General features: G+C 51.8%; 5 protein-coding genes and 1 long non-coding RNA gene across 8 annotated transcripts; 3 read left to right on the forward strand and 3 right to left on the reverse strand.

The window, feature by feature from the left end:
- The first annotated feature begins 1,297 nt into the window (after window positions 1-1,297).
- Window positions 1,298-56,735, forward strand: OBSCN (obscurin, cytoskeletal calmodulin and titin-interacting RhoGEF). The gene is made up of 60 exons (XM_036032801.1): window positions 1,298-1,541; window positions 1,719-1,985; window positions 2,128-2,397; window positions 3,281-3,547; window positions 3,900-4,166; window positions 4,384-4,496; window positions 4,609-4,762; window positions 4,940-5,101; window positions 5,186-5,290; window positions 5,841-6,107; window positions 6,342-6,611; window positions 6,754-7,020; window positions 7,108-7,374; window positions 7,472-7,738; window positions 8,607-8,879; window positions 9,482-9,748; window positions 9,990-10,256; window positions 10,900-11,172; window positions 11,542-11,808; window positions 12,747-13,013; window positions 13,111-13,374; window positions 14,042-14,305; window positions 14,487-14,753; window positions 14,858-15,130; window positions 16,158-16,354; window positions 16,512-16,587; window positions 18,928-19,200; window positions 20,190-20,456; window positions 22,608-22,880; window positions 23,366-23,641; window positions 23,949-24,236; window positions 24,360-24,632; window positions 25,172-25,545; window positions 26,230-27,100; window positions 27,809-28,087; window positions 34,257-34,335; window positions 34,563-34,687; window positions 34,853-35,050; window positions 35,316-35,348; window positions 35,566-35,664; window positions 35,855-36,070; window positions 36,436-36,508; window positions 36,806-36,870; window positions 37,814-37,933; window positions 38,082-38,221; window positions 38,586-38,786; window positions 38,914-38,996; window positions 39,171-39,344; window positions 40,067-40,223; window positions 40,523-40,639; window positions 40,712-40,876; window positions 40,963-41,121; window positions 41,244-41,421; window positions 41,925-42,038; window positions 46,769-46,936; window positions 47,279-47,381; window positions 47,703-47,832; window positions 48,617-48,731; window positions 51,710-51,752; window positions 54,984-56,735. The coding sequence occupies exons 1-60, from the start codon at window positions 1,424-1,426 to the stop codon at window positions 56,089-56,091; spliced, it is 13,353 nt and encodes a 4,450-aa protein (XP_035888694.1). The 5' UTR covers window positions 1,298-1,423; the 3' UTR covers window positions 56,092-56,735.
- Window positions 56,736-61,799: 5,064 nt separating this feature from the next.
- LOC118502053 (obscurin-like) lies at window positions 61,800-70,905 on the forward strand. Its single transcript, XM_036032802.1, has 18 exons — window positions 61,800-62,353; window positions 62,714-62,886; window positions 63,038-63,064; window positions 63,631-63,783; window positions 63,876-63,921; window positions 64,050-64,127; window positions 64,460-66,467; window positions 67,100-67,180; window positions 67,484-67,594; window positions 67,757-67,924; window positions 68,419-68,541; window positions 68,766-68,936; window positions 69,201-69,285; window positions 69,467-69,706; window positions 69,857-70,080; window positions 70,191-70,266; window positions 70,362-70,511; window positions 70,625-70,905. Exons 1-18 carry the CDS (start codon window positions 62,195-62,197, stop codon window positions 70,800-70,802), a joined length of 4,251 nt encoding a protein of 1,416 aa, XP_035888695.1. The 5' UTR covers window positions 61,800-62,194; the 3' UTR covers window positions 70,803-70,905.
- Window positions 70,906-86,824: 15,919 nt separating this feature from the next.
- On the reverse strand, window positions 86,825-95,936 carry TRIM11 (tripartite motif containing 11). 2 transcript variants are annotated; one of them, XM_028534579.2, is made up of 6 exons: window positions 95,376-95,934; window positions 93,219-93,314; window positions 92,786-93,016; window positions 90,672-90,694; window positions 90,487-90,587; window positions 86,825-90,055 (listed from the first exon to the last, which is right to left on the reverse strand). In XM_028534579.2, the coding sequence occupies exons 1-6, from the start codon at window positions 95,781-95,783 to the stop codon at window positions 89,508-89,510; spliced, it is 1,407 nt and encodes a 468-aa protein (XP_028390380.1). In that variant the 5' UTR covers window positions 95,784-95,934; the 3' UTR covers window positions 86,825-89,507. The 2 variants fall into 2 exon arrangements, with proteins under 2 accessions (XP_028390380.1, XP_035888696.1); XM_036032803.1 differs by lacking the exon at window positions 93,219-93,314 and having other exon boundaries at window positions 95,376-95,936.
- Window positions 95,937-95,959: 23 nt separating this feature from the next.
- Window positions 95,960-101,177, forward strand: LOC118502054. 2 transcript variants are annotated; one of them, XR_004904729.1, is made up of 3 exons: window positions 95,960-96,171; window positions 98,932-99,487; window positions 99,959-101,177. It is a non-coding gene; the product is annotated as an uncharacterized LOC118502054 (long non-coding RNA). The 2 variants fall into 2 exon arrangements; XR_004904728.1 differs by lacking the exon at window positions 95,960-96,171 and having other exon boundaries at window positions 97,877-99,217; window positions 99,375-99,487.
- TRIM17 (tripartite motif containing 17) lies at window positions 96,798-102,581 on the reverse strand. The gene is made up of 6 exons (XM_036032804.1): window positions 101,177-102,581; window positions 99,890-99,985; window positions 99,237-99,467; window positions 97,963-97,985; window positions 97,784-97,881; window positions 96,798-97,512 (listed from the first exon to the last, which is right to left on the reverse strand). The coding sequence occupies exons 1-6, from the start codon at window positions 101,603-101,605 to the stop codon at window positions 96,965-96,967; spliced, it is 1,425 nt and encodes a 474-aa protein (XP_035888697.1). The 5' UTR covers window positions 101,606-102,581; the 3' UTR covers window positions 96,798-96,964.
- Window positions 102,582-126,193: 23,612 nt separating this feature from the next.
- Window positions 126,194-127,363, reverse strand: LOC114515302 (histone H2A type 3). Its single transcript, XM_036032805.1, has one exon. The coding sequence runs from the start codon at window positions 127,254-127,256 to the stop codon at window positions 126,864-126,866; it is 393 nt and encodes a 130-aa protein (XP_035888698.1). The 5' UTR covers window positions 127,257-127,363; the 3' UTR covers window positions 126,194-126,863.
- Between the last annotated feature and the right edge of the window lie 11,615 nt (window positions 127,364-138,978).

Below are 138,978 nucleotides of genomic sequence, written 5' to 3' on the forward strand. Positions count from 1 at the left end.
CAGTCATGGTTGCCCCTCACTGAGTCCATTGACATAGCCCATCCCAGGTCTCTACTGTGTACTGAGCTCTTGGGTCTTACAGTGGTGGCTATAGACCCTAGTCTAGCATTTTTTGGGCATCTTTTCCCCACATTTCTGCTCTGTTTGCTGTATTCCTACCTTTACCAGCATAGAACCTTTCCCGGAGGCTTCTGTGGGCTGCTTAAGGGCTGAGGTCTATGGAAATGCCCATTCTCTGTCTATTGCCTGGAGCAGGCAGTATTCCTGGTTTATGTGCACCTGAGCAGTTGTGGAACCCAGCCTTGCCTTGGGAAACCTCACTAGAGGGGCCTATGGCTTTGGATGGCTTTGTCCCCAATAGAGCTCAGGTATTTGTCTCTGGTCTTTGGGTTCTCACTTTCCAGCTGTTTCTAAAGCCACCCAGCTAGTGCTCAGACGCATGACCCTGGCCTGGTCCTAGTCCTGTTGGTGCACCGCCTGTTCCTTACACCTCCCCAGCTGATGATAGCACCTTTCAGTCTTGCTTCAGGCATCTGTCCTGAGCTGGCCAACACTGTACCATCTCCAGCTGTGTCCTTTGCCCACCTGTTCCCCACTGCACAGGCAGCATGGTTTTTAGTTGCTCACCAAGATAATCTTTTACAGGGATCCACCCTCTTGGGCCCCATGCTGATGCTTTCACCCTCTCCCTTTTTTTCTGCTTTGTACCTCCTTCCCCCACTGTGCTTAGCTGCCTGAAGCACTCAGTCTGTTTCACACCTCTCAGCCTTTGTCCCCAGGGTTCTGAACCCAATCTGCCCTCTCCAGCTCCTTTCCTTGCTCTGCTCCCTGCTGTCCTTCTGAAATGTCAGTTCAGTCACCAGGCTGACCCTACTGTCCCTGCAGTATCTGCTGATGGGCCCATGGAGCCCTGAAGGGCAGGCATCTGGCCTCTAGATTCTTGGTTGGACAGAGCTTGTGGGCCCCAGGCCTGTGGTTGCCTGCAGCTCGCTCTTCCTGGCCACTCCTCATGGCTCCTGGGAACCTGATGGTGGCCACCAGGTGGTGTGGGGCCCTGCTGCGTTCATGTTTGGGCCTGTTCAGTGGAAGCAGCAGCCAAGGGTTGGACAAACAGAACATTGAAGAGCAGTTGGAACTTGGGACAGCTCCATTTTAGGCCTTCACTTTATGGCCTGAGAGCAGCAGGGCCCAGGTCAGGGATGCAGGGTCCCCGCTTGAGCTGACTGATCCTCCTTTCCTTGCCTCCTGTGCCCCAGAGCCAGAGCCTGAGCCCCCTGCCCTGGAGAGACCAGGCTGCAGGGAGCCTCTGGTGGTCAGGGAACACGAGGATATTATCCTGACTGCCAAGCTGGCCACACCCTCTGTGGCTGTGGTGACTTGGCTCAAGGACGGTGTGGAGATTCGACGCAGCAAGCGGCATGAGATGGCCAGCCTGGGGGACACGCACACCCTGACTGTGCGCAGCGCACAGACTCTGGACAGCGCGATCTACAGCTGCCGCGTGGGAGCTGAGGGGCAGGACTTCCCAGTGCAGGTGGAAGGTCAGCCATCCGCACGCGCAGTCCTCTGAAAACCTGTGTCTGCTGGGGTCTTGTGGGAGGGCGTGCAGGCAGTGTCCAGTGTGGATCCAGGTGGGGCTCAGGGAGCATGACCCCAAGGCGCAGAGATGGTCCCCAGTGCCCATGCCCCTCCCAGCTGATGTCTTTCGCCTTCCACAGAGGTGGCCGCCAAGTTCTGCCGGCCCCTGGAGCCTGTGTGTGGCGAACTGGGTGGCACAGTGACACTGACCTGTGAGCTGAGACCGGAGCAGGCCGAGGTGCTATGGCGCTGTGGAAGCGTGCAGCTCCGGGCAGGCAAGCACTTCCAGATGGCAGCTGTGGGGCCCCTGCGCTCGCTCACTGTGTCAGCCCTCAGGGTGGAGGATGCGGGCGAATATGTGTGCGAGAGCCGTGACGACCGGACCAGCGCCCAGCTCACAGTCTGTGGTACGCAGCCGCAGTGGGTGCAGACTGGGGCGGGTAGCTCAGCTTCCCCGGGTGGCTTCATGGAGGAGGTGCCCTTCCACGGTGTCTTCTGGTGGGGCTTTGCCCTTCCTGCCAGCCTCTCAAATGGAGCTCCTGCCCATAGTCCCCCGTGAGGTCAAGTTCACATCCGGGCTCAGCGCTGTGGTCGCAGAGGAGGGCCGAGAGGCCACCTTCCAGTGTGTGGTGACCCCCAGTGACGCAGCCGTCATGTGGTTCCGGGATGACACCCAGCTGCAGCCCAGCGAGAAGTTTCTCATATCGCAGAGTGGCGCCAGCCACAGCTTGACCATCTCTGGTCTGGCCCTGGAGGACGCAGGTGAAATCACCGCAGAGGCTGAGGGTGTTAGATCCTCAGCTGTCCTGCGGGTCCGAGGTGAGTGTGTGTGTTGGTGGTGGGGGTGGGGGTGACAGGGAGTTGGGCACCTCCTGGGTGAGCTGATTCCTGGCTGGCACCTTGAGGCTCGCTGGCACCCAGGTCCTCTGGCTGATCTCAGGGGACATGGAGTTTCCTGGCTGCAAAGAGAAGACTGGAGTGGAGTGGACACCTCCTCTGAAGGGTAGAAAGTAAATTGTTGCAAAGTGACCTGGTCTGAGAGTGGGGTCCCACACTGAGCCCCATAAGTGTTGAGGTAGGGGGGAGTGTAATTGGCAGCCAGTGCAAGCAGAGACAGGAGATGAGGATATACTTTGCTCGCTGAAGCCAGATTGTGCTGGCATGAGCCAGGTGTCACCTGAAGGTATGCCATTGCAGGTTTTCGAGTAAGAGTAGTGTAGGCAGATACACTCTCTGGGGAGGTCGTGGCACAGCCTGGGACTGGGAGGTGCAATCCAGCATGTTTCTCTTCCTTCCCGTATGTACTCCCAGGGTCTTAGTGGAGCAGAGGTGCTGACACTGAGGGCCTGGGGGCTCAGAGTCCACCTGTTTCACCAGCTCCCTGTGTCCCAAGGCTGCTGGCCACTGGCCACATTTAGGAGCTCCAGACAGTGGGTCATGGCAGGGTTTTCAGAGCAGGAGGGCAAAAGGTGTGAGTGGGTTGGGGAAGGAGAAGCCTCCTTAGTCTCCATGCCCTCCCATAAAAGCATACCTGTGCAAATGTGCAGCTGGGCCCTGAGTATGACTAAGGCCTCGTCTGGCCTCAAGTCCGAGTGTGGCAGGGCCCCTTTCTGCCTGCTGGGGGTTGGGGTGAACAGGAACCCTCTGTGCCTGGCCTCCCTGAGTGGCAGTCGCTGTGTGACTGCCCTTTTCCTGGCCACAGAGGCTCCTGTGCTGTTCAAGAAGAAGCTGGAGCCACAGACAGTGGAGGAGTGGGGTTCCGTGACCATGGTGGTGGAGCTGACCAGGCCTTGGCCAGAGGTCAAGTGGACACGCAATGCCATGGTCCTAGCCCCAGGCAAGAAGGTGGAGATTCACACAGAGGGCACGAGTCACTCCCTGGTCCTCCACAGCGTGGATTTTGCTGACCGGGGCTTCTATGGCTGTGAGACACCAGATGACAAGACGCAGGCTAAACTCACAGTGGAAAGTGAGCTGCAGGGCAGCTGTGCCTGGGGGCCAGCACCCAGGATGGAGGAGGGAGGGGAGGGGGGCATGAGAGGAGCAGAGTTTCCCACTGGAGACATTCCCTGGGAAGGGGATGGAAAGGGAGGGTGGGGGTGGACTACCAACTTGGAGAGGCATGCTAGGAGAGGGGTTGCAGGGATGGTGGCAAGGTGGACCTTCCATGGAAAGCAGTTATCCTCCTGTGGTGGGTGGAAGTGGGCCTTCCCTTCTAGGGCACAACATGCTGAGTTGAGGCCCCTGGGGAGGTCAGGAGGGCTGGCCTGAGGGTCAGGGTCCTGGTGCAGCAGCACACCTGTGCCGTGTTTGTCCTCCAGTGCGCCAGGTCCGGCTCCTGCGGGGCCTGCAAGCAGTGGAGGTACAGGAGCAGGGCTCGGCTATCATGGAGGTGGAGCTGTCACATGCCAAAGTGGAGGGCAGCTGGATGCGTGATGGTCTTCGGCTACAGCCAGGGCCCTTGTGCCACCTGGCAGTGCAAGGCCCTATCCATACACTCACACTGTCTGAGCTGCGGCCACAGGATGGTGGTCTCATCGCCTTCAAAGCTGAGGGAGTGCACACATCTGCTCAGCTTGTGGTAACTGGTGCGTGGGGAACAGGGAGGCACCTGCTCGAGAGCATGTTCATCCCTGTCCCCAAGGTGGCCCAGGAGATAGGCAGGGACAGGGAGGTGGAATCCTGGGGGTGAGAGGGACATTCATTCCTAGAACCAGCTGAGTGATTTGGTCCAGCTCAGCCCCCTCACCCCTACCCAGGGCTCCTCCAGGACCTGCCTCTCATCTCCTTCTCCTGCTTCCCCAGAGCTGCCTGTGAGGTTCAGCCGCCCACTGAAAGATGTGGTGGCCACAGAAAAGGACAAAGTGACCCTGGAGTGTGAGCTGTCCCGTTCCAATGTGGATGTGCGCTGGCTGAAGGTACCTTTGTCCGTGGACCCTTCTGCTCCATCCCACTCCTCCCCATGGGTGGGCAGGAGTAGGACTGTTGGGTAGGCATCCCCAGTGCCTGACCTGGCCTTGTACCCTACAGGATGGTGTGGAGCTGCAGGCTGGCAAGACAGTGGGCATGGCAGCCCAGGGCACCTGCCGGACACTCATCATTTACCAGTGTGCCTTTGGGGACCAGGGCGTGTATGTGTGTGATGCCCACGAGGCTCAGACCTTGGCCTCTCTGAAGGTGCAAGGTGAGGGCTGGGCAGAGTGGGAGAACAGGGATAGGTGCAAAGACCTCCTGGTCCTCAGTGTCCCCCATCAGGGTACTTGCCCTCTGGTCTTGACCCCCTCCTATACTCAGCAAACTAGGGGTGGGGGTGGGCAGCTCTGTGTCTCAGAGTGTGGCACGGTCTCCCTCCATGCCTCAGGCCGCAATGTCCAGATCCTGAGGCCCTTGGAGGATGTGGAGGTGACAGAGAAGGAGAGTGCCACCTTTTCTTGCGAGGTCTCCCATGATGAGGTGCTAACCCAGTGGTTCCGGAAGGGCAGTAAGCTTCGGCCCAGTGACAACGTGCGCATCCGCCAGGAAGGTGTGAGGGCAGCGAGTGGCTGTGGGAGGGCCTCTCCCTATCCCCCAGGCACCTCCCCGGGTGCTGAGTGGTCTGTGTCCCCAGGGAGGATATACACACTCATCTACCGGAGGGTTCTGGTGGAAGATGCAGGAGAAATCCGATTTGTGGCCGAAAATGCAGAATCTCGAGCCCAGCTCCGAGTAAGAGGTGAGGGGCCTCAGGGGAGGGCATAGACTGGACACCAAATGAGAACACGCATGTGCTGAGCCAGCTGTTCCAATGTTTGCCTGGCAGGATGGGTGACCCAGGAAGAGCGAAAGAGGGTGTTGCCTCCACTGCAGGGAGACAGGGCTCTGGGGAGGCAGCCCACCTTTGTTTAAAGTGAGGGTACCGGGAAATTCTTCCTCCTGGGACTTTGGCAGGTGCTGAAAAGCAAGGTGCCAGGCTGATGGCCTTGATGACAAGAGGGAGTGGAGACCAGGCACAAGGGAGGAGGGGGCCTGAGGACAGGCAAGGCGACCACCTGGGATGCAGTGATGTGCAGGCCAGGGTGGGGCAGATGTGGGGGCAGCAAGGGGGTACAACAAGGGGCACAAGGGGTGAAGGTGCTTTGTGGTCAATTGTACAGAGGATCTCAGCCCTGAGCATGACACTTGGCTTAACCTGGCTGGATGGGAGCTGCATAGACAGAGCACCTAGTCCCAGGGGGCTGAGGTGGCTGAATGCCCACCCTGACCCCTCTTGGCCTCACCCACAGAGCTGCCAGTGTCCATCCTGCGCCCACTTCGGGACAAGATTGCCATGGAGAAGCACCGAGGCATACTTGAGTGCCAGATGTCACGGGCCAGCGCCCAAGTGCGGTGGTTCAAGGGTGGCATGGAACTGTGGCCTGGACCCAAGTATGAGATGGTCAGTGATGGCCTCTACCGCAAGCTAGTCATCAATGATGTGCAGCCCGAGGATGAGGACACTTATACATGCGATGCTGGCGATGTGAAGACCAGCGCCCAGTTCTTTGTGGAAGGTGAGGCAGGGCCCAGGGGTGAGGCAACAGCTATCTCCTGTGCCTGGGGATGGGCTAGGGCCTTGTCATTGACCCTGATACTTGGAGGCAGGCAGGCCAACTGGGGAGCGTTGGGGCAGGAGGTGGGGGAGGGTGAGAGCACAGAGTATAGGGGATAGTGTATCCCCAGGAAGGAACAGCATGGGGGTGCAGCAGTCCTGCAGAACTGTGCGGTGACCCTTCCCTCGCCCACAGAGCAATCCATCACCATCCTGCGGGGCCTGCAGGACGTGATGGTGATGGAGCCCGCCCCTGCCTGGTTTGAGTGCGAGACCTCTATACCATCTGTTCGGTCGCCTAAGTGGCTGCTGGGGAAGACGGTGCTGCAGGCTGGGGCGGACGTGAGCATGGAGCAGGAAGGCACAGTGCACCGGCTGACGCTGCGGCGCACCTGCTCTACCATGACTGGGCCAGTGCACTTCACCATCGGCAAGTCTCGCTCCACTGCCCACCTGGTTGTCTCAGGTGAGCTGTGCAGCCTGTGAGCAGAAGGAGGGACTCCTGCAGATGAGGTGCTGGACCAGGGCAGCCGATCATGGTTTCTGGGGCTTCCTCCCCTCCTCGGCCCAGCCCTCCCCGCAGTGCTATACTCTCTCCTCCTGCTCAGACATCCCTGTGGTGCTTACACGGCCGCTGGAGCCTAAGACTGGACATGAGCTGCAGTCGGTGGTCCTGTCCTGCGACTTCAAGCCGCCGCCCAAGGCTGTGCAGTGGTACAAGGAGGACACACCCCTGGCACCGTCTGATAAGTTCAAAATGAGTCTGGAGGGTCACATGGCGGAGCTGCGTGTCCTGCGGCTCACGCCCGCCGATGCTGGCATCTACCGGTGCCAGGCTGGCAATGCCCAGAGCAGCGCCCAAGTCACCGTGGAAGGTGCGTGGCAGGGGTACAGGGCCACCTTGAGAGCCCTGGGGCAGGTGGTGGTGGCATAAGCTGAGCCTTCCCGTATGCTCTTGGCAGCTCGGGAGGTGATAGTGACGCAGCCACTGGAGGACACAGAGGCCACAGAGGAGGGTCGCGCCTGTTTCTCGTTGGAGCTTTCCCATGAGGATGAAGAGGTGGAGTGGTCGCTCAATGGGATGCCCCTCTACAATGACAGCTTCCATGAAATCACCCACAAGGGCCACCGCCACACGCTGGTACTGAAACGGGTCAGACAGTCGGATGCGGGAATGGTGTGCGCCTCTTCCCCCAAGGTGACGGCCTCTGCTCACCTGGAGGTCAGAGGTGAGGGTCCCTGCGGGATCTGTGGGGGTTCCCCTAGGGGTCCCCAGTGGCAAAGGTGGCAGCTCCTTTGCTCACCTGATCACACCCTGTCCTGCAGTGAAGCCAGTGGTGTTCCTGAAGGCACTGGATGATGTGTTTGCGGAGGAGCGGGGCTCTCTGGCCCTACAGTGTGAGGTCTCTGACCCCCACGCCTGCGTGGTGTGGCGCAAGGATGGCGTAGAGCTGGGTCCCAGCGACAAGTATGACTTTCTGCAAACAGCGGGCACACGTGGTCTAGTGGTGCACGACCTGAGTAAGGACGACGCAGGCCTGTACACCTGTCACCTAGGCACTGAGGAGACCCGGGCGCAGGTCAACGTGCAGGGTGCGTGGGGGCGTGGCTGGGTTCTGGCTCAGGGTACCACCTCCTGAGGCCCCACCCACTCCTAAACCAAGGCTGCTGGGCTGCTCTGGTGAGCCAGGAGAGGTCAGGCAGGCTCTGGGAAGAGTGGGCTTGTCTTGGTCTTTAGGAGGTCCAGGTGCAGCAGGCAGGTTAGTGGGAGGACCTTAGTGGAGTGAAGCATGGGAGACTGGGCAGGCTCTGCCTGATGGAGTCACACAGTACTCAGGTTCCAACAGGGCCTGGAGACATCCACTGTGTACCAGGGGATATGTGTGCGTGAGGCCCATCAAGGGAGCCTCTTGGAGGTGGGGAGGGAGAGAGACCACAGTGTCAGGAGGAAGATGCCTGGGAAGGACTTCCAGTCCACAGCCACAGCCACAGCCTGGGTCTTGTTCCCCAACCAGGTGGTTGCTATCTTACCATGCTATCTATGCATGATAGGACTGTTCTCTATGAACTCATCGTGGGTCCCTGATGTCTGGTGGGTTTGAGATGAGACAGGAAAGGTGAGGGGTGCAGTGAGTTTATACCAGAGCTAGGTGGCCCCTTCACTTGAGATGGCTGCCCTTTCTCTTCCAGAGCATGTGAGCTAGTGAAAACCCCTGATGCTTTTTTCTCTGCCCCTTGTTCTGTAGCAGAGAGGAAGGTGGCCACTCTGGTTGGTACTCACAGCTCTTGGTCATCCAAACACCAGGGTGTGGCCAGCTGGAGGCCCAGGGGGCATTTGCTGGGGGGCTGTGGAGGGCAAGTATTTGAGCCTCTGGAACACTTTGGGGCTCGATGGTGTTGGTCTTGAGAGGCAGGCATCCAGGGCCCAGCCAGTGTGACAGCTGCCTTCCATGGTTCACAGACCTGCACGTGGGTATCACCAAGAGGCTGAAGACGGTGGAGGTGCTAGAAGGTGAGCGCTGCAGCTTTGAGTGCATCCTGTCCCATGAAGATACAGGTGACACTGCCGTGTGGACAGTCGGCGGAAAGACAGTGGGTGGCTCTGGCCGCTTCCAGGCTACGCGCCAGGGCCGAAAGTTCACCCTGACTGTGCAAGAAGTGGTGCTGGGTGACGCCGGGGAGGTGGTCTTCTCCATGCGGGGCCTCACCTCCAGGGCCTCACTCATCGTCAGAGGTGAGCACATGCATCCAGGGCAGACAGGGCGTCTCTGTGTACTGAACTTGGGCTCTCCCCAAGCAGCCTGCAGCAGGGTCTCGGGCTGGGTAGCCTGCCAGGGTGTGTCTCTGGGGACTGTCTCCCTCAGCCACTGGTGGGGACCCAGAGGCTCCTGTTGGAATGCTTGCTATTTCCAATTGTCGAGGGACTCAGGGTTTTTTGTCTCCCACCTGTGGTCCGACTACTGTGGTAGCTCCAGGGCACATGGTCACCAAGCCAGTGAAATCACTGAGCTCATGCTCCCAGCATAAACACTGGTGTAGATCAATGAAGCTTGGTTCACAGCTGGCACCAGCCACTGCCACACTCTAAGTCTTGGGCTCTAAACGATGCTGAAAGCATCTGTGCTCTCACATCTCCCACTCAAAGCCTCCTCGCTTGTGACAGTGGGGGTCCTGGCATTCCAAGGCTCTGTGGCTCCTGGGTCTGAGGTCCTAGAGTTTCAGGCTGTATGTCTGTGGTCTCGGCCCCCAGAGCCTGAAGGTTTCCAAGGGCCAGCTCTGCCATTGCCTCTGGCATGGCCGTGGCTGTGCTTCACAGGCTGCCTCTGCCCCCTTCAGAAAAACCAGCAGACATAACAAAACCTCTGGAGGATCAGCGGGCCGTGCCAGGGGAGGATGCAATACTGAGTTGTGAGCTGTCACGGGCGGGAGCCCCGGTGCGCTGGCTGAAGGAAGGGAAACCCATTCGCAAGAGTCAGAAGTATGACCTGCTCAGCGAGGGTACTCGGGCTGTGCTGGTGGTTCGCACAGCCTCGATCAAGGATTCTGGAGAGTACACGTGTGAGACAGAGGTTTCTAAGAGCACGGCTAGCCTCCGCGTGGAAGGTAATCCCACGAGAGACTCTGAAGCAGCCCCCATGGCCTCTCTTCCCCAGCATGGCATGGGCCCACTTCCTCAGGGCCTCCGCCATGCTGTCCCAGGTGGAAAGGGAGGTGGTCCAGAGGGAAGGGGCTCCACTCAGTCCCTGAGGTTGCGTGGGCAGGCTGGGGGGTGAATTGCTCATGTCCCAAGGGGCACAGTGGGGTTTCAGGCTTTACCCTCACCCCTTCTTATCTCTTCCACCAGAAATGGCAAACTGGTTCACGGAGGAGCTGGTGGATCTGCGGGTGGAGGAAAAAGGCATGGCTGTGTTCACCTGCAAGACAGAGCGCCCTGCAGCCACAGTGACCTGGCGCAAGGGTCTCTCTGAGCTGCATGCCTCAGAGAAGCATGCACCCAGCCAGGAGGGTGTAACTTTGAGACTCACCATCAGTGCCCTGGAGGAGGCAGACAACGACACCTACACTTGTGACATTGGCCAGGCAAAGTCCCAGGCACGGCTCCTGGTGCAAGGTGAGGGTGGCCCGTTGCACAGATTTCATGGCCTGTGATGTGACCTGTGTAAGCCTTGTTTAAAGCAGACTCAGGGGCCCTGGATAAGCCCAGCTTTGGTTTCCCCATCTCTTAGAGAGGTTGCCTTGGGTGGTCTTGTCTCTGTGGTCCTCCCACTTGGACCTTGTTTGAATGAATCAGCAGCCTCCATTTATTACTGCATGTGTGTTTCTGGAGCCCTTCCTATGTGCTAGTATGTGCCTGAGCCCCTTTGCATGTGCTCTGTGTATATTTGCATGCAGATGTACCACCTCTGCACATGAAGGTACCCAGGTTTGAAGAACAGTTTGTGTCTGGCAGGCAGGGTGAGGCTCATCATTGTCTTCTGGGGATGGGGGCACTGGCATGGACAAGCTGGAAGCACAACTTGTGGAGGGGCCATTGTGGGTCACTCTTTATGCTCTGTAGAAGGACTGAGAGGGCTGGGGCTCCTCCATGGACTTAAAACAAATACTTTGTCAGTTCAGCTCTGACTCTTACTGTTTCCTTAGTTTTGTGATCCTGAAATAGTCACCAGCTCACTGTGACCCTGAGCCCACACAAGGTCTAGGGGAACATCCCATTTCTCTCAATGTGGTCCTGATGTACCCACCCTGCCCACCAGGTCAGAGAGTGCTCATCGTGGAGGAGCTTGTGGATGCTGAAGTACAGGAGGGCTCCTCAGCCACTTTCAACTGCCGCATCTCCCCTGCTGACTACGGGCCTGTCCACTGGTTCCTGGACAAGACACCCCTACATGCCAATGAGCTCAATGAGATTGAGGTCCAGTCAGGTGGCTGCCATGTGCTCACCCTGCGGCAGCTTGCGCTCAAGGACTCGGGCACTGTCCACTTTGAAGCAGGCGACCAGCGGTCCTCAGCCACACTGCGAGTCACAGGTGGGCTGTGTGACTAGTACTCTGGTAGGGACCAGTTCATGTGGCTCTGGACACAGTGTGATCCTGGGGCTCACAGAGAAGGTGCTGCGGGCTGGGCCTTGGATCCCAGGGTGGACTTGGGTGGCTGGGTGTGGTGGTTTAAGGATGACTTATTGTGCAGGGTATGCAGATGTGATTCCATGGTCAGCATGGCATAGGCCTGGCTATGCCCCCGTGATGTGGAAAACCACTCAGAGCCTTCCTTGTCTGTGTCCCCACCCTGAGGTGGACAGATGGGCACTGACCTGGGGTGTCACCTGGTCTGCAGTGACATCTGGAGCTTCTTCTGCAGAGCCTACAAGTGCCCTGTCCTCCCTTCTTTATCCCCAGAGAAGCCAAGTGTCTTCTCCCAGGAGCTCAAGGATGCCACAGTCATGGAGGGGGAGGATCTGACCCTGGTCTGTGAGACCACTGTCCCAGACAACCCTGTGCACTGGACCAAGGATGGGAAAGCCCTGCGGGCATCAGCTCGGTGCCAGCTGAGCCGTGAGGGCCACCATGCCCAGCTGGTCATCACTGACATCACCCTGCAGGACAGTGGGCGCTACAAGTGTGAAGCTGGGGGTGTCTGGAGCAGCTCCATTGTCAGGGTCCACGGTGAGCCCCCAGCAGCACTGGGTGCCCATGGTTTTCATCTTGCTCAGGGGTGGGGAGGCTCCGGACCCTATCCAACTCCCTCTCTCTTGGCCTTTGCCCTCTCAGTGTCTGTGTGTGTGTGTGTGTGGATGGGGGTGGGGTGGTGTGCAGGGGATTCACCCGGCTCTGTCCATCTGGTCTCTCTGCAGTTCATCCCCGTCACTGCTGCTTCCTGTCTCTGTGTCTCTGCTGCTGAGAGAGCCCCCCTTGCTTTCTGTTGGTCTCCTGACTGGCATTCTCCTTTGTACTTGATTCCTGACTTTGTCTTGTGTTCTGACATCTCTGTGTCTCCCTCCTGCTGGCTTGGCCCATCTCCATCAGCCTCTGTCAGCCTGGGCTGAGTAACAAATACCACAGACAAGGCAGTTCAAACACCAGACATTTATTTCTTCCCCACCCCCAGGATGGAAGTCTGGGTTCCAGGTGGGAGCAGTGCTGGTTCTCCTGTAACCTCTCTCCTTGGTGTCTGGATGACTGTCTCCTCCCTGTGTTCTCGCATGGTTGCCCCTCTGTGTGCATCCGTGTCCTGGTCTCCTATTCTTATAAAGATACCAGTCATTTGATCTTGGCTCACTCTAGTGGCCTCATTTCACATTTCTCACATCTTTAAAGGCCCCATTTCCCAATATAGCCCCATCTGAGGTTCTTGGTTTGGGGCTCCAATATGTGAAGGGAATCACATTACAGCTCACGACACTCTACCCTTCTTTGTTCATATGTTTGGCTCCCCCTTCTGGAGGGGCAGAGCTCTCAGGTCACTGATGGCTGTCACCAGCCCCTGATGTAGAAGGGATGAGGCCAGCCTGCAGAGTGTACTGGTACCTCCAGCCCACTTCAGCGATAGGAGAGCCCCAGGGGAATGTAAGGGTGAGAACAAGCTGAACTTGTGCCTTCTGCAGCACGGCCAGTGCGGTTCCAGGAGGGGCTGAAGGACATGGAAGTGCTGGAGGGGGGGGCAGCCACACTGTGCTGTAAGCTGTCGTCTGTGGCTGTGCCCGTGGAGTGGCACCGAGAGGATGAGGTTCTGCGGCCAGGAGGCAAATACAGCATGCGGCAGAGGGGCTCCACACTGGAGCTGGTGGTCCAGGACCTGCAGCCCCACGACAGCGGGCGGTACTCCTGCCACTTTGGGGACCAGGCAACCTCAGCCACGCTTACTGTGAAGGGTAAGATGGCCCTGCCCTGCCCAAGCATCCCTGTGGAGCCCCTTTTATCCCCTGTAGGAGGGTGAGGATGATGTGCCCTGTTTCTGACCTTCCACAGCCTCTCCTGCTGAGTTCATAGGAAGAATGAGAAGCAAGGAGGCCACAGAAGGGGCCACAGCCATGCTGCACTGCGAGCTGAGCAAGGCAGCCCCCGTGGAGTGGAGGAAGGGGCCCGAGACCCTCAGAGCTGGGGACAGAGTCAGCTTGAGGCAGGACGGGGCCGTGTGTGAGCTGGAGATCCGGGACCTGGCTCTGACTGATACTGGGGAGTACTCGTGCGTGTGCGGGCAGGAGAGGACGTCAGCCACGCTCACCGTCAGGGGTAAAGAACTGCATGAGGCTTCATGGGGACTCTTTGGGCACTGTTCTTCCTTCTCTGTCTCTTGCACACATACTGTGTGTTCAATGGCATTCAGATCCTCCCTGCCCTTGTTTGTTTCCCTCTGCTCCTGTCTGCTTTCTGTTACTGCATAGTCCAAGACCTGGCATCTAGGTACTGATCTTTATCTAAATCATCTCCTTTGACCAGTCTCGTATACAGCTGGAATGCCAGTGTGTCCCCCTGTCTCTCTTAATATATTTATATTTTCCCCTTTCTCCCTAACCTCTAGTCAGGATGTGAGGGCTCGCCCTGCCTTAGGGGTCTGAGGGGATCCCTGGCCCTGATGACCTGGTTGGACCTAGCTCTGCCCATGGACGTTTGGGTGGCAGCTTCACAATATTCACATGGTTACGTCCGGAACTCCTCTTAAAGCTCCCACCATAGACCCTCTTTCCCCTTGAGGGAGACCCAGGCCCACCATGCCCAAACCTTCCCCAGTCTCCTGGAACCTGTGGCAATGGGTCCTTTGGGTGGCTAGGCAGCTGGGATGAAGCTGAGGGCCAGGCCTGCCCTAGGTTCTCAGTGGAGCTGACTGGGTGTGGGAGCCCTGTCTCCTGGCTGGGTCTCTGGGCTTACTTTGTGTCCTTTCTGCCCACCCAACCTGCAGCCCCACAGCTGGTATTCAGAGAGCCCTTGAGGAGCCTGCAGGCCGAAGAAGGTGCATGGGCCAGCCTGCGGTGTCAGCTGTGGGAGCCCAGTGCTGTGGTCTGGAGCAAGGGTGGCTTGGAGCTGCAGGCCAACGAGCGCCTGGAGCCACGGCAACAGGGTTGCTTGGTGGAGCTGGTGCTTCGAGACCTGTGCCGGGAGGATGCGGGCGAGTACACCTGCACCTGTGGCTCCCAGGCCACCAGCGCTACCCTCACTGTCACAGGTGAGACCCAAGATGGGTTCTGCCCTCAGCACAGACCCCACCTACTTTGGGGGTTTCCTCTGGGCTAGAGTCCCACCTGGGGAGTTCCATCTGGGGGGACCCTAGCCCAGAGGAAACCCATCAGGGCTGGTGGGCAGACCTGACCTGAGGTTCTGTTGACCTTATGTCCCCCTCCCCACAGCTGCACCGGTGCGGTTCCTCCAGGAGCTGCAGGCCCAGGAGGTGGATGAGGGTGCACTGGCACGCCTGCACTGTGAGCTGAGCCGGGCAGGCGCCAGTGTGGAGTGGCGCAAGGGCATGCTACAACTCTTCCCTTGCACCAAGTATCAGATGGTGCAGGAGGGTGTGACTGTGGAGCTGCTGGTGCATGGTGTGGAGCAGGAGGACAGTGGCTACTATACCTGTGACATAGGCCACACTCAGAGCACTGCCAGACTCTTAGTCCGAGGTGAGCTGTCTCTGGTCTCTGCCTCCCCCAGGCTCCTCAGGCCCTGTGGAGCAGAGTGGGGGTGCCTTGCTCAGCCCCTCTAAGTGCCCCTTCTGGCCCCTCAGCCCCTAGGCCCGTGTTCCAGACTGAGCTGCAGGACACAGAGCAGGAGGTGGGCAGCCTGGCCCAGCTGTGCTGCCAGCTGAGCCAGGTGGAGCCTGGGGCCCCCGTGCAGTGGCTCAAGGAGGGTGTGGAGCTGCACGCAGGCCCCAAGTATGAGATGCATCACCAGGGGGTCATGTGTGAGCTGCTGATCCACGGGCTTGAGGCCAAGGACTCTGGCGAGTATGCCTGTGTGGTGGGTGGCCAGAAAACCATGGCCTCTGTCAAGGTCAGAGGTGAGCCCTCCTCTAAAAGCTATCTTTTGACCCCCTCTCACCAAGTGCTGTTCTGGGGTGACTCTTAGGCCCCTAGGGTTACACGCTCTCTTCATTTCTGGACCACTACCCTGTTGACAGTGGGAAAACTGAGGCTGTGGCCCCTAGATGTTGCACTGCCTCCTGCCCCCAGCCAGCAGGTGGGGCAGCTTGACCTGAGCTACCCCTTCTGGGGCCCTGCCTGTCTGTCTGAAAGTCTTGCCTCCCCAATGTCTCAGCCAAAACAGGGCTGGCTATGGGGTGGGGTGGACAGAGGCAGCTCACCACCCTGCAACCTCTTGCCTACTTTCTCCTAAGAGAAGCGCCCTCAGCCCATCTTTGACCCCAGGGGTCCATGTTTTATAGCAAATAGGCTGACAAATATCATGTGAGGCAGTAGAGGCCATGGCAGGAAGAGTATGAGAATATCCAAGAAGGCTTTCTGGAGGAGGGGGAGTGGGAGGTTGGCTGGGGTGCTCAGACCTGGCTGGTAAAAGGCCCCCTTTAGCTACACCCCAGAGTCTGAGAAAACCATCCTGTGGGGCCTGGTTGCCACTGAGGTACAGGCCATAATGGATGTGGGGTTCAGCTGCAATGTGTTGAGGGTGGAGGCCACAGGTGTCCAGTAGCATCTCCAGAACTTGCCGCTGCAGAGCAACAAGGTGACAGGGGTGGCCATGCAGGGCAATCACACCCACACACTGAGGCTGAAGGGCATGACACCTGAAGATGCAGGCAGTCTCCTTTCATGTGGGCGTCCACAGGTCCTGAGCCCAGCTCACTGTCTGAGGTGGTGGGTGAGGGTGGCTGCCCCTCTCACCACACTTGGAGCCAGAACATCCAGGCCCTGTTCATGGACAGAAGCAGACTATAAGCATCTCTGTTTTGGGGTTGGAAACTAGCCCTACAGATGGGTGGGGTCCTGGGAGAAGACTTCAGGACTGGGAGGTGCTCCTGATGATGGGGCATTCCCAGTGCTGAGAATGATGCCACACTTCCCCTGGTGCAGCACCCAAGGTGACCATTCTGGAGCCCCTGCAAGATGTGCAGCTCAGTGAGGGCCAGGACGCCCACTTCCAATGCCACCTATCCAGGGCCTCTAGCCAGGAGGCCTGCTGGGCCCTGGAAGGAGTGCCCCTGCAGGCCAACGAAATGAATGACATTACAGTGGAGCAAGGCACATTGCACTCGCTCACTCTTCACAAGGTGGGACCCTGGGACCTGTCTCCATCCATATGCTTCCAGGAGCTCGTGGCGGGTGGGGGGCGGACAGTTCTAACTCTAGCTGGATTGCCCCAGGGACTTGCCAGAAAAAATAGTCCAAATGGGTTGTCAGGCTGAGACCCCATCTCTCTTCCCACAGGTGACCCTGGAGGATGCTGGAACCATCAGTTTCCGAGTGGGCTCATGTAGCTCAGAGGCCCAGCTGAAGGTCACAGGTGGGCAGTCCCATTCCCATGCCTGGCAAGGTGGTGTCTCCATATTCTTCCCTACTTAAAGAGCTGTTGGGGGTGGTGAGGTCAGAAACCTGTCTTCCAGCAGTGATTTTGCCTTGCGGTGCAATTTTCCAACCCCTGACTGCTAAAGCCATGAACCAGATTGAGCACTGAGGTGGGCTGGAGGAGATCAGCTCAAGAGATTCTGGTGTGCATGTGGGGTCCCTGTATGGGGTTAGTGCTGTCTGTAGGGGGCAGATGGGAATCTGGGCCATGGTGGGGAGGAGACTGCATCCTGAGGAGGAAGCCTTCTGTATGGCTACCCTCTGTGTGGCTAGTCCTATGACATATATCATCTTAACACATATGTGCACACTGAACAGGCTCCCATGTGATGGTATAATAGTATAGTGTACTTGGCCTCAGGCATGCAACAGGATTTCAAGGACCTTCAACTTGGGTTATACCTTGTCTGCAGAGCTGGTCATTCCCAAGCATCTCTCCCTTAGTGTCCTACTCCTGATTCTCACACTGATCTCACCTGTCTAACTGTTTACTATCCATCCACCATCCATCCATCATCAACCCATTTACCATCCATCTATTCATCTACCATCCATCATCCACTAATCCAATATGTAACACCCATTCACCATCCACCCACCCACCATCAATCCATTTTTCATCTATCCACTAACCATCACACTTCATTATTGATCCATTAATCTATCTACCATCAATTCATCCATCCATCTATCATCTATTCATTGAATATCTACCATCCATTCACCATCCACCCATCCATCCATCATTAGTCATCTATCTATCCATCTATCCACCATCCATTTGTTCATCAATCCAACTACCCATTCACTTATCCATCATATATTTAACAAGCCATCCACTTGTTCATCTATCCATCCATCTACCATCCATCCACCCACCCATCCACCATTCACCATCCACCATTATTCATCTATCCATTCATCCATCCATCCACCAATATCCATCTACCTACCATCCTTCATCATTCATCTACCTATCCATCCCTCCACCATCCATTCATTCATCAATCAATCCATCCATTCAGCCATTTATCCATCCATTTGTCGCCCATTTACTCAGCCATTAATCTGTTTACCTATACATTCATCCATCTACCCATCCACTCACCACCTACCATCCATTCAACAAATCCCTTAAGACTCTACTTTTGTCTAAGTCTCAGACCTGGAGAGGAGCCAGGTACATCTCTGACATCAGGGAGTCCCCAGTCCACAGGGATAATTGGAAATTGGAGACAAAACACATCCTGGGTCTTCAGTGGTGGACAGACACAGCCAGCTCTGTGGCCTCTGGGTCTGGGAAAAGCCTCAAGTTGAGTGGTGGGAGAGGGACAGTGTCCTAGGTGTCCTGATCAGGCTGGACTAGGAAAGGTTTTGTGTGTTCATTACGGTAAGTATCTCTGAGGGGCACATGGAGCTGGGTTGGCCCTTATGGGCCTTGCTTAGGGCTGTGCCTTGGTCCCTGTCAGATATCCTGTGCCAGCTGGCCTGCACACAGACACCCTGCCATGCCCTTGGGGGAGGACTATGGACATGGGTTTGTGCTAATGGGTGTCCTTGTAGGTGGCAAATGAGCCATCTTGGGAACTGGAGAAGCAGGCAGAGACTGTCAGATGTGCACTCTTGGGAGAGGGTTGGGGCAGGTGGAGGGCTGGTGCTGGGGTTTTGGTGGTGCATGCTCAAGAAGGGCTTGGGGGGCATCTGAGGAGGGCCTGGCTGCGGCAGGCATGGGAGCACAGCAGCTGCATCTGGGAAGCCCCTGGTTCAGGCCTGCTATGTGACGGGGTAGGAAGCAGTTGCCACAGGCATTAGGGCACTGGAATCTTAGGACCAGAGGCACCAAAGGAGACATCGGGATAAATGGTCTTCTGGGAATAGGAGGAACATCTGCTTCCACACCTTCAGGGAGGGAGGGCTTACTCCCTGAGGCAGACCCCACCTGCTCAGAGTGGTGGCCCATAGACTCGCCTCCCACCCCACAAAGATCGAAGCCACGGGGCTTGGGGCTGGTTCATTCTACCTGTTAAAGAGACCATGGATACATGTCTTCTGTATACTTTTGTGAAACTGGGTATATTCCAGAGAGGGGCATGGTTGCAGGGGATACTGAGCCTGATTTCTGTGGGTGGTCTGAGTGTATTATTTTGTGAGCAGGGTGGGATAGCTGGCCAGGTGGATCTCTAGACCTAGCCCCAGAGATACCCCAAATGGTGGACCCCCACATGACCCTGTGGGCCCAGGGCACCCCAGCCTGCCCTCCTGTTGCCCTCTTGTGCAGAGGCAGCACCATACCTGGTACGTGGCTTGCAGAACGTGGACGTGTTTGCGGGGGAGGTGGCCACATTCTCCTGCGAGGTGTCCCGTGCAGGTGGGCCTAAGGCCCACTGGTGGCTGGATGGGACCCTACTGCAGGACGGCCCCCAGAGCACCATCTGCGAGCGTGATGGGACCTTCCATTCCCTCATGCTGTCAGGCCTGGGGGTTGCTGACTCAGGCACCATCACCTACCACGCAGGGTCCCTGGTCTCTACGGCCAAGTTATTGGTCAAAGGTACCAGCCGATGGAACCCTGCCTGCACTGATGCTTCTGCCCCTGCTGTCCCCGCATGCTTCCTGCAGGTTCCTGGGGCAGGGGGTTGGGGACTGGCATTGCCCACACGTGCCATGTGTGGGTGTTCAGGCAGGTTGCCATCTTGCTTTCTGGGTGAGAAAGAAGGCCTGGCTCAGAGCATGAAGCTAGAGGCCAAATTCATGACCACCTATTCGGGGGCCTCTGAGTGTTCCTGCTGCCTGGCTGCCACTCTGTGGCTGCATGTAAGTCAGGTACACACCCAGAGGGCAGCCTAGAGGTAAGGGCAGCCTTCCTGCCCGGACCGCCTGCCCTGTCCCTGCTTGTGGCTGCTGCCACTGCTGTGGTTTGGGTTGGGGTCTTGTGCTCCTTTGGGAAAGAGTGAGTCATTGGGGAGGGCAGTAGGTCGCCAGGGTCTCCTCAGAGCACTCCAAGTGGGTATGTCATGTGCTCCTGGGAGGGTCACTTGGTATGGCTCTGCCTGGCGTTCTTCCTGACAGGCCCTCTGCACTATTGTAGAATAAATGGACATGCCCTCCAGGTTCAAAGGGCAGGCTATTTGTTGAGCATGACTTTGCCAGGTGGAGATTGGATGGAGCCCTCTGGAGAGATTCTTGGAAAGGGACAAGCTGGGCTGGGGCTGCTATGTGCCCAGCGGAGGGTGTGGACACTGAGGGAGCCCCTGGGCTTTTGGGAGGGAGTGTTGTGTCCCTGCTGGGGTAGCATGCTCCCCAGGACTTGGGGTTAGAGAGTCCAGGAGAGGCCCAGTGGACAGAGGCCATCTGCCACAATTGGGGTGTGTGGGGGCAAGACTTGCCCTGTGTGAAGGGTCCTGGGCTGCCATGGCCAATTCTTTTCCTGCCGGAGGCCCTCGCTTGCTTGCCAGTGAACCGCTGCCACTGACTGCATAGGATGGGTGGGCTCTGGCCACACTGCTTAGGCTGACACGTGCCCGGCGTGTCGGCCGACAGATCCCACGGTGGAGGTGGTCAGTGCCATGCAGGACCTGGCGGTGGAGGAGGGCGGCGCGGCCGAGCTCCTTTGCCAGTACTCACGGCCGGTGCTGGCCACATGGAAGAAGGACGAGCAGGAGGTATGCGCCGACGGGCGCCGTGTCGTCCTAGAGCAGGACTGGACCGTGGCCAGGCTGTCCTTCAGGCCGGCCTTGCCCTGCGACAGTGGCATCTATTCTTGTGAGGCTGCAGGCACCCGTGTGGTGGCCCTGCTGCAAGTGCAAGGTGAGGCCCCTCAGCAGGCAGCCCCAGGCATGGTTTGAGCCAAGATGCAATGGAGTAAACATCAGGCAATGACAGCTAGCACTGCATGACCGTGACAGTACTAGAAAGAGAGGATCCAAGCAGGTGGATCCTGTTGGAGCTGGCTGGGCCCCGAGCCCACCCACCCAAACCTGCACCCCTCCCCAAGTAGCCTGATAAGACAGGGTGACTGGACAGATCCTGGGCAGAGGCTGAACCTAAAGAACCTGCATCCAGAACACTGGGGAGGTAGAGGTGGGCAGGGAAACAGCGTCTGGGCAGGTGAGTGAGCAGGCTTGAGCCACAGGGCCCTCAGCAGGACTCTAAGTGGGCTGTGTCCCCAAACACTGTTCAGATCCCAGCTCTGCCCCTTCTGAGGCTGGTCACTCAGAGGGTATACCAAGCCCCATGTCCCTGAGAGGATACACAGTTGGGGGATCAGGAGGTGGTGGGCTGCCCACTCTACGGAAGGCTGGGGCCACCTTCTTGTTCAGAAAACCTGAACCAGTCCTGGTGGTGAGTGAGCTGGAGGGTGGAGAGAACTATCAGGGGGCCATTTGTGGTAGAAAGCAGGTGTGAGCAGGTGAGACCAGCATCCATAACTGGTCACCTGAGGTAACCTCCCACCCCATTCACTCACTAGTTCAACAACTGAGTTTGTTTTGTAAACCTCTTTTTGGTACTTGTGAGCACATCAGGGAATGAGCAGAAACCTCTCTCTGCATGGTGGCCCCCTGACATCCCTGCTGAAAAGTGTGACAGGAGCTCTGGGGAGGGGCTGCAGCGTGTCCCAGGACTAGAGCAGGTGGCAGTTGCAGGAAGGCTGGGTCTCATGGACATCTGGGCAGAGCCTTCAGCCACAGGCAGGACCCAGTGGAAAAGGGGGCACTAGAAGGAAATGGGGCCAGCAGGCGCTCAGGGCTTACTGCTGCTTTAAAATCCTGGATTTTATCCAAAAAAGCTGCAGTGGCACACTCAGGAGATAAGGTGAGCTCCTGTAGCAGAGCATCCCCCGCTCCCTGCCCCTGCAGGGGTCAGCTGGAGCCTGGCCATGCATCAGACAGACTGCAGCCAGACTCTGGTGTCCCCATCAGTTCTGTTGTATGGAAGGAAGGGGCTGGGCCACAGTGAGTCTGGTCTGTGGTGTGAGCAGCTCAGGGCAGGAGGGCAGTCTGGTAGAGGGATGCAGATGGTCCACATGTCCTCTGCTCTGAGACAGTCTCCCCTTCACCCACTGGGCTGCTGTTCACAGCAGGCACCTTGCCTGCAGGTGTGGGCCTGGGCTGCAAACAAGCTGGCAGGAGTACCAGGGCAGCATGTGGCTTCCATCCAGGCCATGTACCCAGGCAGTATTGGGGTTGTGGGCCCGGGCCTCTGGCTCAGTGACTATATAGGTTCCTTGCTGTTGTGTGGGTCTAGACCAGACACTCCCTAGCACCCAGGTCTGTCCTGTGTCACCTGATGTTCCTTTCCTGCCTGACCTCCCCACCTGGCCCCTTGCATCCTTTACTCCACCAGCCTGACTCCCTGCTGTCTGCCATGCATCCATCCTTCCTTCCCATTATAGTGTCCCTTTATGTCACTCTCCTTGGCTTGACACCTGTCCTGGGAATGGCACTAGGAGGTGGCAAGCCAGCACAGCCAAGCACTGAAGTCCTGGCTCCCATGAAAAACATGTAGCCATTTATTACAGACTCACAGACTTTGTAGGAGAGAACCAGAGAGGGTTGGGAAATGTGGGCAGAAGTGTCTCTGGTTCCAGGAAGTGAGGGAGCAACCCAGAAGGTCTGATAGAGTTGGCTGGGAGACAGAGGGCCTGATCCAGAGCCCCACCTGCAGCCAGGGCAAGGGGTGGAAGCCTTAGGCTAGTGATGAGCCCTGCTGTGGCTCTGGTGAGTTTTAGGAACACCTGTGAGACTTCTCACCTGTGAGGTAGGGAGGACCCCTTTCTGACCACAAGCTTGGTGATCAGGACCTTTAGAGGATATACATGGTGGCTCAGTGTACATACCACTGTCCCCCTCCTGGTGGCCCACTGCTTGAACCTATGTCTTGGGGGGGTCCCCCCTTGGCCGTGGGGGAACCTGAGTGGTAGAGGCTCCCAGGCCCTAAGCCACCCCTTCTGTCCCCCAGCCAAGAACACAGTGGTGCGAGGCCTGGAGAATGTTGAGGCACTTGAGGGAGGTGAAGCCCTGTTCGAGTGCCAGCTTTCCCGACCAGAGGTGGCCACCCACTCCTGGCTGCTGGACGATGAGCCAGTGCACAGCTCTGAGAATGCCGAGGTGGTCTACTTCGAGAACGGCTTGCGGCACCTGCTCCTGCTGAAAAACCTGCGGCCTCAGGATAGCTGCCGGGTGACCTTCCTGGCAGGAGACGTGGTGACCTCCGCATTCCTCACTGTCAGAGGTGAGGGTATGGGCAGGGGGGTCTCTGAGACCCCTCCCACTAGATATCCATTTTGAGGTACAGGAGTTGAGCTAGGCTTGCAGGCAGGTGGAGTGTAAGTCTCTCAGACCCTTTCCACCAAACATTGTTGCAAGACTCTGGGGATCAGGTTGGGACCAAAGGGATAGGGGTGTGGCTGTGGGTCTCTTGTCAGCCCTGCTGCTGGAGGTTGGGTGGGTCTGCAAGGAGAGTCTGGGCTGTAGGGTGAGGGTGGGGCAGGGTCTCTCAGACCCCTTCCCCCTGATATTGCACTGTGTTGGGGAGGGAGTGGGCAGAACAGGAAGGGCTGTGATATTGATTCTGAGCCTCCATTCAAGGGTCAGAATTACAGCCCTTGCTAAGAGGTAGAGGAAGGATGGGGGTGGTGAGAAGGGTGGCTTGGGGGTCTCTGAACCTCTGGACATGGTTCCTGGATCCAAGCTCATGTGCTGGCCCTTGCCCCACAGGCTGGCGCTTGGAGGTCCTGGAGCCCCCTAGGGACATGACTGTGCAGGCGGGAAGCCAGGCCCACTTTAGCTGCACACTCAGCGAGGTGGTGCTGGTGGGCGAGGCAACCTGGTACATCAACGGGGTGGCGGTGCAACTTGATGATGCCGACTGGACAGTTACTGCAGATGGGAGCCACCACACACTACTGCTGCACCACGCCCAGCTGCACCACGCTGGCGAGGTCACCTTCGCTGCCCGAGACGCTGTGGTCTCTGCGCGGCTTACCGTGCTGGGTGGGTAGTTCGCCTGCCTTGGGTGCTGGACGTGCTGGTGGGTGGGTAGGGTGGGTAGTTTCCAGTCCCAGAAGCTGCTGGGGGCTATCTGTGTCCCACCACCCAAGGTGGGCTGCATACACAGTCTTTTTGTGACTGAAACACACTCCCTGAGGCAGGTGCCTGACACTGCTGCTCATAGGCCTGGGGGTGATCTGCCCACAACCTCACTTCGCCCCAGGATTAGACACCAGGGCACGAGCACCAGTGCCCCAGGTAGGCAGATGCAGGGTGCCACATTGACTGCCCCCTTCACCCCACCATGCAGGCCTTCCTGATCCCCCAGAGGATGCTGAGGTGGTGGGGCGCAGTGACCACTCCGTGACACTGTCCTGGGCAGCACCCGCCAGCGATGGCGGTGGAGGCCTCTGCGGTTACCGGGTAGAGATGAAGGCATCTGCCACAGGCGAGTGGCGGCTGTGCCACAAGCTGGTGCCTGGGCCAGAGTGCATTGTGGATGGCCTGGCCCCTGGGGAGACCTATCGCTTCCGTGTGGCAGCAGTGGGCCCAGCCGGAGCCGGAGAGCCCGTGCACCTGCCCCAGATGGTGAGGCTAGGTGAGCTGCTAACTTGGTCCCAGCTGGTGAAGATAGGGGTCCAGCCTGAAGCTCTCAGGCCTTCCCATGCGGGAGGTGGGGTGGGGCAGGGCAAGTCCTTGCTGACATGCTCATCTGCTGCAGAGGCCCTGGAACCTGCACCTGCGCCTCCTGCTCCCAAGAGCCAGCAGGTGGTAGCGGGCGAGGACTTGCGCCTGGAGTGCGAGGTGGCAGAGGCCGGTGAGGTTGTCTGGCTGAAGGAGATGGAGCACATTCAGCTTGGTGGGCGCTTCCAGGCCGTCTCCCACGGTCGGCGGCAGACACTGGTGGTTCACGGCTTCTCAGCGGAGGACCAGGGAGAGTACTGCTGCTGCCTGGCCAGAGACCCGATCTCTGCCACTGCCATCACCTTTCAGGGTGTGTCTTCAGGGCCCAGAGTTGGGGGGTGGGAGAGCGGGGGGACCCTGGAGTGTGGGGATAGGGGTGACTTTCACAGTAGGGGGTCTACTTGGGACGCCCACCTCACACCAAAGTAGACTGAAGCTTGCTGGGGAGAGGCCCAGACCCTGCATGGCTCAGCCTCACGTCAGAACCTGTATCTCTGACATTTTAGGCTGAACCCCTTCCCTGACCCAGGTCCTGGGCACATAGCCCTTGGTGCCCACTGCTGGTCCCTTCAGTCCTCAGGCTCCTGTCCTCTGAGTCCCTCTGCCCTCCAAACCTTCCCATGGCCTCCAAGTTCTCCCCACCCCTGCCGCTGCCAGGCCTGACCAGGGGAAACTGAGGCTCAGAGACAGCAATTTGGAGCTTCTGAAATTTTGGGAAACTGTGCCCTCAGAGCTCTCTGGGGCCAGGCAGGTAGCAGGTGCCTCCAGAGGGGACACCGTTGGCAGCCCAGGAGGGCTGGGGCCATGGCTGTGTTCCCACCTGGCTGACCAGTCCCCTGCTGCCCACAGTGGTGCTGACCCCAGGATCTGGGGATGAGGCCCCTGCACAGCCCAGCCTGCCCCCTGAGGCAGCCCAGGAGGGTGACCTGCACCTGTTGTGGGAGGCCCTGGCCCGGAAGCGCCGCATGAGCCGAGAGCCCACACTGGACTCCATCAGCGAGCTGCCAGAGGAAGATGGGCGCCTGCTGTGCCAGCAGCAGGAGGCAGAGGATGCGGCCCCTGACCTCTCGGAGGATTACTCCACAGCTGACGAGCTGGCACGCACAGGCGAGGCTGACCTGTCACATACCAGCTCTGACGATGAGTCCCGGGCGGGCACTCCTTCCCTGGTCACCTATCTCAAGAAGGCTGGGAAGCCTGGTGCCTCTCCCCTGGCCAGCAAGGTGAGCCTCCAGCCTGGTCTGCAAGGGAGGCCTGGGTGTCTCAGATCTTAGCCACCAGGTCACTGTCCACCATCCATCCACTGGTCCACCACCCACCAACACATCCATCCATGTTCATTTTCATCTGTTTCACACATTCAACCATCTACCCACCCATCTACCATCCACCATCCACCCACTCCCTCTCATTCCTTAGTCTATCACCACTCATTTATCCATCCACCATCTATCACCATCTATTTATCCATCCACCTGCCATCCACTTAACCATTTATCCATCCATCCTACCATCAAGCATCTATCCACACATCTATTATCTACCCATTCGCTGATCTGCCCATCTACCCATTCATCCATTCACCATCTGTCCATCCACCTATCCAATTCATCCAGCTGTTAAAACTTTTTCTTGAGGAGCTGGAGCTGGCCTCTCTGTAGTGTTTCTCGCAACCCTGTGAGTCTGTCTGGTGATTGTGTGAAGTGATGTCAGTGAGGGTGTGCTTGATCCATGTGACAATAGGTGCCCTCAGGTATCTGGCCTCTGAAGGTCGCGTAGTGGCCAGTAGGCAGAGGCAGAGTGGCCTGCTGGAGCCAGGGTGCAGATCAGGTTCTGCCTCCAGCCTGCCCCTGCCCATCCTTGCCCTGACCCAGGCCTCGATTTCCTAACCTGACTTATACACACAGGTCAGGGCCCCAGCAGCCCCCTCTGGAAAGCTGCAGAAGCAGCCAAAGCAGCCAGCCACAGTGTGCCTGCCACCAGGAGAGTGGAGTGGTGAGGACCTTGGCGACCCATCCCTGGACAAGGCAGCCGTGAAGATCCAGGCTGCCTTCAAGGGCTACAGGGTGCGGAAGGAGATGAGGCAACAGGAGGGGCCTATATTCTGTAGCACTTTTGGGGACACTGAAGTTCAGGTGGGGGATGTCTTGCATCTGGAGTGTGTAGTGTCCAGCAAGGCAGATGTGCAGGCTCACTGGCTGAAGGATGGCGTGGAGCTGACTGATGGCCGACACCACCACATTGACCAGCTAGGGGATGGCACCTGCTCTCTGCTGGTCACTGGTGTGGGCCAAGCCGATGCTGGCTGCTATACCTGCCAGGTGAGCAGCAAGTTTGGCTGTGCAGTCCACAGCGCCCGTGTGGTCATCAGCAGGATGGAGAGTGAGACTGAGAGCTCCTCTGGCAGTGAGCTGGATGATGCCTTCCGCCGGGCAGCCCGGCGTCTGCACCACCTCTTCTGCACCAAAGGCCCGGCGGAGGTTTCAGACGAGGAGATCTTCTTGAGTGCAGATGAGGGCTCAGCAGAGCCCGAGCAACCTGGGGACTGGCAGACATACCGTGAAGATGAACACTCAGTCTGCATCCGCTTTGAGACATTGGCTGAGGCCCGCCGGGCGGCTACCCACTTCCAGGAGATGTTCCGAATGTTGGGCATTGGGGTGGACATCAGCCTGTCAGAGAAGGGGCACCAGGGAGTGGAAATACGCATTGCCAAGGTGTCCCTCGTCCCCATGGCGCCTTTGGAGCCAGTGCCCAGCTTGTGCACCACAGAGTCTGGTGAGTCTGTAAGCTGCCTGGGGTAGGGCAGGAGAGGTGGGGCAAGGCTGGTGGGTGATCAGGGTCAGCTGAGAGGTCAAGGTTCTGGCCCCTGGCAGACGCCACCCACTGAGCTTAGAAGAACCCTGGATCTGAGGTGGTTAAAGCTCCATCTGCACCACAGCTCTGCCTGCTACTAGCTAGCCTCTCAGAGCTTCAGTGTTCTCATCTGTGAACTGGCTGAAGGAATGCCTACTTCTGTTTTCTTTCTCCACGAGGGTTTGAGATACAATCTATATAAAAGGTGGGCTTCCATGTGGTCTGGCCCACACCCCATTCCCACTCCAGCAAATAAAATTAATTAAAAAGACACTCCACTATTTACTCATATGTCCCTAGAAATGATAGAAGAGGTGCTGTTAATCTACAGTGTTGTGTCTTGAAATTTTCTTCCTCCAGTTCTGAGCATGAGGCCTCAAACCCTGGACTCCCAGCTGCACTGCCATGGTCCTCCCTCCATGTCGCCTCCTCCCCCATCCCTGTGCTGTCCCTCTGGCCACAGTGTGGCTTAGGAGAATGGGGAGGAGGGAAGAACTGTTTGGCCATCTGGTCTCTGAGTGCTCTCAGTAGAGTGGGGGCTGTTGCGTCACATGTGTGGATGTGCCACAGCTGAGGTGATCAGGGGGCCAGGTCTGGTGCTAATGTGCATGCCCCACCCATCCCTCCCAGCCCCAGTGTTCCTGACTGAGCTGCAGAACCAGGAGGTGCTGGACGGGTACCCTGTGAGCTTCGACTGTGTGGTGACAGGCCAACCGGTACCCAGTGTGCGCTGGTTCAAGGATGGGAGGGTGCTGGAGGAAGATGACCACTACATGATCAGTGACGACCAGCAGGGTGGCCACCAGCTCATCATTACAGCTGTGGTGCCTGCAGACATGGGTGTCTACCGCTGCCTGGCCGAGAACAGCGTGGGTGTGTCCTCCACCAAGGCTGAGCTCCGAGTGGACTGTGAGTGTGGTCGTTGGTTTGCTGACCCAGGGTGGGTGGATTGGGGGCTCCTGTCTGGGAGGGGCAGTGTGGGATTGGATGATGGTCCAGATTTGGGGCTTCAGGGTCTTGCGGCTGATGGAGAGCTCTCTGGGAGCCCCCTGGGGTGGGGTTGGGGACCTTAACTTCTTGAGAAGTGTCAGGGCTGAGGAGGGACCCAGGAAATTTTGGAGGTGTCCAGGGGTGCGGTGGGTGATCAATGGCACTGTGCTCAATAGGAATACATATCAGGTCCCATCTCTGGTTCCTGGCTCATAGCTCCTAAGTCTCTTGAAATTCTTAGCTGATAAATCACTAAAATGGTGGCTCCTGGCAGGCCCCTAGACAGCTTCAGGATGGAGGATGGTCACAGAAAAGACCATGTGATAATCCATACAAATGTGTCTGACTGATTTTTGACAAAAGTGCAAAGCAATTAAGTGGAGGAAGGATAGAATTTCCACAGATGATGCTGGAGTAATTTGGACATTTATAAGGAAAAAAAAAAAAGAACCTAGACTTTATATGAAAGTTAACTCAAATGGATTTTGTACCTAAATGTAAAATATAAAATTTCAGAAAAACAATAGAAGAAAACCTTCAATACCTAGGACTAGGAAAAGCCATTGTATACTTGACCTGTAAAAGAAAAAAATTATAAAATGGATGTCATCAGAGTTAAAAAAACTTCTGCTCTGAGGAAGACTGGTGTGCAGAATGAAATGCTGCAGGCTGGGAGAGAATGTCTGCAAACCATACATCTTATAAAGGACTTTATCTAAACCATATAAAGAATGCTCAATATTAAAGAGTAAAAAATGTATAAAAATCCAATTAGGACAGGAGTGTGTGCAGACATTTCATGGGAAAGGACATGGAGATGGCAAATAAGTGTGTGGAAGGTATCTGACAGGAAAATGTAAATCAGGGCCCAGCAGGGTGCCTCTGCACAGTCCTGGGTTGCTAACATAAAAATGGTGCTGCCAGCCCTGCATTGGAGGGGTGGAGTCAGGGGACGCCCCCATGGACTGCTGGTGGGAGGGAAAACCAGTGCAACTACTCCAGAACTCAGTGTGTCTGTTTTTACAAAACTAATCATGTACTTACTATGTGGCCCAACAATCATTTTATTGGGCGTTTATTCAAGAAATGAAAACTCAAATTCATAATGCAACCTTTACCCAAATGCTCATAGTAGCTTACTCCTAATAGCCAAAAACTAGTAATGATGCACATGTCCTTCATGGTTAACTGTGTCCTATGGAGTGCTACTCAGCAAGGTAAAGGAACATGTTATTGACACATGCAACAGGTGTCATAAAACTGCATGTTATTGCATGAATACATGCACACTCGATGGAGTTCATGTGAACCTTATAAAATCTGAACCAGGTTGGCAGGTGGATCAATGTCACCATTTATATAGTTCAGAGAAAAGTTAACCTTGCCAGAAACTGGGTGAAGGGTATATGGGGTATATAACAAGTCCACTATCTTAAATGAAATGGGAGTACACACAGGTGTCATGCACGACACTTCTGTTCCTGAGCTCTTTCCACCCAGTGCCCCTTTCTTCCTGCCCGAAGGGCATCTTCTAACATTTTTTGTAGACTGTGTATGCTGGAAGTCTCTCGGCTTTTGTATGTCTGAAAAAAATGTTCTTACTTTTATTTTGTTTTGAAAGATATTTTTGCTAGGACAGCTTTTTCTTTCCATACTTTAAAGATGTAGCTCCATTGCCTGCTAACTTGCATTGCTTCCAGTGAGAAATATGGCATTATTTGTTGTTTCTCTGTATAGCTTGTCTTTTCTATTGGGATTTGAACTATATTTGTTTCTCTATATAACTTGTCTTTTCTATTGGGATTTGAACTCCTTTAGATGGTTGCACACCATAAAATTCAACATTTAAAAATATATAAAGAATTCCCAGACAGCAGGCAGATGCAGAGTGCTTTCCCACCTTATTGAAGGCTCCCCGCTGGGTGTGGGGCCCCATGGGGATGCGCTTATCTGACACCCAGGAAGCTGGTTCTGGCTCAGAATCCTCGGGCACCCAAAATTCACCCCAGGTGAGAGAGAAAGTCTAAACAGTGCAGTTACCACAGAAATGTCAAGGAGTTCCTGCCTGCCCCAAAAGCACCAGGCTCATGTGGTTTCCACAGGATTCTCCCCCACCCCAAAATAAAGTGCAATTGCTATAGAAAAATGTATAACACATTGGTTTTTAGTATATTCATGAGGTTGTGCAACCATCACTGACAACTAGTTCCAGAGCATTTTCATCATCCCCAGTGAAACCACGCATCCATCGGCCATCACACTCGACCCCCCGGCCACTGGAAACCACTAATGCACTTCTGTCTCTGTGGATTTGCTTATTCTGGACATTTTACGTAGTAGAATCATACAACATATGGCCTTTTGAGCCTGGCTTCTTTCACTGAGCATGTTTCTAAATCTATCCATATGGTAACATATATCAGTACTTCATTCCCTTTTATATAAAGCTGAAAAATATTCCACTGCACATGAACTTCTTATCCAATCGTTGCATGACATTATCCCTCAGTGCTTTTTGGCTGTTATGAATAATGCTTCTATGAACAGTCATGTTCAAGTTTTTGTGTGCACATGGGTTTCAGTTCTCTTGGGTTTGTAGCTAGGAGTGGAATTCCTGGGTAACATGGTGACAGTATCATTGACCTTTAGAGGAACCTTCAAACTGGTTTTCCACAGCAGCTGCACCATTTCACACTCCGAGCAGCAGCGATGTTGGGGGCTCCCAGTTTCCCCACATCCTGGCCAACACTTGTTATGTTGATTTTCTAAGTAACAGCCACCCTAAGGGGTGTGAGGTGGTGTCTCACTGTGATTTTTATTGCATTTTCTAGTGATAATGACTTTAGGTGTTGTTTCATGTGCTTATTGGCCATTGGTATGTTTTCTTTGGGTAAGTTTCTATTAAAATCTTTTGCCATTTTTAAATTGGGATATTTGTTCCTTTTAATTTTGACTTGTAAGAGTTCTTTTTATATTCTGGGTACTAAACTTTGATCAGATGTATGATTTTTTAATAATTTCTCCCATTATGTGGGTTGCCTCTCCACTTTCTTAATGGTGTCCTTTGATGCATGACTTTTTAATTTTGATAAAGTCTAGTTTATCTACTTTTTCTTTGGTTGCTTGCACTTTGGTTGTCATATCTAAGAATCCATTGCCTAATCCAAGGTCATGAAGATTTACACCTATGCTTTCTTCTAAGAGTTTTATACTTTCAGTTCTTACAGTTAGGCCTGTGGTCTGTTTTGAGTTTATTTTGTATATGGTGTGAGGTAAGGGCCCAACTTCGGGTTTTTGTTTTTTTTTTCATGTGGAAATCCAGTTGTCCCAGCAGCATGTTGAAAAGACTATTTTTTGCCATAAAATTATCTCAGAACTCTTGTTACTCTTGTTTCAAATTAATTCCCACAGAATGTGTGGGTTTCTGATTCTCAGTTCCATCCCACTGGTGTGAACGTCTGTTGTTATGGCATTGCCACACTGTAGCTATGCAGTAAGTTTTGAAATACAGAAATGTTAGTCTTCCAAGTTTATTCTTTTTCAAGATTGTTTTGAACAACCTGGATCTCTTGCATTTTTCTTTATGAATTTTAGGATCAATTTGTCAATTTCTGCAAAAATGGTCCCTGGACACTTTCAAAGATTTTCTTTGTATCCTTGGATTTGAGTAACTTGATTATGATATACTTTGGTGTACTTTGGTGTTCTTTATGTTCATTAAGCTTCTTGGAATTTAGGGTTTATAGTTTTCAGTAAGTTTGGGGTGTTTTTGCCATTATTTCTTCAAATGTTTTTCCTTTTCCTTTTGTTTGGTGACTTCAGTTATACATATATCAAGCCACGTGAAGCTATAGTACAAGCTCACTGATACTTTTAATTTTAAAACTGTTTTTTTTCTGTGCATTTCATTTGGCTTTTTCTATTGCATTGTTCTTTTCTTCTTAGTATCTAACCTGCTATTAGTCTCATCTACTGTATTTTTTATCTCCAGAACTTCTACTTGAGTCTTCTCTCCATGTTCTATGTCTCTACTTAATTTTTTGAGCACACAGAATACCGTGTGATGCCCACATTAATGTCCTTCTCTGCCAGTTGCAACATCACATCAGTTCTGATTGATTATTCTCCACGTGGTAGGTCTTGTTTTCCTACCTTCTTGTGTGTCTGGTGGCTTGTGACGGGGTGCCTGACACCGTGAGTCTCACTCTGCTGGGAGCCGATGCGGTGTATTCCTGCAGGTCTCCTTGAGCTGGGCTCTGGAAACAGGGACTTCCTTAGAAGAAGTTGTTCCTGTCCTGGGGAGAGAGTAGTCAGGAGCTCCTTCCAGTCTTTCTGTGGCCCTGTGCCCCTCCTGCACTGACCCTCAGCCTCTCAGAGGGCTTTTCCCTCCCAAGGGTGCGTGCTGATGACCTCTCGAGGGAGGGGCTCTGTGCCGCTTCCTCGGCTCTGGTTTTCTGTACTGTGGACTCCAACTACCTTCTGTCCCCTCAACCTGGCTATCCCTCAGTTTCCTCTCTGAGGCCTGGAAACTGGAGGCAGGAAGCTGGGGCAATCACAGGGCTCACCTTTGTTTGCTCTCTGTAAGGGATCAATGTCCTTACTTGCTTAATGTTGAGTGACTTGAAAACCATTCTGATGGTTCTGTGCCCAGTTCTGGTTTTCCCCATGACAAGTAATTCTCTAACACCAGCTGGCTGACCTACAATTTAACCCTGTTCTGACATTACCTACCCGGAGAGGGCATCAGGCCCCACAGGTGAAGGCTCAGTCCCACAAGAGCACCCTGCTTTCAGATACCAATGGTAAGCCCAGGTTGCCCCCTGTGCTTGTGACTGATCAGCCACCTCCTCAGGTTTCAGTAATTTGCTAGAGTGGCTCACAGAACTCAAACATTTACTCACTAGGTTGCTGGCTTATTCTAAAGGATACAGCTCAGGAATAGTCAGATGGAAGAGGTGTGTAGGGCCAAGCCTGGAGAAGGGACCAGGGACTTCTTTGCTCTCTGAACCTTCCACTCTCCCTTTATCTCCTTGTATACACTGACCCGGAAGCTCTCCAAACTGCAGCCCTTCAGGTTTTCACAGAGTCTTCATTACACAGGCATGACTGAGTCAACCTCCAGCCCCTCTACCCTCCCTCCAGAGACTGAAGCTTCTGACCCCCTGATCACAGGGCTGGTTCCCCTGGCAACCAGTTCCCATCCTTAGTGGCCGTAACAAAATCTCCTCATTCACATAAACTCAGGTGTGGTTGACAGGGGCTTGTTATGAATGTGAAGGAAACTCCAAGAGTTTTAGGAGCTCTGTGCCAGGAACGGTACAACACCAAATAGATATTATTTACAATGAATCATAACATCATTGCCATTGTTTCATGTACTTTGTTTATTTGTTTGGATTCTTTCAGCTGCTGGGAGGGTGTCTTAATTCATGCTGTTCTAATTTAGTGCTGCAGACTGGGTGGCTTCTGAACAATAGGAGTACATGAGTGTCTCTCAGTGTTAGAGGCTGGAAGTCCAAGATCAGAGTGCCAGCTGAGTTCTGAGTGGCGGGTGGCCCCTCCTCGCTGTGTCCTCACATGGTGTGAGGAGAGCTGTGGGATCTCTTTCATAGGGCACTGACCCCATTTCTAATGGCCCCACCCTCATGACCTAGTCACCTCCCAAAGACCCCACCTCCCAGTGAATTGGTGGCGGGGGTGGGGCACACAAACATCCAGTCCCTGAGGCACCATTGTGGCTATGAGTGGAAGCCCCAGCTGAGGCCCAGATACAGCAGACTCTGTCCTCTAGTGCAACAGAATGGGAAGAGGCAGCCACTATCCCTGCCTGCCATTTATGAAGCCCAGAGTCACCCCATGTTTGCAGTTTGTTGGGTCATGTACTTAGTTATAGGCCTGGAACTTGGGCTGGTAACAGCCAGGGGGCAGGGAGGGGCCACAGGGTAGCTGTGTCCCCATAACTTCTGACTCAGGAGGATAAGTGGTTCTCAGAGACAGCCATGCAGTGAGAACCACGTGGCCCCTGGGGTGGGGCTGTGCCTGGGCAGAGGAGGCACAGCCCGGCTCTAGCTTCACACTTCATCCCTAGTGACCAGCACTGACTACGACACTGCTGCAGATGCCACAGAGACTTCGTCCTACTTCAGCGCCCAAGGCTACCTGTCCAGGTGGGAGCCATTCAGGGATGGGCAGTGCCCAGCAGTCTGGCAGCCCTAGCCCTGGAGTGTGGGTGGCTGCGCTGGCTTATAGTGACAGAATCCCAGACCTGGGGGCTTCACCTGGCCATGTGGCCTCTGTCCAGCATGTTAATGGGGGGCCTGGGAAGCCATCTAGGCCTGATCCCACCAGGGCCCCTCACCTGTCCACATCACACTGCCTCTGTGTTCTCTGCCAGCCATGAGCAGGAGGGTGCAGAGTCTATGTCAGAGGAGGGACAACTGCCCCAGATAGTGGAGGAGCTGAAAGACCTCCAGGTGGCTCCTGGCACACGTCTGGCCAAGTTCCAGCTCAAGGTGAAAGGTGAGGGGAATAAGTCTGGAGGGCCAGGTGTTGCCTCCCCCCCGCAGAGGTCAGACCGTGACCATGGCCCAAGGGGTCTCCAGGTATCCTCTTCCCAGGCCAGGGGGAGGGCACAGTGCCCGCTGGCAGGGGACCTGTGCTGACCACTCCCCCTGTGGTACCAAGGCTACCCAGTGCCCCGCCTGTACTGGTTCAAAGACGGGCAGCCCCTGGCTGCTTCCACACACATTCGCATGGTGGACAAGAAGACACTGCATGCCCTGGAGATCCTCTCAGTCACTGGAGAGGATGCTGGCCAGTACTCGGTCTATGTCAGCAACACCGTGGGCGCTGCTTACTCATCTGCTCGGCTACTGGTCCGAGGTGGGTGCTTGCTGGGACTGATGTCTGCCTACACCTCTCCCTACTGCACCCCCCCCCCCCACAATGGCAAGCATGGGATTAGGCCCACGGTCATTACCCTGTGTGCAGAAGTGCAGTGGGGGAGCAGATAGCTCCCTGCCTGGTTTCAAGAAGGTGCTGGGTACGGGAACGGGAGGGTATCCTTGGGACCCCACCCTTTGAGCAGGCCCTGGCCCAGGTAGGAGGCACCATCACACCTCAGGTCTGACTTTCCTGCCTCTTTCAGGCCCCAGTGATGCAGAAGAGAAGCTGGCAGCAGGTGAGCTGAGTCCTGACCTGCAGAGGGGCACTGGAGGTTCAGCAGGATGGTGTGGGGATACCTATCAGGTGGAGGGAGAGAAGCACACTGGGAACAGGCTGCAGGGACAGCCACCCGGGCTGGTGGGGGTCTGGGCCTGAAGGGAGCGGCAGAGCCCAGGCACCACATAGGGCTGTGGCTCTGTACTGGTTACCAGCAGCCGTCTGTGTCTCCCCAGTTGTGCAGCAACAGCTGGTACCGCCCCGATTCCTGGAGAAGTTCACCTCCAAGAAGGTGAAGAAGGGCTCCAGCATCACTTTCTCCGTGAAGGTTGAAGGTAGGGCACCCTGCCCTCCCCACCCAGGATCCCCAGGGAGGCTCAGAGCAGCCTCTTCCCCACTCAGAACCTCCAGAGGACTCAGAGCAGCCCCTGCCCATCTCAGGGCCCCCCAGAAAGGGTGGGAGGCACCCCTCTAGAGCCCCCTTCTCAGTGGGGGCTGACTGTCCATCATCCACTCCTGCCCCAGGTCTGCCGGCCCCAGCTGTGCATTGGCTGCGGGAGGAGGCAGAGCGGGTGCTGTGGATTGGCCCAGACACACCAGGCTACACAGTGGCCAGCTCAGCCCAGCAGCACAGCCTGGTCCTCCTGGATGTGGGCCGACAGCACCAGGGCATCTACAACTGCATCGCGTCCAATGCTGCTGGCCAGGCCCTCTGCTCTGCCAGCCTACATGTCTCTGGCCGTGAGTGGGCATGGGTGGCCTGGTGGGTGTGGGAGGGAGCTGCCTCCACTGGGAATTTGCACCCCCTCGCTGAGACCCCACCGAGACCCCTCCCCAAGCACAGGCCCCGAGCAGTCTCTTCCTGGCCCTGTTCAGCCCCTCTGTGGGGTGGAGCATCAAGTGTGGACTCATTCCTGCCCCTAACACTGGGGATGGGGTGGGTGTAGGTCCAGTCGGGATGCCAGGAACTGCCTTTCTTGGAGGCTCTGAACAGATGGGCTGAGGCCCCCAGGTGGGGGTGGCCCAGACATCCCAGGCAGAGGTCCCCACCAAAATCATCTCAGCGGGCTGGGCATCATCCTGGCAGTCACCTGTCCTTCTGACAGTGCCCAAGGAGGCAGAGGAAGTGGGGGAGACAGCTGGGGTGAAGGAGGCCCTCATCTCTACCTTTCTTCAAGGGTGAGTGAGGGGCTGTACCAGAGCTAATAGGGGTGGCTTGGGGGCCCTGGCCCTGGGGTGGGGGATAGCACACTGTTGGAAAGGGAGCCCCACCCTGGGCCACAGCCTGGCTCTGTCCCTTGTAAGCTGTGTGGCTTGGGCCAGCCCCCAATCTCTCTGTGCCTTAGTTTCCCCATTATAAAATCAGTGCTCCCCAGGGCCTAACCGTGGCACCTGGCCCACTGCACTCAGACTCCCTCCCAAGGGTATGGGTGGTGGGCCTACTCCAGGCCCTCAGGACACCTCCACCCTCTCTAGGACCCAAGCTATCTCTGAACAGATGCTGGAACCTGCAGGTTTCACTGATCTTGCTGGGCAAAAAGGTATGGGGGCACTCAGGCGGCCTATTCCTAATTTGGGGTGGAGGGTGGAGGACGCTGCCTGACCCCATGTGGCCTACAATACCCGCTCTCCCAGCTTTGGGCTGGGGCTCCTCAGATGCCCCTCTGGGCCCCGTTCTGAGCTCTGGTTGCCTTTGTACCTGGCCAGTCCTTGGCTCAGCTCTCACGTTCAGCCATCCAGCTGGCTGTGTGGTGCCCAGGTGAGGGGTAGCTGGTTGCCCAGTCAGAGCTGGACTAAGTGTCCAGCCCCTTCCCGGGCACCTGCACAGTATATTCTGGAGCCTTGGTATATTTTTCACTTTTCTATGACAAGTATTGATCTGCACAGAAAAAGAGAGGACAGAGCTGTGTGCCCATCACCTACCTTTGGGTCACTTCTCAGGTGACCTGCACCTATCCCCTCACGGCCCTCATTCACCCCTGACCCCAGTCACGGAGGCTTGTACCCCCTCAATCTCCACACCCTAGCGCTAGATATCTAGGTTCTGCCCCTACCCTTCCCAAACCACCCAAACCCCTTCCCAGACAAACTTCCAAGTTGATGCACCCAAGAGAAGAGGCACAAACCCCACTGGGGGCTTCAACATCTTCATGCGCTTCCCCCATCCTAGCCTGTACCTGGCTTGGCCCTGAGCTGCCCTGGCCTAGTGCCCTGCAGCCGTGCTAGCCACCCTCATTCCTAACCACCCAATGCCCCTCTCCTGGGCCCTGCATCCCTGCATTTGTAGCCCCTCAGTCACACCTTGGCTCAGACACCTCTGAGCCATTAAAGCCCCTTATTCTGGTTGGCCTATCTGCTTCTGGCAGCATAACCCCAAGCCTGTGTGATCCCATCTTCCCTGAACCCTGAGCTCAGGGCAGGCCTTCAGGGAGTGTTCAAGCTTGTCTGCAGTGCATGCTGGCTGAGCTAGGGTCTGACCACCAGGAGAGCCCCTGGCACCCAAGGCCCGTGGCCACTTGTCCCTGGCCGAGGTGGGCACGGAGGAGTTCCTGCAGAAGCTGACCTCACAAATCACAGAGATGGTGTCGGCCAAGATCACTCAGGGTGAGGGATCTTCGTGGAGCCAGATCTTGGGTGGAGGATGGTGGTGGCGGTGATCCAGGGTCAGGGCCCCCCATACCCACACCATGGAGACCCATGGGGAGGGACGCAGGGGCTGTCCTTCCCAGTATGACATGCCCTGCGCCCCTAGCCAAGCTGCAGGTGCCTGGAGGTGACAGTGACGAGGAGTCCAAGACACCATCCGCATCCCCCCGGCATGGCCGCTCCCGCCCCTCCTCTATTGTCCAGGAGTCATCCTCAGAGTCGGAAGATGGAGACTCCCGGGGAGAGGTGCAGCAGGGGCAGTGGGCTGGGGGGCATGAGGCTGGCGAGGGAAAGCAAGGGTGGGGAGGGAACTGGGCCCTCAGGGGGCCAGGAGGAAGAGGCTGGAAGTGCACATCTGAACAGCTGACATACTACTACGCCCAGGACACCCCCACATCCCCAAGGCTCGCCCCTTGTCACCCTGGAGTGGCTTTAACTAGCACCCCTTTTGTGTTTCCATCACAAAAATCAGTTGGGCCTGTTGTGTAATTTCACAGAATCTCAGGATGACTCCTTCCTCCCCATTCACTACCAGGGGCCCTGTGGCTTGGGGCCATGAGAGGCCCTGCTGGCTCCTTTCTGGGTCTGATCTCAGCACCCCTTCCTCCAGATCTTTGATATCTATGTGGTCACAGCTGACTACCTGCCTCTGGGGGGTGAGCAGGACACCATCTCGCTGCGAGAGGGTCAGTACGTGGAGGTGCTGGACTCAGCCCACCCTCTACGCTGGCTTGTGCGCACCAAGCCCACCAAGTCCAGCCCCTCACGACAGGGCTGGGTGTCCCCTGCCTACCTGGACAAGCGGCTCAAGGTACCTAGACTGCCGGGGGGGGGAGGGTGGTTGTCCTGGGATTGTCCCCTGATGAGTATGGGAACCTGACCCCCACAGGGCCAGGCCAGCACCAAGACCACCTACGACCCTCTCTGTTCCTCACCAGCTATCGCCTGAGTGGGGGCCTGCTGAGGTCCCTGAGTTCCCTAGGGAGGCTGTGTCTGAGGATGAGTACAAGAGGCGGCTGAGGTGAGGAGCCATGGTGTGTGTGTGGGGGCACTGAGCAGTCTTTGCCTGGTGACTTCATGTGGTGGGGCAACCCTATGGGGGTGGCTCCTCCACTGTGTCTGGCCCTTGGCTGCATGTGAGGGGAGGTGCCTGTTTAGCCCCTGAATTCCTGGTCCCCTCACACTCTGCCTCCAGCTCCGTCATCCAGGAACTGCTGAGCTCCGAGCAGGCCTTTCTGGGCAAGCTGCAATTCCTGAAGAGCCACCACATGGAGTACCTGGACCACTGCCCCCATGTACCTGCCGCTGTGGCTAGCCAGAAGGCTGTCATTTTCCGGAACATTCAGGAACTCAGCCACTTCCACAGCAGGTGGGCAGGCCTGTGTGCATGCATACACATTTACACACATGTGGACACATGCCACATGCGGCACACACGCATGCACGATACAGGCACTCACACTCTCATACACATGCACACGTACCCACAGAGCTGGGCCTTGGAGTGGGCAAGAGCCAAGAAGAGAAAGAACTGCGGTGACCTGATTTACTTGTGGGCATACCACATCTCTGTACGAGGATGCATGCCACCCCCGGGAACGCAGGTGTGTGCACCTGGCTTACCCATGGAGTGCCTGCAGCAGTCCCACCTACTGCAACCTCTGTACATAGGCACACACATGTGTGTGTGCTCATGTGCCCTAACACACACATGCACGGGTTACACGGGCATACATGCACATACACATGCATGGCTTTAAATGCCTGGGAACGTGTTACATGTGCACAACACATGGTGCATATCCACATATGTATACCTGTACACTTGTGCTCATGCACCTACACACATATGCCCAAATGTATAGTGTGTTCCCTTGCATGTCTGCACACATGTACATGCATGGCTGCATACATGTACACACCCTCAAACACCACACACATATGTTCCCTGTTCCCATAGCCCTTGTTCACTTCAATCCCAGGAGCCAGTGGGACTAGGCCCTGGCAGGAACCTGTTTCCTCCCAAACCTGAGGGCTGGAGCTGGGTCATGGGTTGTGGGCAGGGTCCTGACACTGTCCCTTCCATGGCAGCTTCCTGCAGGAGCTGCAGAGCTGTGACACGGATGATGATGTGGCCATGTGCTTCATTAAGAACCAGGTGGCCTTTGAGAAGTACCTGGAGTTCCTGGTGGGCCGAGTGCAGGCCGAGTCGGTGGTGGTCAGCACAGCTGTGCAGGAATTCTACAAGGTGCCCCTTCCCCCGATGCTGCTGGGCCCATCTCCAAGATCATTTTCCCTGACAGTGCCCTGCCTCTCTCCCCACCTGCCAGGGACCCCCCACCAGCTTGTACAGGTCCCTGGGCCCTGGCTTAGTGAGTAAAGCAGCTAGAGCCCCCTGAAGTTTTTCCCACCTGTCAGTGAGCAGCCATTGAGGGGAGGGCCCACCTGGGAAGGAGGGAATATGTGCTTGCTCTTGGGACCTGGGTGACATGAACTACCCCTGGGCCTCACCCTGATGACCTGAAGCCCACTCTGTGGTTCCCACAGAAATACTCAGAGGAGGTGCTGTCGGCTGCTGACCCCTCACAGCCACCCCCACCCCCACTACAGCACTTCCTGGAGCAGCCAGTCCAGCGGGTCCAGCAGTACCAGGCCCTGCTCAAGGTAAGTGAGCTGTCCCTTGCCCTCACTACCTTGTCCTGCCCTGTGGTACACCCTGACCTGATGTCTTTCCAGGAGCTGATCCGCAACAAGGCTCGGAACCGGCAGAACTGCACGCTGCTGGAGCAGGCCTACGCAGCAGTGTCTGCCCTGCCTCAGCGTGCTGAGAACCAGCTGCACGTGTCGCTCATAGAAAACTACCCAGGCACCCTGGAAGCCCTGGGCGAGCCCATCCGCCAGGTCCGGGGTGGGCGCCATGTGGGGTGGGTTGTAGGGCAGGGTGGCGGCTGTGCCCCAGGTTGACCAAGGGCTGACCACTCTCCCAGGGCCACTTCATCGTGTGGGAGGGGGCACCAGGTGCAAGGATGCCCTGGAAGGGCCACCACCGCCACGTCTTCCTGTTCCCCCACCACCTGGTAGTCTGCAAGCCCAGGAGGGACTCACACACTGACACCTTCAGCTATGTGTTCCGGAACATGATGAAGGTCTGTGGGCATTGGACAGCCTGGTGGGGTGGGTGTGGGGACAGCTGATGGGTGTGTGAGGGAGGCCTAGGCTGGTCTTCTGGCCACATCCATGGCAGTGAGCCTGCCTCCTCCCCCCACAGCTGAGCAACATCGACCTGAACGAGCAGGTGGAGGGGGATGACCGCGCCTTCGAGGTGTGGCATGAGCGGGAGGACTCGGTGCGCAAGTTCCTCCTGCAGGCACGGACTGTCATCACCAAGAATGCCTGGGTGAAGGAGATCAGCGGCATCCAGCAGCATCTGGCCCTGCCTGTCTGGCGTGAGTGCCAGTCCTGGTGTGGAGGCCAGATGCAGGCTCAAACCTTTCAGCCAGGACATCTGGCTCAGGGACACCCAGGCCCCAGCCCCTTCCCTGGTGGCTGCCTTCTAGGACAGATGGCTAGCTCTCCCCTCCATCAGCTCAGCCTCCCTATGTGCTAAACTGGGGTGCTGGACTGGCTCTGACCCAGGTGGGGACATTGGGTCTTATTCAGGGGCCCCCAGCACACAGTAGATGCCCAGGGGTTTAGAGGTGTGAAGGTCTGACCCCTGGGTCTCCTTTCTCACCTGGAATGGGAGAGGCTCCTTTTCAACACATTAACCTCTCCATACTCCCCACCACTCCCCAAGAACACCCAGCCTGCCTATGATTCAGAGCCCGTTCGGGCCCACTGTGGAATCACAAGGACTGGTGTTTGTAGCAGCCACACCCTTTGGCCTTGGGACTTCTAGCCCTGCTGGGGGTGAACTGAGGGCCCAGGTATATGGTATGTGTGTCCCCAGGGCCCCCAGATTTTGAGGAGGAGCTGGCCGACTGCACAGCTGAGCTGGGTGAAACAGTCAAGCTGGCCTGCCGTGTAATTGGCACACCCAAGCCCGTCATCAGCTGGTACAAAGGTAGGTCCCCATGGCCTACAGGTGCTGGCCCTGCCACATGGAAGAGCAGCCCAGAAGGAACTGAGTTGACCCGAGACCTAGGGTGCCGCCTGGTCAGGGGTTGGGTGTGAGGGACAGGCCTCCTGCCCCAGTTGCCTGCTCCCAAATCAAGGAGAGCCAGGCCAGGGCAGAGGAGGTAGGACAGAGGGCAGTTCAACTGTCAGAGGGAGCTGCCTTCTTGGGGCGGAGACGGGCAATAGCGGAGAGACAGATGTGTGATGTGCCAACCGAAGAACTAAGACAGAGCCAGGCACACATGTGTGAAGGTTCCAAAGGGCAGTGAGGGGGCCAGGAGGCCAGGAGGAGGGGGTGCAGAGGCAAAACATTTGGGAAGGAGGGCTGCTGTGAGGGCTTAGGCTTGATCCGAGTATAATGGGAGCTGCAGAGAGTCCAGGAACACTGAGGTTGGGGTCCCACAACCACCTTCCGGGTCAGTGATTCACCAAAAGGACTCACAAAACTCAGCAGAGCCTTTCCACTTAGGATTCCAGTGTATCGCTATGGAAAGCGGCAGAGTGCAGGCGGGCTGTGTGGACAGCTCTTTCAGCTTTGGGTCTGCTGTCTCTGAATCCCTAGTTCGGGGTGAATGTCCAAGTCCAGTCCTGGTTTTGGAGGCATCATCGCAGGGCCATGGATCCTTCTTGTCCTACTTGTCCACAACTAGCCCGGGTGCTTGTTCACCCACGAAGGGCTGAGGATGGGGTTGAAGAGGACACCGGGGCATTGTGCAGGGACATGCAGGAGGGGCCATCGCTGTGCCTATAGTCAGAGCTGCACGGCTGAACTGGTGGGTACAGCAGGTAGTTGCCAGCGGTGGCTTCAGAGAACTGCCTGGGGCCTCCCTTCTGGAGGGAGACCTGCTGGCCCATGTCCTGGGGCCTGTGGAAGTCTCCTCCCAGACACCTCACACTACACAGAATGTCTGCAGCTCAGCTGCCCTTCCTACCATCCCTCCTCACTCAGAACTTTTACCTGGGTGAGGTGTCTGGGAGGGTGGGCTAATAGGGACAAGGCCATTCATAAAGTCACCCAGAAGTGACTCTGAACCCCTTTGGACTGGGCTGCTCCCAGGAGTATGTGCAGGCTGGCCACTTGTGAGAAGAAAGGAGGATGCACCTCAACCCAGGCAGTCAGGGTGGGATCCTGGGCTCTGATTGCGGTGGGCGGTCCTCGGTCTCTTTCATCCTGGCTGTCACCCACTGAGACCCCAGAGGGGTACCCTTCTGAGGACAGCTGTGTCCAGTGAGTGAAAGGGGCAGTTGGACAGTTGGTTTGTGCTGACACATTGGTCAAATGGCAGGTGGTCCAGGTGGCCCACAGCCATTGGATCAGAGCTGGCTGTCGGCTGACCCAAAGCAGCATCAAGGTGGGAAATACCACAGTAGCCTCGGGAGGCACTGATCTGCCAGGACAGAGGTCCTCTTCATGCGATGTGCCCCCTATCTGGACGAGAGTATTTCTCGGTAGTCCTCTGTGTGGCCTGAAGTGGGGTCAGTGCCATGCACCCTGTGGCAGCTCTATGTGGAACCTTGGTGACTTGAGTGGGAGCCCCCTCAGTGATCTCTTTGCCTCCATGGCTCATGGCCTCAAGGGAGGGAGTATCTTTTACCAGGCCATCTATAGTTTGTTAAATGGCAACACAAACAACCAGGCCATTCTCAAAAGTTCTAGGACAGGAAGAACAGCATTGGGCAAAAGATTTTCTAGCAGACAAAATGTCCTCATACAGTAGGAGCTGAGTGTTGAGGGCAGAGGGCCAAGCTCTGATCCAGCCCCAGGTAGCTGCCAGGGAGCCAAGAGCACTGGAGACATGTGTTAGAAGCCTTGCCGCATGGATGCACCTCAGATCTGTGATAGCCACGTTATCTGGAGCCACAGAGCAGGGACTACATTGGGCTGGTGACAACCTACTCCTCCTGGCTATGGCCTGACCCTTTACCCCAGCTACCTCATGTCACATGGGAGGCCTAGAACCTCCTTTCTCTCCAACCTGGAAACAGACTGTGGGGCTGGGCAGTTACATGCTCCCTGCATGGGCATCCCCCCAGGAGTGTCTGCTCCCCATGTTTGGAGCAGGGAATTCCACAGCACACATCAGGGTCTAGTGGCAGGAGCCACAGCTACAGTCCCCTGACTTGGCCTCAAGGCGACACTATCTTCCTGGAGAACCAGCAGCCTTGAGAAGATTCCATCGTTGGAATCCAGGCACCTGTGTCTCGTAGATCTGTGACGGTCCGACTTCTCCCCCTGCTCAAGGTCCTAGCCGTATAGGATGGGCACAAAAGACCTTTAGTCCCTCTCGCCCAGTGAGACTAACACCACTCCTGATCACTTTTCTCTTAAAGCTGTGGAGGTTGGGTGGAGGAGGAAGAAGGGGCCAAGCATCAGGGATGGAACCGTCCCAGACACACTTCCGCAGTTTAGTGACCTGCAGTGCTTTGGGCTTGCCCAAACCCTAACCCTAACCCTTTGATGAGCGTGTCCACTTAGCAAGACATCTCAGACCTCTCTCCTTGAGGGCTGAACAATATGTCTGAGGAGGCAGGGACACCTGTCAGAACACACACCCCTGTAGGCCACCCCCTCCCACTGTCACCAGTGTTCTACAGTAGATGCCACCCAGGCTCCACAAGTGTGTGCCAGCCATTGATGTCTCCCATAGTACTTTGTGCAGAGAGGTGTCTCATGCCAGGACCTGCTGCCCATACCTGGTTCTTCACTGGCACCTCAGAAAGAACCCTCCACGCATGCATGCCTGGTGCCTATCCTCGTGCCCAGAGTTCTCACTCACTCCTGCCCTCTGCCCACTGGGGTTGATGATGGCCCAACACAGGTTGTAGTGTCTGTTGATGTTTTGGAAGAGGACTGTATATGCAAACCCTCCCTGAATGCTGAAGGAGCCAAGAGACCAGTGAACAAGGCAGACCAGTCTAGCTTGTCAGTTAAAGAGTTTAACAGCAGACTTACATACAGAAATGCAAGATGGTCAGGTGTCCATCCTTCACCTTCCTGACTCTTTTATAGCCAGTGGATAGATGGTTGGGTAAGAAGTGTTTAATCTAAGGGGAGGGAGACTGCCAGGTGCTAAGAGGGTCTGACATAGGAGCTGGTTAAGAGACAGACAAGTCAAGGGAAAATTACTCCAGAAGCAGAGCATGGAGCTCCCAGGGGTGGGGGCCAGGAGTCAAGGTGGCCCATTAGCTTTAGTAAGATCAAGCTCTGTCCACATTGTTGGGAGGTGGGGCGACCTGCAACTGAACCAACAGCACCAAGGAGAGAGCGTGTCAACCAAGGCACCCAACCAGGAGGAGACTGCCTCTGAACCCACTTCTGGGTGTGCAAGCTGAGGCCACCCACCCAGTGCCTCTCCATTCACAGGAAGTAAGCAGGGTGGGTTTCCTGCCCAGCTGACCACACAGTTGGGTTGACATGTTCACCACCAAGTCCCGTGGACCTCCCTCAGGTCCTATTAACTGGCCACCTTCTTTCTCTTCTGGAATGATGTCTCTGACAGCATCCCTTTCTGGTCACCAAACTGAGTATCGAGCTGCAAAGTGTCTGCCAACCAGACACAGATACAAGCTGCAGGTCAGGGACAGAAACTGCTGGTCACAGAAAAGTACAGTGTTTTTGGTCAGTTGCCCTGATCTCCACGACCAGGGCCAAATATTAGCTGCACACAGTGGACTGCACTGCAGGAGAGACCCTGAGTTTGAGGAGGGGCTGAGCTTTTATGGAGCTGCTGACACACCTGCCCATTTGTTCTCCAGAGAGAGAAATACTTTGCAGGCTGTAAGGAAGGAGAGGGCTCTGTCCCTGCTGCCCTGGATGCTGCAGGGGTCTCACACAAGCCCTTGGGAGCAGGGTGGGCAGCATGGGAATGCAGGAGAGGCATGGAGAGCTGTTTTCTGACAATAGGATGAGGACTGAGAATGGACTCTTAACCAAGAGGTGTTCTGTGGGGGATGGAAGCTGAGGGGAGGGGTTTTGGGAGGCAATGAGAAGGCAGCTCTGGAAGCAGGGAGAGAGTGAGAACAACTCTCCTGGAACACAGTACAGCGCATTGGAGAAGTAGGGTGTGGCTGGAGCCTTTTTTTTTGTATATGTTAAAGTAATTTTTTAAGATTCCCTATGAATTAAAGGCCAAGATGCTGGTTATGAACTATTGTAATTTAAACCACAAATGCAGAGCTATTATGAAGTGTTTGTTTATGGAATTATATGTATTTATGGCGGAAAGAGTTCCTCTGAGTGAAAAGTACATATCTCTCCCAGGAAAGAAACACATTATAGGCACAAATGTTAGGTTGGGTGGGTGTTTGGACAAGGGTGATTAAAGAGATGGGGTGTGTCCGAGTGTGTCTGCTGTGAGGAGCCATCAGTGCCTAGGAGTTGTCTGGAAGTCACACTTCATTGGCAAGGTGGTTCAGGGTCTGCTTATTGGAATAAGACATCTGTTGCCTTCAGGTAAGAGCTTGCCCTCCAGAGGCTGCACTGTGCACACAGAGGTCTGGGGAAGTGTTCGGGGCTCCTCAGCTTGGCCAGTGGGACCCTCAGCAGGAAGCCTCGTCTGGCCCTTGTGCTTTAGGGCTGCTCTCTACTCCCCATCACCACCTGTGACTTTGACCCCCAGCAAGCCCAGACAATCATCCCCATGAGGCCCCTCTGTGACAGCCCTCCCTCCTTTCCAGATGGGAAGCCAGTGGAGGTGGACCCTCACCACATTCTCATTGAAGACCCGGATGGCTCATGCACCCTCATCCTGGACAACCTGACTGGCGCTGACTCTGGCCAGTACATGTGCTTTGCAGCTAGCACCGCTGGCACAGCCAGCACCCTGGGCAAGATCCTGGTGCAGGGTAAGCCTGAGAGGGAGGCTGGGTGTAGGGCACCTGGGCGACATCCACTGCAGCAGCCCAAGGGGTGCAGACATTCGGAAGGAGCTGGTGGGTGCTGTGGCTCTCTGACCCAGGTCTGGGGGCTCACTGTCAGGTGGGGTCCTGCACCTTATGCTATCTCTCATTTCTCTCTCTGTGTACCTGTCTCTCCATCTTTGTCTGTCTCTGTATCTCTTCCTCCCTCCGTCCTTCTGTGTCTCTCACTCTCTCTGTGTATGTCTCCCTCTGTTCCTATCTCTGTCGCTGTGTCTTTCTCCATCTCTCTCTGTCTCCCTTTGTGCCCCATTCCCTGCGGGCCTTCAGTTCCTCCACGGTTTGTGAACAAGGTCCGGGCAGTACCTTTTGTGGAGGGAGAGGACGCCCAGGTCACCTGCACCATCGAAAGTGTCCCACACCCTCAGATCAGGTGGGCTGGGGTGATGAGGGGGTGGGCCTGCCTGGGGCAGCCACTTCTGTCTGAAAATCAAGGGTGGGCAGCATGTGCACAAGGTCTGGATGGGTAAGACAGAAGCTCGGCCTTTTGGATAACAAGTGGGGGCCTTGGGACCAGTATATTCTGACATAGCCCTAGCAGCAGCAAGGAAGACCCTGCCAGCTGGATATGGGCAGGCGGTGTTCAAGGGGGTGGGCACTATAAGGGCACCCTGACCAGAGGGATGGGTGAGGGAGGGTCATGAACACAGGGGACTCGGGAGAGGTCCCAACTGACCACCAGGGCTGGCTTCAGGTGGTACAAGGATGGGGCCCTGCTGTCCCCTGGTGGCAAGTACCGGACTCTAAGTGAGCCACGCAGTGGCCTGCTCAAGCTGGAGATCCGGGAGGCCAGCAAGGAAGACGTGGGCTACTACGAGTGCGAGGTGAGGAGGAGTGCAGGAACATGGCTGGGGGCTTGTCATCATCAGCCAGGACACATGATGAGAGAGGGGACACCAGACTCACTGTCACCCACCATCTATGATAACAAAGGGAACACCAAGGCTCACTGACACCCATCATCCATGATGACACAGAGAACCCCAGGTTCACTGTCACCCACCATACGATGATACAGGGAACCCCAGACCTGCTGTCACCGACCAATCGTAAGGTGCAAGCAGGGCTCCATAAGGGGCCTGGGTAGGGTGTGTCCTCAGTAGTGTGGGACAGTGTGCAGGCCTGGCTCCGCCCTGGCTCCATCCTCCTCTGAGATGGTGCTGCTGGTAGCCTGGGGCAGACCGGGGTGGGTCTGGCTTTCATGTCATGTCCTGAGGACACAAATCGTCTTGTCAGCTTGGGCCCTGTCCAATTTGGTTACTCTTGGCCACTCATGATGACTTAAATTTAAATCTGTTAAAGCTAACTCTAAGTAAAGATTCAGTCCATTTCCTGTGTTCAGGGCCCACAAAGCTGCCATTTGGAACAGTGGGGACAGAGAGTGCCCTCCACCATCATGGGATCCTGGGCAGTACTGGGTCCCTTTGGGGACATGGTAGCTACTGTAGGACTCTGTGGCCAGGCTTTAGGATGTGGCCAGGCTTTAGGACTCTGACACACAGGAGCGGGTGCCCCCATGCTCTAGCCAGTCCTTACATCCCCAAAGAGGTGCACATGGCTCCTTGGGAAGCTGTGGGCCCTCAGTGGCTCCTACTGTCCGTCCCACAGCTGGTGAACCGGCTGGGCTCGACACGGGGTGGCATGGAGCTGGGTCTGCAGAGCTCCACACTACAGGCCGGGGAACAGCGCCACCACCGGGAGCACACCACTGCCATGGTGGAAGGTAGGTGCAGCCACTGAGGGTCTCAGCCTCAGCCTCAGCCTGGCTGGATTCTCTGTACACCTGGGCTGGGTGGGGTGAGACCATAAGTCCTTCCAATGAGGGCATGTTCCCTGGAGAAGAAGTATCAGGGCTATGGAGGAGCTGCAAGGCCCCAGACTGGAATAGCAGGTGTGGGGAACAGTTGGTGGTGGTCCATAAACCCAGAACCCAGGCAAGGCTGGAGGGGCAGCCCGGGGGTTGGAGACTCAGGACCTGCTTACCATCCCCAAGGCCAGACCTGAGCCTGAGCAGTCCGCTAGGCAGAGGCCAGTGAGTCCTTGTGGGAAGGGCATGAGGGGCAGTAGATGGGACAGCTCCACCTAAGAGGGGTCTCTGCCAAGTGCAGAGTATAGGCTGCTGGATTCCAGCTTGGCTCCTGGGAGAGGCAGCAGGTGTCAGAGCCTGGTCCCTCCACACCAGATTGGCTGTCCATGTTGAGCACAGCCCCTGGCTGCCTCTGGGGTCCTGGTGCTGCCCCTGGGGTCCTTGGAGAGCGAGGGGTGGGCCAGACTGCAGGATAGGCCTCTTCTGGGAAAGGTGTGGTGCTGGGCAGGAGGGGAAGGGCAGGGAGATGTTTCCATTCACATGCACGGTGGCTCCAAGGTCCCGGCTGGGTGTGGCAGGGGATGGCCAGGATGGAGACGAGGGCAGCTGGCACCTGTCCTGGGCCTGCTCAGACTGAGAGAGCAGCTTTATGGGGCTTACGGAGCAGGCTACCACCCCAGGGAGAAATTCTTCCAGTCTGAGCTGTGCCACCTGGAGGGGCTGTCTGGTAAGGTGGTGAGCCTCCCATCCCTGGAGACATGCAACACAGGCTGGGCCAACAGCTGGTGCAGCTGTAGCTTTCATAGCAGGACGAGTTGAAATAAGTGTCCTTCCAAGTTCTGAAAGTTGGCTTCAATGATCTTTGGGCCACTGGATCCAGTACTTCCCAGGGCCCAATGTCTGGGGGCCACTGTCTATCTCGATCCTCACAGATTCAGGCCACCTAGTGCTCAGAGATTGGCCTTGGGGCCTTGGAGGTCCTCCAGGGCCTTTCGGGGACCCTGCCCTCTCTGTTCCTCATCCCCTAGAGGGCAGCCTGCACCGGCTCAGCCAGGTCCTGCCGGGAGCCCCCGGGGTGTCTATGGCACTTCTGCGTCCTGCTGGGTGGTATCTCATGGGGATGTGCCAAGCAGGGGCCATGGCCATGGCACACCCTGTTGGTGGGTGATAAGTGCGTCTGACAGAGTCATTCACTTTGCTGTCACCATGGATCTTTTTCTGTCAACATTCCACAACTGTGTGCAGGAACCGGGGCTATGCCTCACTCAGGGAGATGGCCGTACTCGTGAACCCTGGTGTTGGAGCCTCCCACCTCCTGCTTCCTAACCCTGTCCTGCTGCTTCATTGTTAACCTGGTGGCCCCGCAGCCAACTGGCCCTGTGGGGTGGGCACTGCCCCCTCGCTTGTGAAACTGCGCTGGGCTGGAAGCCCTGCTTTGCAAGGCTGCACCCTCCCTGTGGTCGCCAGCACTCAAGGGGCCCAGGGCCTGTCAGGTGGCAGTCAGGTCAGGGACAAAGTGCAGGGTGCCAGGCCACCACTCCCGAGAGCAGCAGGACAGGCCCCGGCCAGGAAGGGTGATAGACAGGGCGCTGTGTCTCTGTTGCTCTGTGCACAGGGTCTGGCTCTCTCTGGGTCCCACTTAGACCACACACATGGCATTTTGGCTGATCCTACTCTCCTCCAGTGGGTTGCACTCCCTCCAGGAAGCAGCTTACACACACAGACACACACATCAGTGTGCATACACATGCAGGCAGACATATATTCGTGCACACATGCAGTAAGTGTGGTTCCCAAATGTGTGTCCCAGTGTGGCACACACTGACACAAGTAGCATATCCAATTCACACACACCTAACCAGAGACAAGCTCACATGCTCTCGGTCGCCTAAGGTGCACCTTACTCCACGTGGCATGGCAGCACAGCAGAAAACCTGCAGACCAGGGGCAGAGGCCCTGTGCCTTGGGCCCTGCTGCCGGAACTTTGAGCCTTCCCTTCAGTCTCCCTGCAGGACGGTGACAAGGGATGTTGAGATGTGAGGGTGCTGGTAGCTGTGGAATGCTTGCTGTCCATGTGGGCAAGACCGGGTAGGACATCTGTGTGCCAGACCCAACCCTGCACAGAAGCGACAGGGAAAGAGGACTTAGATGGTTGGGCACCCTGCTGCCTGGTCCTGTCTCCCTCGCAGGACGGGGACCGTAGGCCCTCTCCCGCTGACTCCAGAGAGGAGGAGAGCCTGGTGCTCCTATTGGGAGATTTAGGTCTCCCAGCTCCCTTGGAGTTCAGGACCCTGACAGGAACCTGCAGGCTGCTCCCAAGGGACTCCGTGGTCTCCTGCCATACAGCTCAGATGTGCTTCCACCAGGACTCCAGTCATTCTCTCCTAGAGACACCTTGATCTCTAGGATGTTTTTTGTTTCTTTGCATCAGCCATCCTGGTGCTAGTTTGGCTGCTTGCTCACTCTGCAGCTGCAGGCTATTTCTTCTCCTTCCCTAGCTCTCAGTTCCTATGTCTGAAAAGTCAGACTTTGGGCCTGACAAATTCCCAGTGCTTCCTAGGCACATGGCTGAAGGAGAAGCTGGGATTTTTCTGTGTGGGCAGCTTAGGCTGTCCCTGAAGCCCCTGCAATACCCTTAAGAGGGACAGGGGTGCTGCCCTCCTGTGGCACACATTGTTGCCATGTTCCTCAAGGCACACATGGTCACCATTTCAGAGGCAAGGGAGCTGGGGCTCTAAGCAGAGGCAGCCATTCCTGCCACACACTGCCAGGCAGGGCTGGGAGCCAGGGCTCCAAAGCTGAGAGGCTTACCACGCTGCCACACCACTCAGAGAGCTCAGCCCAAAGCGCTGGCTGATCTGTAACCCTCGCTATTCCGACTGTTTTCTTTGTAGTCACTGAGCAGGAGACTAAAGTCCCCAAGAAAACCGTCATCATGTAAGTGCAGGCGTGTTGCTAACCTTCCCTCTGACTGCAGTGCCCCCTGCATGCCCACTAACCCACCTGGACCTTGCCTGTGTGGTCTGGCTGCCTGCTCGCCTGACTGTCGCCCTTATAGCCTTTGCTTGCCACACAGAGGGGAGCACCTTGCAGAGTCCCAGGCAGCTGCCCTTCCCCTGGGATCATGGCCACCTTCATGCTGCTGACCTCTCTCTTCCAGGGCCTCAGAGCCCTCACCATGGCTGCCCTGCCTCTGAGGGCAGACTACCCCCACATACTTCACAGTGTCTCACCCAGGGCTTGGACCCAGAGTCTCACCAGTTGGGGTGGACTTGGGACCGACAGCTGTGTCTCAGGGTGCTAGTGGTAGGTTTCTGCCCTTCAGCACCCTGGGACCTAGGGCATCACTGTTCAACAGAACTTCCTGTGACAATGGAAACAGTGCATATTTACATAGCCTCCCACAGCAGCCACTAGCTGCATGCAACTATTGAGCATTTAATAGTGTCTAGTGCAACTGAAGAACTGAATTTTATCTAATTTTCACTAGTTTGATTTTAATTAAAATAGTATAATCATAGTAGACAACACAGCTCTAGGGATCTTAGAAGTCTCCAGGTCCAACCCTCACATTGGGAAGATGATGAAACTGAGGTTCAGAGAAGAGAGGAGTGTTGGTTAAGGTGACTTATGATTAAAAGCTAGCTGAGAACCCATTTCCCTGGTGCCACACCCACTGTCCTTCCTCATCCTTCAGTGCCTTCAAGGCTGAGGGAAAAGCCACATGGCTATTCATAAATGGATAGCACAAGAGGTCCAGAGCTAGCTGAACCCACAGAAACAGGGTTAGTTTTGGCCTGGACACCCTGAGAGGATTTCCAGGAGGAGATGTGTACAGGTGGAGGTGGTGGAAAAGCTTGCCAAAGCTGGGAGGTGAGAATGACTGTTGTTTCCAAAGGCCAGGTGATGAGAACTCTGGGGTGGGTAACCTCCTAGCCCTCTTAAGGGACCAACCGTTGGTCACATCTCTGGAGAATCCCATGTTCAGATGTTTGATGAGATCCTGGGTTGATCTTTCCTTGACCTGCTTCCTCTTCCCACAAAGCAGGCCACCCCCCCCCCCCGCCCCATCCCCAGCAGAAGGGGCTGCCTGGGGCAGCAATGAAAGGCCCACGGCTGGCACTCCACAGCCTGACCCAGATCAACTCCACATCTCATCCTGGAGGGGATTGTTGTTCTTGTTTACATTCAATGTAGACAAATGGATCAGCACAGATGGGGCCAGACGGCCCTGGGGGAGGCATCAGAGATGACCAGTGCCAGTGGGAGGCTGGATGAGGCAGCTCCTGGCCCCCAAGTTCATTGTGTTCCAGGCTGCTGGAAGTTGCCACCCATGCCTTGCAGGAAGTGTGGCCCTTCAGCTTGAGGAGAGGAGAGGGGCAACTGCCTGGCCTTGCATGCCCCCACCAGGGGCATACTGTACCAGGAGGGACAATGGGGGGCCAAGCGGGCCAGAAGGAAACTGGCTCGGAGAGACAGAATGCCACTGCTGCTGGGTACCCCCATGCTGTGCCAGTGGCCTCAGAGCAGGAGGCCCACGTGCCTTCATGGGGGCAGCAGTGAGCCCAGTAGAAGGGGGTGGCTTCTAAAAAAATCTTTACTGGAGAATTTTAGAGAGAGGAAGGGCAAGAGAGAGACAGGCAGAAGACAGACGTTGATATGGGAGAGAAATATCCATCAGTTGCCTTCTGTATGTTCCCTGACCAGGGACTGATCCTGCAAACTTAGGGTGTGTGGGATGACATTCCAGTAAACTGAGCCACTGGCCAGGGCTGCACCAGGAGAGGGTAGCATTCGGAGGAGTGAGCCAGCATTCTAGTTGCACCTGGCTCCCTGTCCTATCTCAGCCTGAGGCCTGAAGATGGGGCCCAGCCCAGGTCCTCCCAACATTCGTACCTCTGGGCCTGAGTGTGAGGCTGGAAGGCAGGCCGCAGCCACACACCCCAGTTTCCCATCAGTTAAGTGGGAATAGTATTTCCCCTTTGCCAGGTGAGGGCTGGAGGGGCAGGACTTGTAACTGCTACACACCCTGAGTTGTGGCCACACATCTCAGGCCCTGCCTAGATGTCACTGCTCCTGGGTGCAGCTCCGAGCCAGACAAAAGTAAAGCTGGAGAGAGAGACAGCACCTTAGTCATGGCAGGCAGCTGGCGACAGCACTGAGTTGTCAACCATTCTCATGTCAAGTCTTCCTGCCTGGGCCTGAGAGGAAAGACAGGGCCCAGGAAGGCTTTCTGTCACTCAGCCCATCTCTGCTTCCTGCCTGTCACTCACTGCATCCTTAGCGCCCAGTTCAGTGGTACTGGATGGCAGGGGAAGACCTGGCTGGCTGGTGGGCGGGCTTCTGACTGTTGGTCTGGGGCAAGTTTTGAGCATTTTTTAGCCTTGTAGAATTAGGTCAGACCTGTGCCCCCACTGCTGCTGCAGAGTCCCCAGTCAGCACCCCATGTACACTCACATGCAACTGGCCTTCAGCTCTGCCTCCTTTCCTCTGCTATCCCCTATTTTGGGAGACAAAGCCCAAGAAGGGGAAAAGCTAGTCCGAGGTCACAAAGCCTATGACAGCAGAATCACATTCCAAGCCAGGTATCCTTGACTAGCATCATAACCCAGATCGAGGCCAGGAACACAGGCTGCATGCCAGGGCTCTGACAATCCTCACCTGGACCAGCACCTGTGGCATCAACTGCCCAGTCTGTCCCTGCCCTCTGAGAGCTTACTGGGGAACACCCCATCCCATGATGCAAAGCACAAAACACTGGTGGAACTGACAGGGAGGGCTGTGGGGCAGTACCTGTCCATCAGCTCTTCGAGGAGGACTGGCATCTCCCAAATGGGGTTACCATGAAAGGGAGGGAACACTGGCCCAGAGGAACACTGCAGATTGGACTTGGTCTGGGGTTTGGGGGCACCGGTGTGATGTAGCGATGTCTTAGCCCCTGTCCAGAGCCTCTGGTTGAGCAGATGAGACTTTGTTTGTTTCTTTGGTTCTCTGGCTGGAAGTTCTAGAGACTGAGCTCAAATGCACATGTAGGAGCTTGTGCAGTGTCACCATTTGCTTGCTGACACACTAACCTGAGCTCTCGTGCTGGCCTTGCATGTGCAGTGGCATGGGTGGCAAGCTGGGCTACGGTCTCTGTGCCATTCCCTCTCGGCCCTCTCCCTGCAGAGAGGAAACCATCACCACCGTGGTGAAGAGCCCCCATGGCCGTCTCCAGTCCCCCAGCAAGTCTCCCTCACTCTCGCCTTCCCGCCGCCCTGCCAGTCCCTCCAGGCCAGGCCTGTCAGCCCCTGAGCTGCTGCACTCACCAGGGGTCGGCCAGCTCTGCAGGCCAGGGGTGGAGCCAGGCTGGAGGCCCACTGTACCCATGCTGTACGTGACAGAGCCTGGAGCCCACACGCCGGCCCTGCCCAAGGGCACTGGGCCCCTTTCCAAGTGGGTGGAGGTCGAGGAGACCATTGAAGTCCGGGTGAAGAAAACAGGCCCGAGAGGTGCATCTCCAGCCAGAGAGGTGCCCAGCAGTTCGGCGGGGTTTCTCTTCACGCTGCCTGGTGGGACCCCAGGAGGAGACCCCAACACAAACAACTCCAACAACAAGCTGCTGGCCCAGGGGTCCCTGCCCCAGGGCAGAGTCGTCTGTGTGAGCGCTGGACTGGAGAGCCCTGAGCTGTCCCCTCCCGGGGCTGCTGAAGAGGAAGCCCCTCTGGAGGTGCAGGATGGGGCAGGTGTCTGCCTGACAGAGGAGCCCCTAAGAGCCCATGACCTTCGGGGTTACGACCCCAAGATTCTCACACACGATGGCTGTGTGCTGACGCTGGCTGACCTGGAGGATTATGTGCCCCGAGAAGGGGAAACCTTTGGCCGCAGCAGCCCCATGACCGGTGCTTCTGATGATCCACCCTGCGAAGTTTCAGTGCTCCAGAGAGAGATCCGTGAGCCCGTTGTGGGGCAGCCCATCCTGCTCAATGTGGGGCGCCCACCAGGCCCCCAAGGGCCCCTTGGCTTCTTCAGCCACCTCTCCCAGGAGGGGGCTCCATTAGGGCCTCAGGTCTGCGGCCGTCCTGGCACCTCCTGTGTGCGGGAGACCTGGGCTGAGGGTCCCATACCCTGGATGCCGTCCTTCCGCACCCAGGTCCATCGCTCTGCAGACAGTGGCCAGAGTAGCTTCAAAACGGAGGTTTCCACCAAGAGGGCCAGCTTAGGGACAGTGGGCGAGACAGTCACCCTGCACCTTCGTCGGGACGGGGATGAGGGCCCCAGCCCCTCCCAGGGATAAGGCTGTGGTTGTGGTCGAGGGCACAGGCAGCTGGGGGGTCAAGACAGGGACTCTCTTGGAGCCAGGAAACTGCTGATAGGGCTGTCGGCTGCTGTGGCCGCGCAGGGGGAGCAGAAGGAGAGGCCTGGCTTTGAGGCCTAGGGCCCGGCCTGGCATCTGCACCCACATGCTTCACAGCTGTCCTGTATTTGGGGCTCAGGAGAGAGGCCTGAAGCCAGCACCTCGGGACATGTGCTCTGACCCTGCCCTTGTTCTCCAGCAATTCAGGACTTGAGCTGCCCATCCTCCCACCAGGTGCTTCCTACCTCATAGGGGGTCTCCAGCTGAGAACACTGTATGCACAGCTGTAACCCACATTATCGCAGTTCTGTGGGAGCAACAGGGAGACCAGCTCTGGCCTGTGTCCCACTTTGCTTGCTGCGGCACAGTCCTGCCCCATGCGAAGGTGCTCAGTGGGGCTTCCCTGAGGGCACATCTTCCCTGTGGACACTTTTCTCAGCCTCCAGGAAGGCCGGCTGAGGCCCACTGGGGCCCATGCTACAGACCTCTCGGGCCTCCCCTGCAGAGTGGGCTGGAGTCTGTAGGTGGGAAGCAGCCCCTGTTAGTTAACTCCATGATGATAATAAACTGGCTCCTGCACCCCATATTCTGCGCCTTCTTTCTTCTTCCAGTGGCTCTGGCAACTTGGCCAAGAGGGGTCCTCTAGGCTGGGCCCTCTGTTGGCAGCTATGGGTGGGTCCTGGCCACCCTTGGGTCTGCGGGTGGGGGCAGGACAGCTTGTCGTTCCAGCCTGCTAGCACTTGGGCTGAAAGGCTGGTTGCCAGTGCACACAATATGCCTGCCCATGGTGGTGGCTCTCAGCCTGCTGTGGGTGAGCAGGCCTTCCTGGCCCTTGTGCAGCTGGGCTGCTGTCAGGACATACAGCGGGGGTATGATGTGTGTGGGGTCCTCCTTGGGATGGGAAATGACAAGGTGGGTGTCCTGATGTGGGAGAGGGTCTTGGGGCAGGGGAGGGCTCTAAGCCAGGGACCTGGTGGGAATGGAGCAGTGGGCATGACTTGGGTACACTTGTCAGGCCTCAGTGATGCTACCCAGGGCTGGCAGCCAGGCGCAGGAAAGGACTGCACCTGGGGCTGAGGGCAGGGAGGGTCCAGCGGTTCCTTTGGGAAGGGATGCCAGGGCAGGAGCCAGATGAGTGTGTAGTGACCTGGGTCCAGTCAGGCTGCACTTGGAGGGAAGGGTGGATAGGCCTTCAGGTGGAATCCCCTCCACGGCTGAGGACGGGGCTACCGTGGAAGGGTAGCAAGGGAGCACATCCCTGTGGACCCCCAGGCCCCTGACTTGGTGTCAGGCTGCAGGCTTCCCATATCCTGGTGTCCAGAGTGAGCCAAGGGGGAGGCCAGTGTGCAATGAAGGGACGCGGAGAGCAAAGACTGAGGGACAAAGGGGGCACAAGGCGGGTGTCCAGGCCCAGCTGCCCTGGGAGGTGACCTTCTCCATGGCTCTGCATTCACTCCCCTAAGCACCCTCTCCATCCACTCCCAGGCCCCTTTCTCTGTCAAGGCCCCACCACCTGCGCCTCCTGGGAGAGTAGTGGTGGGTAGGTAGAGCAGGCGGTGGGAAGGGCAGCCTGGTCAGCTCCCCTGAACATATTTGAGGATCAAGATGGGCTTCCTGGAGCCCCTCCCTAGGCCCAGGCCATGCCTCACCCTTACATGCTGACCTGCTTTTCCCACAGGTGCTGCTGTCCCATCCCCAGCTTCCCTGGAGCAAGAGGACCAGGACAGTAGGTCTCTCCAGAGGATGCTGACGGGCCCTGAGGCTCCAGGAACCTCTGCAGCAGACCACACCAGCCTAATCCCCAGGGGGCCACTTGCTCTCCAGGAAGCCAGCCCCCAGCTCCTGTGCACAAAGGCTGCACATGAACCCAGTGAGGAGCAGCAGTGGGCTGACTGCAAAGTACCCCCTGCTGTCAGGGGTATCTGTCACCCCTCCTCTGTGCTAACCCCAACCTTAGTCCTCATGGGTGCCCATCCCATTGGAAGGAACTGGAAGAACCCTGGGGGCTCAGGCATCTCTGGAGGTCCTGAGCAAGGCCCACCCCTCACTCAGGCTATCTATGAAACTAGGCAGGGGGTGGTTCGGGGAGGTTCTGCCCACCCTGAACACATCTGTCCTGCGTGTGAGAGGCCTGCCAGTTCAGACCCCTGGCAGACAGCCTGGGCACCCTAGGCTTCAGGGCAGGCCAGGAGGAAGGGGAAATTGGAGGAGGAAGTGAAGGAGGGGACACCTTTCACCTGACAGATGTGGTTGCAGGGAGGCTGCCAAGGCTGCTGCATCCCTTCTCAGGGTGGGGTCAGGGTTAGGGGCCAGCCAGTTCAGGGCTGGTGGCCCAGACTACCAGCTGGGACAGGAGGGTGCCCTGGAGTAAGTGTGCATGTGTGGCAGGAGCCCAGGTTTGGGGATGCAGACCCTGCACTCTGCTCAGCCTGTGCTCCCGCCCTCTGGGCCCTGGAGGGTGGTGCAGGGGCACGTGGTGGTGACAGCCCCAGGCCCACCCCAGCCTCTGTCTCACTTGGCCCTTGGCCTCTCCCAGCAGAGCCCAGGAAGGTGCTGCAGTCCCTTCACCCTACAAGCCAGGGTCAGGGCTTGGAGGCCCTTTCCGCGGCACTCGAACAAACTGTTCCCATGAGGTAATGTCCCTGGAATGCTAGGAGGGACATTCCATGAGGGACATCTGGGGGTGGGGCTGGAGGCTCACAGCACCCCAGGACATTCCTTGTCAGCCCCACTCTTGGGTGAGAGGTGTTGAGGGCCCTGGCTCTACATTCCTTCCCAAATCATCTGCTGCAGCCCTAGGTGAGGGTGCGGCAGGGACCCAACTTAGCTCAAGGGTCAGTGCTCACCCCCAGCAGTGGGTTGGCAGGCAGACAACTCAACTCACTGCCTGGCTCCAGGGTGGAGACCACAGCCTGGCCAGAGACAGGCGCCACGGAGCTCTGGGATGTCTGCAGCCACGTGTTCACAGAGACCACGCACCGGACATACGTGTACCAGGCCGGCGACTCGGGGGCCACAAGTAGGCTGCGTATGTGATCCTGTGCCCTCTCCTGGGTGACACTTGCGCAGGGGGGCCATCTGATGTGTGCCAACCCTGCTGTGGCCACCCCTGCTGCCCTCAGTCCCTGAACCCCCTCAGAGGGCTTCACTGGGAAGGGAGGCAGGCAGCAGTGAATTGGACAGCCTTTCTGCGGCCTGTGTTAGGATGCTCTGCATGCCCTGGCCCCAGAGAGCCGGGGTTCAAGCAGGAGAGGCGGTACTCTGATGGAAGCAAGTACTTCCTAACTGTCAGGAGCCTGGGTGGAGTCAGGAGGGGGTCACCTTCACTTGGGAGACAGGTGGACTCTGTCACCCTGGGGGTATCTGAGGGCCTTGCTATTCACCTGGGACACCAGGATGTACCCAGAGTCCCTGCCAGCTCACCGAGGCCTGGTGACATAGGCCCCAGCTCACAGACTCAGTACAGTGTGGGCTGCAGTGGATGGCCAGTCTGTGCAGCCTGGACTCCTTCCCACGAGTTCCCCCCCACCCCCAGAGCCCCCATCCATGCAGGTCACCATCGAGGATGTGCAGGCATGGAAGGGCAGCACAGCGACATTCCAGGCTGTCATCGAGGGTAACCCACAGCCCACAGTGACCTGGTATAAGGTAGGGACATGTGGGGGGTGGGGACCTTATGCCTGGAGGAGGAGTATATGAAATCCCCACTGGACACTCTGTGTCACTCACTGAAGGCGGGGTGGACCCCAGTGCCGAATCCCAAGGCTGGGCTCATGGTCACCCCACCGCCTCTGCCTCCAGGACAGCATCCAGCTGGTGGACAGCACATGGCTCAGCCAGCAGCAGGAAGGGACAACCTACTCCCTGGTACTTAGGAATGTGGCCCAGCATGATGCCGGTGTCTATACCTGCCTGGCCCAAAATGCTGGTGGCCAGGTGCTGTGCAAGGCAGAGCTACTGGTACATGGGGGTGAGTTGGGGAACCTCTCCCAGGCCCGATCCTGGCTCCATGCGGGTGTGGGGTTCTGTGGGCTCCTATAGGCCCAGGCACAGGGAACTGTCCCCTCAGACACTATGGAGTTGGGGAACAGCAGGAGGGGTGGAGATCTTTGTCCACACTGATGGCTCACTGCTCCCTGGCTACAGGTGACAGCAACCTGGACCTAGAGAAGCAAAGCTATCGGAGAAAACTGCACTCTTTCTACGAGGTCAAAGAGGAGATTGGGAGGTACCCTGCCAGCCTGCCCCAGGAACCTCGCCCCCTTGCCTGCCTACTCCTGAACCCTGGCTTCCCAGGGTTCCCAACCCACATACCCCCAGCCCCCCAGGGGATCCTGCACTCTGGAGTCCCCACCACCCAGATACCCCTGCTTCCTGGGAACCCCACTTCTCCAAGGCCACCCCTGAGTACTCTCTGCCTACTCCCCTCTTCACCCCCAGAACTTCACTGCCGCCCAGCCCCGGTTCTCTCAGAACCCTTGCTTCTCAGGAATCCCACCAGCTCAGCAACTCCATTCCTAGGGAGCTTGAGTCCTGGAAGGCCCCACCGACATCCCATGCCCCAGAGTACCCTCCCATCTCCAAGAGGTTCCACCTGGGAGCCCCACCTCTAGGAAGCCCTTGCCTCCCCACAGCCGCTGCCCATCTGGAAACCCCGCCTGCCAGGAACGTTGCTCCCCATCTCCCTCTGGGCATGATCTTAGGAGTCTAGCATGGGGTCCCCTCTTCCCAGGGGTGTGTTCGGCTTCGTGAAGAGAGTGCAGCACAAGGGCAACCAGATGTCCTGTGCTGCCAAGTTCATCCCATTACGGAGCAGGACACGTACCCAGGCTTACCGGGAGAGAGACATGCTTGCGGAGCTGAGCCACCCTCTGGTCACTGCGCTGCTGGACCAGTTTGAGACTCGCAAAACTCTCATCCTTGTAATGGAGCTGTATCCAGCCCTCAGCCCCAGGGGATGAGGAGGCTGGGATCCCCATGAGGGCAGGGGACCACAGAGTGGTGTAGGGCCTGTGGCTGTACTGTCTTCTGCCCTGTACTCCTCCCGAGGCAGCCAGCTGGGCCTCCCATGTCCCTGTTAGGATGCTGTAGGACTAACCAGCCCAGACATGGCACTGTCCTCATAGCTCGCTGCCCCTTGAGCCAGGAATTTGGTCAGGCCCCTCCCATGCTCCATGTGGCCTCTGTCCAGCAGGAGGTCATACTGTTTAAATGGCAGTCCCAGACCCCAAGCATTGGGGCTCTTACATTGCCCACCCAGGCTTCAGGAAGGGGCATACCCCTTCCCTGTCCCCTCTGGGTCTCATCTTACCACTTGCTGCCAGGCTGAGAGTCTCTGGGTGTCACAGTGCTTGCCACACCCCACCTCGTGCAGAGGGGAGAGGACACCTCCATTCCAACTCTGTGGCTGGCCACTGGCCTCAGGTCCTCTCCTGAGGGTCCGTGTCCCACACATCCTCCTCAACCTGGAAGACCCACCACCCCAGCATGGACTGCACTGTCCCCCAAGATAGCACTTGCCATGGGGTATGGAGTGGGTGGGTTCCTGACCCCCAAGCTTTCCTTGACCCAAGCCCCAGGTGCTCCTCAGAGGAACTGTTGGACCGCCTGTTTAAGAAGAGCGTGGTGACGGAAGCGGAGGTGGCTCTGTAGCCTGAGCTGTCTGCAATCAATAGACTTGCATGCGTGCCCCTGCCAGGGCTTGTATTCCCCCACCCCAACTGCCTGCCCTAGCAGACCCAGCTCAGTGAACTTTTGGAGGTCACAAGGGCCTTACGAGGTGTCACTGCTCTTCAGTCAACTCTCAGAGCCCTGCCAGCCAGGATCACAACTTACCTTTCCCACCCTGCACCCGGCCAGTGGGCCAACCCTCACCTGCTCTTGAGAAATCAAGCTTCCTGCTTTGCTCAGGCCGCTTCACATACCCAAACCCTCCCCACCATCTGGGCCCAGGGGAATCCCCATGCCCAGGCATGTGGGGCTGGGGAGGCCCTGACTATACTGCCTGTGAGTCGGTCCCAGGTCTGCAGGGAGTGAGGGGTAAATGGGAGCAGAGCAGGGAGGAAGGTGGTGGGGCAGGCAGAGACGGGCTCTCTCACTTGAGCAGTGGCCTTTGCTACTGCAGGTCAAAGTCTACATCCAGCAGCTGGTGGAAGGGCTGCACTACCTGCACAGCCATGGAGTCCTCCACCTGGACATAAAGGTACTTGCCCCACCCACCTTGTGCCCCCAGAGCCCAGGAGGGGCCAGTGGAAGCTTGCAGGCTGGAAAGGCACAGGCCTACCACTTCCAGCTTTAGAACTTGCTCATTTTGTGGGGGGAGCTCACTACTTTACCAGCAGCCCCTTCAGGTGGAATGTGTCTGTGACAGAGCAGAGGCTGTCCCCAAATGGTACCGAAACCACCTGATCCCAGGGCAGGCCCCTGTCCTTCCTCACTGGCTTCTCCATCTCCATGAGACAGCCCCTTACAGACACCCTAGCGTCACCCCCCAGACCTGGTAGCCCTGGGAGATACCTCCTCACATTGAAGCCTCACCCACTTCCTGACTGCCCCCCAACAGCCCCCCAACATCCTGATGGTGCATCCTGCTCGGGAAGACATTAAAATCTGCGACTTTGGCTTTGCCCAAAAGATCACCCAGACAGAGCCAAAGTACAGCAAGTATGGGTCCCCTGAGTTTGTGTCCCCTGAGATCATCGAGCAGAACCCTGTCAGTGAGGCTTCTGATATCTGGTGAGTGGCTGGGCCCCCAAGGACAAAGCTGCTATGCCATTGCCTCCTCCCACTCTCTGCCTCCCCTCCTCTCTTGGCTCCCACCCACCTGGTGTCCATCGCCTGTGGGCCAGGCCTGGGATGACTCACAATTGTGGTTTTGTTCCCACAGGGCTATGGGGGTCATCTCCTACCTCAGGTGAGCAGACCCCGGCACCTGCCAGCTGCCTCCTTGGAAGCCAATCCCAGACCCTCCCAGCAGGCGCACAGGAGGTCACAGGCACTGTTGGCCCTCCCCAAAGACCCAAGGCCCAAGGGGCAGCTATTTTGGGAACAAGCAGTGGGCCAACCCTGATAAGAGGTTTTTGCCCAGCAATTTTCACGCACACCCTGTCCCAGAGCAGCCCTTCTGGTTGTGAGTCACAGCCAGTGCTGAGTTGTTTCTCCAGATGGTTGGGCTGGATTGCCCAGAGACCTCTCAGAGCAGCTTCTGCTGCCCTAAGAGTGCTGCTGGTGGAGACTGAGGCCGCATCTCATCTCCAGGTGGGGCCCTGCTCCCACCTCAGGCTTAGACCTGGTGCCCACTCCAGGCTCGTGCTCAATCCCCACCCCAGACCAAGCCTAGATCTCTGGGCAAGTGTGAGACACTTGCTGGGATTCTGAGGTTGCTGAGAGGCCATCCCAGCCAGAGCTCTGCCCAGCAACTCCATGGGACCCAGAAATCCGGGACCACATCTGAGTGCCGAACACTCCCTGTACTTTCAGCCTGACCTGCTCGTCCCCATTTGCCGGCGAGAGTGACCGAGCAACCCTCCTGAATGTGCTGGAGGGGCGGGTGTCCTGGGGTAGCCCAGTGGCTGCACACCTCAGCCAGGATGCTCAGGACTTCATTAGGGCTGCCCTACAGAGAGCCCCGGAGTGAGTGTGCCTGCCCTCCCCACCCCCCACCCCCCATCCACTCAGGGGGCCAGGTGACCCCTGGCCTCACCCCCAGCTTGGTATCCCCACAGAGCCCGGCCCAGTGCAGCCCAGTGTCTTGCTCACCCCTGGTTCTTGGTGAGTAGGCTGAATCCAGCAGGCCTGGTGAACAGGGAGGGGAACTGAGGCTAAGAGGGGTGGGTCTTACCTAGCCCTCGGGTGTACCAGGCTCTCACCTGATGTGGCTTTCTCACCTGGGCCCCCAGAAGTCCCTGCCTGCAGAGGAGGCGCACTTCATCAACACCAAGCAGCTCAAGTTTCTCCTGGCCCGCAGCCGCTGGCAGGTGAGCCCAGTTGCAGAGAGGGGCAGGACACCAGAGGCATATGCACAAGGGGCCTGGGGGCAGGCGAGGGAAGCTAGGCTCAGAGAGCTGGTGATGGCCCCCCCAGGCCTGGGAGGGTAGGGAAGCGGGGGCTGAGCACCCTTCTTTCAGGGTCTGTGCCCTCTGAGCTGCCAGGATGGGGCAAGGCTGCATATGCTTCCAGCCTATGTGAGGACACACCATAGCCCTGGGGTGCCAGGGATGAGGAGGCCCCCATCTTCTGGGCTCCCCTTGGGGGCACACCAGGAGCTAAAGGGCAGCATGCGGCTGACGCCCCACCCCTGCGCCCCCAGCGCTCCCTGATGAGCTACAAGTCCATTCTGGTGATGCGCTCCATCCCGGAGCTGCTCCAGGGCCCGCCAGAAAGCCCGTCTCTTGGAGTGGCCCGGCACCTGCGAGGTGATGCCAGCACCTCTTCCAGCAGCACCTCGTCCTCCGACAACGAGCTGGCACCCTTCGCCCGGGCCAAGTCGCTGCCGCCCTCTCCTGTGACTCACTCCCCCCTTATGCACCCACGGGGTTTCCTGCGTCCATCTGCCAGTCTGCCAGAAGAGGCTGAGGCCTGTCTTCCCATGGAGGCAACACCTCTGCCTGCAGTGCCTGGGGGCTCAGAGTCCCCAGCTGCCCCAGGCTGTGTGCCCCGGCAGAGCATTATCCACAGCCTGTTCTACCAGCAGGCTGGCGAGAGCCCCGAGCTCCGGGGCCTGGCCATGGGCAGCAGACGGGTCCCTGTGCGGCAGAGGCACCTCCTCAAGGGTGGTTACTTTGCGGGCCCCCTGCCTGGCCTGCGAGAGCCGCTGCTGGAGCACCAGGCACTGGAGGAGGAGGCCACTCAGGAGGAACAAGCTGCCCTGACGGCCAAGGCACCCTCCTCTGAGACTTTCCTGAGGCTGCCTGGTGCCAGCCCCCCTGGGGCCCCCCGCCACAGCCACTCCCTGGACGTCGACTGTGCAAGTTCTGCCAATCCCTCTGCAGAGGCCTGCCATGAGGGGCAGTGTTTCACCCCTGCCCTCGGGGGCCACCAAGTGGCCCTGGGAGAAGAGAATGTGCCCAGAGAGGTCAAAGATGCCATGGAGAGGGGGTCTCCAAAAGGACGGGGACTATGTGCATCCACTGGTGGGGATCCTGGCTTTGCTGAGCAAGAGGGGTTGTCCCAGGACAGCTGTGGGGGGCAGCTAACTCCTTTCTGTCACCCCCAGTGGGGTCCTTCCCCCAGGAAGGGTTGTGATGCCCCAGCAGCTGTTGCATCCCAAGTTCCTGATGCCTTTCCTCCAGGGCACTGCCCGGAGGCTCTCTTGGCAACCCCGAGACCCCTCTTCTCTGGTGAACTCCAGGCTCCCTTCTCCCCAGCTCAAGCAAGCCTCCAGTCAGGCTCTAGGGGGGCGCTAGAAGCCACCCCTCTCCCTGGGAGGCCCAATCTTCCCAGTTCTCCAGGGCTAGCCTCCCCATCTGGCACAGAGCCTAGCCTTTCCCTGGACACCGAGGCCCTGGCCCAGGAGACAGAGGATCTATGTGAGTCTGAGCCCAGCCCCCCTCGGCCTCAGGAGCAGGCGACCTCACGCAAGTTCTCCCTTGGGCATCGTGGAGGCTACGCGGGGATGGCCGGCTACGGCACCTTTGCCTTCGGTGGGGATGCGGGAGGCATGCTGGGACAAGGGCCCCTGTGGACCAGGATGACCTGGGGTACCTCTCAGTCCTTGGAGGAACAGGATGAAACAGGGGATCAGAGCCCACACCCCCAGGCCAGTGTGGTGTCCCTGCCAGAGGGCCACGCAGTTCCCACAAGGACCTCCCCAGAGCTGACCTTGTGCGAAGACTTCAGCTGGGGATCCCAGGTGTCTCTGGTGCAAATCCAGGACCTGTCAGGGGACACGGAGGCAGCTGACACTGTGTCTCTGGACATATCAGAGGTGGAGCCAGCCTATCTCAACCTGTCAGACCTATATGATATCAAGTACCTCCCCTTTGAGTTCATGATTTTCAGGAGGATCCCCAAGCCAGACCTGCCATCCTCCCCAGCATCTGAGGCCAGGGAAGAGCTGGCTGAGCTCCCAGAAGCCCCGTGGTCCTGGCAGGGCCTCCCCACCAGCCTGGAGATCAGAGAGGAGCTGGAGGACACAGGGATACCTCTCAGGGAGCCAGGCAGCAGCAGGAAGCGCAGATGGTCACCCCACTCCAGGGGCCTCCTGTGCTCCCCCTGGAGGCAGGCGCTGCTGGAGGAGCCAGTGGAATTGGGGCTGCATCAGAGGATGAGGGCCTCCGTGGCCCATATCTCCCGCCTCCTGAAGGGCAGGCCTCAAGGTGACTCCCCTACCCTCACCACAGAGGCTGCTGGGCTCAGCCAGGTGGGCTCCTCTGTACCTTGGGGCATTGTCCCATGCCCAAGAGTCATAGCTCAGGTGCCCACCTGACATAGGAAGCCTCCTCCTGTCCTGTCCTGTCTCTGTGCTGCCCACACCTCAGGCACGCAGGGGCTTCTGTTCCCAAGGTCACCTTCTTGGCTTCCTCCCCTCCCATGTGCATCTGAGACCTGTGTTGGGATCTGAGCTGCTACAGGGGTTACAACCCTGTGGAGAAGATCAAACCAGGGCCAGTCTTCTTGACTGTACCCCTCACCGACCTTGCCTGACCCCAGACTTTGGCCACACTTCCTGGGCACCTGCACCCCTTACCTGCCTAAAGTGGCCCCACCCAGGATAGGCCTATGCTGACAGTCTAGGGAATGGGTGGCCTCACAGTAGATTTAATTTGTCCCCCCACCAAAAAAAAAAAATCCCCTGGGTCCAGGCTTTTTAGCCACATGGGAATCTGGCAGTGGGTAGAGAGTAGCCCCAGAGTCCTCCTCCCATGTTCCCAATGGTAGTGCTAGGGGGCCAGCTGCCAAAAGGAGCCAGACCCTTGATATGACCTCTCTCCATCCCTTCTCCCTGCAGGTCCAGAGAAGGAGGGGCCCCCCAGGAAAAAGGCAGGCCTAGCTTCCTTCCGGCTGTCGGGCCTGAGGAGCAGAGACCAAGGTGCCTGGGGCTGCCCCCCCCGCCCCCCCCCCCCCCCCCCCCCCCCCCCCCCCCGGCCCCGTCTCTGCTTCCCAGGGGGCCTGGCTGTGGGGAAGTGCCTTGACTAACAAGGGGCAAGCTGAAACCCACAGTAGCTTAAACCCTGATTGGGGGGTGGGGCTCGACTCCCTGGCTATCAGAACTGAGCAGTCCTGAAGGCCTTTCTGAAGGAGGTGCTAGATGAGGTGCTAGGTTGAAGATGAGCTTGATGAGCATGGGCTTCTCTCTAGTATCCCCACCTTATACTCCACCTCTCTTTCCTAGCGCCATCTTTCCTAAGGGAGCTTGTGGACGAGACAGTGGTCCTGGGCCAGTCTGTGACTCTTGCCTGCCAGGTGTTGGCCCAGCCATCTGCACAGGCCACCTGGAATAAAGGTAAGGAGCTATCCTGATGTGGGGGATGGGGGGAGGGGGGGAGGACTGTGGGCACTGCTCCTTGAGGTCATGGCTCTCAACATACAGAGGGAAACTGAGGCCTAGAGAGGGTGGGGCCTGGGTGTTTTGAGTTGCCCCCAGGCCTACTCTGTCCTGCTGCAGACGGGGCCCTCCTGGAGAGCAGCAGCCGCCTCCTCATCTCCTCCACGCTCAAGAATTTCCACCTTCTGACCATCCTGGCAGTGACTGCTGAGGACCTGGGTGTGTACACATGCAGCATGCGCAACTCGCTGGGCACAGCAGCCACCACAGCTGTCCTCCGGAAGGCAGGTGGGTGGGCCTCACCAGGCCTTCTCAGTGGGAACAGAGAGAGAGGCCACTCCAGGCTATCATCGCCTCCCCAGGGTTTCTAATGGGGCAGACAGGCTTAGCTCTTAGACCCCCAGCCTGATCCCTAGGGGGCACCAGGCCTCCAGTGGCCAACCCTAGGTGGCCTGCTCTGCCACTCAGCCAAGCTGAGACATCTCTGACTAAAACCTGGGGTGGGCAAGGGGCTGTGATGAGGGCCACTTCACGGGGCTCCTGAGCATGCACCAGATGAGGGAAGCCTGTGGTCAGACAGGTAGACACCTGCTGGGCTCTCTCTCCAGGACAGTTATTGGGTCCCTCTACCAGGCAGCACTGGAATGGGACCCTGGAATCTATGGGACCAGGGCAGGGTGGGCTCAGGGCCTGGCAGAGGGTGCAGGGGTTGGATGAGGGCTCAGAGCTGCATAAGCTGCCCCTGGGAGCTGACCTCAGACCTCTGACCATGGGCCCTGCAGAGTGCCCCCCATCCTCCCCACGCCCAGACATTGGGGAGGTGTACACAGATGGGGTGCTGCTGGTCTGGAAGCCTATGGAATCCTGTGGCCCTGTGACCTACATTGTGCAGTGCAGCCTGGAAGGTAGGGCTGTGCACGTGTCCTCACCCCCTGGGGGCTCTGTAGCTAGTTGGGGGAGCACCTGGCCACCCTGTGCTTCTGGAGACCCGTCGGGGAAGAGTCTGGTCCCCTCTGTGCCTGTGAATGCCCATCAGGGAAGCCTTGGACCCTGTGCACTACTGGGCAGCTTCACTGGACTCTGGAGTGGTGAGGCCTGGGACTCCCCCTCACCTGCTCCATGTGGCCAGGTGGCAGCTGGAGCACACTGGCCTCGGACATCTTTGATTGCTGCTACCTGGCCAGGAAGCTTTCGAGGGGCGGTGTGTACACCTTCCGGACTGCGTGTGTCAACAAGGCTGGCATGGGCCCCTACAGTAGCCCCTCGGACCAGGTCCTCCTGGGAGGGCCCGGCCACCTGGGTGAGCCTCTGCAGGACCTGGTGGGAGGTGGGTGGGGGTCCCTTTGGAACTGTCACCAAGACACATACACTAATGGGGAAGGTTTGTTCTGGTTACTGTGCTGCCCAAATGGTCCCCATCCCCAAATGGTCCAAGGAATGAGAAGCTAAGTGTGGGTTTAAGGAGGGGTCCCTTGTCAAGGTGACAAGGAAGAGATGACAGGAGACAAGGTTGGGGTACTGGGACCATGAGGAACACTCCAGTCACCGGCTTCCCTTCCCACAGCCTCTGAGCAAGACAGCAGCCCTGCATCGCCGGCCCATCCGCTCCCCAGCACGCAGACCTTCGCCTTCCAGACGCAGATCCGAAGGTGCTGAGGCCTCTCTGCCTCCTCTGCCCCCAACTGCTCACCAGGGCCTGAGCACCTCCTTCCCCACCGAGTCTCCTCCCTGCTGCTCTGAGAGTGGGAAGGGACTGCCAGAGGTTGCAAGGGGGTCTGCAGGCCAGGACAGGAGGGATTCCCAGAAGCCTGGCCTGTGCTTCCTCACCAGGGGCCGCTTCAGCATTGTGCGGCAGTGCCGGGAAAAGGCCAGCGGACGCCCACTGGCCGCCAAGATCATTCCCTACCACCCAGAGGAAAAGACGGCCGTGCTTCTCGAGTACGAGGCCCTCAAGGGCCTGCGTCACCCACACCTGGCCCAGCTGCAGGCTGCTTACCTCAGCCCCCGGCACCTGGTCCTCATCTTGGAGCTGTGCTCTGGGCCAGAGCTACTCCCCTGCCTGGCCCAGCGGTGAGGAGCCACCTGGCCTGGGGGTAGGGCTTGGGGAGGGGGGTGGCACCTGAGGCCCAAGTCCTGCCTGCTTCCACGGATTGGGTCCTGTGCAGGAGGGGGCTCAGCCAAAACCACTCAGAGCCGAGCACTCTCCCCATGTGCTCCCAGGGCCTCCTACTCAGAGTCCGAGGTGAAGGACTACCTGTGGCAGATGCTGAGTGCCACCCAGTACCTGCATGCACAGCACATCCTGCATCTGGACCTCAGGTCTGAGAACATGATCATCACGGAGTACAACCTGCTCAAGGTGGTCGACTTGGGCAATGCTCAGAGCCTCGCCCAGGAGAGGGTCCTGCCCTCGGCGAGGTTCAAAGACTATGTGGAGACCATGGGTACGTGGGGTTGAGGGGTGGCTGGGAGTCAGCCCCTCCTCCAGTTCTGCTTCCTGCTCCCTGCACTGCAGACACTCAGCTCCTCACCTTGTGCTCCCCCATCTCTGCAGCTCCGGAGCTCCTGGAGGGCCAGGGTGCCAGCCCACAGACAGACATCTGGGCCATTGGTGTGACTGCATTCATCATGTGAGTCCTCCAGGCACGCAGGGGTGGGTGTGGAGTCCATGAGAGTGACCTCAGATCCCCATGTGACCTGAGTCGCCTATGCCTCACCCACACAGGCTGAGTGCCCAGTACCCGGTGAGCAGCGAGGGCATGCGAGACATGCAGAAAGGCCTGCGCAAGGGGCTCATCTTGCTGAGTCGCTGCTACGCCGGGCTGTCTGGGGGCGCCTTGGCCTTCCTGCAGAGTACACTATGTGCACACCCCTGGTAAGGTGGTCCTGTCTCCCACCTCCCAACCACCCATCCAGCTCACCCCACTGTGCCCTGCACCAGCCAGAGCAGGCTGACCTGCCTCCCTGTCACCACCCTCCATGTTGCAGGAGCCGGCCGAGCGCTTCCAGCTGCCTGAAGTGCCCATGGCTGACTGAGGAGGGCCCAGCCTGCTCTCAGCCCTCTGCCGTGACCTTCCCCACTGTGCATCTGCGTGCCTTTGTGCGTGAGCGTGAGAAGAGACGGGCACTGCTGTACAAGAAGCACAACCTGGCTCAGGTGTACTAAGCACTTGGCCCTGAGGGATCACAAAGCTGGTGCCCGCATACATGCAGGGCACACTGGGCCTGGCCTCCACAAGCTGTTTCCACCAATAAAAACCAGTACCACAGGAGGCATATTCTGTTTCACTGTTTTGTTTCAAGGAGGAGGGTGCAGGTCCTGTGCTTTCCTGAGGTTTGGGGGACCATCCAGTTAGCAGAGCTGCCCTTCCTTGTTCTTGGTCCTTCAGGGCAGTCTCACCATGAGTGACCAGCTCACAAACAAAAGCCCCTTTCATCCCATGCAAACTGGCACAATTGGTCCCTCAGCCTCACCCCACCTGCCAGTCTCTGAGGCACTGGGACTCCTGAGCTCCAGGGGCATAGATTGAATGGTGCCCATGGTCACCTTCCTAGACTGGTCCTCCATCAAAGCCTTCAGCATAGGCCACTGCAGCCCTTTCTTGGTCTGAGGCAGAAGGAACCTGGTGAGTGACTAGAGGGAGGGAGTTGAGAGGTGGGCTTAGAGCAGGGGGAGGTGTCATAGAAGCTGCTGCAGGAGCTTGAGCCACAGTTGCTTTCCCCCAACCTGACTCCTGCCAGATGTTCCTGCTGTCCACAAGGGAAGTCCTGTTTGGGAAGAGTGTGTGGTCCTGAGGCTGAATGAACATGGGCTACCTTGCCTCATATCCACCAGCTCCAACTGTACTTGTGTGAGGAATGGTCTCACCAGCATCAGTACTTCCTTTGGGGGCAGTCCACCATGTCCAGGGACTATCTCTGAGCTTTTTGCTGAGGTGTCCTCCCACAGGGCACCTTCCTGAACCTTGATCACACCTGTGCAGACACACAGTGAGCACATCTCCAATCCTCATGGTGCCCTGGGCACCTGAGTCTGCGCCCATGCCTTCCTCTCCATTGCATGCTCACTCAGCTCCAGCTCACCATGTCCACAGCAAGCCTGGCTCTGCATGCTGGGACCAGGTGAGACTTAGCTCCTTGTCTGTAGTGGATGCATTCCTTTGGTGACACCTCCTCTGTGTTGTGTGCTGGGATGGCTTGCCCTTGTCTAGCCTGTATAGATCAAATTCTGCAGGTTGAGCAAATCTACTCTTACATGGACAGACACTTGCTGGGGCTGTACAGAGGCAATGCCTCCTTGAGATCCTCTAGGAGCTCAGCTTCCTCAGGTCTCTGCTGGCCTAGCCTTGCTCCCTGCAAGCCCAGCTCTCCTTGTACATTCTGCCTTGATATTCTGTGCAAGTGCTTCTTGGGGAACAGTTAGTGACTCCTCATGGCCCTGCTTAGGACTAGCCCTGCTAACACCATGTAGCATGGGCCATGCCACATCATCATTCATTCCTTCCATGGCCCTTGTCCCTTCTCATTTGAGATGGCCCTCTTCCCAGACTGGACCTTGCCTGATAAACCCACTCAAATCCAAACTCCCTCTGTTTGTGTGTTGTAAGTATTTTATTGGTAGTATGTTTTTTTTCCCAAGATTTTATTTATTTATTTATTTATTTATAGAGAGGGGAAGGTGGGGGTGGGGGAGAGAGAATCCCCCCACTTAGTTGAATCACAGACAGTTGAAAGAAATCATACAGAAAGAGCCCACTTACCCAGTTTCTTCAGTGGTAACTATTTTGCAAAATGCTAGTACTGATATGACAACCAGGATAGGGACATTGAGACAGTAAAGGTACAGAGCATCATGACGCAGGTCCCTCCCTGATCTTATACCCCCTTTTTAAATGGCCACACTCATTTCCCTCTCACTTTTAATTAACAATCCTTAACCCTGACAATCAACAGTCTGTCTTGAATTCATATACTTTTGCCATTTTAAGAATGTTGCAGTTCCTTTGCTGTGCAAGCAAGCCATCTCATTGGCCCCCCACCCACCAGCTCCCATAGTAGGAGGGCCATGGGGCACCTGTGCCACTCCACTTGTCAGTTTCTCCTTTCTTGCAGCTCCCGGCTCTGGCTCCCAGGTCAGTGCCTGCCCAGGCAATTCTGTGCTGTGATTGTCTCAAAGCCACAGGGAAAAGGGTAGAAAACTCACTGTTGCCATTGCCAGAAAGAGTGATTTATGGCTTTGTTCTCAAGCTCCCAATTGCCTTTATACTCGTGTGGGCTTTTATTCCTGAATCTTGACTAACTGCCTTAAGCTAGACCAATTGGCCACAAAAGTATTGGGCAGTTGCATTGTCCATCTACCCCCTCATTACTATAGTAATCAGGTATGCACTCTTATTTGAAATAAAGTTGGTGAATACCTCACCACTCAGCTCTGTTCATACAATCACAGGTAACTATGCTGAAAATCAATAGTAGAAGAAATACCAAGAAGAGGCCATCCCAGCATTGAGATATTCCTATTAGGGAAGTGAACCAAATGTTCTTTTTAAGTCAAAGAATTTTACACCAAAAGCTGGAGCTGCCAGAAAATCAAACTGTATGGAAGTCAGACAACCAAGGAGTTAAAGAAGAAATATCCATCAGACCAGTAGGAGGGAAGGAGTTGGGCAGCTGGGGTGGAGGGGACTCAAGGCAAGGCAGCTGGAGGACCCGGGCAGGTGAGGTGGCAGCTGACAGAGCAGGCAGTCCCACATTTGTGTGCGGACAAACTGGGAGGAACAACTGGGGAGTGAGACAGATCTCGAAATCCAGGGTTCCAGCGTGGGGAAATAAAGCCTCAAAACCTCTGACTGAAAAAACCTGCAGGGGTTGAGTTTGTTGGAAAGACCCACAAGGTCCTAGAACATACACAAAACCCCTGACACAGGAATCAGCACCAGAAAGGCCCAATTTCCTTGTGGGTAGTGGGGGAAGTGACTGAAAGCTGGCTGAGAGCTGAGCAAGGGACATTGTTCCCTCTCAGACCCCTCTCCCACGGGTGGTGCTGTAGCACAACCCAGTGACACATTGCCAAATATCTAAGTCTCTGCCCCTTACCACCTAACAGGTGTGCCAAGACAAAAAAAAAATATGGCCCAAACGAAAGAACGAACAGATCAAAGCTCCAGAAAAAATACAACTAAGCGATGAAGAGATAGCCAACCCATCAGATACAGAGTTGAAAACACTGGCAATCAAGATGCTCACAGAAATGGTTGAGTATAGTCACAAAATAGAGGACAGAGTGAAGACTATGAAAAGTGAAATAAAGAAAAATGTACAGGGAACTGACAGTGAAGGGAAGAAAACCAGGACACAGATCAACAGTTTGGAGAAGAAGGAAGAAATAAACATTCAACCAGAACACAATGAAGAAACAAGAATTCAAAAAAAAAAAAATGAGGAGATTCTTAGGGACCTCCGGGACAACTTTAAACATTCCAATATCTGAATTATAGGGCTGCCAGAAGGAGAAGAGGAAGAGCAACAAGTGAAAAAGTTATTTGAGCAAATAATAAAGGAGAACCTCTCCAATCTGGCAAAGGAAATAGATTTCCAGGAAGTCCAAGAAGCTCAGAGAGTCCCAAAGAAGTGGGACCCAAGGAAGCACACACCAAAGCACATCATAATTACATTACTCAAGAGTAAAGATAAGGAGAGAACCTTAAATGCAGCAAATGAAAAGGAGACAGTTACCTACAAAGGAGTTCCCATAAGACTATCAACAGATTTCTCAAAAGAAATCTTGCAGGTAAGAAGGGGCTGGAAAGAAGTATTCAAAATCATGAAAGGCAAGGACCTACATCCATCATTACTGTATCATTTAGAATGGAAGGGCAGATAAAGTGCTTCCCAGATAAAGTCAAGTTAAAGGAGTTCATCATCACCAAGCCCTTACTACATGAAATGTTAAAGGGACTTACCTAAGAAAAAGAAGATCAAGAATATGAACAGTAAAATGACAACAAACTCACAACTATCAACAACCGAACCTAAAAACAAAACAAAACAAAAACAAAAACAAAAAGAAACTAAGCCGACAACTAGAACAGGAACATACTCAGAGAAATGGACATCACACGGAGGGTTATCAGTGCAGAGTGGGAGGGGGGAAAACAGGGGAAAAGGTACAGGGAATAAGAAGCATAAATGGTAAGTACAAAATAGACAGGGGGAGGTTAAGAATAGTATAGGTAATGGAGAAACCAAAGAACCTAGATGTATGATCCATGGACATGAACTAAGGTGAGGGAATGATGGTGGGGGAATGGGTGGGAGGATGGGTGCAGGGCAGAGGGGAATAAAGGGGAAAAAATAGAACAACTAGTATAGCTAATCAATAAAATATATTAAAATTAAAAATATATATATTCCAATGATGACTTCAGATCATGCCAGAGGCATTCAGCTTATATGAAGACCTCAGCAAAGGATCCCTGGAAATAAGTGACCACTTCACATCATTTTTATTACAGTTTTTATTATAATTATTTGATTTTATTATTAGTTGTTAATCTCTTACTCTAATATATAAACTTTATCGTATGTATATATGTCTAGAAAGAATATTACTTGCAGGGTTCTACACTATTAGTGGTTTGAGGCCTCTACTGGAGATCTTGAAATGTAATTCCTGCAGGTAAGGAGGACAGTGAACTGGGAAGTGTCCTCTCCTATTTTGTGGAAGGGAGTGTGTAAAACTAGTGTTAGTTCACCTTTAAATGCTTGGATCCTTCTGGGCCTGGAAATTTCTTTTTCAAGGGCTTTTAAATTGTGAATTCAATTTATTTGTTATAGGGCTGTTCATATCATCAGTTTCATCTTGGTTAGCTTTGGTAGTCTCTGGTTTTCTTAGGAATTGGTCCATTTTTTCCAAGGTGTCAAATTTATATGTGTAAAGTTGTTTGTATTCACTTACTATCCTTTTACTGCCTATAGGATTTGTAATGATATTCTTTATTTTGTTCCTGACATTAGTAATTTGTCTTTTCTCTTTTTATTTTTGTCAGTCTTGCTAGAAGTTTATCGATTTTATTGATATTTTTGAAGAACCATGTTTTTGTTTCGTTGATTTTTCTGTATTATTTTGTGATTTAATTGTTTCGACTTATTCTTTTATCTTTTATTTTTATTGCTTCCTTTTTTCTGCTTGCTCTGGGTTTAGTCTGCTCTTCCCTTTGAACTGTCTTCTCCCCTCCCCCTACATTCTCCAGCTTTATTGGATAATTTAAAATTACATTTCTATTTTCTGAAATTCAGTTGCTTTTTCCATCTGACTTTTAAACCGATTACATCAAATGGAACACAGTTGTCTAAGTTACATAGTACACAAAAATATTATCTTGATTTCTTTATAAATGCATTTCTCTGCAATTCCTGAATAGTTCCAAACTATGCTTGCTATGAGCATAGATATTTACTCTAGGTACTTGTGTAGTCATCACTAAAATATATGTTCTAAACCTTTGTCATCACTATCTGAACATCCAGCATCAATTCTGTGAAGTTGTTCCTGTTTAAGCTTTTATTCTGATTTCCCTCACATAAACATTACCATGTATGCTTGTCTTTTTATTGTGTTTACTCGCACTCACTCTCTTCTATGTAGGCTTGATACAGATGTTACTTGATATTATTTAATGGGTATTGAGGTCAGACAATCCAAGGCCATTATTATGCTAAATTTAAAGTTATTTATGGAAACTCACACACACTTCCAGAATTGGTGTTTACCTCCTACATGGAAACATATTCAAAACACCTCGAACTAGCTTACTAGTGTGATTCAATCCTTCCCATTCATCAGTCCCTATTCACCGGGGCATGGAAAGTGGTTAACAAAGCATTGTCTTGATTTTTACTTAGGTTTTTGATTTGAGACCTTTTCTCCTGTGTAATGTGAGTATTCAGTGCTGCAAAATGCATTCTCAGTACTGCATTAGTTGCATCCTGTATGTTTAATATATTGTATTTTTATTTTTATTTCCTTTGAGACTTTCTTTGACCTGTGCATTATTTAGAAGTGTGTTGTTTAATTTCCAGTTGTTTATAGATTTTTCCTGTCCCTTTCTGTTATTGATTCCTAGCTTGATACCATTATGGACAAAGAATATAATATGTAATTTCAATTTTTAAAAAATTTGTTGGGGTTTGATTGTGTTCCTAGATACAGTCTGTCTTGGTGAATGTTCTACGTACTAACGCTGCTGGATGGATAGTTCTAGCAATGTCATATTAACTTGTTGATACATTGCATTGTTCAGATCTTCTACATCCTTGCTGATTTTTTGTCTAATGGTTCTATCAGTTGCTGAGACAAGGGTGTTAAGATCAACTGTAATTGTGAATTTGTGTATTTCTTCATTGAGCTCACTCAATTTTTGCTTCATCTGTTTGGAACCTCTGTTGTTTGATTCATACACATTTTGAAGCATTGTATCTTCCTGGTGGAATGATATTTTATCACTACATGATGCTTCTGTTGGTCTCTACTAGTTATTTTTTTACTATGAAGTCTGATTTAACTTATGTGAATATAAGTACTCCTGATTTTTTGAATTAATGTCTGCATTGCCTTTGACTTGGTATGTTTAGGCCATTTATATTTAAAGCAATTTTAATATTTTAGGCTTGTTTGTTATTTTGTAATCTGTTTCTTTCCTCTTTTTTTGTTCTCTTTGTGTGTATGTGGGTGGTTACTAGAGTATTTTTTATCAGATTTCATTTTCATTTATTTATAGTGTTTTAAATTATGTAATTGTACAGTATTATTAGTTATTCTCTGAGTGTGTGTGAGGGGAGAGTGTATAATCACAGACTATTGACATCAACATTTTACTACATTCTGTGCTTTTTAAATATTATTATTTTAGAGACACAGATGCTTCTAAAGTTATTCTACAAAGTCACTGTTATCCCAATACTAAAACTAGTCAATGACATTACAAAAAAGTAAATATAGGCCAATATCCTTGATAAAAATAGATGACAATATTATGATAACAATATGACAAAACTGAACATCCTTTTATGATAAAAAAACTCTCTCAACAAAGGAACATACTTCTACATAATAAAGGCCATATGTGACAAACTCATGGCTCATATCATAGTCAATGAAGAAAAGCTGAAGTCACTCCTCTGTGATCAGGGTAAAGACAGGAATACCCACTGTGACCACTTCCATTCACATAGCACTGGAAGTCCTAGTCACAACAGTCAGACAAGAAAAAAGAAATAAAAGGCATCCAAATTGGAAAGGAAGAAGCAGACTTCACTGTTAGCAGATGACATGACATTATATACATAAAACCTTAAAGATTCCACCAAAATTTTTTGAAAGAAATGAATTTAGTAAAGTTGCAAGATACAAAATTAATATGCAGAAATCTCTTGTGCTTCTATGCTTCAATAACAATGATCAGCAGAAATTAAGAAAACAATCCCACTTACAATTGTATCAAAAAGCATCAAATAGCCCTGACCCATGTGGCTCAGTTGATTGGGCATCATCCCTCAAGGCAAAAAGTCACCAGTTCAATTCCCGGTCAGGGCACATGCCTGGGTTTGGTCACCGGTTAGGGTGCATAAGAGGGGCAACTGATTGAGAGGCCGTTGACTGATGTTTCTCTCTCACATCAGTGTTTCTCTTCCTCTCTTTCTCCCTGCCTTCCTCTCTCTAAAAATAAATAAAATCTTTTTTTAAAGCAAAATACCTAGGAATAAATTTAACCAAAATGGTGAAAGACATATTCTGAAAACTGTAAACAAGGAAATTGAAGAGAATGCAAATAAATGGAAGGAAACACCTTGCTCATGGAGTGGAAGGATTAATATTTTAAAATGTATCCCCACTATCTAAAGCAGTCTAGAGATTCAGTGCAGTGTCTATTAAATACTAATGAAACTCTTCTCAGAACTAGAACTAATCATAAAATTTATATGGAACCACAAAAGACCCTGAACATCCAAAAAAAATTTGAGAAAGAACAAAGTGGGAAGTATCATGATCCCAGATTCTAATGTATAGTTAAAATATGGCTATACAGGGCTACAATAATCAAAACATTATGGCACTGGCATAAAAACAGATATGTAGATCAATGCAATAGGATAGAAACCCCAGAAATAAATTCTCACTTATATGGTCAATGAATCTATGACAAAGGAGGCAAGGACAAGTTTTCTAAAAAAGAAGGAAAAATGATTTTTTTACAATAGCATTAAAACAATAAAATAGGACTAAATTTAATCAAAGAGATGAAAGATCTGTACTCTGAAAACTACTAGACATTGATGAAAGAAATTTAAGACATAAATGAATAAAAAGATAGCCTGTGTTCATGAACTGGAAGAGTTAATCTTGTTAAAATGTTGGTAGTATCCAAAGCCACCTATAGATTCAATGCAATCCTTATAAAGACTCTAACTTATTTTTTATGGAACTAGGAAAAGAAATCCTACAATTTGAATGAAACAACAAAGACCCTAATAGCCAAAGGAATCCTGTGAAATACTACAAAGCAGGATGCATTACACTTCCTTACTTCCAGCTATATTATAAAGCTATAGTAATAAAAACAGCATGATACTGGCATAAAAACAAATCCATAGACAAATGGAAGAGAATAAACAGCCCAGAAATAAACCCACGCTTATATGGCCAATTAATATTTGACAATGTAGCCAAGCATTCTCAGTGGAGAAAAAAAGTCTCTCCAATAGATGAAACAAGACCACTGTATTACACCACTCACAAAAATTAACCCAAAATGGAGTAAAGATTCAAGTGCAAGACCTGAAACCATAAAACTAGAAGAAAACATGCAGAAAAGGCTCCCTGACATCAGTCTTGCTAATGATTTTTTGGATGTCACACCTAAAACACAAGGAACAAAATGTTTTTTAAAAAGTGCGACTATAGCAAACTAAAAAGCTTCTGTACAGCAAAAAAATTATCAATAAGATAAAAATTTTCTACTGATGAAATGTTAGAATATATTTGCAAATCATATATCTATAAAGAGTTAACTTCCAAAATATATAAAGAATTCAACTCAACAGCAACAACAATACTTAAACATGGAGAAGGGCCGAGTAGACATTTTTCCAAAGACAATATTCAAATGGCCAACAGATATATGAAAACATCCTCAGCATCACTAATCACCATCGATATTCAAGTAAAAACTACAATGAGACATCACCCCACACCTGTTAGAGGGGCAATCATCAAAAAGACAATAGATAAATGCTGATGAGAATATGGGGCCAAGGGAATCCTAATGCACTGTTAGTGGGATTGCAAATTGGCACAGCCACTATGGAAAACAGTATGGAAACTTTTCAAAAAATTAAAAATTGAATAATTTTATGACTCAACAATTCTACTTCTGGGTATTTATCTGAAGGTAATAAAATCACTATGTCAAAGAGATATTTGCATCCCCATGTTTGCTGCAGCATTATTTACAGTAATCAAGACATGGAAACAACTTCAATGTCCACTGATGGATAAAAGGATAAAAAAATATGGTGAATATACATTATAATGAAGTATTATTCAGCCATAAAAAGGAAACCTTGACATTTGCAACAACATGGATGGACCTTGAGGGCATTATGCTAAGTGAAATAAGTCAGAAATAGAAAGACAAAAGCACATGATTTCACATATACATGCAATCTAAAAACACCAAACTCATCAAAAAAGAGATGAAATTTGTGGTTATCAGAAGTGGGACATCAGTGCGAGAGAATTGTGTAAAGGTGATCAAAAGGTATAAATTTCCAGTTATAAGATAAATAAATGCTGGGGATGTAATGTACAACATGATCACTATATTAAAAGTGCTGTATAGTATATTGAAAAGTTGCTAAGAGAATAAGCCCAAAAAGTTCTCATCACTAGGAAAAACATCTTTGTAATTATATGAAGTGATGGATATTAACTAAATTTATTTTGTGGCAATCCTTTCATAATATATGTATGTTAAGTCATTTTGTTATTCACATTAAACTTATACAGTACTGTATGTCAATTATATTTCTCAATGAAACAAAAAAAACTATAACACATGGCTGAAAGTAATTAAAGATGCAAATAAGTAGAAGGACACCATGTTCACAAATTAGACTTAATATTGTTAAAATGTCCATACTAAGTGCCCATCAGTAAATGAGTGATCAAAAAACTATGGTACATTTACAAGATGGAATACTATGCAGCAGAAAGAAAGAAGGTGCTCCTACCCCTTGCAACAGCTTGGGTGTATTTGGAGAGCATTATGCTAAGTGAAATAAACCAGACAGTGAAAGACAAATACATATGATCTCACATATACATGGAATCTAACCAATAAAACAAATGAGCAAGTAAAATATAACCAGAGACACTGAAATTAAGAACTAACTGACAGTAACCAGAGAGGAGGTGGGAGGGGATAATGGAGAGAAGAAGGGGAAGGGTTGTTAAGGAACATATATAAAGGACATATAGACAAATCCAAAGCGGGGAAGGATCGAGGGTGAGAGGTGGGGATGGCTGGGGTTGAGGGGAGTGGTGGGTGGAAAATGGAGATAACTGTACTTGAACAATTAAAACCAAGAAAAAAGAAAATAAAAATGCTAATCTAAATTATAAACAAAAAGTCCATACTATCCAAAGTGATCTACAGATTCAATGCAAATCTTATTAAAATCTCAATGGCATTTTTGCAGAAATAAAAAATATTCTAAAATTTATATAAAACTTCCAAATACCCCAAATAGTAACAACAACAAAAGATCTTGAGAAAGAAAATAAAGCTGGAGGCCTCACACTTCCTGATTTCAAGACATATTTCAAAACTACAGTCAGAAAACGTATCACAAAAGTACAATAAGGTACTGGAATAAAGAGAGACATAGACCAAAGTAACAGAATAGAGCCAGAAATAAGCTCTTGCATATATTATCAAATGATATTTGACAAGGGTACCAAGGCTACACAATGGGGAAAGTATGGTTTCTTCAAAAAACGGTGTTAGGAAAACTGGACACTTACCTTACACCATACACAGAAATTATCTCAAAATGTATCAAAGGCTTAAACCATACAAGATCTGTCTGGAAAAAGTCTAGCCATTGTTAATATAACAAGAATGGTTTGTGTGACATTGATGTGAACAGGCAGCCAAGGAGAGTGGACAGGAATGCCCATGCATGAACAATGACGACTTCACAGTACTAGTCAGTGGGGGCAGTTGAGTGACATGTATACTGTGTGGTTATCACATTCAAAATGACTGAGTGAATAGAGCAATGAATCTGCATCAAATTTTGCATCAAGCTTGACCATTCCTTGCACAAGCTATTTGGATGATTCAGAAGGCCACAACTATGGGCAACTGGTGATTGGCAGTTTCATTGTGACCACATGCCCACTTATGCATCATGTCTCATGCAAAGTTTTTTGGTGAAACATCAAATCACCCAGATATCTCAGCACCCCTACAGCCCAGATTTTGTGCCCTGTGACTTCTGGTTTCTCCCAAAACTAAAATCACACTTGAAAGGGAAGAGATTTCAAGCCAGTGATGAGATTCAGGAAAATATGATGGGGCAGCTAATGATGTTTGAGAGGACTATATGAGGTCTGAAGGTGCCTATTTTAAAGGGGACTGAGGCATCACTGTCCTATGTATGATGTTTCTTTTATCTTCTTCAATAAATGTCTCTATTTTTTATATTACATGGCTGGATACCTTCTGGACAGACCTTGTGTTTTTGCCTGTGCTTTTAGCATCATATCTGAGACACCATTGCCAAATTCAATGTCATGAAGCTTTCCCCCCGTTTTCTTGCTCGATTACATATAATAGAAAAATGAGACTGTCAAAATGTAAAATTTCTGCACATTAATGGAAATAATGATAAGAATTAAAATGCAACTTGTAGAATGGGAGAAGATATTTGCAAGCCACATATCTAGTCAGGCGTTAATATTCAGAATACACGACAAATTCCTACAACTCAACAATAAAAATAACCAGATTAAAAAATGGACGAAGGACTTCAATAGGCATTTCTCCAAGAAAGCTAGCCAAATGGCAATACACATAATGCTGAATATTACTAATCATTGGGGAAATGCAAATTAAAACCACAATGAGATATCACCTCACACCCATTAGGATGGCCACTATATAAAACAAAAAACAAAATAACAAGTGTTAGCAAGAATGTGGAGAGGAAGTCTTGTGCATGGTGGTGGGAATGTAAAATGTTATAGTTCCAATGTAATAGTAGAGAAACTCCTAAAAAATTAAAAATAGAATTATCACATAATCCAGAAATCCCATGTCAGTGTGTATTTTGAAAATATTTGAAAAAAAGACCTTGAAAAGATATCTGTACACCCATGTTCATTGTAGGGTTATTCACAATAGCCCAGAGGTAGAAAAATCACACATGTCAATTGACATGTAAATGGATAAAGGTGATATATATGTACATATGTATACATATATAGTGTATACATGCAGAATGAAATATCATTCTGTCTTAAGAAGAATAAAATCTTGTTATACGATATAATATGGATAAACCTTGAAGGCATTATGCTAAATGATATAATCCAGTCACAAGAAAACAAAAATTAATGAATCCACTTCTATGAGGTATCTAAAATAGTAGAATTCTTAGAAAGAGTAAGTAGAACGGTGGTGGCCAGTAGTGGGAGAGGGAAAAGAAGAGTTGTTGGTCAGTGTGTGTAGAATTTCAGCTTTGGTAGATAAAAAAGTTCTAGGTGTTGTTGAAAAACAGTATGTATAGAGTTAACGCAACTGTGCTGTACACTTAAAAAGGTTAAGTTGTTACATTTTATGTTATATGCATTTACCCCTGTTTAAAAAAAGTAGCAGTCACCTCAATACAAAAATAAAAATGTTTATTATATATAATGGCAATGGCAATGGTCCATTAAACAGAGAACATTAATAAGAAGACAAAAAATTATAAATAATAAATAAGTGGAAATTCTAGAGTTGAAGAGTACGAAAACTGAAGTGAATAAATTAAAAAAGAGGGCTCAACAGCAGACTTGCAAAAGACAGAATTAGTGAACTTTAAGATGTATCAATACAGATGATCCAATCTGAAGAAGAAAAAAAGAAGAACAAGAACACTGAACAGAACCTCAGAGAATGGTGAGACACCAACATACATACTAACATACATGTACATGTGAGATCTGGAAAGTGAGAGGAGGTTAAAAACATGATGAAAGACATTAACATGCACATCTGATAAACTCAATAAACTCCAAAAGGTGAACACGAAGAGACCCATATCCAGACACATTATAGTCAATTTAATGAAAGCCAAAAACAAAGGAAAAATTGTGAAAGCAGCAAGAGAAAACAATGTATCATATACAGGGGAACTTCAATAAGATTAACAGCTGATTTCTCATTAAAAACAGTGGGGGGGCAGAAGTACTGAGATAACACACTTAAAGAGCTAAAAGAAACAAAAACTGGATAAGAATTCCATAACTAGCAAAACTACCCTTCAACAATGAATATAAAATAATGATATTCCCAGACATATAAAAAACTGAATTTGCTGCTACCAAGCTTTTCTTACAAGAAATATTAAAGGAATAAAGGAAATTAAAACCAGATGAAAACTCAAATCTACATGGAGAAATAAAAGGCATGGTAAACATAAGTACATATGTTGACATAGAAGACAGTATCAATAAAACTTTCTTGACTGATATAAAAGCTAATCACATAAAACAATAATTATAAAATTGTATTGTTGGGATTATAATATATAAAGATATTGCATATGTGTGTATATATGTATGTATATGTAAGTGTACATATAAAGGTATATACACAGACACACACACAACAATAGCACAGAGAAGAGAGGGAGAAATGGACCTAATTTGGAAAAAGAAATTGACACCAGGCAGTAATGCGAATTCAGAGGAATGCCTTGTTTTCTTAAGAAATATAAGTAATGTTAATCTTTCACTAGTGTTGTCACCTCTGTAAATTAAAATCCCATGGGCACAATTGTTGATACAACAGAACACTCCACTGAAGAGCAACAGAACATACATTCTTGTCAGGTGCACATGGACCACTCTCCAGGATGGGCAGTGTTCCAGCCTATAAAACAGCAAAGTATGTGTTTTCACAATGATGGAGTTTAATCAGAAGTCAACAATAGAAGGAAATTTGGGAAAGCCTCAAATATTTGGAAATTAAGCAACATATTTCTAAATAATCTATGTGTCAAAAAAAGAAACACAAAGACAATTAGGAACTGTTTTGAGCTAGAAAAAATGAAAACATAAAAAATAATGGGATGCAGCTGGAGCAGTGTACAATATAAAGGAAAATTTATAGCTGTAAATGCCTGTGTTAGAACAGGAGATCTGAAATCAGTAACTTCAACTTCAAGAAAAATAGAAAAAGAAAAGCAACCTGAACCCCAAAACAAGCAAAAGAAGGAGGATAATAAAGATGAAGGTAGAAATTACTGAAATGAAAATAAGGAAAAAAATAGAGAATGCTGAATAAAATTTAAAAATTGTTCTTTGAAAAGATCAAAGTAATTTTCACAAAATGCTGGTTTTACTGACCAAGACAAAAAAAGACACAAATTACCACATCAGAAATGAGACATCAGTACCAACCTTTTAATAATTAAAAGGATAATAAAATACTTTGAAGACCTTTATGCCAGAAAATTAGACCACATAACTGGGAAAACTCCTAAAAAGAGAAAAATTACTTATGAAATGAAAGTCTGAACAGATCCATAGCAATTAAAGTGAAATAGTAATTTAAAACTTCCCATAAGGAAAAGCATAAGAAGGATGTGCTCACTGGAGAACTCCAAGAAACACTGAAGGTGAAATCAACAGCAATTCTTCACAAAACAGTGGAGGAGGGAACAAAGACCCACTCCCCTCGGAAAAACCACAGACTGGTGCTCCCCCTCCACCCATGCATGAATGGAAAACTCCTGTACAAAACCTGAAACAAGATCTTTTTGAGGGGATGGATGTTCTGAGCTCGAATTGTGGTCATGAAGGAATTAGTAAGTTATTGAATTACTAAAAATCACTTGAAACAGCTGCATTCTATGGTGTGAAAATTGTTATCACAATAAAATTATTACCAAAAAAATGAGTGGTTGAGAGAGCAAGGTCTGGGCAGAACAAGGGTCCCTGGCAGGATGTGGGTGGGGGTCACGAGGGCACACAGGTGTCAGGAGAGAGGAAGGAGGTGGGTGCTGGTGCTCGGATGGGGTGGAGGGTGAATGTAGATGCCTGGCCTCAAAGAGACATGGGGCTTGGGGGGGGCAGAGGCTAGGGAGCACCCAAGGTGTGCAGGGTTCATGGAGTGTGCCTAGGGACCTGGGGGAAGGCGCGTGGGGAGTACAGAGCATAGGGGGTAAGCATGGTGCACGGAAGGGTAGGTGGAAGGAGCGCAGAGGTTGTGGGGGTTGGGGCACTGGACATCGCACATAGTGAAGGTGGACAGAGGGGTCCACCACGAAGACCTCATGGCTCCAGATGCCTCCAGAAAGGCTGGCTGGGACATAGTCCTTGAGACCTCAAGCACAAGGTATCTCCTTCAAGTCTGGCCACAGGTTCTAGTCGGGGTGTGTCTGAGTGGAGTCTAGCCTGATTTCACCTGCACCTGGAGTGATGGTGCGTGTTCTTCAATGGGGAGTTTACGGAACTCACTTAATTGTCCCTTTACAGGTGAAGGGGGGGAGGGGACATGAGAAGCAGATAGTGAAGTTATTTAAAATCCAGCTCTGTTCTGGCAGTCCTGCCTCTCCTGTGGACTCTGTGGAACTGGTGCTACTGCACAGACTTGCTGTCAGATTAGCTGAGTAAGACTTGTGGAATGGGAACAAATGAAAAGACCCTCTGTCTCAACATGACCCAGTAGAACACCCAAGAAGGGGCATAAGAGGGGGGAAAAGGAGACATCAGGGACACCCACCCACTCAGGCCCAGCAGCTGTCTTTGTGTCTCAGACTGTCCTTTTTCCACACACCGGGATTGGAGCAGTCACACACACCTGGGGTGCCCCCCCCCCCCGCCCCGTGCATCCTGGTATTTGTTACCTTCACAGCACTTGTCATGCCCAGAATGCTCACTTAAAAACTGTTACCTGAGGATATGTTTATTGATTTCTGAGGGGTGGGCAAGTATCATTGACTTGAGAAATATCAGTTGCCTCCTGCATGTGCCCTAAATAGGGAACAAACCTGCAACCCTTTGGTGTATGGGGTTCTCCAACTAACCTGGCCACTCAGCCAGGGCCAGAAGGCTCGTTTTAAACTGCTTTCCTCAGGCTCCCCCCTGTGGCCATTCTAGGCTCATAGAGAGCAATTATGGGATGGAAGCCCTGGTACCTGACCACATCTGACATCTGGCTCCCTACCTCCATCCAACTTTATTTTCCTTGAGATTCTCATGACAGCCCCTGAGAGCTCCTGTCACTGTGGGACTCACCCACTGCCAGTGCAGGAGACACCCACTGGTAGTGCAGGGTGGGGGTTCCCACCCTCTGGGCCTTGGACTGCCACCAGTCTGGGTGTATTAAGAACTGGACTGCACAGGTCAGCTTGAACATAATGTGCTTGAATCATCCTGAAACCACACCACCCCTCCCACAGAAAAAACTGTCATGAAAACAGTCCCTGGTGCCAAAGTTTGAGAACTGCTGGTATAAGGGACACCCGCTATTGGTGCAAGAAACACCAGCTGCTAGTGAAGACACCACTAAAGTAGGACAAGCTCACCAATACTGAAGAAATGCCCATTGTTAGTATTGGAGACTCACTGCTTGTTGGGACACATCTTCCTAGTCAGTATGAGAAGTTATCAGCTCTGTGGGCAGGATCTTTTCTGTTCACTGTGGTCTGTGGTGCCCTGAAAAGTGAAGGACCACCCTGTGGCCCACTGGCTCAGCAGGTAGAACACATGCAAAGTGCATTCAGCATGTGTGGATGGGCATCAAATATGCTCATTTCTTCTGTCACCTGGTGATGAATGGCTGAGCATTCTACTCCAAACATCCCAGTTTGGCAACAGGAACATTTGGGCTAGAAGCAGTTGACAAGAAGCAGTAGAGAAGCCGCAAGCCCTACCTCCCTAAAATGTGGTGCCCCCTCTCCCCAGGAAGGACTGTGTCAGCATTAAGTTGACTCTGGGAAATCTACAGAACCCCCTAACCAGCGTTCCTACCCTCCTGTGACAGACAGTGTAGAAGCCAGAGTGCTAAGTTGCTGCTGACGTTACTCAGTTTCCCTGGGTTTCCTCCATGTGCATGAGGTGCATGTATCAATAAACTTGTTTTTCTCATTGATCTTTTATTACAGGGCCACAAACAATAATCACATGGGTCGGAGAGTATTTGCCTCCCCTCACACGGTTGTCCAGCTTTGCTCCAGGGTCACAGCCAAGGTGTCCGGCCTGCTATTCTCGGGTGGTCCTATGAGCTCTCACCCCTCGGCTGTCCCATCTCCTGAGTGGGTTCCAGTAGCCATTTGGGAAGTCCCCAACTTTAAGGTTCAAATATTGCTCCAGGCAGGAACCAACAATTGTCCTCAGATTCTCAACCCCATCCCAGCTCCATGGGAGTGAAAGATATGGGCAGTGAACTGGAGAGGAATGGGGAAACTTCCCCAGACAGAAAAGTGGCAGACTCCTGGCTCCACAGAGAAAAACCTCCCATATACGTAATTTGAATGAATTGTGAAGACACTCAAAGTGGTACATACATAAAATAATGAAGTCCAATGGGAGAAACAGTAAATAAATAATCAAGGAATTAGCTATTGCACACCATGGAACCTAGAATTTTCAGTCAGGTTATTTGAAAAAGAGTTCTGTGGTAGCTGCATTAAATGACCAGGCAGCTGTTGTGTCCCCAACTGTGCTGTGAGTGCTGGCCTTGGCCACAGACTCTCCTGCCCTCTCCTTACAACAGTGGGATCACAGACGAGATGTTAGTTTATTTACTGTGAGAGTGATCCTTACAACAGGTAAAATCATCTTGGAGTGCAAAGATGCTGCACCATGTCTTCGTGTGAAGAAGCACCAAAACAAGCCAAAACAAATCCCAGGTTCTTGTGGGGGGGGTGGTGGGGGCGGGCGGCAGGGTCTAGCCTCACCCCTTCCCTAGGCAGAGCCAGAGCATCTTTCCCGAGCTAGTGCTCAGCTCTGAGGCAGGAAGGAGCACACTGAAGAAGCCTGGGGTGGTCCATGCTGAGGGGCTTGAGATCCTGCACCCAAGATCTTCAGCCCCCTTGTGCAGCACTTTTTGCTCCAAGTGCCCTTTCCCTGGGTTTTCCCATGCCCGCTCCTCTCCTGAGGACTGCTGTATCCTAATTAATGAGGTAGCCACACTCAGCACTATTTTCTAAGACCAGACCCTGAGACTGTTGGTTCACCTCCCAGCCTACAACCTCACAGTACAGCAGTTCTCTGCGGGTGCAGCCCTGGGGCTGTTAAAGGCTCAGGCTGAAACCCCAGAAAGTTCCACAGGCCCTGGTGTCTCACCTCTGACCAGCTGGAATTGTGCAGAGCTCCCAGGACCCTTGCTCAGGCTCTGTGCTGCTGATTGGAGTCTCAACACAGGATGGTCACAGAGGGTCCCCTAGAACATGTCATGAGCCCTGCACGTTTGCACAGAGCTTCCTGGGAACTAGAGAGGGGTTTTACTATGCAGGCAAGACAGCACTGGGAACTTGTGCATGGCTCAGGATACCTTGAAGAGCCAAAGACAGGACAAGGTCCTGAGAGGCCTGTTCACTGGGGAGCCATCCTGTTCCCATGCCCCACCTTGGGTCTGCAGATGGTCATGGGGGTAGGGCTGCTGGACAGTGGTGAGAAGAGGGCCCGCAATGTCCCTGAGAAAGGCGTCTGGGGGAAGGCATACAGGAGTGACCCGTCAGTGGCGCTGTAGAAGGCCAGGTGCCCAGCCTCATAGTCCAAGAAGATGCCCACGCGCTGGGGTGGGTCTCGCAGCGGGGCAAAGGCTCGCTCAGAGGAGTTGTAGGAGCCACCCAGGAACACCAGGATCCAGAACCCATTGCCAGCGAAGAGCTCACCCTTCTCCTTGCGGTTGGCATTCTCTCTGCAGACACCCAGAGCCCAGCTGGCCCGCTCACCCACCTCCACCTCCCAGTAGTGGCGGCCTGAGCTCAGTGGCTCCCGGCCCAGCACGCAGGGCCCGGGGTCAAAGCGTTCGGGGCTGTCGGGCAGGGGCTGCCGCAGGTCCCCCCGCCGCACACTCTGCATGTCCTCCGACAGGACCAGCTCAGGGTTGGCAGTGCCAGGATCCAGTGTAATGTCCCCTGCAGACACAGCAGTGGTCACCCCTTGGGTCCCTTCCACCAACCTACATGAGGTCTGCCCTCAAACATCCTTGTAGCTGGCTAGAGTGACTGGCTGTAGAACAACTGCTCCCCTTCCTGTATCTTCCTTGGAAAGCTCACCTCACCACTTGCAACTGCAACTCAGGATGTTCTGGAAAGTGGCCCCACACTGCTTTTCGATTCATTGTCCTGAGATTCAGGAGGAACCTGAGGGCTTTCTATGTCCACTCTTCCAATCCCCAGAGTGTTCCAGCCCAGCTTTCATACTGGGCTCCCAGGCCCAGGGCCCACACAGGGGCCCTGACACCTGAGGGACTGACTCCCGCTTTTCCTAAACACACCAGGGCAGCCACTCCCTCTGGACCAGAGCTGTCTGGCCACACACCCCCACCACACACCACAACACCCACCTTGGAACCTCCGCAGGGCCTCCACCAGCCCTGGGACCCTGCACACCGTCCTCATCTCCATGGGCACCACCTCGGGCGGCTGCAGCTTCACATCCTGGACCCTGGAGGGGCAACCAGGCATCACCCCCAGCACAAGGCCCCCCCAACACCCGACCGCCTTCCCGAGGGAAAGGCTGGGCTCCTACCTGTGTAGGGTGTCCATGATGTCCTGTGGGAGAGACATGTGGTGTCAGTGCTTGTCACATGGTCCTGGCCCCACCTCTATGCTCCAGTGTCTCCCCCACCCCACATGGTCCAACTGTCCCTGGTCTGTGCCAAGTATGTCCAGTCATGGGGACACTGAGAAGTTGGAACACAGCCAGGCTGCAGACCCAGCCCCATTCCCTCAATAAGGGGTGTTTGGCTGCCAGCTCACCCACCCAGAGCCTGGAGTACCCTCGGGTACTGGGGACAGGCCAGGTGCGTCTAGGCCTCCGGGGGAGGGGGACCAGTTCTACCCCAGTCGGGAGCCTGGCCTACATGTGCCCACTGTTTCCTGTTTCCTGGCAGCTTCACCTGCTCCTGCGCCCTGTCCACCCTCCAGGTACCTGCCCAGCCTCCATTAATGGCCCAACTTTCAGATGCAGCCCCTTTGCCTAGGTGCTACTCTCCCAAATCACTGCATGAGCACATTTTACTCAGTGTCACCAGCTGACTGTAGCCCCCACATCTAACTGTTGGAGCCCCAATACCCAGGGCCTTGAACTGGGCTATATTTGGAGACTGCACTTCTTAAAGAGGCTATTAGGTTGAAATGATGTCACTCTGGTGGGCCCTAATGCTTGTGACCAGTGTCCTTATAGGAAGAAAAGATTGAGGACACAGACGCACACAGAGAGACAACCATATGCAGACACAGGGAAGATGGTGGTCTACATACCAAGGAGAAAGGCCTCAGGAGAACCAGCCCTGCCCACACCTGGATCTCATATTCCAGACTCCAGGACTGGGGAAAATAAATGTCTGTTACTTAAGCTACCCGCCCGTGGCTTTTGTTACACAGCCTAAGCTGACAGAGACACTCTGTTATTTGGAATGGCAGCTCTTGGCAGCAAATACCTTGTCTTTTCTTTTTTTAAAGATTTTATTTATTTATCTTTGGGGAGAAGGGAAGGGAAGGAGAAAGAGGGAGAGAAACACTGATGTAAGAGATATATCAATCAGTTGCCTCTTGTACATGTCCTGTCCAGGGATTGAACCTGCAACCCAGGCATGTGCCCTGACTGGGAACTGGTGACCTCCGTGGGACAATGCCCCCCCCTCTCCCCATGAACCACATGATTTGTTTGTCTTTTAAGAGCACTGCCTGGGAAATGGCAGGGACCCAGTCCACTTTGTCAATCAAATGAACCCCAAAAGAAGTCATTCTAACTGCAATGTACACCAGCTACTAGGCCAGACACCAAGATGCAAAGACAAGTAAGACGTTGAGCCCAATGAGGGCTCCTTTGGCACGGGGGGGTGGGATGGGGGGGGCGGGGTGTTCGCAGGAGATTTCACACACAGTAGTTCTGTCTGGGCAACATGAAACCTACCAGGTTTCAAAAAACAAGGGAGACTGGTGAGTTTCTAAAGCCCGAGGATCATGAGAAGATAGTGCAGGCCTGGGAAATGCATGCGCAAAGGGCCTGGGTTGGGCTGGGTACAAAGTAGTTACAAACAGCCATCCTTATTTGTTGCTGGATGCTGGGAAACAGGGCACTCTTGGCTGTCACAAGGCCTGGGGCTGCCCTCACCACTCAGGAGGGATGGAGTAAGGGCCCCTCTGCCCAGAGGCAGGGGCAGGGGGCCTGGGCCTTAAAGAAAGACAGTTGACCTCTGTGGAGACCACTAGGCCACTCTGGGCAACTCAGATGTGTCCTATTAGGAAAATGATATGTTCCCATGGAGGATGGCTGGGGGAAAGCCTGGAGGGACACCCAGGACCCTAAACTCAGGTGTAGCTGAGAGGCCTTGGGTGGTGGTCAATTCAGTCACCCAAACTTTCACTTCCTTCATCTCCCATGGAGTTCCTGGACAGGTGTCAACAGCAGTTCTCAGTGGGGTTCAGGATTCGTATCCATTCTCCAGCCGTGCCCATAGGGACCTGCAGTCATACCTGGGATACTGGTCCTGCCCTCACCCCAGTACTTCACAGGTAGGACACAGAAGGTCCAGAAGAGGCCAAGGTCAGATGGCTTGCTCTGCCCAGGGCTTCCTCTTCCCTGCCAGCACCCTATCCTGGCACCCCATCTGTTTCCGCCTACGTTCCCATGCTCACCTGTAGCAGTCCCAGCGCTGGCAGTTGGCAGCGCCCCTCCAGCTCAGTGACAAGATCAGCCAGCTGGGCACTCTGCTGCCCAAGGCGTGCAACACTCTCCTGCAGTGGGGGCAGCACCTCCAGCTCCTCCTCTTCCAGCCTCTGCAGCAGCCGTCGCTCTTCTTCCACCAGTAGGCAGCGCAGCCGCTCAAACTCTGTGCGCACGTTCTGCCGCTGGGTCTCTACCATCTTCTGCATGGGGCAGAGGGGGGTGGTGAGCCATCGGAAACCCACTACCAGCCCTCCCCCTAGCCACCATGGGGTGGTTGAGGGTCTGGAGCAGGAGTGATGCCTTATGAGAAACATTAGTGTGAAGGACGTGGGTGGTACCCAGCAGTGGGCACACCAGTGCCCCACCCCTCCAGCCCTGGGACCTAGGCACCCAGCCACCTGCCTGCCACAGTGCACAGATCTCCTTTGCCTGGGCCTGGAACAGCAGTGCATCCTCCATTTGCTTCTGCAGGTGGTTCAGGGACTTCTCCAGCTTGCCCTGCAGGGAGGTAAGGCCAGCCAGTGACCCCCCCCCCAGCCCTAGCCCCAGCCAAGCCTAACTTGACAGAGGGGAGCCAGTGGTGGGAAACTATCAAGAACAAATAGGACAGAGCAAACGCAATCTGCTAGGAGTTGCCTGCTCATGGTATGACCTCCAACCTCTCAGGCCAACCTGACCCCCTTGCCTGTTTTTAACTTTCTTCTACCTTTCCTTGCCTCCCAGCAACCTCTCCAGCCTGACTTCCTACTGCGTCACAGCCTTCTTTCCTGCACATCCCTTTGCTCCTGTGCCTGTCTGGGGCCTGCCAAGGTTCAGCATCACCAGAAGAAACAAAGGGATACTTGGATCTGGCTGCCCTGGGCCTGACCTCAGGCAATACCCTACTGTTGACTTCAACCCTATTTACCACTGGCTCCCAGCATTAAGACAAAGTGGGCACCAGGGCAGTGGACAAAGTGGGCATACAGGAAGAACCCTCTACCTTCCTCCTTTCTGCCTAAAGGCAGGACATGAATATCCCATGAGAAGGGTGGCCTCCCTGTACCAGGAAGGGGACACATTCCTCAACAGAGATGAGGTATCACTGTGAATATGTCTAAACTGACCTTACTAAAATAAAGCTGATCCTCCAGTGGTTCCCTTATATATTTCCTACTTCCTTTTCCACAAGTTATTGGCCCTAGAAGCCCAACCTGTGTCCTTTGTCTACTCACTTCTCCACAATTTATCATCCTCTCTCAAAATGGAATAGAAGCCCTTGAGTCTAATCCCTGATTTTGGTTTTTTAATTTTCTATGAACTCATACCACATAAAATTTAAGACTAATAAAACTATGTCTTTCTATCTATTAACCTGTCAGTTGTCAGATTTACTTGTAATCCTCAATCATGAACCTAACAGAGTAGGGGAATAGGTTTCCCCTCCCCTACTGTGGGGGTTAAGTGCTGCCCTCTGACACTATCAGATCAGCTAGAAGGAGCCTCTGGAGAGCTGCTGGTCACTCTCTGATCTCACAGCCACTTTTGTACCCTGATCAGGGTGTTGGTGACAGAAGTGCAAACCTGCTGAACATGAGCAGACAATCCTATGTGCATGTTAATACTTCAAACTGAGAGGAAAATTGGCAAGACAAGCTCACTGACGTGAACTGGGGAATAGGTTTATTCTGGTGCCCCACAAGCTTGTTCCATGACAGCAATCAACTGGTCAGGTATTCATTCTAAACTGACTAAACTCTTACATTGCACACCTAGGCAAACACAGGCTACCAGCTATGACACAAAATGCAAGCCCATGTATCAATACCTGGGTTCCAGGAACAAACCCTGCAAAGGCAACAGGCCAGGTCAGCCAGGTGAGCTGTTTGCCCTGAGGCCACCAGCAGAGAGGGGAGTGCTGGTATGGATTTGAAGGAAATGCATTTCTACAACAGGCAAACAAGGCTTCTCAGCCTGGGGTCCAAGCCCAGCTGAGCCCTGGAGTGTCAGATGGCAGTGGTGACCCCAAGCACTCCATTCTGAAAGCCTGATGGGTCCCGGCGTCTGCCTCCCAGGACAAAGGCTCTGTCCCCCATCGTTCCCCACGTGTGGCTCCGAGATAGGTCCCTGCCTGCCTCCCATAGACTCTTCTCCCCAGGACTTCTTCTAACCCCCACGAGGGCCCCTGACTACAGTACACCCTCCCCCCCAAATTGGCAGTCCTCATTAATCCCTCCTGAGGGTAAGCCGCCTCTGAGGTTCTCTGCCCACTTTCTCCTGGTCTGTATTACATCCCAGCCACTGTTCAGTCACACTTGCCCAATACCGGCCCCAGACGGGCCCTCCCACCGTCACCCAGGGACTTCAGCCTTAAAGAGAATGCCTCCTTCCTCCAGGTCCCCACGCTGGCTTCCCCACTGATGAGTGGTGCCCCAGCACCGCAAAAGTGCTTGTCTGGGTCAGCACTTTGGCTGAGCTCCCACCAAACCCCAGGCCAGACCGCATTCTCCCGACCAGAGCCAGGCTGCGCACAACCCACCCATAGCAGGCCACATCCCTGGCACCGCCCTCACCGCGCACCTTGAGGTCCTCGGCTGCGTCCTGCAGCGGGCGTATGCGGTGCGTCCAGTGCTCCCCAGAGCGTTCGCAGGCCGCGCACAGCAGGCGCAGCTCGTCCGCGCAGAAAGACGCCAGCGGCTCGCGGTGCGCAGCACACACGCCCTGCGGGACAGGTGACGGCGGGTGGAGGCGTCGCGCCATCTCCGCCATCTTGGCGACAGCGCGGTTGGGCCGCAGATTCCGCTGCGGGGACAGCTCACGGCACTCGGGGCAAGCGTATGGGCCCTCGGGCTGGCCCCAACAGCGCCGGATGCACTCGCGGCAGAAGTTGTGGCCGCAGTCTGTCATCACCGGGTCCGTGTAGTAGTCGAGGCATATGGCGCAGGTGGCCTCCTCCTGGAGATTGGTGGACACGTCGGTGGCGGCCATGGCGCCGGGGGACGGAGGAAGACGCGCTCTCCGCCGGGACTTTAGGGAGCCGGCGGAGGCCGGGGGCACTCTGGAAACCTGCGGGCGCGGGGCCTCTGGTAACGGGAGGCGCAGAAGACACCGTGCACTGGCGCTCCCGGGTGCGGGAAGGAAGAAGAGCCGTAGCGGAAGCCGGAAGCAGCTGGGTTTTTTTGGGTTTTTTTTTTTTTTTTTTTTGGAAACCCGCTTTAGTCCCGGGTTGGTTGTGTTCTGTCACGAGGCCCGCAGGCGAGACAGAATTGGAAGCTGCTGGCCCGCTGACCTAGCGTCCACGCTGCCGCCCGCGTGCGGTTTTTGTGTCTCCTGCTCGCTCAGCTGTAGGGCAGCCTGGCCACTTCCTCAGGTTCGGGTAAGGATGGGGTGCAGCGGCCCGGCCAGCGGGGCGCCCCGCACAGTCACGCAGTGCGGCGACCCGGAGGCCTAGGGTGACCCCGAACCACCCCCGTGTGCCCCCTGGCGGGTGCCACAGACAGGACACAATGGGGGAGGGGTTCTGCCCCTGGGGATTCTGGTCTTGTTGGGGAAGGAGTGCATGACCCGAATGCTGGGGTGCTAGTGACTGTTACAGGGCTGTTATTACACCTGGAACTGCGAGGATGCGGTAGGGAGTGAAAGGAAGGGACCACCCCGCCCACATTTACACACCCCCTTGATCTTTGCTCTTTGAATTTTACTCCCGCCCCCCCTGCAAATGCAACTTAAAGGAATGATGGGGTGGGCAGCGCTAAGGTTTTTATGGGTTCACCTTGAAAAGTCATACTTTCTTGTTTCCCCTGTGAAGGGCCCGTATATGGAATTGATGATGACAAGGAAGGTGAACCCCTCAGGCCACAGCTATACCTATAATACCCCAAACTCAGCGGCCCCAGTGAGTGGTTGGTGAAGGATATGACTACAGAAAACTACAGAGCACTGGCCTGGTTTGTAGATATGTACTCAGAGACTGGTATGAGTTCCCTCTGAGGCACCTGGGAATACAGTCTCAACATTTAACTGCTTTAATCACAATTAGATTCTGGCACCAGGAGCCCCTTGGAACCACTGTGGGTCTCCACCTGAGATAAGCATGGCAGATGGCCATGCTGAACAGGACCACCTCACCCTCTGGAGAAAGCATGTGCCTTCGCTCTCTGCCTGCATGCCTATCCCTTCACCCATAGCGTCACTGTAGAGATGACCATCTGGCCAGATTTGGGGGCCCCGAGGCAGAAGAAAGGCTGCAGGGGGCCTGGGAAGGCAGATTGGGCATAAGTGTGCAGGTGGGAGCCACCGCTTGCATTGTAGAAAGACACCTCCCCAGCCTCAAAGTCCAGGAAGATGCCCACGTGGCTGGGGGGCTCTGTCAGCGTGATGGGGGGCAGAGTTGACACGGGGGGCACATACTTCTTTCCCTTGCACAGCTGCACCACCCAGAATCCGTTTTCGGGGGACTTGGGGACCCTATCCTTCCGGCTGACATTGTCCCTGCACACACCCAGAGCCCACAGTGCATCCCCAGTGAGGTTCATGCCCACCTCCCAATAGTGCCGCCCTGAGCAGAAGGTCTGGTGGCCCACTGCACAGGGGTAGGCCAGGAACCTGTCCTTGCTGCAGGGCATGCCTTCTGGTGGGGTACTGAGGTAGCACCTCTGGCGGCTCTCATACAGGAGGAGGTAGGGGTACGCTGTGGCAGGGTCAGGCACCACGTTCTCTGCAGACAGGCGCAGCAACGAGGATGGGGGTGAATCATCCCTATTCTCCCTGACTACTCCCTCCCAGTCCTCCCCTTGGCCGACTCCAGCTGTGAGCCTGGGTCCCTGCTTGGGCCATACCCCAGTGGTCGATATTGGTGGTGCCAAGGAGATGAGCTGGGGGCCATTTGGGCATCTCCTGGGAGTGGCCAGTAAGGGTAGAGTGTGAACGACCAGTGAATATCAAGGCCCCCAGGGGTGGCCCCAGCTGAGAGAACAGGCCCCACATACCTTGGAAGCTCTTGAGCACTTCTATCTGCCCAGGGACTCTGCAGACAGTCCTCAGTGCGATGGGGGTGGCCTCTGGGTACTGCACACTCACACTGTTCCTGCTCCAGAAGGGACAGGTGTGCTTTCCCCTCTGGCCACATGCAAAGCCCTCCCTGCCTCCATATCAAGTGGTCATCTACCTGTCCAGCGACTCCTTCATATCCTGCAAAAACAGGGAGGGAGATCCATGATGCCTTGTTAGGAATGTGGGGCATCCCCAAGCACCATGTGTGGACATTTCTGGCTTGCAGAGCAAGAATGTGTAATGCTTTCCCATGACCTCTCCCAGTTTCCTGAGTGGATCCCTATCTTTTGGCTGCCCAGGCTTCCTGCTGCTCCCCTGCATGGGAGCATGGACATGGAAACTGTCCTGCTTTCAATGGCAGGGAAGGCATAGGAGACCCAAGGTTGCTCTCACGTTGTAGGCCTGTATTCAAGAGTGTATAGGGGTGGTGAACAAGCTGCTTTTTACTAGAAGACCAAGTATTCCCCAAAGTTGGGGCAAGCGCATAGTCTGTTAACTAAACCAGGACACTTACTGGGGACAAAACCCAAGATGCCAGGACAACAGGCATGAAATGGGCTGACCTTGCACATGGCATCTGCTTCAGTTGTATAAATACACTGAGTGTGTGATGGCTCACAATGTGAGATATTTTTTTTTTTTTGCTATGGGTCCTGTCATTCCACACAGTTGATGAGCCAGTTACTCACCTGCTGGGCAACATAATCACTCCCACTTCTCAGGCCTCAAAATGCAGGCCCATCCCCAGCACCTTCTCCCCCATTCCAAATCCTCTCAGATGGATTCACATGACTTGCTCCTGCCTTGAATTTACCAGGCCTGAGATGGCTGGTGTGTCCCTGCCTCACATCACCATGTGAATGACAGCTGCCCCTGGGCTACAGCCCCTGGACTAGGAATGAAATGCAGAACACAGGTGTCGGAAACCTGTCAGGCTGATTGTGTCCCCCATATCCATGTGTTGGAACCCAGCCCCCAGGACCTCAGATGAGGCTGTATGTGGAGATGGGGCCTTGCAGAGGTGATGAAGGTGAAATGAGGTCCCTAGGGAGGGCCGTAATCCAGTGTGACTTGGTGTCCTTAGAAGATCGAGACAGATGCAGAGGGATGACCATATGAGGACACAGGTAGGAGATGGTTATCCAGACACCAAGGAGAGGTGCCTCAGGAAGCAGTTTTGTCCCCACCTGGATCCCTCCTTTCAGCCCCCAGGACTGTGAGAAATAAATGTCCTTTTAAGCCCCCAGCCTGTGGTATCTGTTATGCAGCTCTGAGCTGACAGAGATGGAGCCTTCCCTGTTGATGTCTATTTGCGCCAGCAGGCCAACCACACCCAGCCAGAGCCTGTGCCCCCTCCACCCTGAAGTCAGGTTAGCAGGTGCTCCTCACTCGTAGCATTTGCAACGGCTCCCGCTTGCTACGGTCCTCCAGCTGCAGTAGGAGTGTCTCCAGGGAGCAGCTCTGCTGCTCTAATGCAGCCATACTCTGCTGCAGCCTGGCTGCCGTGTCTTCCTCTTCCTGCCTCAGGGCCTGCAGGAGGTGCTGCTCCTCCTCCACCAGAAGGACAGCCATCTTCTTAAACTCCATCATGACTCGCTGTCTCCGCTCCTGCACCTTCTCCTGCAGGGCAGGGGCTGGAGGTGAGGCATTTCCATGGGGACTGCCACCCTATGTCCACTCATGCCCAACTTTAGTCAACTTGTAGGAGCCACTTCAAGGTTGCTGGCATGTCTCCCTGGGCCCTGTGATCCACAGAAAACCAGCACAGCTGGCATGCAGGGGCCACACAGAGCCCCCATCACTGTGTGGTGATAACATGGGCCCCAAATGACAGCCTCCAGGTATGTGCGTCTCAGTCCCTGCATCTCCAAAATGGCCAGTCTGGGCCAAGTACACATGTGCAGGCCTGATTCTAGGGGGAGTTCTGTGCTCTTGTCCACATGTGACAGTGAGTCCCATCTTGAGGGTCTGCAGGTACTGGAGGCCCTGTGGTGCCCTGGGGCCTGGCCAGGCTTTCCCACTGGCTCCTCACCAGCACTTGCCTGCCACTTGGCCAAGGCCTGCTGCTCCCTTGTCTGCAACTTCTGGGTCTTCTCCATCTCCTCCCGCAGGTGCTCCATGTCATCCTCCAGCTTCAGCTGCGAACAACAGACCAGGGGATGGGGGTCGGAGGCCCCTGTACACCCACATCGGGAGGTGCTCTCTGAAGCTGCACCCTAAGGGGGATGGAAATATACCACCCCAAAATATGCCCCTTGGGCAGGAGAATTGTTTTGAGCTGGAGGCAAATGAGAATCTACAGATGCAGAAATGCCTTCTGTGGCTCCCAATATGTGACTAAAAGAAACTGCTAAGAACTGAGGGCTGCCATGAATTTGCCTCCCAGGGAAGTTTTATGGCCATGAAGGGGGTAAAAAGTGGGTACCAAGAGGGACCTACACTGATGAACCTTATCTTTCATTAGTTTCCCTAAAATATTTACATTCTGTCAATGATCTGAATGTTCATGTTCCCTCAAATTAACAGGTTACATCCTAATACCCAAGGCATCGGAGGTGGGGCCTTTGGGAGGTGATGATGGCACCAGTGGGGAGCCCTCAGGAATGGGTGGGGTCAGTGCCCTACTGAGACCTTAGAGCTCCCAGCCCCTTGCTCCCTGTGAGGACAATGAGAAATCCGCTGTCTGTGAACCAGGAAGGGGCCGCACCTGACCCTGCTGGTGCCATGTTCTTAGACTTCCAGCCCCCCAAACCATGAGCTCTCTGAAATTCTTGCTGTTTATAAGCCACCAGGTCTTGAGTTCTGTGACAGCAGCTGGAATGAACCAAGACACCTTTCCCAGTTTGCTCCCCTTGGGATCCTGTTACCTTTCCCTTTGTCTCTTCTCTCCAAATGTGTTGTTCCTTGTTCAGATGCTAGACAACCCAGGTTCTAAAACTACCTGTTACTGGTTGCTGTGGTTTCTTCCCTGTGAAGTACATGGACTACACATGTTAACAGTTCGCCTTTCTTCCCTTGATATGTCTTTTGTAGTCTAATTTAGGATGGAAGGAAAAGACTTTTTCTTCCCCTACAGAAGGTCACCTGGCTTGCCCATACAGACAGGTTCGAGGCCACTTTGTCAGCCTGGGTTCCTGAATAACTGGAGAGGATGCCTACCTGGCCAGCCACCTGCCTACTTTGTTGTGGGGGGTGCAGACACTTCCACCATGGGGGCCAGCATATGGGGCTATTTGTTATAAGGTTCATTCTCCTGCCTGACTGACACTGCTTGACACATGTGCCCTTGGGCCTCATTGGCCCCTGCAGCCCCTCATCCCTGGGCCCACCTTGTGCTCCTGCACAGCCTCCTCCACTGGTACCACCCTGTGGGCCCGGTGTTCCCGAGACTCCCTGCAGACCACACAGATGGGGCTCTGGTCATCTTCACAGAAGAGTTTGAGGACCTCCTGGTGCACCTTGCACAGGTCCCTGCTCTGGAGGCCTGGGTGCTGCCGTGCCATCTCAGCCACCTTGGTCAGCAGACGATTGGGCCGCAGGTTCCTCTGGGGGGACAGCTCACGGCATTCAGGGCAAGGGAAGGTGCCCCTGCGTTTCCTCCTGCCCTTCTTGCCTTTGGCCTTCTCCCAGGTCAGCCGGATACACTCGCGGCAGAAGTTGTGGCCACAGGTGGTCATTACAGGGTCGGTGAAGTAGTCGAGGCAGATGGAACATGTTGCCTCTTCCTGCAGCTTTCTGGCAAGTTCCACGGCATCCATAGCCCCTGGGAAAGAAACAGAGCACCCCGCTGCACCCTCTGCCTAGAGCTCCAGGCACTTGAGCTGTCTGTCCTCTTACAGGGGCCTGAAGACAGGGTCCTGTTGGGGTACCTGAGTTGTCTGCAGTAAGAGGCACAGGTGCCTGTTGAAGCTGACAAAGAGCCTTTCCACAGCCAAACCAGCCAGGCTCCCCTGAGCTGCCAGTCTCTGCCCAGTCACACCCAGTTTTATTCCACTTGGAGCCCTGGCCCCCAATGAGACTTATGATCTAGTCCAGCATCCCCCATCTCCCCCAGCAGGATGAATGTGCAGGAGTCCTGCTAGGCCAGTTTGGCAAGAAGATCCCTCCCCATCTTTCTTCCTAGTGATTTTCCATCACTAACTCCCTTTTCACTAATGCCCTTGGCCACTCATCCCCACTATGTGGGCTGAATTCACAGGTGGCCCCATCTTCCTTCCTATTGCAGTAGCCTTGAATAAAGTCTTCCTTACCAGTTGAACAAGTGTCAGAATCAGTTTCTCTTTAACAGGACATCCATGCAAAAAGGAAAAGGGGACTCGAAGAAGAAAAATCAGAGCTGGCAAAGTTATCTGCTTGACCAAACTCTGCTCAGGCTCCCAGAACTTTCCAAAGAGGCCCTGGGCTTTCATGTTTGTCTCTGCATTGTCCAAGTTTAGTAAGAATCCCAATTTGTGGGTTTAGACAGAAGCCCCCTACCCAGATGTTTCCTCTTAGTAACTTCACATCCCCAACCCCATCCTGCACCTGGCCATAAATCCCCACTGGCTCACTCTATATTCAGAGTTGAGCTTTCTATGGGTTTCTGTATTGTTCCCCTACTGCAATAGTCCTGAGTAAAATGTTTCTACTGCTCTACAGTTCAACTCTGGCTTTCTTTGCAAGGTGCAGTGCAGAAAAGGCACACAATTATTCATGCATGTACATAGTACATATGCACATGTACAGGCACACAAACACATGCGCATATGCATGCACACAGCATGTACACACACATAACATGTATATGCACACACTTTGGCATTTGAATACCCACATCCTTATCCAGTGCAGATTCAAAGCCTCCCCGTGCACCTCATAGGGTGGTCACTGGGTGAGTCAGAAGATCTGAAAGTCGTTTCTAAACCACAGCACTATCCAGGGCTCCCTTTCCTGCCATCACCCTGAGCGATGGCTCAGATTCCAGACAGTGTGAGTTCACTTTGTGGAAGCTGGCTCTCTCTGTGCAGAGCCCTTAGGGTCAGTCTCGCCTCTGCTGCCCACCCACCTGAAGGCGCAAGACTGCCTGCTTGGTCATGGTCTCTGGTTTAGGCTCAGGGGAAGCAGGCCAAGGAGTCCTGGTCAGTGAGGGTGGACCGGGCACCCTCTGTCCCAGGGAGCTCCTGTGTGATTCCGGCTATACAAGGTGACCCTTCTGCTTCCAACTGATAACCACCTTCAAAGCCAGGACCCCAGTGTACCGGATGTGGCTACCACCTCCCGCCTCTGGATGGACTGGCACTTACCAGGGAGGGGGGTACATGCCGCTCCGGACGGCGAGCGCAAACAAGGCCCCGAAAAGCCTGCACTTGTGCCACGGAGACTGTCAAGGGTGGGGGGTGTCAGTGGCCGCGGGGGCACAGGCTTTGTGGCGTCAGCAGGGGCGGAGAGGCTGCAGGGGATGAGTGTGTGCGTGCTGGGTTGCAGGAAGCGGGGGTGGGCGGAGTTACGGTGCTCCCAGCACCCAGGGGATGGAGGCTTGTGGACCCGCAGGGGTGGGAGCGGACTTGGCCAGGGGTGAAAAGTGGAGGAGCCGTGTCCCGGGTAGGGGTGGGGTTTGGAGCAGACCAACGTGGATGGGCCAAGGTGGAAAGGGACTGTAGCCTTGTCTCGGGATGCAGGTAGACGATTTGAGGAGCAGGGGGTGGACACCTGGCCTGCGTGACAGAGACAACTTTCAGAGGAGGAGGAAAGAGCAGCTTGGGAGGAGGGGGAGCGTTGGGAGGGAGGCGAGGGTGGACCGGGCAGCAGAAACCGACGCCCAGTTGGGAAGGTGACAGTGGTCGTTGGGAGAGGTGATGAGGGTTGCGGGCCCCAGGAGACCCCAGAAGCACCGGGTGAGGGGAGAGGGCCACAGCCGGGCCCCGGGTTAGGACAGGCGGGCCGGGTTTAGAGGGGAACTGGGCAGGGGGTGCCCCTAGGGTCTTACCAGAGCCTGGAGATGGTTTTGCTGGGTTGCTGCCTCCCAACACTAACCTAGCCATGGCTTCTGGCCGCACACACCCCAAGTTATAGCTCTTGGGGAGCCAACAGGTGAGGAAACTAAGTTTCAGGCTACCTCAGGAGGGCTGCGCAATGGACGGGTGTCCTCTCCCGGGAGTGCGGGTGAAGACGACCAGCCGTGGATGGAGGTAGACAGCTGGCTTTCCAGGCGCTCGGATGGGTGTTTCTTGAGTATTGCCTTCTTACTAGGATATACGGCATCCCGGAAAGAGGGGGCACCGTTTGTTAATTGCAATCCCTGACTAACTTTTGCAGGAGAGAGAATTCTGGTCTGAGGGTTTCTTTCAATCTATAAAAACTTCAAAAGAAAAATTCAAGAGAACACTGGACTCTGTGTTTGAGGAGGGATGCAAGATAAGCCGGAATTTATTTACAAGAAATCGTGCATTTCTTACATGTTTAAACTTCAGTCACCTTCAAAGTACTCTCCATTTGATTAAATACACCCATCCAAACATTTTTTTTCACTGCTCAAAACAGTTTTTCAACTCGTCGATGTTGATGCCTTTTAGTGCTTTCACCAGTTTTTGTTTTACCTCTTCCACATCAGAAAAACATTTCCCTTTGAGGACTTTTTCATCTGGGGAAACAAACAAACAAAAAAGTAACTGAGGGCAATATCTGGCGAACAGGGACGGGGGCATGGGGAGTGCGGGGGGTTGTACTGTTTTTGGCCAAAAGCTGCTGACCACTCAGCATGGTGTGGGCAGGTGTGCTTATAAATCACCCATAACGAAATGGACAAAGGTGTTGAGTCTTCAAAAAAAAAAAAAAAACCAAAACCCAAAAACCAAATCATTGAAGCCAAACGCAGCCTCTCACAACAATGCCAACTGGCACACTAGTACAGATGGGCTCCTAGAACACTCACTTAGAGGGGAAAGCCTGTCCTACAAGGGGCCCATCCTTCAGAATATAATCCCAGTTTTTTGGGGGGGTCTCATATAAATTGTACAGATTGGTGTTTCACTTTATTTGCTTCATTTGTCCTATTCTTTAGTCTCGTCTAAAGAGTAACAAAATGAAACAAAAGAAAGAAAGAAACAAACAAAAAAAACCCCCAGATATCACCAGGTTCACCTCTCTGTGCTTTTGCAAGGTAGAGAAAACTTCCTCCACCTGACAGACCTAGGCAGGCCCAGGAGGAATGGAAAATCACCAGGCAGGAAACTACACCATGGAAAACTGTCTGCCGACCTTACCCAGGACAAAAAGATGCTCGGCTAAGATTGAGGTCTGGGGTCGGCAGATCTGGGATAACAGGATGCAGCCTTAACCCAAGGATGAGTTGTATCAAGAACAATGATCAACAAAAATGGCAATTGGAAACATTCTCTAGCCAAAGAGACTCTGACACCCCAACTAGTTACCCTTTGTGAGTTTTTGCGCTTAAAAACCCTGCCCTAAGAACAACCCAGCGAGCCTTATCCTCCCTTGGTTGGCTCCACTTCCCCTCTTATTCCCTGCTAGTAAACCCTGCTTCTTGGCTCACTGCATCTTTCTTGAGCAACTCCAACCTGTCACCATCCTCTTGGTTCAGTGGCTGGGGCCTGCTGATGAAACTGACAATAGCTGGATTGACAGGAAAAAAACTTGTTTATATGTATTTGGGTGTCAACAAAGGAAGCAGTGGCTTATTAAACATTTAAAGGCTTAGAAAACTTAGGAAAAAGGAAGGGGGAGATAAGGCCTCTATGGGAAAAACAAACAGGCCTCTCTAGGCAAGATGAAAGGGTTTTGGGGAGAATGGAGGACATAAGAAAGTGTGGGGTAGTGTTTGTCTGCACAGCTGTGTGTGACCTTTCCACCTCCTTCAGGGCCCCAAGACTGCCCCAGGGAGGAGTTTATGGAGCCTAATTTCCCAGAAGCTGCTGCTTTTACTCAGATAAGGAAAGCTTCCAGAAGGCTTTCTTCTGTAGTTGTTTGGATCTCAAATATCTTCACCTTCAAGTAATAGTTGTGGTAATTCTGCAGTTCAGAGTGGGCCCCAACACTCTCATTCATCTCTAAAACTGAGGTGTTTCTACATAACTACAAGGCTTTGCCTCTCTCACACAAGTGACAATGATTTCTTCTTTTATCTGGCCTCAGTTCATATCAAATTTAACCTATTATCTCAAAAATGTTTGTTTTAAAAGTTGGTTTGCCTGGCTGGCGTAGCTCAGTGGATTGAATGCGGGCTGCGAACCAAAGCATGGCAGGTTCAATTCCCAGTCAGGGCACATGCCTCGGTTGCAGGCCACAGCCCCCAGCAACCGCACATTGATGTTTCTCTCTCTACTTCTCCCTCCCTTCCCTCTCTAAAAATAAATAAATAAAATCTTAAAAAATATGAAGGTTGGTTTGTTTGAATCAGGATCCAAATAAGGTGATTAGGTTTTTAGGACTTAAACTGGTGTGGTTTCTTTTCTTTTCCTCATGTATTTTTCCTCATCTTGTTCCATCATCATCTTTTAATTCCACAGGCTCCAACTTCTGGGCAGTTTCCCTACACAAAGCAGCCCCACTGTTGGGATCTGAGTTTGCCCCACCACCTGTGATCTTCCTAACAAGGGAAGTTCTCTCCAGGGCTCAGCTTGGCAACAGGGCTGCACATTAGGAATCCCTTCCTCTCTCACCAGCGGGCAGCTCAGCATCTCTGTGCAGGGACCTGGAACCCCTGTTTTTAAAACTCCTGGAGAGCATTCAACTGTAAGAAAAATGAAAAATAAGGGGCAATGTAAAGGGCTCACATTGTTGTGAGAGGCTGCGTTTGGCTTCAATGATTTGGTTTTTGGGAAATCGACACCACCCCCTTCCCTTTCAGAATTTCTTTCTCCATCGTTTTCAAATGTATTCAAATATTTTTAGTGGCTAAATAAGCCTTCGTCCTGTCTTATACCTCAGGAACCTGGAGTAAGCTCTGAAGTGTAATGTCCCAGGGTCCAGGGGAGAAGTGGGCTTAACTTGTTACCTGACTTTAAAGCACCCAGGATCATAACCTCAGGAGAAAATTTGCTCCTTTGTTGACTTTTTCCTGAATACAGGGAAATGATGGCTGTATCCCCTGGGCCTTGTCTCCTCAGCTGCTGCCTGTGGGTGTTATAACCTCTGGCCAAAGGCTCATTCAGGAACAAAACTTTTTTTTCCTCTTCCATTTTTGTGGAGCATTTTTCCTGGTAGGTAGCAGATTTTGTTGTACATTCTATTTCCTCAATGTTAATGAATAGCCAGAGTTGAGAAGTAAGGGTCTAGAGCAGCGATTTTCAACCTTTCCCATCTCAGGGCACACGTAAACTAATTACTAAAATTCTGTGGCACACCAAAAAATATATTTTTTGCCAATCTGACCAAAAAAAGGTGTAACTTTGATTCTTCCACACCCAACATTTATTGTTGTGTTGGCTGTTATTATTTTTTTTTATTGGCAATCTAAAACAAAAGAGGTCATGCCTCTGACTAAAAATAGGGATTACGTGTTTTAAAAATTATTGGGGTGCACCACTTGAAAACGCTGGTCTAGAGCATGATCAGATACTGGCAAACACCCTTGATGAGTACAAGGTATGGTGGGCACATGTGTGTTGCAGATGTGGTTCAGGTGCTGCAGAACCAGAGTTGAAGGAAACTGTGAGACTGCTCCAGGGCTGCAGACCTCTCTTCACTGGTGAGAATTTGAGGCCGGGAGAGTGTGGGCTACATCATTGCAGCGTGAGGAGTGCAGAGGCCAGAAGGAGATGGCTGCTGATCTCCTGCAGGCTTCTGAAAACTACTGAGCTACTAGGCTTTCACTCAGGACACGTGCACCCAGCCGGTCCTTATAGTGGCACCAAACATGCTTCCAGATGCTCCTAGAAGCAGCTTCTGCCCCAGAATACCCCTAGTTTCTTTCCAGAGACTATGGAACAAATGGCCATTTGCTCAGAGCTCCCTGCAACTAGGAAGTTGGGCACTGTCACTCATGAGAAGAGACACTTGTGGAGATGGGAGCTCCAGGTGTGCCCTAACGGGACTATGGGTTGGGAAGCTGGTGGCTGATTGGAAGTAGGCATCTTGGATTCTCACTAGAGACAGCAGCCTGACATCCTTCAAGTCTGACTCACAGCAGCCAACTTCCTGGGTGGGCTATGGGGGACCACAGACTAGTTTCTCCAGGCAGGTATGCTATGGGCTGGATGTAAAACCCTAAAATTCATAGGTTGAAATTCTAGCACCCAATGCGATATTGTTGGGAATTGGTATCTGCAGAAGGTGGTGAGGTCATGCAGTGGAGACCCCATGAGTGGGATTAATGTCCTTATAAGAGACCTTTCAGAACTCCCAGCCCCTCCCATGACTTGAAGATCCAGCAAGAAGTCAGCCAGCTGTGAACCAGGAAGCAGCCCTCGTGGGACATCTGCTCTGCTAATGCCTTGAAGGATCTCAGACTTCCAGTCTCCAGTACCATGAGAAAGAAATCTTGCCTGCAAGCCCACGGTCTGTGGTGTTCTGTTACAGCAGCCCAGACTGAAATGAGGCTGCTGAAGGTTGTGACTCAGTTCTGTTTTATAGACCACCTGGTCCTGGTCTGTGCATGCAGCCTCTGTGCGGTTCCTAAACAAATGCCCATGGAAGCCTGTGTGGGGAGCTCATCCTGTGCTAGCCACAGAGAATCAGTGCAAGCCCCCAAGCCTGGACCCAGGAGAGGAGATCAGATGGAACACTGGCCAGTGAGACTGAGGAGCACTGGGTGCGTGAGCCCATGGCCTGCAGAGCCAGGTCTCACCGGTGCTGATGACACAGGTGCAGTGCCTTCAGCATTTCTAGCTCTTTTTTCCTACTTAGTTACTTTCATAAAATTTGAATCATTTTGATTTTTTTGTTTTCATCCATATTTGTCACTTTTATTCAGAGGGACATAAATAAAATTAAAATCAAATGACTTTTATTCAAAATTTACAAGGCTAAGTATAAAGGTATACCTAAATAAACTTCCAAATGATGATTTGTGTATGTTTACAGCATTTATTCTTCTAGGTATAGGGGAGAAAAATCTTTTCCTCTACTCTCTCAGGTTCTAAACCCGAGGCTACAAATTAAACTGACATAAGACAGAATAACAGAAGAAAAGCACACACATTTTATTTGACGTTAATATTTCTTATGTGCACAGGGCTTCATAGAAAAAAATAAAAACCTAAAGTAACAGACTTGGGGGTTTACATAAAACTTTAACAAAGGGCAATATATTTTGGAGAGGAAGGAATATAGAAGAGAGAATTTGGGTTTCTTTTAGTGGTAAAGTACAGGAAGGTATGTATATGCAGAAACTAATGAGAGGTAGAGGGTATGTAGCAACATTTGCTCATGCAGAGTCTTCCTGGTGCTGTCTCTGTCTCCAGTGATAAGGGTCATTCTTCTTTTCCAGTACACGGGTGGGGAGACACCTTCACAAGGGGATTTGTGTCCTGCTTTTAGGCAGATAGGAGAAGACAGAAAGCTCGTGCTGATCTACTTTTTCTACTTGCCTTCAGCTTTTGGCATAAAATAATCTTTATGCCAAAGTAGTACTTTTGTGGTGACATATTCTGATTCCCTTCAGGGGTTATTGTTAAAGTTATAAAGATGGACACTAGTTAAAGGTGGTAAAGACAGATTTTATTCAGTACTATTGCAAGAGCGGAAAGAGACTTCGGTATAGAACTAAGCTCAACTCCAAACATAGCAAAGACAGCTGGGAATTTATAGCCAGTGAGAAGAAAGAGGGGGTCAGGGGGTAAGAGGAAACATTAGCGATAAGGGGAGATCCTTGCTAAATTGCCTGTCTCAGTCCTTTCTGCATGGCTTAAACCAAAAAATTGTTATTTCTCACAAGTTTGGAGGCTGAAAGTTCATGGTCAAGGCTCTAGCAGATTTAATGTTTGGTGAGGACCCAGATCCTGGTTCACAGATGGTGTTTCTCTATGTCAAGGGGTTCTCTGAATTCTCTTTTATAAGGGCACTAACCTCATTCATGAGTCTTCCACCCATTCAGTTACCAAAGGCCCCAAATCTTAACAACATCACCTTGGAGGTTAGATTTCGATATATGTATTTGGGAGGCTGGGGGTGGCACAGGGCACAAAAAGTCTACAGCATTGGCCAAAAGGATTCGTGCTCAGGCAGCTCAGGGACACCCACATACATTAAAGTGGGAGGGGGGGTGAGGGATTAAGGGTAGGGTCTCTCACTAAAGGAGCCCTGCAGTGTTTTTGCTAGACTGGGCTCTGCTGGGACAAAGGGAACAAACACCAAAGCCCAGGGTTCACACCTCACTGAGAGGATGCTCAGAAGAGCCTGGCTGGGGTTTGGTCAAGCAGAGTATTTGTCATGATTAAAAATTTATCTTGAACTAAGACTTTGGGGGTGCTTCCAGTTGCCCTCTGATTAGTGGGAGCTGAGTGGTGTTTGCACACTCTGTGGTGATGCCCCCCATGGTTGGGTGATGGGCAAGGGATGACAGTATTCCTGTAAACCTCAGGACAGTGTTCTGTGGGATAAAGTTCAATCATATTCAGTACTGCAGAGGAGAAACACAGGAGGTCAAGTGGCTAGGAAACCACCAGCGAAAGTAAGGAGAACATCAGTATTTATTTTTTAGTAAGTTTATGGTGTTGCCTGTTAGACATAAAACAGGGAAAAAAAGGAGCATCTGAAAAAGCAGGCATTGGTTTTAGGAAGTTATGGGAAGACACACAGACCCAGACGTGATTGTCAGGAAGGAAGAAGTTTTTAATAGTCGCAGGTCCCAGGAAATGAGAGCATATACACCATGCAGGACTCCCCCCAGGAAGTACCAGAGGCATGTCAGAGGGAGAGAGGAAAAGGTAGGTAAGATTAGTGGTTTCCTTGACAAGAAATGGCTAAGGAGGGGTAAATGGGTTAGAGTTGCCCAGTTTGAGTAACGCTGGGGCTGAAGGGCTGTCCTTAGTTGTCTGGCAGCTAGCCCTGGGACAATTAGGGATGGTGGGTGTGACCTGGAGTGGGAGTGCCTGGTAGAAGAGGTAGTTGGGTGGTGTGGGCTCCTTTGATTCTGTATCAGCACCCAGTCCTTTCTCTCTGGTCTTTTTTACAATGTCAGTAACATAGTGGGGGTCGAAGGAAGAACATCAGACTAAAAGGGTGCCCCTAAGTGTTCAGTAATTTCAAGTGGTACCTTGTTACAGAGAGATAAGAGAAATTTCAGAATTTACATTGCTGATTTTTGTTACTTACCAAGGTGATGTTGTTAAGAGTTGGGGCCTTTGGTAACTGAATGGGTGGAGGACTCATGAATGAGGTTAGTGCCCTTATAAAAGAGAATTCAGAGAATCCCTTGTCATAGTTTTTTTTTGCTCTTACAGTTGTCCCATTTTTTTCTCCCCTTTATTCCCCTCCACCCTGCACCCCACCTCCCACCAGCATTCCCCTACCTTAGTTCATGTTCATGGGTCATACATATAAGTTCTTCAGCTTCTTCATTTTGTATACTATTCTTAACCTTCCCCTGTCTATTTTGTACCTACAATTTATGCTTATTCCCTATACCTTTACTTCCATTCTCTTCCTCCCCCTCCCCACTGATAACCTTCATGTGATCTCCATTTCTGTGGTTCTGTTCCTGTTCTAGGTGTTTGCCTAGTTGTTTTTTTTTTAAGGTTCAGTTGATAGTTGTAAGTTTGTTTGTTGTCATTTTACTGTTTATAGTTTTGGTCTTCTTCGTTTTCTCAGATAAGTCCTTTAACATTTCATATAATAAGGGCTCAGTGATGATGAACTCCTTTAACTTGACCTTATCTGGGAAGCACTTTATCTGTCCTTCCATTCTAAATAATAGCTTTGCGGGATAGAGTCATCTTGGATGCAGGTCCCTGCCTATAAGGTCTCTTTTGAGAAATCAGCTGACAGTCTTACAGGAACTCCTTTGTAGGTAACTATCTCCTTTCCTCTTGCTGCTTTCAAGATTCTCTCCTTATTTTTAATCTTGAGTAATGTAATAATGATGGGCCTTGGTATGTGCTTCCTTGGGTCCAACTCTTTTGGGACTGTCTGGGATTCCTGAATTTCCTGGAAATCTACTTCCTTTGCCAGATTGGGGAAGTTCTCCTTCATTATATTTTCAAACAAGTTTTCAAATTTTTGCTCTTGTTCTTCTCCTTCTGCCACCCCTATGATTCAGATGTTGGAATGTTTAAAGTTGTCCTGGAAGTTCCTAAGCCTATCATCATCTTTCTGAATTCTTATTTCTTCATTCTGTTCTGGTTGGGTGTTTATTTCTTCCTTTTGTTCCAAATCATTGATTTGAGTCCCAGTTTCCTTCCCTTCATTGCTGGTTTCTTGTAGATTTTGCTTTATTTCACTTTGGGTAGCCTTCATTTGTTCCTCCATTTTGCAATCAAGCTCAGTCAGTTCTGTAAGCATCCTGATTACCAGTGTTTTGAATTCTGTTTCATATAGGTTGGCTACCTCCTCCTTGCTTAGCTCTTTTTCTAGAGTTTTTATCTGTTCTTTCATTTGGGCCATATTTCGTTGTCTTTGCACACCTGTTATGTTGTAGGGGGGTGGAGCCTTAGGTATTCACCAGGGCAGGGCCACCCTCTTTGCTGTGTTGTGGCACTGTCTGTGGGGGAGGTGTCAGAGACGGAACAATGTGGCTCCCTTGCTTGGCTCTAGCCCCACTTTCCAACAAACTTGGTGTGTGAGACTGGGAGTTTTTCCTGCTGTGGCAACCCCCTTGGTAGTTTACAGCTAGCTTAAGTCTTTAGTTTCCTGTTCAGCGAGCCTGGTCTCACCCTCATGACCCACCATTTTGCCTCGGGTCCTCTCCGCCCAACTAAGTGTCCATCTCTGCCCTCCTACCCATCTGGGTGAGTGTTTCCTTAACTCCTTGGTTGTCGGAGTTCCATGCAGTTTGATTTTCTGGCACTTCTGGTTGTTTACTATTTTTAGATTGGTTGTTATCCTTTTGGTTGTTCAATGAAGGGGAGGGTTTCTACCTATACTTCCATCTCGGCAGAAACTCTAATTCTGGAATTTCCCATGTGACAATAAATTCTGAGACCAACAAACTCAAGGGTCTCATGATTTATAACTCTATCCAGAAGAGCAAGAGTAAAGCAATTCTCTCTTGTCTCCAAATCCAATAATCCACCTTTGAATGGGAGAAAAAAATAACTGATACTAATGCAAATTTTAATTGTAATGTAATCAGTGAGCTTGGGCTGTGTAACAAATGTCACAGCCTGGGCAGCTCAAACAACAGACATTTATTGTTTCACAGTCCTGAAAACTGGGGGTCTGCAGGGTTAGTTCCTCCTGAGACCTCTCTCCTTGACTTGCAGATAGCTGTTGCTGTATAAAAACACACTTCTGTGTGTGGTCTTGACTCTCAAATCTTTAGTTCACTTCTGGAACTTGTGATCACCAAATGTGTGTAGCATTGGGAGTAGTTTTCACAAAAAGCAACTCTCTGACACCAGCTGGGTGACCTACAATTTAACTGTCCTGACATTACCTTCCTGGAGATGGTGTCAGACCCCACATATTAAGACCTCAGTCCCAAGGGAGTGCCCCCTCTTCAGATGATAATGGCAAATCCATGCTTGTCACCTGTGCTTCTAACCTACTGGCTATGAATCAGAAGTTCCTACGACTCCTTTCTTGGGTTCCATTAATTTGACAAAATGGCTCACAGAACTCAGAGAAACATTTACTTACTGGATTGCTTGCTTATTTTAAAGATTATAACTCAGGAACAGTCAGATGGAAGAGGGCAAGGTGTGTGGGTAGGGCTGAGAGGCTTCTGTGCCCTCTCTGAGCCCACTACTCTCCCTGCATCTCCACTCATCCACCAACCTGGAAACTCTCCAAAGCCTGGCCTTTTGGGTTGTTATGAAAGCTTAATTTTTGCAAGCACAACTGATTAAATCATTGGTCACTGGTGATTGATTTAACCTCCGGCCCCTCTAACCTCCCCTGAAGCACTGGAAGTTCCAACACTTGGTTCCCCTGGTGACCAGCCCCCATCCTTAGAGGCTTTCCAAAATCACCTCATCAATACAATTCTGGTGTGTGACAGGGATTTGTTATAAATATCAAAACACCTTTAAGGCTCTCATCAAGGGAAACTCCCAGGCTTTTAGGAGCTCTGTGTCAGGAAGGACAAATACCAAATTCCTAATTATAAATCACAACAACACAGCTATCTTCTCCTGTGTGTTCACATGGTCATCCCTCTGTATGTTTGTGTACTAATCCCTTTTTATAAGACTCCAGCCCTCTGATTGGTGTGGCTCAGTAGATTGAGTACTGGCCCGTAAACCCAAAAATTGTTGGTTTGATTCCCAGTCAGGGCACATGCCTGGGTTGTGGGCCAGGTCCCCAACTGGGGGTGTATGAGGGGCAACCAGTAATGTTTCTCTCCCTCTTTTTCTCCCTCCCGTCTCCTCTTTCTGAAAATAAATAAAATCTTAAAAAAAAGACACCAGTCCTATGAGGTCAGGGCCTACCCTAGTGACCTCATTTTATGTTAATCACCTCTTCAAAGGCCCCATCTCCAAATATAGTCACATGATGAGATCCTGAAGCAAGGACTTCAAAATGTGAATTTTAGGGAGACACAATTAAGCCCATGACAGATAGTGAACACACTGAGCACTCCATCAGTTGGGTTGTCTCATGTAATTTCCTCTGATAACCCTGTGAGCTGGGTACAAATGTTTATATGCCCAAGGGTGAGTGGCCCACTTCGTAACAGGTGTGCACCTTGGCCACCGACTCAGGTGAGAGGCGGGCATCTCCTGCCCATGTTCAGTGTGAAGTGGGTGTTTGGGGATCACAGATGATGGTACCTCAGGTGATCAAGAATCACCCCATTAAGAGGAGTGAGAGAGTGAGGCCAAGAGGGCTCCCTGACTCCTCCTGCCTCTCCATTGGAGTTCTAAAAGTAGAGGTCACACCTGTTCCTTGCTCTACCTTGTCCAAGTGCAACCTCAGCCACTTAAGTCCCACATTCTCAGTGCCAGCCACTCTCAGCCCCACAGGACCTCTATACTCAGGAGCTATGGCCTTCCCCTCAGGATGGCTTGTCAAGGGGGTTCCCCAACCAGGAAGCTTGTCATTCCCTCCACAGATCACCTGCTTCTCCATGTCCCGTCCTTTCTTTCTGTGAAGCATATTTTTTGAGAGGGGATGTATATTGACAATGTTTCAGACACTGGAGATCCCTCCTGTCCCCCACCCCACCAATAAATTAGGGTATATATTCAGATCCTCATCCTCTTTCCCACCATTAACCACTACCTTGTTTTTTTCCTGCCCTGGCTGTAATTTGCAGTTCTACCACATATGTGTGTTTTCCCAACAAATATGTTGTCTGATCTGTTTGAGCAGCTATAGTGACTAGGCCTCTTTTACTTATTTTGAGAATTTCAGCTCTTGATTTGCTAATGGGCTGGTTCATTCCCCTTATGAACACTCTCTGTGGTGGGCAGGTGGCTCATAGATGTAGGTAGAAGGCCAACAAAGGTAGGCATTTCCGTTCCATTTTCCATGTGATTAGGCAGAGACAGAGGCTCAGGCCTTAATTGTAATGGTTTTGTAAAGACATGCAGGTGGGCCCAGGTAGCCAGGTTTTTAGTGATCTCGAGCAATGTATTGAACCGAACACACAAAGAGTTTATAGTGGAAAGAGAGAGAGCAGACTTATTAAGTGATAGTATACACCGAAAAACATGGGAGCAGGTCAACTCCGAGCAGAGACTGACCCTCAGTGGCTGGAAGGATTCTGTTCTTATGGGGCAGATATTTCCTGGCTAGTTCTGGTGGGCTTCTATTGTGCATGTGCAAATAGTTATAGTTTCCCATTATTTTCCTTGATTAGCCACCGGGGGGAGGGGAGGATCCCACAATGCTGATTTATTATAATACTATTATAATGAAGCAGGGGTCATATAGCATCTTCTGAGCAGGTGCAGTCATGATTCACTATGCTTCAGTGCTTTTCCAGAAAGTGGGGACAACTGGTCTTAGAACAGGATCTCTGTCCTGTATCAATGTCCTTTTCTTAGTCCTGGGGCACCTCCAGAGTTTCCTCACCCTGACTATCTCCTGCCTCATGGCCAGGTCAAGCTCCCTCTGGAGGTTTAGGGACAGATGCTCCACTTCCTTTCTGTAGGGAACCGATCAGCAGGGCAATGGCAAATGTAGCCCAGTATTGACCAGGAAAACCGATCAATGTGAGGTGGTACATAGGAGCCAGGTGTGAAGATTGGCTTTCCTGTGGGGAGCCAGGCCTGCAGTGTACCTAGGCTGCTATGAGACTTGCTTTTCCTAAAACTCCCTCACCCTGAGTTAAGACTGCAGATGTTTAATTTATATCTCTGAAGCAACTCCCTAAAGTCTATAAGATGTCCCAAGGACAAATGTAACCAAATCAATCATTTTTATCGTTCCCTTGCAACTTTTTCTTCTTTTTTTGTTATCTGTAAGAAGTAATCACTTAACTAAATCTAGAAATAATGAGAACCTTCTTTGATAGAATGAGATGATAGAATGAGACTGGAAAGCAATAAAAGCCTGTCCAGACAAGGGTCAAGGCACTCTCCTCTTGAGAGAGTGGCCATGTCATCCCTTTTTCTCCACAGGACTTGGTAGTCCATGTGAATTTGTGTACCTCATCCACAACACACAGACTCCAGAGGGCCAGAGTCTGCATCACCTTTCCAGCTCCTGGTGGATTCAGCTGTCCTTCAGCTGGTGGCTGCATCACCATGTCTCTGCCTTCATTTTCATGTTCTCCTTGTGTGTGTCAGCCTTCCCTCTGTCTCTTCTAGAGAGATGTGATTGCCTCTAGGGTGTAGGAGAATCGGGAAAGCTCCTCTTGTCAAGATCCTTGATGTGCTCACATTTTTTTGGTCACATAAGGTACTATTTACAGGTCCTGGGATGAGGAAAAGCATTTGGCCAGGTGGCCATTTTTGGAGCCAGCCACATGTGGCTATACACAAGACCAGCCAGCAGGGTAGCTTAGCCCTGGGAATGAGGAGTGGGGCTATGAGATGGGGCAATGTTTGCTCCCAGGTTAAAACAGCATAGGGAGATTTAGTGTGGGGAAAACCTACCTCTTATCATGACTAGGAACTAAGAGAAGGACACAGCACATTAATGACCTATCTTAAAGTGGTCTTGCTAAATGGGATGATTCATATGGAACAAAATATGCACTAACCCAGTGGCTCTGCCAAAGAGAAGTACCACATAAGAGTTATAGGAAGGGTACATTTTTATCATTAGTGGTGGCTCCAGAGGCCACCACACTTTGACTCAGTGTTGCCTTGTGTTGGGTAAAGCCTGTGCATGGCAGGAACACTATGCAGTGATTTCATGAAATAACTCTAATGTATTCACCTGGAGAACAGTTGCCAGGATGACTAGATGGAGTCAAGAATGTGCTTTTAGAAAGAGTTCTATTTCCACCATGTCCTCACTGAGATGCCCAGAGGCCTGGGAACTGTGGAGCACTGTCAGTGATCACAGGGACACTGAGACCACTCTGTCTCCACAGGACAGGCTGCCCACATCCCCATTAGAGGGCGGACAGTAAACAGGAGAAACTTGGAGTCTCAGCTTTCCACATGGAAATACCATGGACAAAACAAAAGTGGTATTAGCCCCCTCCCGAGGCCATCATCACGTGTGGGTCCAGATCTTCAGTTGTGTCTGTAATGCTAATTTTCATGAACAGCAAAACAATCTCTTTGGAGTATAGTTGTACCCGTGCCTTGAGTGAAAGGAACAAAATCTGATGGGTGTTTTCCAACACCACCAAGCAATTCCAATTCTCAGTGGACAAGCACCCCACAAATTTAACTCAATTCTGACCCTACCTACCTGGAGATAACACCAGACCCCACAGGTTAAGGGTTCAGTCCTGCAAGACTATCCCCACTTCAGATGCCAATCAAAGTCCAGCTGTCACCTGTGTTTTTGACCACCCACTCCTCCTCTTGTTTGATTAATTTGCAGTTCAGCTCACAGAACTTAGAGAAATATTTTACTTAGTGGATTACTGGTGTGAACCCTGACAAAGAAGACACCTACTAAGCAGGGCTTCTGGTGGCTATGTGGGCTCAAATTAAAACAAACAACAACAACAACAAAAACAGAGCCTAGCAGCCATTTCTGCACAGGGGCCTCTCACACAAACTGCATTTCAGGGAGAAGCCTGCACTGAACTGTCTGCCCGAACTATGTTTCCTCCATGTGAGGCAGCCCTTATAAAGGAGTTTCTGGAATCCTATTTCAACCAAGAGGGCTGAGGTTTTCCCCATGCAATTAGAGCTGTGGAGCTCCAACCAAGCAGAGCAGCTCTATTCTGACCAGTCAGGACAGACAGTGTCCACCCCACTCCCTCTTTAAAAAAGGGATTTTATTTATGTATTTTTTGAGATAGGGGCAGAGAGAGAGAGAGAGAGAGAGAGAAAGAGAGAGAAAGACTGATGTGAGAAAGCAACACTGGTTGCCTCTCCTATGCATGGGAGACCCAGGCATGTGTCCTGACCTGGAATTGAACTGGTGACCTTTTGCTTTGAGGGACTACCCCAACTTACTGAGCCACACCAGTCAGGGCAGGACAGTGCCTTCTGAACCAATCAAGCTTCCAGGCCTTGAAGTCATCATTTGCATGAGAACAAACCAATCAGGGGTCAGGGGTGGGGACTTGTGTTCATATAAGTCACCTCCCTTCTGGCTCTCCGAGTGCATTTTCCTAGAATGACTCCACAGTGGGTCTTTCTTGGTTCAGCTGAAACACCGAAGATGTCTCTGCGGAGCAGCACAGTGCAAAGCAGAACACTGAGGAGCAGAGCACAGCTGTCTAGTCAGAGGGGCCTAACTAAGCCTGTGCTATTTCACAGCAGAGCTGTATCACAGTTGAACTGTTTTGCACAGAATAGTTTCCTTTTTCACTGCACCCCACATTGGGGATATCTGTGGAGTTGAATTAGTGCTAACAACCATTGGTTGACACAGTTTATTATAAAAGGATATGTAATAGGAATTGTCATAGGGAAATGATGCACAGAGTAAGGTATGGTGACAGGGTATGGAATGCCCTTCCATCTCCCGCAGTGTCTTCTCCTGGAATCTCCACCTGTTTAACTGGGAAGCTTTCCCAGAACCCCCTCCCTTCAGTTGCTTATGAGGCTTTATTACACAGGCATGACTGAATAAATTATTGGTCATTGGTGGTGATTGATTTTACCTGCAGCCTCTCAAACCATCCCCAAAGGTCAGGGGGCGGGACTGAAAAATTCCAAACCTCTAATCAATGACTGGTTTCCCTGGTGATCAGCCCCCCCACCTATAGAAGCTTTCTAAATCACTTCATTAAAATAACAAAAGGTATTTATTATCTCAACTCTTAGTAAATTGCCAGGGTTTTAAGAGCTTTGTGCTAAGAATGGAGATGAAGACCAAACCAAACATCTTTTTCTTATTGTAAATCACAATATCACACAAAACAAAAACAAAAAGCCCAAATCAAAATTCTGTGATAGAGCTGAAATAACTTTCTGCTCTCAGAAAGCAACGATGCTTTCAACAATTTCTGGGCTATGCTAAAAAGATAAAATAGCCATTTTAAGGAGTCTCTTAAGGGCCACAGTTCACAATTTGAGTATCACACAATGATAATGGTTAATTAGAATATGTTTAGTTTATAAAAGGAGAAAGGTTACTAGTACATGCATTTACAACCATAAAACAACAAAAGGATGTGAATAGATTGTGTCGAAATTTTATAGATTATGGCAAAAAGGAAAGCGTTGGCAATATGGGTATTTGGTTCTTAAGCACATGTCTGTTTGTAAGGTTTAGGTGTGGATCTGCATGTAACACTCCAAGCAGGGAAGCACGAACAAAAATGTGAGACAACCCAGCAGGAAGATCCGTCACGCGCCAGAGGGAGGCGGAGAAAATGCGCTGGGGAATGGGTAGGGGAGAGCAGACTGTCGCGGCGTGGAGGACGTATAGGGGTGTTATAACCCTGGGCGCGTAGAACTGAGGCATCACGTAATCTATGCCCAGACAAGGGGGAAAAGGTTTCCCTTTCGGGAAGAATACGCTGCAGCCCTTAAGTACAGGGATTGCGCGGGCTGTGAGAAGTCAATGGCATCAGGTCTGCAAAATCCGGACAGCACCTGCGACTCTGAGTCCCGGGGTTGGGGTAGGAATTGGCGAGGCCAGTCGCTGGGCCACAGGATGGCGGTAAGTGTCTGGAGACCAAGAGGACAGATGCTCCCGCTTGCAGTCAGAGAGAGAGAGAGAGAGAGCTATTGAGCTGACCAAACGGGAAAGGCGCCTGAGTGTAAATACGGCGGCATTGGGTGTTTTCTGTAGCTAGTCCGGAGCACAGCGTTCAGGAGCCTCCGAGACCACTGTCCTCCTTGCCGCGCACGGGTACTTGCTATGCCCTTTCTTTACACCTCTACATCCTGGTATCCTTGCACTCCATCACATCATCCCTTAGCCCCCCGCCCCTTTATCCCGACACTCCTGCGCCCCTAAAGCCCTACCCCTTGCATCACCTCATCCTTTATCGCTGTACCTCTCATCTCCTGAGGCCTAGCACCCCGCACCGCGGCGTCCCCCTACCCCGCTGCCACCAGGAGTCCGTCGATCTTTTCGCTTGCTCGTTGCCTTTCGGGCACCCAGGGCGCCCTATTGAGCAGAACTCCGAGGCTGAGACCCACCTCGAAGGCGACACCGGAGGCTCCAGGCTAGCCTGGAGGGACTCTGCGGCCCACCCGGGTGTGGGCGAGTCAGAGGAGGAGTCCAGGTCATAGCCAGAGACCGCCAGCTCATGCACTGCATCCACAGGAGCGACCTGGAATGGCAACCCCAGCTCTAAATAACATCAAGCCCACGTCCCTTTTTTACGTTTCAGCAAAAACAGCCTTGCGCTCCCTCCTCTGTTGGCCTCTGAAGAGGCCGCGCCTTCAAAATCAATATGCAGCTGCTGTAGCAGCCCGGAGCCCGGGGGAGTATGGCCCTCATCCTTGGGCCCATAAGTTTTCTTTCTTGGTAACGTCCTCACAGCCAAAGCTGGAGTCGGCTCGTTGACCATTGTTAAAAGGGATCCAGTAGGGCTTTTACTTAGTGTGGAGGGATGGGGGCGCCCAGCGGTGGGATGGCGCACACCCTCCCACTCTTTGTCTTTGTGGTCACTGGAGTACTTCCCTTCCTTCTCTGCCTCCACTTGAGCAAGAGGAACCCCCTGCGCGCATGCGTGCGCGCTTAAATTTCATTCACCAGTACTCATTTTGCATTCACTAGGTGCCTGAGCATCACCTCTCAATGCTTGAGGGAGGGCACACATCTGAAGACAGCTCCTTCCGGGAGCTTGCATCCTGTGGGGGAGGGTAGAGGTTTACATGTTGAACAGATAAAGCACCCAGGCTTGGGGCGTTCTGCCCGGAACCGTGGGGAGATTTGAGCGGAAACTCAGGGGCTTCAGGGGTGGGAAGACTCGGGTGGCTGCTCTGGGGAATGTGGGACACGTGGGTTTGGAGGACAGACTGGTAGAGCTGGTGTGAGGGTGGTCAGAGGCTAAGGGAAGGGCGTGGGCGCTGCCCCGAAAGATTTCGACTTTTTGCTGAGTGCCTGAGGGTCCTTAATGCTGAGTACCCATTGTATATTTAGAGATCTTGAGTGTTCAGTGCTTGCTCTTTATTTGAGTGTTTACTGTTTCAGGTATACTCAGTGACCCTGAATATCTTGTTCCCAGCTGTCTCATTGACTAGGCTGCTGGGGGCGGGGTGGGGGAGGGACGCTTATATTAACACATGTGAAGAAATTCGTCCACTCCGCCCCTCCCCCCACTTTTTTCTTGTCTTCTATATATTTTTTTTAGAATGGAATATTCCAAACAAGAGTAGGTGCCCATTCTAGGAGATGGCTGTCAGGCTGTGGTCTGGAGATATGTCAGTGGCCTCCAAGGCAGGAGCGAGTTCCTCAAAGGTCTGAGTCCAGTCCTTTTTCAGATGGATGGTTTGCAAATACTGTCTCCCACACTGTAGCTTGTTTTCTCATCCTTGTCACAAGGCAAAAGTTTAAATTTTGATGAGGCCCAATTACTGGTTTCCTTAGATCCATAGCTCATGTTTTTGGTGTCAAGTCTAAGCACTCTTTGCCTAGCCCTATGTTCTGAAGATTTCCTTCTATAAATTTTCTTCCTCCAAATTTTGTAGTTTTGTTTTCTACTTAAGTCTGTGATTTTCTTTTTTTCTGTCATGAATGGCTATTGGATGTTATCCGATAACTTCACTGCATTGAGATGATATGATTTTTATGTTTGATTTTTCCCCCTCTGCCTGTTGATAAGGTGAATTCCATTGATTTGATTTTCTGTAGGTTTTATTCTCAAGCAGGGGAACTGAGTTTTGGAGCATCCCACTTATGCTGTAGTGTGGGTAGTGGGAGATTAGTAGTCTAGATAAAAAAGGATAGTGTTTGAATTTCCTGGCAGCTGCAACAAATTCCTAAAAGCTGAGGGACCAGAAACAAGTGTGCTGCCAAAGTCTGAGAGCAAAGTGTGGGCAAGCCAGTTCCCCCAGGAGATTCCAGGGAAGGGTCTTTCCTGCTTCTGCCAGGTCCTGGTGGCTCAACGTGTCCATTGGCTTTGTTGCCAAGTCACCCCATCTCTGCCTTTTTTCACATGGCCTTCTCCCATGTTTCTGCATCTTCTGTCTCTTAAAGACACCTGTCATTGGATTTAGGGTCCACCCCAATCCAGGATGATCTCAAGTCCCTTAACTGAATTATACTTGCAAAGAACTTTTTATCAAACAAGGTCAAAGTCACACATTCCAAACATCTGGATGTGGGCATATCTTAAGAGAGCACCTTTCAGCCCACTGTAGGTGGAATCCAGGACTAGGATGGTAGCAGTTGACATGGAGAGAAGAGCCTGCATCCCAATGATTCCTGACTTGCTGTTGGTCTCCTTGTGGGCAGGGATGGAGAGAAAGAGATCAAAGGCAGCTTTTATTTGTCTATTTATTTTAGTTAACCGAGTTGCAAGTGTATGGTGGGACCATTCACCTGACTGGGGAAGGTGGTGGTGAGGGGCTATGCCTTTGATGCAGCCACAGGAGGTGCATCCAAGCCAGAGCTGGAGCCTGGCCCCTGTGTGGATGTGTGTGTGGAGAGAACCCATGGTGGATGGCAGCATGGCCCTTGCTCTCTTAAGAGTGGGGAGGAGGCTGCTCCTCTGGATCCAGAGTGTTCTATGACTTGTCATGACCCCTAGGATGGGGTATGAATGATAGCATGCAGGCTGGGCATTAGGGGTCCTGGGAACTCTTCATCTTCTGGGGACCATGTGAGAAAGCCCAAATTAGCCAAGGGGATAGACAGAACCAAGACACCCAGAAGTGTGAGGAAGGCTGCTGGACCAGTACTTTTCCAAAGACCCTCACTGACCTGTGACTGATGGTGACACCCAACTGAGTCCCAGTTGACCACTGACACCTCAGCTGACCCAGCACTGACCCTTCAGCTGACCAAATGCTGACTCCCCACTGGCCCCAAGTGCCCAGAAGCCAGTCTTCAGCATTCTCACTGATCACCAGCTTTCCTGTGAGCCCAGGTCCAACTGCTGACCTTCAACTTTGAGAACAGAACTGCAAGGATGCCACACAGAGCTGGGGGCAAATTGAAGACAGGGGTGCTGACAATGGAGGCAGCCTCTGGCCCCAAAGGCAGTGCTGGCAAGAGGAGCTGCCAGTGAGGGGAAAGTGTCAGGACCTGATATCCCATGAAGCAGGGAGTGGGTCAGAGCTGACCAGAGAGGAGGGAGGAGGGAGGGCCAAAGGGAAGATGCAGTTAGAGGTATTGCTGGGCAGGTGTCAGAGAAAAGTAAAGCCTCAGTCAGTCTTGCTTAATAATGAACAGGTAGGTTCTGACCAGGGTTGGGACCACCATGCAGCAGGGCAACATTTTAAGACAATAGCTCAGCTCAACCCAGGCCCAACAGCATTCAAGCTGGGCGACCCAGCTTTCCCCTGACATGCACCACCGAATGCTTATTGAGCAAAGAAATCGGGTGTTTGTGTTGGGGAGAGGCATTTGTTTTTATAATTGAAGGATTCTCAAACATGTTGGTGAGTGGACAGGAAATGACACATCCGGGAGGAGACTAGATGTTGGTCAGGGACCAGGGACAGACCCACATCCAGCAGGATTAGATAGGCTGTGGGTTATGGGCCAGGCTGAGCCTAGACTGGGGAAATTTACCTGCAGTGCATGTAGATGTTTCTGAGACTGGTTGGGCTGCATTGTTCCTCCAGTACCTCACCTATTTTTCTCATCTTTCTCAATGTAATTACCCTATCAAGATATGGAGAGAGTGATTGAGAATCCCAGTGTGATGTGCCACAGTGGTCCAAGGAAAGGCCACCCAGAGGAATTCCACATCCCTCTTCCTATATGGTCTCCCATGGGCACTGGCAGCCAAGCCAGCCTGTTCAGCCCACCCTCCACCTGCTGGGTAAAATGATGGAGACACCCAGTCTCATTTTTGGTAACCCTCCATTACACTCAGATTTCTTTTAAAAATCAAGGTGAAATGTCCATAACATACAACTAACCACCTGTGAATGCAATTTGGTGCATTCCCAGTGCTGTGCAATCCTTTACCTCTCTAGCTCTGAAACATTCTCATCACCTTTGGAGGAAAGTCACTACCCATTTTTCCCATCACCCTCAGTTCCTGGCAACGACTAACCTAGTTTTTGTCTATAGATTTGCTTATTCTGGACAGTTCTTGTAAATGGGATCATATACTGTGGCCTTTTGTAACTGACTTCTCTTACTTGGCATAATGTTTTTTTTTAAGGCTTTTAAAATTTATTTTATAGGGGAAGGGAAGGAGTGAGAAACATCAATGTGTGGTTGCCTCTCATGTGCCCCCTACTGGGGACCTGGTCTGGTGCACAACCCAGGCATGTGCCCTGATTGGGAATCAAACTGGCAACCCTTTGTTTTGAAGGCCAGCACTCAATCCACTGAGCCACACCAGCCAGGGCTCAACACAATGTTTTTTAAGCTTCATGTTGTAGCATGAATCAGAACTTCACTCTCCTTTTTATGGTGGAATGGTACTCCAGTGTGGGCAGACCACATTTTGTTAATCTACCCATCTGTTATGGACATTTGGGCTGTTTCTACTTTGGGGATGTTATAAATAATGCTGTTGTGAATGTGGGTATATGGGTATCTGTTAGAACCCTTGTGTACACCTGGAAGTGGACTGAGTCATGTGATGCTTTCTTAGAGGCAGGTAGCTGTTTACTTCATTAGGTTTTTGAACCTGGTAGAGCAGATAGATAACCAGATTTTAGACTGAAGCTGTCCAACAAAACTTTCTGTCCAGTGTTGTAGCCTCTGGCCACATGTAGATAGGGCAATTAAAAAATTAAATGGCCCCTGTGGATTGTGGCTGGCTGTATGAGGTGACAAATGAAGTTGCTGCCAAAGAGTACTTCCCACATCACAGCCTCTGTTCTAAGAATGCCTTGAGGAAGCAAAAAACTAAAAAGCTGAAGAGCCATGGTGGTAACTTGGAATACTTAAGCTCCTGCCCCTGGAAAACTTATTTTCAATACCACTTAAGGATTTGAACACAAGTATTTACAGTAGAACTGAATGCCCTCACTGTTTTAACATGCTGGCTGCACCTTGAGAAAGCACTAGTCTATTGATGCTCCTCACTGCGATGTGGCCTGCTCAGCACTGAGGTTCTTTCTACTCTCTTCCTCCACCGGGGAGTCTGGTATGGTTTCCGTCCACGTGAATAGAGCAGCTGTGCATATATGTCTTTTTTAGCGTTGGGATATTTTCTAAAGACTAGTAGATGGCTAGTTCCAGATGGTTCTGGGAAGCCCTGGTTTGAGTAAACCTAGTAAGATAAAATATATTTCTGAAGTGTTTTACCACTGTACTTATTGTTATAATGAAAAAAAATTGATAACAGTGAGGATAATGACAGGTATAACTAACACTTACAAAGCCCTTATTTTGCACCAGGAATTATTTTTTTAGGGGATTATCATGTGTTATCTCGTTTATTCCCTCATTTCCCATGAGGTAGGTGCCATTAACATTCCCATTTCTCAGCTGACTTTCGAAAGCATCTCTCCAACCTTGCTTTGTAACAGAACGTAGAGCTTGTGAACAGCCAACTTCTGAAATACCCACGCAGACATTACACAATCTGATCCTTACAATATTCTTTAAACTCACTAAATTCACAACCCTAGTTTCTTATTTGGTTCAATGTACAAATTATTTTATTATGTTAACTAACAATTCGAGAGGTTCTTTGAACAACCCAATTTTAACAACTTAATTTCCTTCATTTAGTTACTGTTAAGTTCCCTTGAACTTTACACCACCTTTAAAAATGCCTTTTAAATACTGAAAACACCTGTAGTAAAATAAGTTCTTCTCTAGACTTTAGAATTCCCAGCCCAATAAATTCTATCATAATCCTGATGGACCTTAAAAACTGCCATTTCAACTCACTGAAGCACTCATACATTTTAAGTGGGAACCAGTTTACTTATCAGAACCGGAAATGGCAAATTCTGAAGATAACAAACTTTTCATACAGGCCAATCTACCCGGTTGTCTCTAGGATAATGACACAGTCCGTATTTGGCGTTTAAATGTGACCGAGCGAGACTGTGGAGACTAAACACTGGTAATAATAACACAGGTACCTTCAGGGTGAGAGAGATTTAAATCCCAGGAGGGGGTTGGTGGCAAGATTCGAGAGCATGGCGGTCACACATCAGGTGAGCACCCCCTGCAGTAGAGCACCGGGCGCACCACGCTGAGGCCCGGTGAGGCTCTTTCCGGGAAGCTGGGTGGCTCTGGAGAAAGCCTTTGGCGTCAGGGGACCCCCAGGGCGCAAGGCAGTTCCTGCCTGCCTCCACGGCTTCACTTGCTCTTGGCCTTGTGGTGGCTCTCGGTCTTCTTTGGCAGTAGCACGGCTTGGATGTTGGGCAGGACGCCACCCTGAGCGATGGTCACGCGGCCCAGCAGCTTGTTGAGCTCCTCATCATTTCGGATGGCCAGCTGCAGATGGCGCGGGATAATACGCGTCTTCTTGTTATCTCGGGCCGCGTTGCCCGCCAGCTCCAGGATTTCGGCAGTCAGGTACTCCAGCACCGCCGCCAGGTACACGGGCGCGCCGGCGCCTACGCGCTCGGAGTAGTTGCCTTTGCGAAGCAGGCGGTGCACACGGCCTACGGGAAACTGTAGCCCGGCGCGCGAAGAGCGGGACTTGGCCTTGGCTCGCACCTTGCCCCCCTGCTTGCCGCGGCCGGACATATCCGTAAATCGGAGCCAAGACAAAGAAGAAGAACGGAGAAGCAAAACCCGAAATAGAGGTTGCTAGACCTAGCAAGCCCTTATATGTAGTCCGGAGGTAGGTGAGATGGCGCCATCCAATTGGATGGCGTCTACAGCCAATCAGAAAAAGAAGTCACCATCCCTTAATTTGCATGTGTCTTTTCCAGTGATGATGTTAGGGAGTGTTTGACCCTACCAGAAACTAGAAACTGTGTCCTTGATTTGAATATACGACATATAAATAGAGCTGTTCCGTTTACAGACTATTGGTAGAGACACTTAATCATTCTTTGTCCCTTGAAATCTGACCCTGAGACCAAGTAGGCAGTCCCCAAGTTGCAAAAGAATGCAAGAAGCGCATTGCAAGCACAGCTGTAAAGAGAACTACTCCGTTTATAGGTAAAATTTGTTGAAGCAGGTGCATCCCGGCACCGGCATCCTGTCAAATCCGTGGGCATCATGAACTTTCTCAAAGATATCTGTGAGCACGCGAGGCATCCCACCTGGAGCAATACAACAAATTGTGGAGCATTCCATGCTGCTGCCAGAGCCACTACCATAATTGAGAAAAGGTTTTGAACATGGTGAAGGGTTGTTATGTAAATGCAATGCATCTTTGTGTCCTAGGGGTTCCCTGGTTATTTACAGGGGCTCTGCTTCAGTCCTGTGCACGCATGTTTGTATGTATGCACTTGCACATGAATGCAAGAATCCAGAGGTTAGGATGCAAATCATAGCAAGGCAATTAAGGACCTCCCATTCCACCCTTGCCTCCGCCCAGGGAGATCAATGCATGGTCATGCAAATCAGGAGCGTGGAGCTGTAACATTCTTTTAGTGCATCCCTGGTGCTTGCGCCCGGGGACTTACTCTACAGCTCTGTCTGTTTGCCTATCTCCCCACCCTGTGTCCCTGGTGGGTGAGCCTGGAGGTGCCTCAGATGACGCGCTTGGTGAGGCCCTGGTGATGTCGAGCAGATCTGGTGGTGGCACTTCGCACTGCATCCCTGCCTGGACCCAACGTCTTTATCCTTGAGCAATGAGCATTTCTGGGAGGACTTTTGCCTGGTTGGATACTGCAATGGCAGGATGCTGGAGACTGAAAAGGAAATGGAAGCTCGGTGAAAACTCAGCGCCCTGTGTTCGGGAGCCGCGTGTGATAAGCCGACGCTGCACTGATACCTTTCACCCTTAAGGGTGGGAGGTGAGGTGGAGGGAACTGGGCCATTTAAAAGGAAAGAATTACCCTTTTTCTGAACAAATTAGTTCCTTCCCCTTCGGCTACATTATTTTCTGTGAAATGTTAGTGACCAAGAATAGAAGTCCCCCTTTGAACTCCCCGCATTTATTTGGAGAATCATCTTCTGGGGAAAGTTCTTTGTCATGAAGAGTCTTCACTGTGACAAGGCGAACGCCTACCTTTTTTTTTTTTTTGGCTTGGCTTTCTTTTTTTAAAAAAGGGGTTTCTAATCATTTCTTTGAACATTTTGAGAATTAATGTATTGAGAGTTTGCGTCCTTGGGAGGAGGGTTTAGCAAAGGGGGGGGGGCGGGGAAAAGAAAGGTCGTATCATCTCAGCAAGGAACAGGTGTTCAATAAAAGATAATCGTGCGTTTACAAATCTTATCTCCGAAGGGAAGTTGGGGTTGCGGGGCGGGTGCAGAAGCGCAGGTGGCACCAGGAAAGAAAACTCACCAATCATCCTCTGCCACAGAGGCTGGAGCCCTTCACTCCCCCTCCTGCCCGTTTGTTTTTCTTGTGTGGATCAACTCTAAAAGAATTTTTTAAATCTCACACATTTCAAAGTTGGCATCTAAAATATCTTCATGGTTAGTTGAAATAGTTGCAAGGATGCAAATACCATCCTTGAGTTTTTAAAAATGGTCATACACATCAGTCTTTTAAAGGTATGGTTAGGTTGGAGTCCCTCAAGAAACTGGACGGATGCAGCGAGCTAAGGAGAGCAGGGTTTATCAGCGGGAAATGAGGGAGAGTAGAGCAACCAAGGGAGGTTGGGACTCACTTGGTTGTTCTTAGGTCAAGGTTTTTAAATGCAAAAACCTACGGTTGGGGTGTTAGAGTCACTGGCTAGAGCTGGTTACTGGGTGAAAGCTGCATCCTGTTATGCCAGATAAGTGGACCCCAGACCCTAATCTTCCTGGGTAGGGTCAACAGGCAGCTTCCCATGGTGCCATTTTCTCACCTGGTGATTTTCCATTCCTCCTAGACCTGCCTAGATCTAACAGGTATCTGTTGAAATATCAATTTGGTACCATAATTTATAAAATAACACAACCAAATTCCTCGTTAATAGATGTTTTAGATGATTCTTTTTTTTTTAAAGATTTTATTTATTTATTTTTAGAGAGGGAAGGGAGGGATAAAGAGAGAGAGAGAGAAACATCAATGTGCGGTTGCTGGGGGCTGTGGCCTGCAACCCAGGCATGTGCCCTGACTGGGAATCGAACCTGCCATGCTTTGATTCGCAGCCCTCACTCAATCCACTGAGCTATGCCAGCCAGGGCTAGATGATTCTTTTTTTCTCCTCGAAGTCATTTGTATTTCATTTCTGTCTCAAAATTTCATCCTAATGTAAGATGTATTTTTTGTTTATCTACCACCTTTCCCTACAAAAAAAAAGTATGTAAATTGAAATTTTAAAATACTTGTAGGTGATCAAAACCGAGTGTTTGAAACATAAATAAGTTTTGCCCTCACAATATGGCTCAGTTGATTGCGCATCTTTCAGCAAACCAAAAGGTTGGGGGTTGAATCCGGGTCAGGGTGCATAGGGAAGGCAACCAATCCATGTTTCTCCCGTGGGTGTTTAGCTCCTCTTTCTTCCTCCCTTCTCTACTCTCTAAAATCAATAAGCATGTCCTCAGGTGAGGTTAAAATACATAAATTTTAAAAACACAAATAAGTTTTGATAATTTTGAAATAAAAAACAAAGTTTTAGTGAAATCAGCCTCTTAATGAGATGGATGGTGGCCCCTCCCTCTCCACATTAGGTAGTTCACGCACCCTTGCTCGCATAGTCTTATGTTTACAGTGATAGTAATATAGCAGCTTTTGCTTTGTCTTATAGATATATGCTCTGAAACACCATTTACAAAAGTATATGCATAAGAATGAAATTTTTCTATAGACATTTCACTCAATTCTTTGCTTTCCTAGTTATAATCCAAAAATCAAACAGTGATTGACTATTAAATGATAATGCCCTTAATTCTCAGATATCTGATTCATATTTAAAATGTCGGCCTTCAGCCCTCCACTATGAATGGGGCTGTTGACAGGTCCAAGCCCTGCTCAGTATCTTAATGAGCACTGGTAGTCACATGAAACTAGTCTCACAGATCCACGTGATTCTCTCTACCACAATGAGCCTAAAACCTAGACTTAGTAAAATAAAACTTGTCTGCAGCGAATGTGATAAATTGTGCTCACAGAAGGCATCAATACTGCTTAGTGTCAAAAGAAAGATCAAGAAGCACAATGAACATGTTGTAGAATTCCCAAATATAATTATATAAAAATAAATTTTGTTGTGGATAATGAAAATCATTGGTGAATTTCTCATGCTTTGGCTGGTGTGGCTCAGTGGATTGAGCACCAGCCTGTGAACCAAATGGTCACTGGTTCGTTCCCCAGTCAGGGCACATACCTGGGTTGGGGGCCAGGTCCTCAGCAGGGGCACATGAGAGGTAGCCACACACATTGCTGTTTCTCTTCCCGTCTTTCTCTAAAAATAAATAAATACAATCTTTAAGAAAAAGGAATTTTGTTAAATGGCAGATGCTAGTTCTTCTTTTCTATTGGATAATAGTTCAACCAATCTGAAGGCACATCTGTGGTGTGCATGGAATCAGATTCATACCTTTTTCTAGTCATCCTGTGTGTTTGTAGCAAAAAAATAAAATACAAAATAACCAGTTTTAACCTGAGTCTACATTTTCTCTGGCTATGAGGCAGATATGGGGTGGGAAGAAGGGAGGGGAGGAGGGATGCATTTCTTCTGAGGAAGGGAATGTTGATGCTTATTCAGTACAGGGGATAAGAACGGTATTTGCTTCCAACTTCCTAAACCATCTTTCCCATTATTCCCCCACCCTGGACTCCCCAAAGGCTAGAGATAAATTCAGACCTCAAGGCTAGATGCAAATGGTGTTTCAGGTATCTGAGGTCATAGTACTGAAAATACGTTATTGTGCTTACAGTGGAAGTATAGCAAAAAGTTAGATTTTTTAACTGCAGAGAGGACTGGAACGGGTTCCAAAGGAAATACTAATTCTTACTGATGATGTCCACTGAGCAAACCCTTTGATGGGATGGTCATATGCTTAAGTGCTTGGTATGTGTGATTTCATCCAGTCTTCTAATATCTCCAAGGGCTAGATATTATTAATGTTCTCTAATTACCCATCAGAACTCAGACTTATAGAACTGGTAAAAGATAAACTGAGGCATATTAAAACATTTTAAGAGTTTTTTGGCACTAAAATCCATTTGAATTGAGCAGCATCCGACGTAGCAGATAGAAGGGAGCTCCAAGAAGCTGTGCAAAATGAAAGACTTCTATAGGCAGAAGGGAGGGGGAACAGGAAAGTCATACAAGGCAAAGTGCATTTGGTATTGCAGTTACTCTTCTTTAGGGGATGGCTGGGGTTTCTTATGCAGGTGACCTAAGTCGCGCAGACCAGGTAATTTCTGACTGTCTGGTTTGAGATGCCATTTCTGAGAGCTCTGAAAGTGAAATCAAATTCAGTATTGGTTTTGTGATGTGAGATTTAACATAAGTGGCTCCATTTCGGGCCTGTTGCCTTGTTTTTAACAGAAGTCACTGGTTCCTGAGTTAATTCCCTTATTAAATTAATTCCTATATGCACAAGGTTAAGTTTCCTTATTATATTGACTTCCAAGATAAAAACATGAGGTGTAATAAATTTACCTCCCACTTATTTTAGTGTCAGCTGGGGAGCTCTTTAGAAATGCAGACTTTTGGGCCCCACCTCAAATGTTTTGAGTCAGAATCTGCATTTAAACAGATTCATATGCACATCAGAATTTGAGAAACTCTGGTCTGAAGGTCACTTACTGGGCTATTGTAACCATATATGCCACTATCCAAATGGGCCAGGGAACTTAATGGCATTCCTAATGCACAGAAAAATTCACTGAGTTCAGAGCAGTTAGCACCATGCTTTCAAAGTACCAACACAAGCAGTGTCCTCTGCATGTGAGTCTGTCCTCTTAGGTACACTGGGCATCTGGGGATTGTCAGTGCCTGGACATCCTTAGCATTAACCATTTTACCTATTTACTTTACAAATGTAGAGTTGATTTAACAAATACTTCTCTATAGCTCATCATGAGCTAGGTAATGTGAATCCTGGGTAAGACACCTGCTAAGAAGGGGTCCTGCTAGCTCAGAGGCTCAAACTAAAAAACAAAATAAAAACCAAAAAGAACCTAGGAGCCATTTCTACACGGTGGCCTGTCACACAAACTACCCTTCATGGAGAAATCTGCACTGAACTGCCTGCCTGCACTGTTTCTGCCATCAGAACCAGCCCTTATTAAGGAGTTCCTGGAATTCTATTTCAAAAAATAGGACTGAGGCTTGCCCCATCCAAAAACTGCACGGTTACAACCAACCAGAACAGCTCTATTCTGACTAATCAGGACAGTATCTTTCGGACCAGTCAAGCTGTGAGGATTTGGAGTCCTTATTTGCATGAGGACAGACCAATCAGGGACCAGGAATGGGGATTTCTGTCCACATAAGCCTGCTCCCCTCTGGCTTCTAGAGGTGCACTTTCTTTTTCCACTGGAGAATAGAAAATGAGTTTCCCTGGCAGACCTGAAATACTGAAGCTGTCTTGCCAAAGTGGAGGGGACCAGTGCAGCACAAACAGACTGGCAAGCAGCAGAGCACAGCTTCCTAGCTGGAAAAGGGCCTGGTTCTAGGGTTGCCTCACAGCTATTTTGCACTGAATAAAGTTTCTTTCTTCACTGTACCCCAATTTGGTGGTTCCTGTTGGTGTTGAATTGGCAGCCACTACTGACCATTGGTTGACAGTAACCACTCAATAAATATTTAATTCAATTTAGTGCTCATAACAGCCCTTCCAGGTATGCATTATTATTAACTCCACTTTGTAAATGAGTAGCAAAGAGCTGAAAAAATATAGCCTAAGTGTTGGCCCTTGAAGTCAGGCCAGCTGGTGCCAAGCTCCAAGCTGACCACAACAATCTAGATTTTTTTTTACCTTTTGGCTATTTCCTTTTTGGAGAGGAAATAATACTTGTGATATGATATGTAGAAGAAAAAAATTAACAATTTAAATGCATTGCCCTGTGTTTAAGTTTCTGGGGGAAAAGCAGCCAGAAATCTTAAAATTTCTACCAAAGTAGAAATATGAAAGTACTACAGGTAAAATTGCACTCAATTTCACAATGGCAGATTTAGTCCTTGTGGTTTTTTTTTTAAAGATTTTATTCATTTATTTTTAGACACAGGGGAAGGGAATGAGAAAGAGAGGGAGAGAAATATCAATGTGTGCTTGCCTCTCACGTGCCCCCTACTGGGGACCAGGCCCACAACCCAGGAATGAGCCCTGACTGGGAATTGAACTGGCGACCCTTTGGTTTGTAGGCCAGCACTCAATCCATTGAGTTACACCAGCTAGGGCAGATTTAGTTTTTTAAAGGCATCTTAAAGTGGACAAAAGATTGTTTCTGGAATATTTATTAAAACTACTTTTATAACTATTATTTATTTTTATGCCAAAGACTTAATGATGAATGTATACAAATAACTATCACCACCCCTGCCTGCCAGCACCCTTTGAAGAGCTCTGTAGCTTCATCTTGAACAGAAGGTGTAGTCAAAGCAAGAAGGCTTTCCTTTTGCCTGCAGATCTCATTGGCACAGATTCTTCCACCACAAGCTGCCTTCAGTTCTTAAAACTTACTATTCTGAGTAGGTCTCTCTGTTTCAATAGAGGCTAGTTGGTGGTTAGATGTTGAAGTTGTTTACCCTTGGTAATGTCACAGAGGAAAAACTTCCCCTCCACCCTCCTGATTTGATGGCTGGGTTCATGAAATCAATCAATAGCAGACAGACTAACAGGACAAATATATATACACATTTGTTCAATTTTATAGACGATATTATTTATTTGTTTTTTAGACTGAGGGGAAGGGAAGGAGAGAGGAAGAGAAATGTGGTTGTCTCTTGAGTGCCCCCTTCTAGGGACCTGACCTACAACCCAGGCATGTGTCCTAGGCTGGGAATCGAACCGGCGACCCTTTGGTTCACAGGCCAATGCTCAATCCACTAAGCTACATCAGCCAGGGCCATTTATTCAATTTTAATATTATGTGAATGTGGGGGTCACAGGGGAAAAAAGGCAAAATTATAAGATTTTGGAGCTTATATATGTCTTTACAGGAAAATGGGAGTGGGACCTAGACTTCTTAGGGGAGAGCAAACAATTTTAGGAAGGATGACTGGGCCCTTAGGAGACTAGATGGGAGATACGACAGTTTGTGACAAAGTCTGTCTAGGTATGATGCCAACCTTTAGTGTCCTCTGCTGGGATTGATGAAATTCTTGGGAGAGGACTGATGGCAGTTCAGTTAATTTTACAGGGTCTGTCTTAGACAGATAAGGGTGGGGGCGGTATTCAGGGACAACTCTACCAGCATTTGTTGTTTTTCAAGTGCCTTCAGCTCAAAACAATCAACATATTAATGTGGCATATTTTGGAGTGGCTTCACTAGCAAAGGCGTTTGTCCCAGACATCTGAGCTTGGGGTTTGGGGAGGCCATGCTTAGCCTGTGCCACGTGACAGTGATAGTGAATATTGAATTTTCCAGCAAAATGAGAATGTGGGCACTCTGTCCAAAGACTGTTATGAGTTCCAAGACAGCCACAGCAGAGCATGGGGCAATTCTCAAGACAGCCTTGGTGCAGGCCCTGGATGGCCCTCAAGCTGCACCCACTGCTTGGCCCTTGTGTGACCACGGTCCCCTCACCTGCTTTAGTCCTGCCAGCCTCTAGTGACATGGGTATTCCCACCAGGTTCCAGAGATTTCTTGGCTTCCTTGCAGTGTGGGAAGGCTTGGAAGAGTGAATAGGATGCAAGTGTTCATAGGAAGGGCTTGGGTAAAAAGTTGTCTTTTCATTTAAGTGCTAAGATTTGGGAATTGATCTGTTCCACATGAAGGCTGTTTAGTGCCAGGAAACCAGGACTAGAATCTCATGGGCTGAATGTTTGTATAAACAGTCCCCCCAGCTTCGACCAACTCACATGCTGAAACCCTAACTACCAAGCTGATGGTATTGGAGGTAAAGGCTTTGGGAGGTTTTTAGATACTGAGGGTGGAGCCTGCATGTTAGGGTTGCTGTCTTTTAAATGAGGCAGGAAAGAGTTAAGATGCCCAGTATGTGGTATTTTGTTATAGCAGCCCAAGTGGACTAAGATGTCTTTGGGGTCAAGAGCAATGTGATATTTTGACAAGTGGAACAGTATAGGGCAAGCTTGAGGTTTGAGAGAGAGAGAGAGAGAGAGAGAGAGAGAGAGAGAGAGAGAGAGAGAGCCTGTTATAGGCAGCAATTCAACAGTCAAGGACAATTGGGCAAAATACATTCTGCCAGAGTGGATTTGTTGGCAGAGCCGGATGCCATGCCTTTCTATTAGGTTAGGGGCATGTGTGGTTAGCTCTCTCCTCGGCTGGGTCCCTGTAAATTCTCACAAACAAGCAATTCCTATAAATGAATCGCTGCAATGGCAAACAAATGGCATATAGGTTCTACCTCCCCCTCCCACAAGAGTGATTGATACAGGGTGCAGCCAAGAGGGGGACCCCAAAAAGGGATTTGGAATGGGGTCCAGAACTCAAGGTGTCTAGGAAATATTAGAAAGATATATAGGATGTCCTCACCCCTTCCCTCTCAGGTGTGAGTTGGGGGAAGGGGCACATGGAGCAGGAACATGCAGAGCTGTTTTGTGTAGCCACAGCTTTGCAGCTAATCCATGGATGGTCACTTAACCGTATCTATAACCTGTAAGTGGTTGCATAGATATGTTAAATAGCTGTGGCCGTGCTCTGAGACAGGGGGATGGAAGGAACTTCTCCCTGAGATGTAACTGGGGGGCAGGTCCCCTGAGTTACAGTGCCTACATGGGAGCTTGGAGAAGATTGGCTCCATGACATGGGGCCACCCCTGCCCAGACTCATGATGGCAGCCCAGTGAACTTGGAATAATACAGGAATGCTGGCAGGTGTAACTGATTGTAGGAAGAGTTGGAAACGGGGGTACAGAGGAAGATTGGTGTGGGGATTTACACCGAGACACGGCAGCCATTGAGGAGAGATCCATGCGGTTTTGAACAGAGTGGGGACCCCCGCAGCTTTGGTAGAAGAGGACCACATGGCTTTGGGGTGCTCCCTTAGGCCATGTGGCCTGGGATGCATGAGAGACTTTGCCTAGAAGAAGGGTGAAAGAACTGTTGCCAGTAGGCCGTGAGAAGGTGCCACATGGCTTTGGATTAATTAGAGATCCTGCCTGGACAGTGACAGTTGATGGTGCCGGCAGCCTGAATCACGGACGTTTGTTTCTTTTCCGAAGTTATGGTACCCTGAATTAGGGCAGGGGGAGAAGGAGGCACTGTGGGTATCTATGGGTATCCTAAAGGACTTTGATATTTTAATGAAGACATTAGGTCACTACTTTAAGTTTGTATAGCAGTAAATAAACATTTCCTTTCCTTTTCACAAATCTCTGGCATTGAGGGACATCTTTCCTTAAGGCAGCAGACATAACGAACCTGGGTGTGGTCCTTTTGGTAATAATATATTGTCCTCACCCCCCTTGGCCCCTCTGTTCTGTAACATGATGATTCTCACCTCATGAAATAGCTAAAGTAATGCTTGCTGCGCACAGAACCTTCTGGGAGGAACAAAGGGAGAGTCCGCCTGGAGGCTACCCTTCGCAGATGCAGACTGGACACCGTCAGGGCTACTGCAGATGCATTTTAATCATTGGGGTTGAGAGCTGTCAGAAGGTGAGAGTGAAGTCCCAAGGTATACTGGGCAGCTCTGCAAAGGAGATGAGCATTACCTAAGGTCTACAAGATTGCAAAGAAAGAAGGTGGCGAGGCAGTCTTTGTCTTCCAGATGGGTTCCAGCACTCCAAAAGCTGTCTTCCTGTCACACAGGGAATCCCCTGGCAGGGGCAGGGGATTCTACGCTTCAAGGCCTTGTCCCTGCACCCCCCCCCCCACCAGGTGGCCAGGTGGCTTCGCCTGGTGGTCCCTCCCAAATGCCAGAAGGCCAAAGCTGCAGTGCCCATTTTCATTTTATATCAGCAAATAGAAAAGACAAGGTGGTGTGCAATCAAATCCCAGGGACAAGTGTGAATGAAGGACAGGCAACCACGGCTTCAGAGGTGGGACAGGGCCCAGAAACCAGGTCTGAGAAGCAGCAGCGTGCATGGTGAGGGATGCACAGCTTGTAGACCATGTTAACACATGTCCCAGCCTCAGATGTGCAGATGCACTGAAGAGGACAGCCTGCCCCTCAAAGGCAACACCAGTGAGTTCGACTTTCCTTCCCCACATGCACACCCTACATTCCTTTTATTTCCTATCTATTAGGTAGTATAGATAGCAAATCAAGATGGGGGTGGGGGTGGGGAGACATGTTACCCATTAATTCAGCTTTCCTGAGCCCAGTCAGATAAGTTTGCCAAGTGTTCTGAAGATCACAAGAGAGACCATGACAGTGCAGGAAGAGGGGAGCCCTTGAAATTCTGTGTGTATTGGTTCCACTATCTGGGAAAAGGAAGTCTTTTAAACTGTATGTTAATCCCAACCCCAGGTCCAGAGGAGGGAGGAGGAGGGGAGCTGAGGCTGGCTGCAAGCAGAAAACCCCAAAGCCCCAATAGGCAGGGCACTCAGACTAGCTGGGTGCCCACTTGCAGCTTCATGCACATGTGTGTTTAATAAATTTGCCACCTCATTTCCACTATACGTTTTTTGTCTCTTAACTGAATTTGTCTCTTGTGATCGAGACAAGAGCCAAGGAGGGGAGGGGGAGTCCCCTAACTTGGGTCTTCTTGGTAACAACACTAAGCACAGGACTGTAAGTATCTTAGGGAATGCTGAAGATGAATGTAGTAGCTTCCAGCAATATTGGAGGAGGTTCAGAAAACATAGATCTGAAAACAAGACTAAGGAGATTTTATTACAATAATTTTTCTACATTTTATTTATATATTTTTATATTTACATGTGTGAGCATAAAGGAGACCCACAGAAGAGTGAGTTTTTCTAAACATCATCTCAGTCCACCCTCCCTCTGCCATGGGTTGGGCCCTTCTTCATCCACACAGCCTTGATAGTGCCAGCACTAGTCAGCTTCTGTTTATCTGTTGGTCTAATTAAGGTACAAAATGGTATCATACTGCTGTTTAAATCTGCATTTCTCTGATGACCTGCGACCTTAAGCATGCATAGTTGAGGCAGGAGATAGTCAGGAAGCTCCAGAGGCCCCGCAGGGCTGAGGTAGAAAATATCTATACATGACAAAGACCCCCTAAGATGGGTTGTTCCTCTTTTCTGGGATAACTCTGAATCATGGAATGTGCCTGCGCGCTACCCCTGATTCATTATAATGAAATAACATTGTGGG

Source organism: Phyllostomus discolor, chromosome 8, assembly GCF_004126475.2.
Source record: "Phyllostomus discolor isolate MPI-MPIP mPhyDis1 chromosome 8, mPhyDis1.pri.v3, whole genome shotgun sequence".
Classification (NCBI taxonomy): Eukaryota; Metazoa; Chordata; class Mammalia; order Chiroptera; family Phyllostomidae; genus Phyllostomus; species Phyllostomus discolor.

Excerpts from the sequence above, each read along its gene's own strand:
- LOC118502053 (XM_036032802.1), top strand. The coding sequence starts at position 62,195 with ATGGGAGCAGAGCAGGGAGGAAGGTGGTGGGGCAGGCAGAGACGGGCT. Across the intron at positions 66,468-67,099 it reads CCTGAAGGGCAGGCCTCAAG|GTCCAGAGAAGGAGGGGCCC; the intron begins GTGACTCCCCTA and ends TTCTCCCTGCAG. Across the intron at positions 67,181-67,483 it reads CCTGAGGAGCAGAGACCAAG|CGCCATCTTTCCTAAGGGAG; the intron begins GTGCCTGGGGCT and ends TCTCTTTCCTAG.
- OBSCN (XM_036032801.1), top strand. The coding sequence starts at position 1,424 with ATGGCCAGCCTGGGGGACACGCACACCCTGACTGTGCGCAGCGCACAG. Across the intron at positions 34,688-34,852 it reads GTTCCAGCTCAAGGTGAAAG|GCTACCCAGTGCCCCGCCTG; the intron begins GTGAGGGGAATA and ends TGTGGTACCAAG. Across the intron at positions 40,224-40,522 it reads CTGTGCAGGAATTCTACAAG|AAATACTCAGAGGAGGTGCT; the intron begins GTGCCCCTTCCC and ends TGGTTCCCACAG.
- TRIM11 (XM_028534579.2), bottom strand. The coding sequence starts at position 95,783 with ATGGCCGCCACCGACGTGTCCACCAATCTCCAGGAGGAGGCCACCTGC. Across the intron at positions 93,315-95,375 it reads ACGCAGCCGAGGACCTCAAG|GGCAAGCTGGAGAAGTCCCT; the intron begins GTGCGCGGTGAG and ends ACCTCCCTGCAG. Across the intron at positions 93,017-93,218 it reads AGATCTGTGCACTGTGGCAG|AAGATGGTAGAGACCCAGCG; the intron begins GCAGGTGGCTGG and ends TGCCCCATGCAG.
- LOC114515302 (XM_036032805.1), bottom strand. The coding sequence starts at position 127,256 with ATGTCCGGCCGCGGCAAGCAGGGGGGCAAGGTGCGAGCCAAGGCCAAG.
- TRIM17 (XM_036032804.1), bottom strand. The coding sequence starts at position 101,605 with ATGGATGCCGTGGAACTTGCCAGAAAGCTGCAGGAAGAGGCAACATGT. Across the intron at positions 99,468-99,889 it reads AGGCCTTGGCCAAGTGGCAG|GAGAAGGTGCAGGAGCGGAG; the intron begins GCAAGTGCTGGT and ends CCTGCCCTGCAG. Across the intron at positions 97,882-97,962 it reads ATGAAGGAGTCGCTGGACAG|GAACAGTGTGAGTGTGCAGT; the intron begins GTAGATGACCAC and ends CTTCTGGAGCAG.